Below are 144,179 nucleotides of genomic sequence, written 5' to 3' on the forward strand. Positions count from 1 at the left end.
CACGCTCTCACTGGGAGGAAGGATGATGGGGTTCTTTTTTCCCTATTGCTATAACTGAAATGTTTCCCTATAACTGAAATGATAGTTAATCTTGGCAACTGATAGTTGCTACTCAAGCCATATTGATCTACTCAGTCCTACAGGAGGGCTGGTAGTTAGGAAGGATTTGTTGTCTGGATGGATAAACAAGGAACAATTTAATTGATGATATTTTGCATTGTGCAAAAGGTTACCTCTTTTCCAGTTTCTGTTAATATTTATTGCTTTTGGTCAAACCATTAACTAAACCATTTAAGGTGTACAATTGAAATCCTAACGCTTTCTGCTTTAGATGTAATAAAAATCCCATTTCTTTCCATGAAGTGACAATTAATCCATGCTTATGGGAAAAGATACATTTCCACTTTTTCACTGCTCAGTCCTTGACTTCCCCACTTTTCGCAGACTGAATCATATAAATTATTTACCTTTGCTATTAGGTTCTGGCTTTCTCGCTTGACTGATGAATCTTCTGTCCATTTTTAAATTGTCTACATTTCTGTTCTTTTTACTCCTCCCTTCTCTGCATAGTGTTAAACTGAACTGTCAAATGTATTGCACATTCAACAGTTATAAAATATGCAATTAAAGCAGTGGATTTTGAAATTCCATCTAAAACATTTATAATGTTCCTTTGGTGCCACTTCTGTGTGAGATTAAAGGTGATAAGATATGGCAGAATTTTAGACAAGAGTCAAGAGAAGCTGAAAGTGAAAGGTTTTTAGGAATCACATCTGAAACAGTTGTGGAGCCTTTGTGAATTTCTTAAAGTAGCTTATGAGCACAGCACAGTGGAACTTGTTGTTTTATGATGTACATGTTTGAACCTTAATTTTCTTTCATATTTCTGTCATTTTTAGCTTCTCATATGATATAAAATTGTGTCTCCAAGTTATACATAAAGACAGTACTACTACTGTGTCTAATGCCAGTTATTGTACTGTTTATTATATGCATGTTTTTTTTTCTGTGTTTAAATATAAACTGTACTATGAAGATATTTGTCCTAAGTGCATCGTACCTATTTTATTAATTAGAATGACAGATCACCTGAATACTAAGAACAAAATAGAAAACTCGAAGTGTTATGTAACAAGGGCATTAATAGAGCATATGGCTTCCATAGAGTATATGGGAACAGGGGCAGTAGTAGCTCAAGGGTTAATTTACTTGACTTGTAATCAGAAGGGTGCTGGTTCAAGTTGCCCTTGTTTGCCCCTGAGCAAGGCCCTTAACCCTCAATTGCTGAAGCTGTACTCAGTCATAATTGTAAGTCACTTTGGATAAAAGTGCTAGCTAAATGCCATAAATGTAAATTGCCATTCAAGAGGTTAGGTTGAGGAGAAGCATAAGTTGAGGGCAAGTTACTTTTGAGTGTGTCATTTTAAGTTCAAGGACCCTCGATGTCCAGTGTACATAACATTGGTGTCTGAGCACAATATATTGATGAGTTATCAAAATAAATAGGTCACTTTCTATCCATTTTAAGCAATTATTTTATGTCTGTATTCTACTGTGTGAGCAAGTTGTTTAACCATGATGTTAAATCCCTGCTCACCTGGGAATGGGAATGATAAATGCCATTGCTCTGATAACAGCTCAGTGTGAAATGAGACACACTGCTCAGGTTGGAATGTCCAGTAAAGGATTCCATGATAAACAATATTACTGAAAAGGCAATTGAAATAAAACAGTGCCTTTAAATCATTCACTCTTATAACACTAAACACTAAGGTTGAAGGAAATAGTACAATGCAGAGTAAAATCAGTGTAAGCTGCCCATTTTCAGCATATTACCTAATGACAGACCAGATATGATGGTATTATGATATTATAATCTGCTGAGAAGGTAATGGGAATACCTTCACTATCTAATAAAGCTTTGTTGTATGCCCAAGATCAAGCAAAAATTGTTTAAATCATGTGTATGATGAAAAAAGTAACTGGGTAATTATAAATATCCAATTACTGTTAATTTCATATTTAACCTTTAATAGCTTTTCTATCATTTTCATTGAGGTGTGAAATAGTTCTTTTCACTGTTGGCTACCAATTTCTATGTAATTGAGCTCCACGGAGAATTCATTATGTAATATTTGGCACAAAAAGTTAAACAAGGACTTGACTAACACAGAACATTAAACAATCCCCAATATGTTTAAACAATATTTCCAAAATTAGGATCCAGTGTTTTCATCACATCTGCATGAACTAACCAAATCTTGATTCTTGAACATGTAAGGAACTTAGTTTAAATCCACAATTAACAAAGACTATGCATAAGTTTTATAGTCGGTCAAATATTTCATTTATACTTATATTTATAAATATTTGTTAATTTTTCATGTTACATCCAAGCCAGAACATTACAGTTCTTAGGAAAGCCTATTTTTCTCTTTCTTGCTACAAAGTTGATTTTATTAATATATTAAATTCATTCAAATGTGTTAGGTGTTAATTTACCACTGATGTATTTACACTTGTAAGGTCTGTGGATCCTTTTGAATCACTTAGACCCCACACATTTCTCCTAAAAGGTGATATAAAGTTATACGGATAAATAAATACAATCTTTTTCAACAAACAGCATATATAACATTATACATTGCTATGTCTTTATTGAAGAGATGTATGTATGCAATATGGCACAATATAGCCTTGTCAAATTATGTTTTATAGGGCAGAAAACTTAATTTCTAAAGCTACCCTGACAAGGACTGGGAATCTTATGAATATCAGCACAACATAACCGTGCTCAGTTGTACTTCCATAAGAAAATCACTGAGCAAGAGTGGTATTAAGTAGGGGGTAACTCCCACTCCTGTAGCTCACATAGTAGAGCATAGTACTATGAAAAACACCACAAAATATTAGCCCTATATAAACTGTATGGAGCAATATATACCTTACAAAGTGCAGCACAGAATTCATTAGCAGCTCTAGCAGGCATTTCGTTAAAGTAATGCCATTAATGCAGATTGCTAAATATGAGTGCTGACATTTTTGTTCATTAGTGACATTGATTATTTAGATCATTTATCACTTCAGATATGGCACGGTATCCTGTGTTTTTTAAAGTTATACATGACTAAAATAATTTAAAAATCGAAAGAGTTTACAAACCTTGCCTGGCAACTCTTTCCTCACTATGTCATTTAAGTTCATACCTTTTGATCCAATAAAACTTCCAAGTTATTCTGCTCAGGGAAAATCCCCTACCTGTTATACAATATTTTTTTTTTTTGTAAATCTCTTTGTACAGTTTGTAAAGTTAATCTGAATGATATAAGTGTCACAACACCTAGTTCTTTGCTTAAAAACCTGACACCCTCAGTATGCTTTTCTGTAACTAAACCTTTGGTGATCAGAATCCAATTTTAATTCTCACAGCTTGAGAAGCTAAAAAGAATAAATGGCTAGGCATTTTTCTGTAAGAGACAGGTTTATTATGTTATATAAAATTGAAATGAGGGGACAGAAGGAAAGGCTGTACATGCAATTAATGGCCACTGAGTTCAAGGTCACCTCTATAGGCTTCATGTATAGAGTTACCACAGCCTGTGTTCTCAAGCCAGTACTTTTTGCATTATGCCTGATTCTGGGGTCATTTACAGCCATTAAAACCAAAAGAAAAGTATGTGGACATGACCAGAAAGAAAACTGCTGTGTGAATGCCTCTAGAAGATTTATGGTTTCTTTGACCACTTAAGTACTCTTACAACTTAGTAGCACTTAAATAAGATTCAAGTCTTGTGTTTTTCAGGAATCGTTTTTGTTGTCTTTTTGTTGTCTTTCTCTCAAAAGACTCAAAGTACCTTCATATTTTTAATTAGTAATTATATAAAATGCTGTAGTCATTTGAACAATTATTTAAATATTAGTAAACATTTGTTCTCTCAGTGTTGTTTTTTTTCCTTTAGATCTTGTGGTATGTAATTGATTACACTCGAATCCCAAAGTAGGTGCAGGTAGCCTGGAATCGATGTGGTACTCTGTACTTCAGGCTTACATCTGACAAAGGAGTGCATTAAAGAATACAAGCCAAAGCTTTTTCAGATATAAACAAAACATCCATTTATTAAATTTTACAACAAACCATTTTATTTTGTGTAAATGTATGGTAACCTAAACTGGTGCTGAATATGTGACGAAAGCTTGCAGTGTTTGTGGTGCCCATCTGTCATCATATTTTGCACTACAGCCTGACAGGTGACCAGAGCATAGTCTGGTTACAGATCTAGACCCCTCCTCCCCTGTCTGGGCAACATCAGAGGGGAGAGCTATCATTAATTCAGGTGGGAAGCCAGAACTTAGGTTTCGCCATGGGACGCGGAGGCTGGTAATTAAACCAGTGAAGATGTTTTCCATCTGTGCACCACGATCAGCAAAGGGCAGAGACGTGTGTCCACTGCTGCTCTGAGAGGTTGAAGGCCTGCAGCTGTGCTGATGCTGCAGGCAAAACAATCATCGGCCAGACTTGGAGGAGAACATGCGCACCCGCCTCCAGGCACGGGTCACTCCAAACTTAATCTCAAGCACAGCTGAAGGGGAGGATCACCGCATGTAGCTGTCATCAGCTTGCATTTTTATGAGACATTGCAGGAAACATGCTGTTCTTTATCACTCCAAGCTAATAACCGATAAGGCTGTTTAATGTTTGAATTAGTTAATCAAAGTATAATATATTAACATAAAAATTGTTGCTTAAAGGCAAAATATTTTACTTTTAAATCTGCAGTGCTGGCAGAACTACAATGATGGTAAGATTCATGCTAAAACATGAAGGGTAATTTAAAGCAGCTCATACCGTTCAAGCCATTTTTGTATCCCATTTTTCTCCCAATTTAGGCATTATGCCAATTCCCACCCATGAACTAGCAAGCCTCCCCTGTCCTACAACAGCTACCAACCATAGAGGGTGTGGCAAGCACATGCTTCCTCCTGGACGCATTACACCAAGCCCCAAATATTTTCAAACTGCTGGCTGTGCTGCAACAGAGGACCGCTCAACAGGGGGATGGTGCTAACTGGCACAGTGAATGACAGAGGACAGAGTAATGCCATCCCTCCCACCCAGTGAACAGTGCCAGTTTGCTCCCTTGGACACTTGGCCACAGATGGCTTTGGCATAATAATGGCTCAATCCAGTGAGCTCACAGTGATAGGACAAACCTTTAAAAATAACATCCATTTCTTGTCTTATCTTATATAAAGAACAGCACTTATTTCTTATGTATTAAACACAACACAATCATCAAAATTATAAATATGTCTGGGTCTCACTTTGAAGGATTCCTTCATTAGAATTCAAGAACATATTAGTTAAAGAAATGTTAAAAATAAAAGCAAATGAGAAATGTGATTCACTACAAGACATGCTAGGCTTCAATGAACATTAAATCCCTTTAGAAAAAGGGTAATAGATAAAAAAAAGTCAATGACAGTTGATGCTCAGTGATGCTCACAGTTGATGCTCAGTGTATTGCCTAATTATTTAATGATTTCAGATGCTTACTTTGTAGACTATACTTTCTAAAACAGGACACCAAGATCAGTAGGATTATGTGAGAGAGCAACTACTATGACGTAAGTCAGAAAACCATTAGTCTTCTAAGACAGTGGTTACCATAGCAACCAATGATGAATTTTGAGAGGGGTGATGATGAAGTCACTATTCTTAACAACACAATAACATGAAAGAACAATATGGGGGAGAAATAATATGGTTTGAATTAACTACTTCATAGTATTTCATTTTTCTTTTCTACACACACACACACTCATGAGTGTGTTTATTTTTTATAGTTTAGCTTTTTTGATTGACTGTGGACATTTATTTAGCTGATACATATTTGCATTTAATATATAGCTCTACTGCAGATCTACTTAAGCAAACATAAACAATGGAGATAATAAAAGTGTTAAATTAATGTTCATTTAAGTTCAGCATTTTTTGTGTCTCATTTGTTATTATTATGACATTGTATTTTATGATACAAGATGCAGAAAAAACTACAAGAACATTTTCATCATTATTGGCCTGCTTGCTCTCTAAATATGGCTATATATACAGAGATAAAGAAAAAATTCAGTGATGTACACAAGGTTTTCAGAGAAACAATGTTTCTGACAGAGGTCCTTCATCAAGCAATGCTTCGCTTTCACAGCTGATGAAGCACCTCTGCCTGAAATATTCTGTTTCTGTGCAAACCCTGTGTATATTACTGAAATTTTGACTCCTTTACATCTTTTACTGCAGTACACTGCGCACACACACACACACACACACACACACACACACACACACACACACACACACACACACACATTTTTCCCCTTTAGATCATGTGGTATGTGATTGATTGCACTCTATAACTAATCTAAAAGTAGGAGCAAGTAGCCTGGAATCAGAGCAGTAGTCTGTGCTTCGAGCTGCAAACTGACAAAGCGGTGTATTAGTGAAAACATGGCAATGCTTTCTTGAACTGCAAAGACAATAGAGGTGTTGCAATACTTTTCAGTGCTGTGTATTCCAGGCAGAGAATTAAACTATCTGTCACCACATCGCCTTTTAAGAGTATTTCCTCTGTCGATATGTAGCATGAGCTGGGTTCGCTTTACTATTCTCTGGTACATTGTGGACTGCTTCAGGCTTTGACAAAGGGATTACAGGAGACATGAAGGTGTCCGTTTCTCTTTGAAGTCACTGCAGGGTTCCATTAAGGATTTTCGCTGCAAGACAATGACAGGCTTTCAAAACCATGCTTTAGAGGGAAAGAGAGATAGAGAGAGAAAAAGAGAGAAGGAAAGAAGGAAAGAGCAAGAGAGGAAGAAAGAGAGGACAAGAAAGGGCATGTTTAATGACTACTGAGACAAGGACATATGCACGTTCACTCTGAAAGAGCAAAGGAGACATGAGCAGTTCGTGGGTGTCTGTCCTGTACTCTGTAGGGACATCACGGGTTTCAGAGATTCTGTATGCACTAAGACAGGCATGCAGGATTCTTCCTGCAGTTTAACCTCAAAATGAAAGTCAAACACAAGCTATTGGTGTATTAGTGGACATGAATTTTAATTGCTACTTTAATGACAAAAATCACATTTTGTTAATGGTATTGGCATTATTTGTAGACTACTTTGTAAACTGTAAACAACTTTTTTCTTTTGCTTGTTTTCAAATAATAGAAAAGATTAATTTAGTCCTATACATCTACTAGTATATATTAAGTCTAAACTAATGATGGGACACTTTGCACAGTTTATTATGATGCTGCATGACTGCATTACAGTGGATCTGCCCGCATCTGCATTCCACATCTTAAGCACCTGATAGACTGGCATATGTTACATGTAAACTATAGCTACATAACATGAATTACATTACATGTTTCCAATTTTAAAAAGTCAAAATTTATTTTCGGTTTCAAGTTTCCTTCATGATTTTAACCTGCTTAAACCTACAACTTATGGGCTAATTTATGCAATATAGATTTAATTATGGTTTATTGCAATGTCAAGGCACATCATACATATTTACTTTCATCAGTGATAATTAAGAATACATTTCAGTTCCACATCGTTCAATTAAGGGCACTCTATAAAGGCAAATATTTTAGTTAACTATTAGACTCTTGTAGAAGTCAAATTCTTAATGACTAGTAATGATATTTCATATAGGATGGAGCATGACAGATAAATATAACAATGATGCAGCTTTGTATTAATGCAAATTGCATTTTATCTTGACCTGTAGTTGTAGCTAAATATAGAGGTCAAGTGAGGGTAGTGAAAGCATATATTTTACTGGCTTTATTTGGAAATCTCTTTATAAATTGCTTTTTATGTTTGCCGCTTTCATCACTTAATATGAACTGATTACTAAATTAAAGCACGAGTTTACCTTCTCCTGCAAGTGAAAATCTTGAGGTTTAAGACTATTGCCTGGCATGTAATGGTTTATTCAGATATTTGAGGTTTGATGTTGAATGCAAGGACCAAATAATGCATTCAGTGACTGGTATTGCCTCTAGAGAGTGGGGAGAGAGGGTGGTAGGGATTATATGAAAAACCACCAGTCTCTTATGACTAGAAGAGCCAGTGCAAGGTAATAAACAATAATCCCTTCTGTCCACTTCCCCTCTGTCATGTGAAGCATACTTCTTACAACTGCTTGACTTATTTCAACTTGATTGGCATGGGCCTAATCCAGAAGGTGTAGTAATTAATGCAAAAAATATTATTTAAAATGTATACAAAAAAATATACAAATACATACAAAAAATTTCATACTCTAAAAATTGGGTGAGTACCTTAACCACTGATCTACACTGCCCCATGACTAAATACAAATAGTTCAACCTGACATGACCTGCATTGTTCATAGCTTTATTGATGAAGCTCAGGAGGACAGAGTCATCTGATTATGCAGATTATCTGAGTCATCTGATTATACAGCCACTCCCTCTGACCAGCCCCTCCTACTTCCAACCCACATTTGATCAATTCCCTGCCTCTAAAAAAAGTTAATTTCCTATGTCCCTTCAATGTGTCTGTTAAATTTTGGAGGTGAATCAAAATGCACCTTAGTACACCACATATGGACAGGGAATACACTGAAAGTAGTCTGAGACATATTGTATTCTAGATATGCAATTTCAAATTCACCCTCCTTTTCCCCAAGATTTACAGGAAGTGCAAGAGATCTGCGACCTTCATTCGCAGCATGATGGATGATGATACATGCTTTGAAAAATGAAGCTGAAAAGGAATGTGAGATGAGCAGTGAGGGAGGTTCTCGCAGACGTCCAGTGATGAGACCGAAATGGATGACTTTTCAGAACCCCACATAGCTGCTCCTTTGGTGGGCTAGTGAGGACAATAGGGTGTGCAGGTCATTGTTTCATGCTTGTGTGGTAGATCAGTTTTTATTAAAATGAGGGAATTCCAATAATCAAAATGCCTACTCGTGTTCAGGATCTAGTTTTGCACAATGGTCATCCTTCATGCACAGCTGCTGCAGTTTTCAACACTGTTTCTTTGTGTGCTGCAAGGAGGACTGTCTCACTGTTCTGTTTCTAATCTGTTTTTAATCAGCACATGCTTGCTTTGTCACACAACAACTTTAAAATTCCTTGAAGGAAGGACATGGAAATAGTGTAATAACTGAAGTTGCATACCTACCATTCTAAAGTATACAGCAAGCTCTTCCATCATTGTAATGGCTTGTTGCACAGAGGTTGAGAACATTGTGTACCCACGGGCTTTTGTTGTCATGGAAACAAAAATGAGTGTGACATTATGTTAGTTCAGGATGGCAAACTTTTCAGTTCAAATCTTAGGAAATATGCAGATCAGTACTAAGAGGTAAATATTGTCTGTGTGGGTGTGGGGGTGTGTGTGTGTACACATATAGACTCAAAGATATTCTCCTGCTTTTGGAGACCCTTTTTTCATTTAACAAATAAAAAATGTATTAAATCAATTTCTAAATAACAGAATATTGTTAATAAAATGGTTTCCTATGCTAGGCTCTCTCTCTCTCACTCTCTCTCTCTCTCGCTTGCTCTCGTTCTGTCTTATCAGTATGGTATGACGGACTGCAGGGACCATCAAAACAATAAAGCCAACTGGGAAACCTAAATGATCAATATACTCATACTCACACCAGAATGCCTACCATAGACCTCAAAAATCTCTCAAAGACAACCGATGATTACAGACTGTTAATGATATGCTGCTTACACCAATGCTTTGGCTCCTCAAAGAGCCACTAGGGACAGCTAGGAAACAGGGCTATCTTTGAGCATTGGTATTGTAAGACTGATGTAAGCAATTACAGAGGAATTGTTTGTGTTGATTCACTTATGTGCAAATAATCTAATCATAGCACAGCAATGCATTATTTGCTGCATTGCCTACAGCACAGCAGTGAGCCAGTAATGTTTCCAATAAAAAGAGTGTGACAATAATTTATGTATAGTATGTTTAGAAATGGGAAATCTTTTGTTTTGTTTTGTTTTTATTGTCATCATTGTAAATAGTGACCCAGTTCAATACTTTTTTTGTGTTGTCAAAACTTTTCATCTGTTTCATCTCTCTCTCTCTCTCTCTCTCTCTCTCTCTCTCTCTCTCTCTCTCTCTCTCTCTCTCTCTCTCACTCTCAGTCTTTCTCTCTCTCTCACCCTATCTATATATTTTGTTTTTGTGTGTGGAGAGGGATCTTTTTGCAAAGTGACCTCAATGCTCACACCCTACAAATGACTCTACTGAATAAATAAAGTGTAGGGTTCAGGAAATGATCCACTGCAAGCACATCAATTTCCAGCAAAAAAGTTTGAAGCCTACACTAGTGAGAATGTTTTAAGACAAGCTGTCAGTGTCACTACACTCACTTGAAGTGATGGTTCTACTACCATGAACACCTATAATCATGTTAAACCTTAGACTATAAACTTTGCTCTCACCCCTACTTCCAATAAATGAGAAATGCAATACCCATATTAACTCTCTTTGGACTCATTAAAATGACATGTCAGTTTCTAATCCAGTAAAAGGGAGCGCTCTAACTGGGTAAAGAAAAGGGAGTCTTAAAGAGTATGGGATAAGATTTTAGGGTTGTGGATGTAACCATTTAAACATAAACCCTATCTGGTCTATTTGGTCTAAATTACTACTCCTTAAGTGCTGTGCACAGAGCGATAGTAATAAATGCATATTCCCTGAAACACTTACAAAGCATGATATTGCATGATATTCGTCTTTTAGTCTTCTGTTCCATTTTCCTCCTGAATCCTAACTGGGTATATATTAAACATAAGAAAGACCACTTGTGATCTATATATACACACTCATGGGCCACTTTATTTGGCCTGATCAAATGTCTGTTCAACCAGTCACTTGGCAGCACCTCAATGCATTTAGGCATGTAGACATGGTCAAGACAACCTGTTGAAGTTCAAACTGAGCATCAGAATGGGGACGAAAGGTGATTTAAGTGACTTTGCACATGGCATGGTTGTTGGTGCTAGATAGGCTGGTCTGAGTATTTCAGAATCTGCTGATATACTGGGATTTTCAATGACAACCATATCTGGGGATTATAGAGAATGGTCAGAAAAAGAGAAAATATCCAGTGAGCAGCAGTTCTCAGGTGAAATTGTGTTGTTGATACCAGAGCTCAGAGGAGAATGGCCAGACTTGTTTGAGCTGAAAGGCAACTCAGAGTAACTCAGAAATGCAAGAGTAACTCAAATAACCATTTACAACCAAGATATGCAGAAGTGCATCTCTGAATGCAGAATACATTGAACATTGAAGCAGATGGTCTACAGCAGCAGAAGACTACATTGGGTGCCATTCATGTCAGCTAAGAATAGGCAACTGAGGCTATAATTCACAAAGGCTCATCAAAATTATACAATAGAAGATTGAAAAAATGTTGTCTAGTCTGATGAGTTGATTTCTGCTCCATCAATAAAGCTACGAACAATGCAGGTCAGGTCAGCTTGAATTACTTGTGTTTAGTCATGGGGCAGTGTAGATCAGTGGTTAAGGTACTCACCTAGTAGTAAGAAGGTTGCCAGTTCAAGCCACACCACTACCAAGTTGCCACTGCTGAGCCCCTGAGAATGGCCTTTAACCATCAATTGCACAAGTTGCATTAATCATAATTGTAAGCTACTTTGGCTAAAAGTATCATGTAAATATAGTCATTTAACTCTTCTCAGTCATTTTGACTTTGCTGCCCTGTCTGAACTGAGACATTCAGTGCATTCATGAGTGCCCCATCAGAACTTACTGCCCTATAGAATTATCTTAAATAGTAAAGTCAGAATTTAAATTTTGAATATAACTGCAGTCTTACATTTAACAGACATCTAATGGCAGACTAACATCTTAGCACACCTCCATGAAGACATCCTTTTAAAATCAGTGTTTTTTATAAAATCGATTATTTAATTTATGACCCAAAAATTATTATTAAATTAGCGTTATTGGATTTATCACTGTAATTTCATATATCTTTGGATGCCTGATAGTTAATTTGATGTTTGTTCAGTGTATGAAGTACTAAATTACCAGAATTTGTACTAGGGAAAGTTAAAGCACATTTGTCATTTACATAATTTGGCACTGAAATTGAAAGCAGGAGAACTTGTTTGGCCATTGTAGGGAATGACTTAAATTTACAACATACAGAAATAAGGCCCTATGTCATTCATGGAGTTTTCTTTTAATTACTTAAATTACAAATTTTAGTCATAGTCATAGAGAAATTAGGCATAAGTGTCAATTATTAACCCATGCAACAAAAGTTTTTTATTTCCCACAGATATTTCTGGGACTGGTGTGGTGGTAAAGGGGAAATAGAAAAACAGGGGGGAAAAATGAAAAGTTTACTTGTGTAGACTAGAACATGAGTTGTGGCTATGCATACTTTTGCTTGATTATTCAACCTCAAAATGTGATCCATCATGTCTCAGAATGCAGAGTAGTATAGGTGTGACATTTTACTATTTAAACTATTTCGATTGAAGTTATGGGTCTTCTGGACATCATTAAAAATACCACAGGGATTGCATTTTGTATAACAGTTTTGTGACATGTAAGTTGTCATGCACAGGAAATTGCTCATTTTACCCCTGAGAGTCATAATTCATGGGTGAGCTGCTTTCTTCAGCAATCTATGTGTTCCACTGAAGTACTCTCTCTCCCTCTCTCTCTCTCTCTCTCTCTCTCTCTCTCTCTCTCTCTTTCCCCCTCTCTTTTTTTCCCATGAGTGTGCTCATGAGTGTGTTCATGTGTGTTTTACAAGGCAGACACTTATTAATAGAAATGTATCTGACCCCCATCTTTACATGCACACACACTCATACATACAGAGAAAGTGAGTGTGTGTGTGTGTGTGTGTGTGTGTGTGTGTGTGTGTGAGAGAGAGAGAGAGAGAGAGAGAGAGAGAGAGAGAGAGAGAGAGATAGAGATGTGCATGTAGTTCCTGCCAAAAAAAGTATCAATAGCGACTCCTACAGCACTTATTAAAATACGAATAAGATAATTACTTATGTAGTGCTTTGACGCCCTCTGCTGAAAGAAATCTGGGTTATTGCTGTTATTTCTGTTATTTCTCAGGTTTTCACTTCACCAACGACAAGGCTTAATTATTCTAACGTTAAAAGTCCATAACCCATTTATACTATGTAAATAGCAAAACGTTTGTCCACTTGCTTAAAGTCCCTTAATTAGAACCATGATTAATTTCCATTTTAGCAAAATTTATTTTATAAAATAAACAGCACAGTTTGTAATTATCTGAGTAAAATTGAGGAAAAACTAAGAAAGTGTTTGCAGATATACTGCACTGTTAAAATACATGAACAAAGCCTTGAAATCAAGTATCAATAATAAATGTCAAGATGGACAGGCAATGTAAATAGTTAACATTATTTGTAACGTTATTTTATAATATTAACAAATAATGTTAACATTATTTGTAAAATCTGAAGTAAAAACCTACTTTGACTAAGAAGGAAATTGTATGGCCTGTTGTAGAGAAATCAAACAGTCAAAACAAACCAATGTAAAATAAATACATTTATTATTATTATTATTATTATTATTATTATTATTATTATTATTAATAATAATAATAATAATAATAATAATAATAATAATAAAAAGAAGAAGAAGAAGAAGAAGAAGAAGAAGAAGAAGAAGAAGAAGAAGAAGAAGAAGAAAGCATGTGATTTAAATCAAAATATACCTTTAGTAGTTTGTTTGTGGCTTTTTCTTCTAAAAACTGTCATTAAATTCCATAAGAACATGAAAAATCACACAAAGATACACTGCAGCTGCAGAATACTTCACCCCTTTGAGTTTTACTCACAGTGTAAATCCAGATTAGCAAGGACGGCAGTAACAGGATCATAAAAATCTTGATTACTTTTGTCCTTTGCATATTTAGTCTTGCTGCATTATTTATTAACCATAAACATTGTAGGTGAAAGCAGAAAAGATGAACTTGGAGTGTCAGTCAGCATACCTCATGTAATCTACCCAATAGCCAAATCTTCAAATGACCTACTGGGATTAGCCTACATTGTTCCTTTTATGGGTAAATACGTATGAGAAATTTGTTTATCTGCATTATAAGAAACATCTTCCATATTATTAACCCATCAAGGTAAATTCACAATGTTTAAGGGTGTGGAAATGCTCTGACATACACCTGTTTAATACCTTGTGGATACAGCCAATTAAATCAAGACCAGCATCTTGGCCTATATAGCAGAAGATCTCAGTGGACTGTACATAAGGGCCAGTAGTAGGGCTTTAAAATGAAGCAGGGCCAATAGGAACGCTTGACCTTTGATGGCCAAATCAATAGAGTCACAAAGTAAACAAAAGGTGGAGAGTGACAGATAGATATATGGTGGTCTAGTTGGGGAAATTATTATCAGAATTAAACTGTATTACCCTGGGCTAAGGTACTTATATATGTACCTATATATTTGTGTCTATATGATAACTGTTACCATATAGACACATATCTAGGCAAAAATGCAATAATCTCTTACAGGTACAGTGAAAGAGTGACTGCATATAAGTGACCATCATTAACAGTATGAATTTGCTGCTATTCGCCAAGATTCGTTATTTGATTTTAATAATAGTATGATTTATAGTATTATTATTTATTTTAAAATAAATATACTTCAAATGCATGCGTAGATCATGATGATAACAGCGTCTCTAACGTCGAAATGTTATGGAATTCCATATGGAGTAAAATGAATCGGATCCTTATACTCAAATCTCTTTCACGTCACTCTATGCTTGCGCATGCGTATTAGCACTTTAGTGCCCGAGGGACAGGGAGAATTAGTGGGAGTTTGGTGTGTAATGGCGGCCTCGGTATTGCTCTCTGTGGAAAGCACCGTGTCCAGTTTTACTGTCGGCAATCCCGGAGCGGCAGGGGCTACTGGTAATGTCTTATCGGCACCAGGTCCTGCATCTTGGAATCGATCACTCGACCGAGCTCTTGATGAAGCTACGACCACCGGTTGCCTGAATCTCAGCGGCAGGAAACTGAAGGAGTTCCCGAGGAGCGCCGCCATCCACGACCTCACGGACACAACCCGGGCCGGTATGTAGTTAGCTGGAGAGCTGGGCCGGAAGAGTGGCGTGATTAAACAAAGTAGAACTTACGCGAAATTGGTCACTGTTTTATTTAGGCCTCTTTTCATTTGAATATGTGATTAGATAATTAGGTCGCAGATAGCTATTTTTACAGGAGTCTGGAAAATGCATGGACAGCAGGCTAGCTGGCTGGCTAGTTACGTTACTTTCAACTGGTAAACACGGGTGTGTGCGCTTAGGTTGGTTAGCTAGCTAGAGTTACACTTTATGGTAGGTGGAACAGTGACATTGTACGCTTCGGCTAAGTGAATGGATTACTGTGTTCACTTCTAGACTCAGTACCTGTCTCAAGACTTAAGTAAAGTTTTGCCAATGAGTTCATATTTGAGTTTTGCAGCTAATGCTGGTACACAAATACAAACGGCTACCTAACTAGCTGTTGGCTAACAAACAATATAGCAACTGGTATACAACTAGTTACCTAACCTAGCTAGTTATAGCTTTACTTTAACCTAAACATTGAGCGATTTAGCAGTGATAAGATACATGTTATCTAACCTAGGCTAATCACAGCGTTTAGCTGACTGGTCTTATGGCTGGAGTGACATATTTGGGCCCTGTTTGACGGCTCTCGAGAGACCAGTCTGGATTTGGCCGTGAAATTAGGTTTCTGCTAATGGGATGTGTTTAGACAACCTTTAGCTACCTAAAGCCGTCAATACATAACTGGTTAAACCGAGTGAAGTTAAACTTTTGTTTCCTTTTGCAATGCATAAACAGTAAGCTATAGAAAACAGACTGTTGGTTATCAGCTGCAAATGGACATTACTAAATACTTTAACCCATTTATTTATACGTAGATGTATTCTAAATATTCAGAGGTACAATGTGACGTTTGCCCCTAATAGGGTATCATCTGATATCACTGAGCGGTTTACACAGAAGTAGGACACAATCGTTGAATATATTGATGCGGTAAGGCAAAACATAAGTTGAAAATTTTATGCTATAGAAAGCCACGAGGAGATCCAAAATGTGTATGGGCTTGTTTTTTCATTATCATTCAGTCGCCAGAGGCACAGTTCCTTATGAGTCACGTTACTACTCACTGAGTCGCTTCGCTGCAAGCTCTATTGGAGTTTAAAAAGTTGCTGATTGCTACTGTATCGTACATTAAAGAGTGCCTGACCGAAATGCTCTCATGGAATTATTGTCTGGGCATGCTACGTGTGGCCCAATTTGTTACTTAAGTTTAATAAACACCTATCTGAAAGAACATACATGTTTCTTTAAACATTCCTGCATGAAATAAAATCAAGATGAACGATGGCATGAACGTTTTATTCAGACACAGGGAGAAAACTAAGCTGTTGGCAGTCGTTTTGATAGGCTGATTGTCTAATGAGTTGCACCTCTATCCATTTTAGCTACCTGTGGTCATATAATGTGCTCAAGTCATGCTTGGTACATGTGTTAATTTGTGTTTGGTGGAGTGTGAAGTATTTTTATATCCAAACAGAAACTGATTTATTTAAAAAATGCATGGGCTAAAATAGTATTGTCCTCACTGTTATTCATGACACATTCATGGGGGCAAACTAGAATTACATTTATGTACATTTATATATTACTGTATTAATGTATCCATGTGTCCATATTGCTTTGCCTCATGGTCATAAATAAATCCATACAACTAATTATAATAGTTAATAGAAAAATTGTAAAAAATTAATACATTTGACTGTATGCATCCATGTGACAAAGTACCATAATCCATAACAATATGACATGCACTTTCAGGTTCTGTAGGGCTGCTGCTGTTTTCTATTTTCTGTGCATAAGTTTAGATGTTAACTCTTAATAGTTCAGGCAGTCTCACTCAACTAGCCTGCTTATCATGCAGGAACATCACAGTATGTTGATAGCAGTGCTATGATCTGTTTGCCTTTCTGCCCCTCCTTTTACACTTTTGCACATCTCAAGCCATGTTTACTGGGGTTGCTTTAACCTATACATCAGGCATGTCAGTAACAGAAGGCCTTAATGACATCAAAACCTGAATTGCAGAAGTTACAAATGTTGTACTGTTCCCAGACCAGTCCACAGCTAATGTACATATGGTATCCTGGTGTGAGGCCAATCTTGGTCAATATTGATAGTCTGAACTGTATAGGCTGGGTGTTAATAGTCAGTTAGACATGGAAGGAAACTTTTTAGCAGAGAATGACATTCAGAGGAATGTGTAGCTTAAAAGAATTTTAATGGTATCCAGTGCCTTAAAATAATTTGAATTCTTGGTCTAGTGCATTTGTTATGGTTTGCAAATTATATCTTAAATTGTTCTTGGCTACATTTGGTCCAGACAGCCTTGTTTGCACTAGGCTCTTTGTAAGCAGTAGCTGACAATCTGACATTTGCACAGCAAAAAAGAGGGGAGATGGACCAAGATTTTTTTGCCATGTGATAGAAGAGTTAAATATTGAAATGAAATCATAATGAATTTGGCAGTCAAGTTAGGTCATTGTACTCTGTGTTCATCAAGCCTGCCGTACAGAGCATGACATGATTGAAGATGATGCAGAAAGAAAAAGATGAAGAGCGAAACAACTGGGGGGTTCTTCCTACACACAGGGACTGCCTTTTGTTTTGATGCCTGCTGTTCATCACATGAAGGGAATTATTAATGCTGCATCGTGACAAACCACAGAGCCAGCCAAAGTTGGCAAAAGTTGACTACCACTATAGAAGGGGGAAGCTGGTGATTCTGAGGCTATGTTAACAGTACTTGTGAACAGTGAGTATCTGAATTGTCTGAAAAATGACATGCCTTTGACTGTTTAGTGGATGTGAATAGGAAGCTGTTCTTCTCAGTCTCTCTCACTTGTTTGACCCTTGTGAATGTTAACATTGTAATAGTCCTAAAGCCAGGCCAGAAGAAGGTCAAGCTGTTATGTCTTAAGGCTCTGAATTCTTGATTATTAGCCTGCTAAGCACAATCATTCTTCTTTTATACATTTTGGTCCTTTTTTGAAACATCAAAGTTTGTGATGCTTGTGAAAATGGGAGCAAATGATGTAAATAAAAAGCAAAAATCATATATTATTTTCAAAGTGCTTGCTAGCTTGCTTGCTTTCTAGTTGGAGTTGGTGTATTAAATTAAGAAAGTTGCATTGCCAGGGTCCTTTTGTCTAACTGTTTGTCAGTAAACTACTTGATGCAGATATGGAAATTGCTCTGTTTTTATTAATACTTGTGATAGATTACCATTTCGTAGATGGTAATCTATCATATACAATGTCTTTTAAAAATCATATCCAGCTCTATATCTTTAATGCGTGTCTGTTTGGCAGAGGTTTATTTCACAGAGAGGGAATGCTGTTAATTTAACCCAGGTTAGACTGCCTGTTGATAGTTTGTCCAGGGACTCAAACTGATCACTGTTATGTGTTGCATTGATGAACTGGAGCGCGTGATCAACTGCCCAAAGCCAGCCGCTCGCATCACAGTAGAGGAAGAGGAAGAGAGGCACTGTGCGGACGTGGAGAGCCACAGGCCTGTGCTGCCTGGGAGATGTCTCCTCTGAGCTCCTCTCCAGCTTCTCAGCAGTGGAGTGTTACATCACTTGAAGTCCGTTCAGAATTTGAGGGTAAGCTGTGGCTAGGACCTTGGCTTAACAGTGCCTGTCACAGCTGCCATCTTTCAGCAGCAAAATGAAGCCCAAGTGCAGTGTAGTTACTGAGTTTAGAATGGAGATGTGGGAATCTGCCTGTTTATTTGATGATGCTATCTGCCACATAAGGGCCACTAAAGACTTTTGAGCTCTGTCAGCATGTGCCTGCAGCAGGGTTGATTTCGACTGGCCTAGCTGAGGTGCAGCATAGAGCAGACTCTGCAGTTAGCAGTGCTTCCTGTCCTCCCGGATCTCCACACAGCTGCACAGCTATAAATAAAGCATCATGGGCTGGAAAAGGCGTCATGGTGTGCATACATCAGCCTGTGCCACCACAACATCACACGGAAACTAAGCAAATATTTTGCATCTTAAAGACTGTTCAAGCAAGTACTTACAACAGCCACATGCCAAGCACTGCACTGTACAATGTTCATTAAACAAAACCACAAATATAGTGGAGCTGTTCTATTTTAGAAAGTATAGGATACATTTATATGATCTATAGTTTCATGTTTGTAAACAAGTAGTTTAATCATATCACATAAATATAACATGGTGGTTCAATGGGAATTTTATGGAATCTGTTATATGGCTGGAGTTTTTATTGTTGGCTATAGTACACAGATTACCAGTTGAAACCAGACAGAGCTCAGGGTTACCCCTGCTTAGTCTCCAGCATTTTGTATGCTTGACCTATTAACCAAAGGCCTATTCCTTAGATGTTCTAGACCTATTCTAGGCATGGCATTTTGTTGAAATGCAGCACATTCAAAAACTGGGTACAATGTGGAGGCATGTCTTCCTCCTCTAGTAAGGTGTAGCGCTCGTAGACAAGCCCTTTAACAAGTGCGCCGATGGAGTGGAAGTAGCTGCTGCCTGTAGGCCTGCTGTTTCTAGAGGCTGTTTTCTTCTTGCATCCACTATTCTGAGTAGAGACCTGATTATGGAGCTATGTAGCATAGTGCTATTATTAGGCCTAGGCTAAATGTGTTTTTCAGAAAGGCACTCCAAGTGCCACTGCACAGGCTGAACTCTCATATAAGGAAAGACAAATCTGTTTTTATCTCTCCGTGAGCATGGATGCTAATTAAGGCCATTGGCGGAAGCAGGCCATTGTGTGGTGGCGTACATGCGTTAGTTTTTTGCTTGTGGCTGGGATGCATGGTGTAATTATGTAACTACCATCTACATGTCACTAAAGATGTGATCACCCTGTTTATCCTGACAGCACATGCATTTGAGCTGAGTGGTGGAAAATTTGTCATGTTTATGATGTGTGAATTAGGCTAATCCCTACGCTGAGGCCCCTAGGTGTGTGCTCGCTGTGAGAGACATTGTGGGATTCTCTGATTGCTGTGAGAGATGCTGTGGGATTCTCTGACTCCAGTCATTTGTTATTCTGAAAAATCTCAACTATATGATAACAAACTGCAATACTTTCTTCTTTTCTTGAATTGTAACTCTGTCAGGCTGTGTTTGGTTTACCATGCATTTCAGGTAGCTTTCTGGTGATCTCTGCATCTTGATCAAAATTACTTTATTGTAAGACTACAATAAGAACAAGGTTCATTCATAAGACAATACTTGAATTATAAGCAATTAAATTTTCAAATTGTCACCTTTTAATTACACATTATTTACAATGCTGTTTAAATGCATGGTTTTTATACTTCTAGAACATCTAAAATAGTGTTCTTTACAATGTTGAGTAAATAAACAGTATAGACCAACTGTAAATGATTACTTTTTATGTATGACAGATTAATATGTCATGCTTTGTAAATGTTTGATACTATGTGGATCATGTATACACACCTAAAATCTAATTTATATCTACATTTACAATATTGGCCAGAAAAAAAATACTCTTGGTTAATCTTTCCCTAGTGCTTCAGCCCTGTCCATATTTAATATGCATGTGTCTCACTTATTATTTTCAGTAATTTGTATATGCATACAGCTATTGTCAATTTTCATGTCTTAAGGTGTGCTGCCATTTGCAATGTGATGGTTTATCATTGATTCTGTGGTTATGATGGTGTGATCTTAATATACTCAGGCTTCTGGATGTGGCTTTTAAAAGAAAACAATTTCGTTGTGTCTGATATTATGAAATTATATTGTTAAATGGACTAGTGATTAATTTATTAATTTTGTTGAACTTTATTTTTTTGAAAAAAATTTTAGAAAAACAAAAATTATTTATTTTTTCTCTCCCTCTCTCCCCCTCTCTCCTTGAATCTTTTGAGTTTGTATTTGTGACCCTGAAGTCCCACTGAAGACCTGTTCTGGAGTGCAGACAGTGTGCATGTTGGCCTGGGGGGGGGGGGGGGATGTTCATAATAATAAATGGACCAGGTGTGTTCTCAGGCTCCCCAGTGTGTATGTCTGTGCAGGCTTCGTGAGAAGAACTGTCTAATTAGTCCCATAGCCTGACTTCTCGCTGCTCTCTGTTTCTGGCTACGGGGTTGTTCTGCCACTGCTTGACAGGGACAGAGAGTGCGCATCTGCAAGGCATGTGTAGTGTCAGCCCCATTGGCAGAGTGTTCACAGATGAGGCCAGAGGTCTATTAAAAAGATAATGAACTCCATGCCGTTCTCTATCGGAACAAAGCAAAAGGGCAGAGAACACATTTCAGACATGTTATATGCGCTTTCACATGCAGGATAAAGACAGGTGGGCGATCATATGTTGTTCCAGACTCTTTCCCTGATTTAAACTGATCCCTCATTCTTTCTTTTCTTCTTTTTGTCTGTGCTTTTTCTGCCACTCACACTATCTTTCTATAGACCTGTCACGCAATAGGTTGTCCGAGTTGCCAGTGGAGGTGTGTATGTATGTGTCATTGGAGAACTTGAATTTGTACCAGAACTGCCTTCGCTCACTGCCAGAAAGTCTCATCAATCTACAGGCCCTCACATATCTGAACATCAGGTAAAACACACATACGTGAAATAACCATGTATTAGAATACACACACGGCGTATAATTGAGCAAAATAACACTGAACACGTCGCATATAGGTTTTCTTTTTAATATATCTTTCTTGTTACCTGTCATAACTTTTTTTATATATGCTGCTAAATCCAGGAATTTGGGGTTATTGTCAGCTTGAGTACCAGAGATGATGACCTGTATTCTGTAATTGTTGCAGGTCAGCTAAATTTGGTGTTATTTGTGTATCTGTGTAGGCCTATATATGTGTGTAAATAAATCCACAGGGATACCTGGTTTAGTATCTTGGTGACAAACAGAAGAATAAACTAGGCCAAAGTGCTGAAAATTGATATAGTTTGTCATTTCAGAGCTGTAGCATACGATATAGGAAGTTACTTAGCTAGCTTGCAAGCAAGCCTCAAAGCAAAACTAGTGACATATAACATTATGAATAAGAGAAGCCAGTGAAGTTAACACTGCAGTGCTGTGTGTTCATGTGAAAGGAACTATAGGTCAACGTTGTGCTAAAGCTTGTTACTCCCACCCCACCTTTCCATCTTTCTCTCTGCAGTCGCAATCAGCTGTGCACTCTGCCCGCTCATGTGTGCAGCCTGCCTCTGAAAGTGCTGATCGCCTGCAACAACAAATTAGTGTCCCTGCCCGAAGAGCTTGGCCATCTCCGGCAGCTCACAGAACTGGTGAGTATTAGTGTGAGACAAAATGGAACCTTGGTGTCTCATTTTTAATGTCTTAAGTGTTCTTTTCTCTCAGGCTCTGAATGCTCTGGGTCCTCAGAAGGAGACTTTCCAACACATTTCAAAATGTTCCTGCACACGTTGAGGGCATGGCAGCCCAGAGTCAGAGGATGATAAAGCCCACTTCCTTAGCAGTTCACTAAAAATATGAAAGGAACTTTCATGGTTGAATACATTTATTCCACAGTCTATAACTTTATTTATTTATTTATTTATTTTTTTAAATGTTATAATCTGCATGACTGAGCTAAACCGGAAGTTGGATTTTTAAACTATTTACATGTAAAGGCTAAAGGTGTTTGAATATATTCAATAGAAAAGAAGTGAACAGTGCTAAGCATAGCCCAATACCCTAATTAAGCCAATTTTGTGGTATTTCGAACCCCGAAACAAAATGGCTGATTTACCATCAGCAGTGCAGTCTACCTGCAGCATTCAATCTGACAAGTGTTGAGGGATAATGCATGCCTAAAGATGGTCTTTTTATTTCATTATGCTATTCACTGAAAGTACATTAACAGTTTTACAAGAGTTTTACTAGCAGGTTGTGTCTAGCCTATTTTCCTGTGAAGGTGCAAACAGTTACTAAGGCAATGTCAGGCATTTCTGTGCCATTCTGGACTCCTGAGACTAGTTCCGATTTCTTTTTCCAAATATTATGCTGGAAATCAGGTCCAAGAAGTATTTTTGTATTGGTGACAGATTCTCGTCATAATTATGTGGGAGTTGTCGTTGATCAACTCTGTTTGCTGCATTTGTCTGAAGAAATGGACTGTTTTTTGGTTTTTGTAAAACATCAGACAATGTTCAAATGCTGAACATTTATGACATGAGAGAAAGCAATAAGAAATGGTTTACCTCCATTTGTGGAGAGCCATTCAGTGAATCTATATGTCATTAGGCCAGTCCACCCAAATGGTTCTGCAGGTCTGAGTTGGTAAAGGTTCCATGCCATACAATGCTCATGTGGAAAAGTGACTGGAGTGGTTACTGTTCCTACGCTTTTCTGAAATGAAATGGGCTTTTCTGAAATGATGGGGAGTTTTGTTTAGAATTCTGACACAGTTCTGAGAGAATATACTAGACAATACTCCTTAGAATGTGATGTTTTTTTTGGCTTTGGTTGTAAATCTGTTTTTCTTTGTTCTACTCGTTCATTGTTTCTCCATTATTTTCTTCCCTCCTCCGTCCATGCTCACCTTGTGCATCTTCCTCTCTAGGATGTGAGCTGTAATGAGATCCAGACCCTGCCTTCCCAGGTGGGCCAGCTCGAAGCTCTGCGGGACCTGAACATTCGCAGAAACCACCTCGTTCGCCTGCCTCCTGGTCAGAGCCCACTTAGAACATGCTGGCGAGCGGGCGTTCAGAACATGCTAAGAGCCTGAAGCTGTCTCCCACAACAAGCCTGTACATGCTCATTGTAACGTTTGCCCAACCTGTACTCCTCCTATTTGAAACACGGGCTGACAGAGTCCCAGGCCCACTCATGCACATGATCCACCCCACACAGCTTCCTTCACCTGACCATTTATTTTACTAGTGTTGTCTACCTGACATTTATGTCATGTTCTGAAATGTTCCCACACACACGTCCCTGACTGAGCATGCACATAGCAGCAGTGATCCCTTCTGAGCAGCTCATATTAGACTTGATATAGGGTATATTTTCTTATTTGCGTGTATCTTTTGTTGTTGATGTTGTAGAACTGGCTGAACTGCCTCTAGTGCGTTTGGATTTCTCCTGTAACAAGGTGACCGTCATCCCAGTATGTTACCGCAACCTCCGTCACCTCCAAAGCATGGTGCTGGACAACAATCCTCTTCAAAGCCCACCTGCACAGGTCTCTCACACACACACACAGTTCATTAGCAGCGTCCCTGCAAAGCCAATTTATATAGTATACTCTCATCATTAGCAACACGCTATATACAGGTTTTTAAAATTGTTGTAATTTGCTTTCATTTCATTTGAAAATGTTTAGCCTTGAAAAGAGTTGTGTAACAAACCTCAATGAGGTTCCCTGGAAACAATGCTAAGGAAAGTCATGCTGTTGCATGCTGTAACTGCTTGTAGATCTGTATCAAGGGGAAGATCCACATATTTAAGTATCTGAACATGGAGGCATGTAAAATAACTCCAGACCTCCCTGACTATGATAGGAGACCTCTTGGCTTCGGTTCTTGGTAAGTCCCGCATACTTATAACATGCATTATCATGCACAATCAAGCTCATCACAGACTGCATTTTCAAACAGTCCAGACTTCTTATATTGTTTTCTGATATGGTGGAAGGCTGTGTGCGACACTGTTATTTCAGTGTTTATCAGTCTGTTTCTGGTTGCTGACTATGACGCATTAAGTCATGTCCTGGCATGCATATGTTCGATTCAAGCAGATAAGTGTGATTTGGGTATAGATATGTTCCAGGGCACCTACAATAAAGCAAGGTGCACTAAAATAAACAACATATATTGGTGTAATTATGCTAAATGTGGTTGGGAGTTTGTTCACATTAAAGCATGGACTCGTAGGCGATGCATGTGAATGGGTGTATGTTAGTCAGAACTGTTCACATCTGTTGGATGCAGTTTCCTATAAATAATAATATAAATATATATTGTTTGTTTTGTTTGGTTCTCTTTTTTTTGGGGGGGGGCGTTGCCCTGAACATGTTCTTGTCAGTGTGGAGGAGTTGTATGCAGGTCGGCCATATGGCGCTCTGGACTCTGGGTTCAACAGTGTGGACAGCGGAGACAAGAGATGGTCAGGCAATGAAGTGAGTTCCTTTTTCTGTCAAGCTTCAGTAATCAGCCAGATCTCACCATTGCTCAACTGACTGAAGGTATGCTCCCATTATAACTGAGGCATGAGGAATCTCACCTGCTGGCTACAAACGTAAGATAGGAATGTTCGACTGACATATTTCTTTCATCATGCCCAACTTGACAAATCAAGCTGCTTTTCTTCGTAACTGTACTTTTGTAACATTTATTTATACCAAATGGGTATTGAAACTGCCACAACAATAGGTTTCCTTAAGGTAAGGGGTCAAGCAGTGTTTGTGAAAGGAATTTGAGTTGGACAAAGGTCCAGATTCACTGAGTTTGAGTTCTGCTAGAAGGAAAAACAAAAGCGCATGGATTCGAAGTCATTCATGCGACCGATGCAGGTGTTTGAATGGAAGTGAATGTAACCTGGCAGCCAAGCATGACTCTTCTTCTGCGCAAATGTAGCATTACTGGAACGGTTAGGCTCACCATGTGAACGCGGAAATAATCTGCCCATAGATCATGCAGCTACATCTACCCAATGACTTAGTAATTAGTTTCCTTCATCCTCTTCTCTTTTTCCGCAGCCCTCTGATGAGCTGTCAGACCTCCCGTTGAGAGTGGCAGAAATAACTAAAGAGCAAAGGCGGGAAAGGGACAGGAAGCGGGACGAGCACAGGACAGGCTCGCTGCAGGCCAATGGGACATGTGAGCAGTCAGAGAGCGGGGGGTGTCTTTTTTTTTTTTTTTTTTTTTTTTTTTTTTTTTTGTGTGTGTGTGTGTCTCTTCGTTATCCTTCTTTAATGATATTTGGTTAACTTTTTCCCCCCTTTTTTTAGTGGAGACAGAGCTTGAGCAGATAGATTTTATTGACAGCTGTACATGGGAGGAAGAGGAGGAGGATATACGTCCCCGAACAGGGGATTCGGTCAGCCTTAGCTCCCAGTTTATGGCCTACATCGAAAGACGAATCACCCGAGAGGTGCGCTGTTTCATATGGCAGTCACCATTGGAATTGTCCATTTGCCAGAGTTCATTTAATTCCGATTTAATTCAACTATATTATACGTGTACAACATAATGACGTGCAAAACAGACATTGTAGACTAAATTTTAAGGTACAGAAAACTTTTCAAATCAGTGTAAGACTGGACAGTTGAAAACAACAGTATGTTCAAGGGTTGTTTCAAAACTATATTAATGTTGAGTGTACATAGTGAGATTGTGAAGTTATCTTATTCAGTTGGATATTTTGTATTAAATTGTCGACTCTCCTCATTACTGTGTTGCTAGGGTTCACCAGCTAAGCCATGTCCCTCCAGAGACACGAGAGCTGATGATTCAAGACGCCATGCCTCATCATACAGTCGGTATGCCTGTACACACAGAGTGCAGACTGCAAAGCATGGCGTGCATGCGCGCGCACACACACACACACACACACACACACACATTTTAAATGTACATTGGAAAAGCATTAAAGGTTTGTATAGTATCTTAAACAATAAATAAGGTATGCACATTTGGCAAGTGCAGTATTGTGATCACTCTCAAAACAGATAAAGAAGTAATTAATTACAGCTTAAGTGTCTAATGAACCCCCTCAGATAAAATAGAGTGCAAGACTATGTACGTTTCTTAATAAAGATTCTGTTCTTTACAGAAATACGTTACCAGATCCAGTCAGCACTTTGTCACCTGCTCATCTCCAGGTAATCATCCTGTTTCTCTCCTTTTTTTTTTTTTTCCTCTCCACCCAGTCTACAGTAGGTGAACATGAAACATGCCTAACTCTGACTGTGTGTGTGTGTGTGTGTGTGTGTGTGTGTGTTAGCGAGCATTGCCAGGTTCTGCTGTGGGGGTGGAGCGTGCACGGAGGGAGGCCCAGCTTGCAGCCCAGCGGTACGAGGAGGAGCGGCAGAAAGCGAGGAGCATGCAGAAAGACACTGTCAGGAGTTACGCCAAGGTACGCACTCTCGCCCACTCACTTATATATCCAGGCAAATAATAGTGTGAAATAATTGTGTTTATTTTGTGTAACTACACAGTTGTGCAATAGCCCACACAGTTAGATGCCAAGGCGATATGTGAGTTTATCACAGTCATGCCTGATCTGTTTTCTTTTTGATTTTCAGTCCAAGTCAGCTCACAGTCCCACTAAGCTCAGTCCTCCAGACAACGAGGTAAATATATTTTTCAAGCGTGCATGTTCCCACGCCCTCCCTCACTTCCCATACATTTCTCCACACCTTCCTTGTGTCTGTGTGTTTGGCCATATCTATCCATGGGCTTACCCTGTCTTCCCTACTCCATCAGACCCTATACCCCTCCAGACGCTCCACTCATACAGATGACTCGGCCCTCTTCATGGTAAGAGCCTATCAGCATGAAGAGAACACTGGCATTCCTTGTCAAACTGCCCTAATCAACCAATCATATTTACCATTCTTATTTTTGTGTTGCTTTTCCTCTCTGTTTGCCCAGTCTTAATGTATTTCCTTTGTTTCTTATCTTTAAAAAAGTGGTCATCTAAAGAAGAAATCCACTGAGCTTTCAAAATGACTAGAATGATTTTGCTTTGTGATGAGAACAAACAATATTATTGACACAAATGATGAAAACATTGTTATAGAAAATAATAATGATAGTACATGCATTTTTGTAGGTACATGCAGGAAAATTGTCCAATATGTTTGTAAGAAGAAATACCCCAGAAATATGACCCAAAGAAGAAATAAAAACCTTTTCCCACATGTCAAATTAAACATGTAACTTAGTTTTAATAACCCAAAACAGTTATTTTTGTGTTCGTCATAAGTTCTACCTATCACCCTCTTTGTACAAATATATTATTTTGTCAATTTTGCTAGAATGTTTCATACAATTGTTTACATTTCATTGACCAAATTTAGAGAAAACTTCCACTTTAATTATAGATGGGTATTGAGGAAACGAGTGAGGTAACAAGTGAGTGCCATGTACCCAGGTTTTCAGGCATCAGGTATATAATTTATACTGCCAGTGCTTTTCACTTAAATGTGTACGAGTGTGCATGCACACACCCACACCCTCCCAGAGTGACACAGGCCTAACACGTAGGTCTTATTCACATATCTGAGGACAGTCAGGGGCAGGCAGCAATATGCTTTGAATCATAAATGTCTTGGAAGTTCAGTATTTGAAGGCTCTACCAGTATGACTGTATTTCACAATACAGCGAGAAGGCTTCACCACCAGGCCGTTTGCCTGCAGAAAGATATAGAAATGGCAGCTTTTAACCTTATTCTGAATCCAAGTATGTGTTTATGTAATGCCTTTAAGTTATAAAATAAGCTGCATTTTGACAGAGTAGCATCTTTTTTGCAATCTCAGACATTTGTTTTCAGGTGATTCTCATATTTCCATTTCAGACTTGTAGTAATAGCTTATCACAACTTGCAATCAGTACTGGGTAACTGTTTTATTAATCCATATCCATTCCTAGTCTTATAAAATGCTTAGTCAACCAGTGAAGAGCTGGTGATTGGGTGCAAACAGTGATAGTATTGACAGTATTTTGTTCTGTTTCGTTTTGCTAGAGCCTCATGAAGTATTATGCAGCCAATGCTTTCTGTCTCACCTGCTGATCTCTTCTGTGCTAATATGCTAACCTCCTTCTAGACTAGGTCTGCTTTTGCCTGTAAACGCTTCAGCATGTGTTCCACACCTCAGAGCTTTACTTCTGCTGTGCTTCTCTCTCTCTCTCTCTCTCTCTCTCTCTCTCTCTCTCTCTCTCTCTCTCTGTCTGTCTGTCTGTCTCTCCCACTGATGTTTCTCTTACTCGTCCTGGCCCTGCTGATCTGTCAGGGTGAGCTCGAGCCATTAATGGTGTTTGAAATAGACATAGACACCAACACTATAAAGAAGAGGCCTGACCCTCATAAGCAGGTGAAAGATCTAACGGACTTCACAGACACACATGCATGCACGCACGAGATATATATAAATATATATATATATATATATATATATATATATATATATATATATATATATATATATATATATATATATATATATATATATTACACACACACATATATTACACATATATACACGCACACACTAAATGTGTCTGGGTTTATAATTGCTAGACATCACGCACAACACATGCCACTAGACTGCAGTCCGAACCTCACAACACTAGCCGTGCACGTGTGTGCGAAATTCTTTGTTGCATACTTATTATCTGTACTAGATTTGGGACAGACAGTAGGACATTTTCTCAAAGCTATCTCATGCAACACTGCAGTGAGAGAGAATCTCCCCATACAATCTCTCCAGATGTATGCAGCACTGCTGTCTCTTGTTTGTTCACATTTCCTCTGCCTCTCCCATCTTTCCTCTGGAGCTCTTGGCAGTGTGGCCAGCACTCCCAGTGGCCTGCCCTGCTCTTCTAAACTGGGTTCTGGAGGACATAGTTCTAAAGGAGTATAAGGGGGAATCAGATCCCTCCTGCAGCACATGGCAATGCAGCATTAGAAATGATCTAGGGCAAAGCACAATTTTTAAAAGGCAGGTGTGAACTGTAAAACTGGGTTTAAAAAAAAAACACATTGTGGACAGTACAGTAAAAGCGTGAATTTGTTCTTACATTGCAAGCTCCAATTAGACAGTGAATTTATATATATATATATATATATATATATATATATATATATATATATATATATATATATATATATATATATATATATATATATATATATATATATAATTTTTTTATTTATTTAATTTTTTTTGCTAATTGGTTGCACTAGCTGTGTGTTTATATAGTAAAGCTGACTACTCTATAGTCATTGCCACATTGCAGATTTGTAGACATCAAGAAAGCAAAGTTGCATGTAAAAGGGTTGCTCCATTTCTTTTTGTCCCCCAAGTTTGCTTTAGCAGCACAGTAGTGTTAATGGCTTAGCAAGTATCACACAAGCATGAAATTTGTGGTACGCATCAGTAGATGGCAAAGGCTCTCTTGCTGGTATGAAATGTGGAGATGATAAAAGTGGATAGGTTTGTATTGGTTTGTCTTACTGCAAATACCAATTACTACTACTGTCCCAAGACTAGTTCTTGATTGTTTGCTTGCTTGCTTGCCTATACAAAGGTAGCAGATTTTCTAGACATAACAAAAAATTAACCTCACATTCTTTCTTTTCTTTCATTACTGTTTAATGCCTGACGCATACCTCCGTTTCTTTTTTTCTGATCTGTCTTTCTCTTGCTCTTTCTTCTCTCCTGTCTCTCATTACCACTTGCTGCACTCTGGCAGTCTCTCTCTGGTAAAGCGGTGGATGGGGGTGTGTCTCCCTCCACAGCCCCTGCTCCCTCCTGTTTATTTCAGGTATACCAACCTGTGTATCACTCGTTTTTATTAATTCCCCTCTGAACTGTTGTATGAAAGGGCGTCCTCTTTTAGTGCTTTCTTCTGCACTACAACTCAGTCTGATTGATCATCCTACTTGAAAGTTGTGAGCATCTCCTCCTGTTGTTGGCTGGTGCTGATGGAATTCATTCAGCATAGCACAGCATTTGATAGTCGCTCACATAGCACTAAACAGACATATGTAATGTTGAATACATTTTATTGAGTAATAAAATCTTAACTTCTTTTCTCTCTCCATTTTCCCCCATTCCTCTAAAACTGCAGCAAGGGGAAGATCGTACCTCACTTTCCCCAGCAGGTATATGTTTTTCTTTTGTTACAGGCATGCAAACACACAGATACACAACATACCCCCTGCACCCTATACATTTACAGCATTTAGCTGATGCTTTTCTCCAAAGCGACTTACAATTTTGACTGAGTACAACTTGAGGGTTAAGGGCCTTGCTTAGGGGCCCAACAGTGTCAATTTGGCAGTGGTGGGGCTTGAAGCAGCAACCTTCTGATTACAAATCAAGGACCTTAACCACTGTGCTACCACTGCCCTATACACATTTTGAGAAGCCATTAGAGTTCTCCAAACTGCTCCTTGACTCAATACAACTGTCTCGTTCCTCATTCTCCATCACGTCACATGCAGCCTTGCAGACACCTACATACCCTGGACCTGCTGCTCCGCCCTCCTCCCGCGGCCCGGCCCAGCGTCCCGAGAGCTTTCTTTTCCGCCTCAGCCAAAGGGAGGAGAAAAAAAGGGGTACTCATTATGTTCATGTGTCAGAACACATAGTTTAGACAAGGAAATGTGCTTGCCTCACGCAGTAATAAACACAGCACTGTTTGGCATTTCAAACACTTTGCTTTTTGTATGGCATGTGCTTCCTGTTTATGTGTATAGGAGAATCTAGGAGTGGGAGGCTGGAACCTGAAGAGGCTGTTCCCAGCCCCTTGGTGGCATCTGGTCCCATAGGAGAGGAAGCTGAACTGGTGGAGCAGCTGAGGAAGGTCCTTCATCCATGCACTTCCTGATCCTCCTTACTTAGTCGTTCCTCCTTACTACTAAGATCTACTGGAAATAATATCACTCTATACCAACATGTTCACCCAGTAACATCTGTTTGGTTTCTGTTTCTTATGGTTGTTCTGTAGAACATTGAATCCCGGCTGAAAGTGTCTTTGCCCAGTGACCTGGGGGCGGCACTGACGGATGGGGTTGTGCTGTGTCATCTGGCCAATCACGTCCGACCTCGATCAGTACCCAGCATCCACGTGCCCTCACCTGCAGTGGTCAGTTTGTGTGTATGTGCATGTGAATGTGTGCTTCTATGTTTAAGCTGTTTTTTTTTCCCTTGTGACTGGGAATTGTATTTTTTTCCCACCTTCTAGCCCAAACTGACAATGGCAAAATGTCGACGGAATGTGGAGAACTTCTTAGAAGCTTGTCGGAGAATCGGTGTCCCTCAGGTAAGCCAAAATCTGCTCCAGATAAAATAAAATAAACTTTACATTGACAACTGAACTTATTATGTAGATCCACATAATATTGGTTTTCAATATTTGTCAGACTTAAGAACTTATCTTCTCTTATGTTCCTTCTTGTTGCTTCTCTTCTAACAGACCTTATTAACCTCTCATGCTTAAATGCTTCTCATCTGACCACTTCAGTCCTTATGCAACTAAAAACTAATATTTTCTCTCTCTCTCTCTCTCTCCTCTCCTCTCACACCATGGTGCCTTTCTGACTCCTGACTCATCCTTTATTTGTGCTTATTTGTTATTGTCCCCAAACTTGCCTTTCCACCAACCACTCCCGTGTGTGTACATGTGCACACACGCATCTTGTACTATGCTGCTTGTCCCATCTGCGGGAAGGGAAGTCTGTGTTCGGTGGCTGAGGTGCTGGAGGGTGAGGCGCTCTGCTTGCATAGGATGGTGGAAGCCTTGCTCACCCTGGCGCCCCCTCAGAGGCCCTCTCCTCCCTCCCAGATTGCCGGCTTTGCCCTCTTCTACCTGTCAGTTATGTCCCTTCTCTGCGCTCTCTACTGCCATCTGGTGCCCCGCATTTAAACCGCACTTGAGCTCGACGATAGTGTACAAGCAGTTATTTTCACAGCCACTTTGTAAAGCACACCCCACGCAGCCCGTCCATGTGTATGAACACCTGACTAGACTTATGAAGTTGCACAAAACTGAAGATGTCTGGGCTAATAGCGTAAAGCATTCTGATGGCAGCTGGCAGAACTGAATGAGAAAATGCAACAGGAAGAGGAACCCACCTGTGTCCACTCTTTTTTTTTTTTTTTTTTTTTTTTTTTTTTTTTTTACTGCATTGTTTGAGTGATTTGGATTTTTTATTATTATTATTATTATTATTATTATAATTATAAAAGAATGTGCCACAGTCAAGGCAAGTTAAACCTTTTGAGAAAAGGTCAAAGGTTCTCTTTTAGTACTGTTATTTGTTTTAAATACCAGCTTGGCACTGACACTTTCCCTGTCTGTCCTTTGGTGCCTTATGGGATCTGCATATGTCCTTGTGCATATGTCTGGGGTTTTGTAATTAGAAACAATTTGGCCATGTAAAGAACAGAGCCATATGCATAATAACCAGGAAAGGCAGACTTTTCCAGAGTCATTCCTGCCATATCTCAGTATGTGTTTTGTGGTGGTGTGTAATCTCTGAGTAGACCATATCATGGTCCACAGCTTGACATCTCAAACAGGGTTTCCTTATCTGCACTTCATATGCAGGTTTGTAGGGCACACAAGCTGTGGCCTTTGTATTCTCTTCCCTGGGAGAATGGTATTTCCTATGTAGAATATCAGCGCTGCCAAGTTGAGGAGCTAGTTAGGAGATGGCATTAGGAATTAGATCTTTGTGTGAGAGATTTGCGCATGAGATACTGAATGGCTTTCAGTGTGATTGTACTAATGATCAGAGGAAAGATGTTTGGAGGGGGATATTTTATTTAAATGTGGGGGGGGGGGTTGTTTTTGTATGGTCACCGTTCTGGTGGAACCTCAGTATTTGAGTTTACACATGTAAAAGCTTAACTTTCTAACTTTCCTGTAATCTGTTTACTTTGGCACTTTCTCATGACTTTTCTAATAATAAATTTATGAGGCAATCTGATCTCATCTGCCTGCTGTCCTTCTTCCCCTATACTGTACTTCTCCTCCAGTGCACTTTTTTTTCTTTCTGGTTTACTCTCCAAAGCACAGTGCTCTCAAACAAAGCTATGCAGTAGTATCTCTTGGTTGCTTCTTCTCTCCATTCTTTCAGTGTGTGGGTGTGTTCTGACGTGATTTGATATATTCTTCACCATGTCCCTCATTCCCAGCTCTTCATTCTCCTCAGTTCCCCTTCAAAGTCATGGCTATGGTTTTACATCTAATCTTTTTGTGTCTTAAGTTGAACCCTTAATTTTGACATGTAATTTTTTTCTTTTCATTTTACCATTTTGATAATGCCATTGATTTTTAAGTGCCCTTTTTTCTCAATTTACTTCTCCATTGACATTACCTTTCTTCTCTCTCCAATTTTGTTTGCACCCGTACCCATCCCTCTCTGTGTGTGTCCTTCTGTCTGTCTGGCTGGCTGTGCGTGGGGCGTGTGTGCGCATGTGCGTGTCTGTGCATGCACGTATGCACGCATGGCCCCAGAGCCAGCTATGCCTCCCACTCCACATCCTGGAGGAGAGAGGCCTACCACAGGTGGCCGGGACGGTGCGCGCCCTGCTGGACCTGGCCCCGCCGAAGCACTCTCCTTCACCGAGCACAGCCCCCACCAACCCCTGTGCTGCCTCCGCTTTCGCCATGTAGGGCTGAACCCACGTGCACCATTCCCAGAAAATGGCCCTGAGACAAGGGCTCTCTTCCTCCCATGCTCCCACAGACTCCACTTACTCCCATCCCCTTCCCACCAATGCGCTTCATGGGCGGTAGAAAGACTCGGACCTAATGGAAAACCCGCTACTCACCACCCACCCACCATCTTGCTCGCCGCTAAAGAGAGCCTATTCCCCCCCCCCCCCCCCGAGGAGCAAGGAGGGAGAGGGCCACAGCCAGGAAAGATGGAGGCACTGCTGCATTCTGCTCACTACATGCACACGCACGCACGGAACCAGCAAACCCTGCAGTTCACCTAATGCACATTTATCTTCTTTTGTTTAAAAGCAAGTTGTCTCTTTACCACATCATTATTGCTCCTCATTTGTGATTATTTTTGCACCATATTATTATTATTATTATTATTATTGATCATGACTAGCATGTCACATATTAATCAGCGTGAGTTAATATAGTTGTAATGATGATGCAGATTGGTACTATCTCAGCTTGCACGATAGTACAGCATTGGATGAAAAGACGGTTTTAAATCAATACACTAATTGGTTTTAGACCTTTTATGACTGAGCTGAAAGCTAACCCTTAATATGGGCCAGTGCTCTTCAGTTTAAGACCAGCATCTTGCACAAGACTTTAAGAGAAATGTATGTGTGAGTATGCAGCCACAGGGTAATGCTGTTTCCCAAAGCTGTATGGACATTTAATGAAGAGGCCTCGCTGTCTGTGAAGAATTTGGTCTCCAAGCTGAAATGCAGACTTTATAAAACTTTATTATAGTATGTTGAAATGATGTGGCAAGACACTTGTGTTGTGGACTTAGGAGGCTTGAGACAAACACTGTTAAAGACACTTATTTACAGCCCTGTTTTGCAATCATTCAGTGCTGCCAGGTGCTGATTCACTACAAATTGTTCTTCAAAGGGCTTGCAGGAGAGGTGCATGTTACTTTATTGCTGTTTATTGTTCTTCATGTAACAGGTCATGCATGTGTGAGCTGCCAGGTGAATGGGGGAGGGTGTGTAGAGTAGCTGTTCACACAGTGCAAAGGCTCTACTGTTGCCTGTCAGCAGGACTGCAGTGGCTACAGGCACCTTTGTATGGCTTGCTCCTTGGTGTACGTTATTAGCACACCCTCGTACTTCCTCCCCCGTTGGAAGGCGTATGTGTGTGCCAGGCAAGCTTGCGCTCAGACTCAGTGCCGCAGTTGGCGGTCCTGTTTGCGGCTGGGTGGAGGGCTGACTTCCCAGCACCTGCGTAGATGCGGACTTGTGGATTACTGGGATGTTTGGTGCTTTGATACACACAGCATGAAAAAAATGTACTTGGTGGTGGTTATTTTGGCTGTTAAATCTTCTTCTGGCTGGCAGAGCAGGCACTGTAGTTTTTACTTCCCACTGAGTAACATAGTGCTTAGATCAGGGCACCAATGGTTGCCCAGCATTCTTCATAAAGAAAGAAAAAAAAAGTTTTAAAGAAAATGTACCTACAAAATCTTTTTTTTTTTTTTTTTTTTTTAACGTTTTCTATTTTAACTTGCTTTTTAGAGACTTGTGTTTTAAAAAGGGAAGTTAAAAGTGATTTTAAAATATAAATGTGTTTTTTTGTTTGTTTGTTTTTGGGGGGTTTTTTGTGTTTTTTTTTTTTTTTTTAATTTTCATTTAAATAATTAAAATTATGACTAGGGTAATCCCCAGCAGAAATGATGTTGACCCTTCTGCAGGGTTTTCCCCTGCGTGTCTGTACAGTAAATTAATACATTCCATACGTTGACAAGTATGTACCGCTGTCCACATAGCTTGCATAACAGGAACCACTGCATTTCATATATAGACAGCATGAACTTCTTAAAGCCCCCTTTTTCTTTTTTATTTAAATGGCATTTGTTAACTATTTCAAGCAAAACATTTAATGTTATAAAATTAGTAAAATATTAAAGTATTTTCTGGTATGAGAATTTGGAGTCATTATAAACTGATTAATAAAGTTCCCCTCTCTGACATGTTTTATTTTATGTGGTCCACCATTGTCATTTTTTTTTCCCTTTTTTCCTTTCTTTACTCTTGGGTTTCTTGGCCTTTTTGTAAGGGCCCAGGCATTTCCTAACCACAGTTCCCCTCCACCATGATTGAATCTGCAATGGGAGACAAAGAATGATGTTAATACACCCCAGCAAAATACTTGAAGATTCTCTTGAGCAAGACCAGAGCATGCAAGACAAGACTTTTCATCTTGCTTGTCCTGTAGCAGTCACAAGCCCTCCTATTACACAAGGCTCAGAATTGAGTCGTCCATCTAATGTCACCTTAATTGCTGCGTTCCTCTCCAGTTGCGCTCTCTCCAGCTGTCTGCGCAAGTTATCCTTCACCAGTCTGTCCTCGATAATAACCTGCTTGCTTTCTCTATACTGAAATCCATAAATTAATGATTATATTTAGAGTGATATGGACACCTGTGGTGGAAGTTAAAAGGGGCAACTGGGTGGCAGAACCTACCTTTTTAGCTAGATCTTGTAACTGTGCCAGGTTATTGTTTTTGTTGGTTCTTAAAGCATTAAGTTCTTGTTGCTTGTCCTCCATGTCTTTCTCATAGCGCTCTACCCAATACTCCAGCTTTACCTCTAAATTCTGGGGTACAAACGATGACACGAATTCTCTATACCACAAAGGCTATATTTCAGACATAATTGCAGGCAGACCAGCAAAATAAATAAATAAATAACCTGACTTGACATTAACTTTTAAGTTGTACTACTAATCCAATGTCTCTATAGGTTCTAAAATTAGGTGTGGTTTTTTTTGTTTGTTTTTTTTTTGGGTGGGGGGGGGGGTTTAATTGCTATATATAGATAATGATGTTTCCATGTTCCTGCATAGTCATTCAGCACTGTCCTCAGGATAAGTCTAGACCTCAGCAGAAGGGCAGCCATGCACACCAGTCATTTAGCCTATGCAACATTATTTTGCTGAATGAGCCATATTTTGCTCTTTTCGGTTTGTTAATGTTTTTCACCCAGAACCTTTTGACAGACTGTCTAAGTAGATATCCAACCCAAAATGTCCATTAAAAAAAAAAAAGTCAGGTTGATACTGGTATTTGTCCAGTGTAAAGTCCACTATGTGAATTAAGTGTTTTGATTTTTATGTTACAGAGATGGGTAGAGTCTGTCCCGTTCTGTCCCTGAAGAGCAAATTCATTTGCAGACAGCAGTCAACAACAACAAAAAAAAACAAAACAAAGGGGCATATAACCTATACAGTAGATGTCATCATATTAGCATTACAAGGGGATGTAAAAGAGTCTTTAAATCCTTAGCCAGTAGACCTACAGCTTGTTTTAATGCTCAATGGCTGATGTAATAAATGACCTCAAATATCTGTTTGATTTGGCCCTCCTAGAAAAAGTGTACCTCTGTCCTGATGGTACAAGGCAAAACTCTGCATGAAGTGGGTGATGAGCATCTGCCAGAATGGCCTTTGTCCTCTTTATGGCTATAACTTAATATAAAGATGACTAAGATCATTCAAGCTAATGCCAATGATATTCTTGCTAAGTTCAACAATACTCCTTAGCCTATTTATATTCAGTATACTGAGGTTGTCAAACCAGCAGATCATTACAGAAGTTAAAACTAACTCAATAATAGATAGACAGTTTTTAGAATGTTTTATTTATCAATGTTAAAAACCCTCAACTTTCTCAGTTATTGGCCTTTCTCATATTATTGGCCTTTTTTGCAATTATAGAGTCAGTCTTGGCATTTTATCATGCAAGATGGTGACCATGCACTTATATTGACCTACTTTCTCCACATCTATGCCATTTATAAAAGGATTATAACAGGAGGGTTTCAGCAGAAATCTCAACCTCATGGTCATGGAAAAAACTGACAATCACCAAATCATCAGCAAACTTGATTATAAACCATGACTCAAACATACTCTGACTGACAGAGGTATAGAGCACAAATAATGGGCAAGAAGATGCACCCTTGAAGTGATCCTGTAGGAAACATTAGGGTCTCAAAAAGGTGTCATTAACATGAGTTCCCTGTGGCCTCCTTATCAAAAAATCAACCAGCCAACTAATAGTACTGAAGTCAATATCTGGTATAGGAAGCCTACAAGCTAAAATAAAAATCAACAAAACATAAGCATGCATGCATCTTCTTGCCTTCCAAGTGTGCAACAACAAAATTCAATTGTTGCTGCGGAATCCTCTACCTCTTTCCTTGCTTGATATGTGAAATGGAATGAATCAATTATACTTTGTGTCAGACAGTAAACTAAATAAATAAATAAAAATAACACAAAAAGTCACAATTTTTAAGCAGTTGGCTACTAATGCAATCAGGCCCTTGATTCTTCCTCACATTTGTCTGTCAAAGAGTTCTCTAGACTTCCATTTCATCAATCTAAATCTGACTGACTGCCCTCCACCTCCTCTTGACACGTGTTAAGTATCTGTCCCTGGTAGACCAGCAGGAAGCTCAGCACCACTCTTCACATACAGTTATTTGCAAAATAATAGCAGTGTGTTTAAAACAACTGCTCAATCCTCATAATAGCATTTATTTCCATATACACAAAGGCACTGGGAGCATTTCACATTCAATTCCAAAAGAAAACATGAACTAAAAATCAAATTTTAAACTGAAAATTAAGAAAAAAGAATAATGGGCTGTAAAAAAAATAGTAGTGTCTTCATTTTCATTTACAAACTCGAATATTTACAGTATAAACTGAAAGTTGTTTACAGATTTAGCTTTTCTGTTGATCACTGAACTAATATTTAGTTGTATAACCTTTACATCTGTGTGGCATGGAGCTAACTAACATCTTACACCTGCAAACAGATATTCCAGCCCAAGCTGACTGGACTACATTCCACAGTTCTTCTGTATTCTTGGGTTTTGCATCAAAAACAGCATTTTTGATGTCACTCCACAAATTCTCAATCGGATTTAGGTCTGGGGATTGGGCTGGCCACTTCATCAATCTTGTTGGTCTGGAACCAGGATGCTGCCTGCTTTCTGGTGTGTTTGGGGTCATTGTCCTGCTGAAACACCCATTTCAAGGGCATTTCTTCTTCAGCATAAAGCAACATGACCTCTTCCAGTATTTTTATATATTCAAACTGATCCATGGTGCCTGGTATGCAATAAATGGGTCTGACTCCAAAGTAAAAGAAACATCCCCAAACCATTATGCTTGTACCTCCATGTTTTACAGTCTTCACAGTGTACTGTGGCTTAAATTCAGTGTTTATGGGTCGTCTCACAAACTGTCTGTGGCCTTTAGACCCAATAAGAACAATCTTGCTCTCATCTGTCCATAGAATGTTGCCCCACTTCCCTTTAGGCCAGTCAGTGTGTTCTTTGGCAAACTGTAACCTTTTCAGCACGTCCTTTTTTCAGCAATGGTACTTTACAAGGGTTTCGTGCAAATAGTTTGGCTTCACGTAGGAGTCTTCTGATTGTTACAGTACTCACAAGTAACTGAAGATGATCTTTCGATGCTTCTATGCCATTCTTGTTATTCTGATCTACACAAATGGTAGTATCTTTTCCTACTACGTGTTTCAGGTTTTGTTTGCCATTTTAAAGCATTTGAGATCATTTTAACTGAGCAGCCAATTATTTTCTGCACTTCTTTATATGTATTCCCCTCTCCAATCAACTTCTTGATCAAAGTTCTTTCTCCTTCAGTACAATGTCTGGAATGACCCATTTTACTCACTTTGCAAGGGCTAAAACCAGCAGGTACAACATATGCTGCCCTCCTTCTTTAAATAAGGGCCATAATTGACACCTGTTTCTTCATAGAATGAATATCCTCACTAAATGAACTCCATACTGCTATTAATTTGAATAGGCCTCTTTCATTAAATAAGTCAATTACAACCAATTAGCAGCATGCATGTCATGCCATGTTGTATCTTTTCTGCCAAAATCAGTAATTAAATACATTAGTGATGTTAGACTGCTATTATTTTGCACATAACTGTACTTCCACTCCAGACTCGTCTAAACTTTCATCTCCTGCAGCTCAAAATTTGGCCAATTCCTTGCTAAAGTCAAGGAAACTGAATCTCAAGTGAAACTGATTTAACATTTCTGCCAGGAAGTGGTCAGACCTAGCACTTAAGACTTGTTTCTTGTCCCGATTTCCCACTATAGCTATAATTCCCCTCCAGGTGCAGCGAGAATTACTATTAAGTTCATCTTCAACCTTGTCGTTGAACCTCATTTTAGCCAGATTGTTTGTTTGTTTACATCCAAGTAAAAGTATTGATTGTGTTTATACCAAATGAGCCATAGCAGTTGTCCCACTTACTGTTTGATGCTCTTTAAGGAACGATTCCATCTCCTTGTGAACCCTCCTCTCCTCCTCCAACTTTCCCTCTAGCATCTAATGGGGCATGTACAATCTTAAATCGGATGCTCAGCTCCATTGAAAGGTCATGGCCAGTGTTCTACAGAGATCATAAACTGTTCTATAGAATGATATACAATTGGAAAAGCACTCCATACACACCCACCTTTATCTCATCCTCCAGCTGTTTCTCCTGACGTGTGTTAAGTTTCTGTCCCTGGTAGACCAGCAGCTCAGCACAGCTCTTCACGTACTTTCTCTCCAGACTTGTCTTAACTTTCATCTCCTGCAGCTGATCCTTCAAGTGTGCTGTCATTTCCTCTCGCCACTGAGGGGACATGGGCAGGTAACATTTCTGGCCTCACACTGACTGAACAGTAACAGCATCTGGGTTTTGGGAAATTTGACAATACAGTAAAAATAAAAGGCCACATGAAGCAGTTCTTCCTTTTATCAATCACTGACCATAATCCATTACTTCCATCATGGCAATTCTCATAAGAAAGATGAATATTTTAAGCCTTCTCAAGCATAACAGTCATGTGGTCAGCAATACTGATCAAATAAAATTTTGTTGAGAATTTATTGTGAAGACTATTGCTCTCCATTTGCTATTACTGTATTATGTAATTTGCAAAAACAAAACAAACAAAAAAAAATCCAATTACCTGAAGCGCCACTGTTTTTTCCTTTCGAATGTCAAGTAACTGTCTTTGTAAGGCCTTAGCCCTGAGACAACCCTCCTCCTCCCTGTAGTGCACAATTTCCGTCTTTATAGGTATATACTCTTTACAGCATAGTTTATTATTTAGTTAAGTAATGATTCATGTATATTGTCATTTGTGTCCAGACCTGATGATTATGTCCTGCAGGTTAGCCTTCCTCTTCTTCTCCTCCTCCAGTGCCTGCCACAAACTTTGAAAGGTACCTTTCTCCTGTAGCTCTGCCAGCGTATCACTTTTTACCTGGGCCAAGAACTGCCTGCAGCAAGATACGTATTTCATCTTATTGGGCTAAACATTTGCTGCCTGTTCAAGATATTTAGCTGAGCAATCCATTTACAAGATATTTAGCTGAGTAACCCAACCACCCACCCCCCAATCTGTTAAGGGAAGACAGAAAGTGACCATCCGCACCTGTCTCTCTGCACCTTGGCTAGGTTGTCAGAAGAGAATCTGCTTTCTGCCAGGATACGGTTTAGTTCCTTTTGTGACCTGTGCAGCTGGTGTGTGGCTTCAGACACAGCATCCCCGTCTACCCGAGCTTCACGAGCAACCTTCAGACAAACCTCAGCAGCTCTGTGTTGTTCCATGACCGCACTAATGTCCGCTGACAGCACCTACTCACACCACATGTAAGGGACAGCGAAAGGTAGTGTAATTTGGAGACAAGGAAATTAATTTTAACAAAACTTTTTAACAAAACAAAAATATTATAGACCCCTTACTTCCCTAGCAATTTCCCCTTACTATTCCCTTGCAATTAGCTACATACGAACCATGTCAGCCTCAGCACGTCGTTTGTCAGTATCTGGCATGATGTGGCCTAACACTGCCAGCTGATCACAGCAGTCTTGCAAAATTGAGGAAACTCGTAGTAACTCAATCCCTGATATATGAGCTGCCATCTTACAATTTTAGGATACACTTAACAGTAAATGATTCAAAATGACCAATGAAACACAAATACAGATTCTGTAGTCAAGTCAGCAAGCACACGATAGCATTGTCCGTTTCAGTTAATAAAGGCGCAAACTACAGTTTATATCCGTAGTCATGGTAGCACGTTTTACAATTTTAGGATACACTTAACAGTAAATACACTTAACAATTTTAGGATACACTTAACAGTAAATGATTCAAAATGACCAATGAAACACAAATACAGATTCTGTAGTCGAGTCAGCAAGCGCACGATAGCATTGTCCGTTTCAGTTAATAAAGGCGCAAACTACAAACTTAAATCCGTAGTCATGGTAGCACGTTTTACGTAGGCTGGTCACGCCACAGAGCGAGACTACGGTGTTTGTAGCACGTTTTACGTACGTTGAGACGAAACACTCAAAGTATAATTTACCTTAGACCGCTGAACGCCTCCACATTTACTAATTAAATGTAATGCGTATTTGAATATTTTTGCTATTATTAAGATATATTTAGCGGCATTATACAACTGATTTTAAAAAAATAAGTTTCTTTCTCTGTGCAATGTATTATCAAAATTGTATATTAAAACTAAAAACATGCCAACATTCAAGAACACGTTCAGTCAAACATATTAATTCATTCTTTAAACAAGATGTGGTGCTGGCCACATTATTTCCAGATTTGGATACAGATAAATTCCGCCTATATAAATAGACATAAATAGCAGTGACTGAAAATAACTACAATTCTAAGTACTATGGGTCATTGTTACTGTTGTGCAATAGTCTTTAAGATTGAACAAAAGCAGCACCATAAACAGTTTAATTTAGCAGACTACTGTGTATCGTGAAAGGTGCACAGCTGAGTACGAGGGAAAGGCTGAGTGGGACATTGTTTCATGGAAGAAACCTGTGTTGACTTGTAGAGGATGATGGCCTTGAACTGTCTCTGTGATGGTGGTTTAGTTCAGAGATGCTTGCTGTGAGGATCTTCCAAACTTTATTCTTTATTCCAGAATTGTACAAGGCTCCAGAAGGGTATTAAGGGGAGCTGGCAGCCTATGACCCTCTCAGCAGAATGAACAATACAATTCACCTGGGCCTTGGAGAGGGTGGAGGTGGAGATGGCGAGAACTCTCAGTAATAACAGAGTGGAAGTGGGTTAGGACAGACTTGGAGATATTGACCTTCCTAGACTGGGACAGGAAGAATAGTGCTGTGCTTTCCTGACTTGGTAGGAACAGTACTATCCTGCTTCAGCAGAATCCAGATGGTGGCCCACAGGAATCTGATTCAACCACATTCATAGCTGTGCCATTTATTTCCATGGAAGTTCAGGTGTCTGGCTCTTTACAGAAGTTCACCTTCATTTCTGCTGTCCTGAACATATTAAAGCTGCAAGTGGTGGTGTGCACACCATACCATCAAAAGCATTGCCTCTTGTAGTATGGTCTAGTCATAAAGCACTAGATTTTTCAGTTCTCAAAACAGTGTATGTTCCCTGGAATGTGACCTAATTATGCAGGTGAAAACCCTTGATAGTATCTGTCAAGATGTTTGTGGGCATGCAACATTGCAATTTCATTAGAATAGGAAGGAAACAATGGGACTAGGTTTGCATCAGTGTCTTCAGACCTACACTGACAGGTGGACTTATTTGCAGAAACAATTATTTTAGCCTGTTTTATGAATGTAAGGATTTTACATAATCTAATTTGGATATATTTCAGAGATTTGGCAAGGTTTGCCAACAAAAAAGATTTTGTGCATCATATTGCAGGATCGAGCACAATGGCAACAAAATATTGCCACTTCTGGAATTCACTGATTATTTGCAAAAATTAGAGGGCTTAGTGATAGAGTATGATAAAAGTCTAAATTTTGAATCTGAGAGACATCTGAAGCTTTACAAAGATTTACAAATTCAACTTTATTTTAGTCAATTTGCAAAGCTCAGAAAGTGATATTTATATGATATAAGGTATTATTACTTAAGTTATTACTTAAGATACCATTAACCAAAGGACTGCGCCTGTGGAAAAAGATTTTTGGGATCACAGTAGTTCTCTAAATTAACAGCAGAGGGAACTAGATTGTGGCTCAGGGGTTGGAGGGCGAGAAGAAAAAGACCATATTAAAAGATCATAGAGCTTATCGTTAGGTGAAATGAAACTCAACTTGCTTGCAGACCCAGCAGAACATCACTAATGATTAATGATAACAGGTGTACTAGGTATAGTGTGCAAGCGGACCCACTCCTACTAGACATATGAGCCATTACATAATGTGTGATGCATCTGTTCTTTTTTTCCTAGTTTTCTCAAATTTCTCAGTTCTCATGCTGACAGGTAGAAAGAAATTTACAGAAAGTAATTTTTCTATGTATACAGAACTAATATTGATTCGTTGATATTAGCTGGTAGTTGGTAAGAATTTGGATTACCTTATGTTTCCTTTATTCTATCTATAGAAATATCACTGCTATTAAGGGCATGCAGGAACATATTTAAATTCCTTGATGAGTTTTAGTACACTACATCTTAGCAACTGATGCTCCGGTCTTTACTCACAAAAAGGTTTTTCTGAACTTAGTTATCAGTGTGATTTTTTTTTTCTTTGTCAGATGTTGATTGGCAGACCTTCCTGGTAGATGGAAGGGGTACTTATGCTGTGGAGACCTTTGCTCAACCTTTTTATCAGCTTTGGTTACAGATCACGTTCACTTGGCTGCACTAAACATATCTTCAAAATGGTTTACATATATAATGTCAGCTTTAATATACACTACTTAGGGAATATCTAGAATGTTCTTTTAAAGTACATAGTAAATTCTTCAAAGAATTAAATAGTATGCAATATATTATTTAGAGTATTCCTTTATTTAGCCGCAGTGGGTATAGTCGGAGTGCTTTTGTTTATACATGTATTTTATACCAGATGTTTCCAGCCATGTTTGACCAACTGGTTGTTTGTTTATTGCCAGAATAGGGAGATGTAGGCTATTCGTATTGCTTTTAACTATGAATACAGGAAAAGGTTGGTGGCAGGGCATTTAATATCATAGTTTCTAAGCTATAGCACTGACTCCTATAAACCTCCTCACTTTTGTCTCATTTTGCTATCCCTGATTAAGATGTATGATTATGATTTTTTTGTTTGTTTGTTTACAAGTTGTAATGTTTAATTGTCTGGTGTTCCTCATTTGTCTTAAAGCCTACATAATGTCGCATAAGGTGATGGCTAGTATACCTTTATAAACAGACCTTCTCCTAGAGAAAAACGCCATATAAAAATATCATTATTGTTGTTTGTGTTAAAATAACCAGCATGAACACGTTTTCATAGGGTTCACCCGTGTTTCTTTCTTTGCTTCTGTCTCTATCTGTTTAATACAAGTGTATCTGTCTAAATTTAAGTAACCACTTTTCTAGCGTTCTTATTGCATGTTTCTTTGGTCTCCGCGTTGCAATCGAGTTTTTTTTAATTCAATGTTTGATTGCTCATGTCTAGCTCTATGTCATAAGCTCAAAACAGTTCTCACGCAGATGAGAGTCTGGAGGGACGTGGTAGCGAGTGACAGCACAGAGGGAACGGAGGGATGAAAGGAAGGTTGTTTCTCGTTTAGATATGGGCTACATCGCCCTGTCAACCTAACGAGTTAGTGTAACGGTACAACAATGCCTTGGACAAAGTTTGGTTTCTCTAACTGTGTATATGTCTGAGTTATTTCAAGTTTAAAATGTGGGAGATGGTGGTGTTGTCGAGAGCGAGGTCTCCTCCAGTTGTCCAGGACAAGATGGCAGCAGTGCAGACAGATGTACATGTTATGAGTACATTATAAGTATATAAAATGTTAGGAGAAGCATTGGATCCCACCAACTGTTACTCTACGTGAAGGTGAGAGTTTTAGCTTTCGATTTCGTCCAAGCAAACTTCTTTTTAGGCAATTAGCTAGCTAACGCTAGATAGCTGGCTAACTGGCTGGTGAATAGTCGACATCAGATCAGCTGTGAGATCTTGCTTAGCTACCTTCCGGTTTTCCTGAGTTTCAACTAGCTAGCTAGATATGTTATGTAATTTTCTTGTCCTTTTCGCTGAACGTCGAACACAACACACAACAGTATGTGTATTGTTCACTGTTGCCAAATTTGTAATTGTTTTGACTGTGATAAATTACTTTTAGATCGATAGCTAGGTTAGCTAGCTACGAATAGCTAGCTAGCTAGCTTCTAAAGCGCAAGAACTTCGTATGTCGCTGCCATTGCGATTTACTGGAAACGCTTGAATCAAAGATGAAACGCATGTTATTTAACTGACTAATCCTCTTGACATTCTAGTAAAGATAAATCGTATTTTACAGATGTCTAAAATATAAGGGAAATGGCTAATCATAGCTACTGGTGCAGGATATGTTTAGGAAATTCTCGAACGTCTTTAGACCTACTGTTATTTACCATCGTAGTTAGCTACCTAGCTGCGCTAACCAAAAGTTGGCACATGTTCTGAATTTAGTAAAAAGCCAACTGCTTATTATAAAATACTCGTCAACTAATCGTTAGTTTCTGCTAAGGGTCCATATAATGTCTTGAAATCGCCCACTTCAAGTGACGACTCTGGCAGGCATTTACTTATTCCTCTCGTGTCCTTTCAAAAGTGATGGCAACCTGACTAACTGTAAGCTCACTGAGTGGACAAGGGGAAAATGTATCAGATAATTAAAAAGGAAGTAAGCATTAACTTTTAACTTCCTGCTGACTTTATGCTTTTACAAATTGGTGTTTACATTTTTTGAACAGATTTAAAGTACAGATACCACCAACCAACTAAGCAAGCATGCATGCATGCATGTGTACACGCACACACACCCCATTGCACAGCTCGGTTTGTTCTGAAGAAAAGGCTCATTCACTGGCAGGGGAAGCTCAGCAGGAGTCACCCGATAGCATATCTGCTAAAATAGCAGATCTAAGTGCGAGGGCATGTGGATCAAAATAGATGCGATTGTGACTTACAGCATCTGTTTTAGCTCATGTTCCAAGCCATATCAACAGCAATATTAACACTCTTTTCTTAATGTTCTCTCACAGCTCTGTACTCCTATATTTACATGCATATTAAAACTGGATGGTTTCAAGACTTGCTTGTTCGTGCTTTTTGGACATGTATTCTTTTACTTACTTTCTATTCAGTTTAATGGTTGTGGTGGTTTATAGCAGTTTATATTGCCTCAGTCTGATGTTCAGTCCCTCCCCTATAAAAGAAACAGATTTTTGTTGAAACCAATTGTGCTTTTTTTTGCAGTTGGTTTTTATTTAGGATTAGATTTTGGCACTGGGGATTCTGAAATGCTTGCATTTGTCAATTTTTCTGTAATTGCAGTAACATCAAGTGTCTCTTTTGAGCTAACTGTTAGTGTTCTATGCAAGAAGGGAATGTTTTATCTTGATGGCATGTCTATGGTAGCTTTATACTAAGACTTGAAAGGCTTCAAAGTTCTTGTAGTGGATTATGCTTAGACCAGTAGAGTAGATTTGCTTTTCTCTTTCAAATGCTTAAATTAGTGGGTTTACATGTGGTGATTTGAGCATTTGTGGAAATTACTTCTTTGGTATGAATGTACTGTATGTAAGAACACCATGAGCAACCAGCTTTGCTCTCTGTAGCCTTTTGATTGCCATGGCTGCAATGTTGTAACCATTTAGCCTAGTTTATTCGTCAGACATGAAGGGAAGTCCGGTGTGCTGTGCTGTTTCAGATTGTATCAAGCATTTGTCGACATACGGTTTTGTAACATTGCTTCTTTAGAGCCTAGTGAACATGCTTAAATTCTATCTTACTGGTGTCTCGTGAACACAGTGACCCAGAACAGCTTTATTGTTATGATTTAAGGCTGACTCACTTAAGATCTGCTCACTAGTGCTCAGAACTCATAAGGCAAACTGAACAAACTTATGGTGTTCGTTCCTGCCTTGCCATTCTATGAAATAATAGGACTGTTCCCTCATACTTCGTTGAGCACTAGCTAGATGAAGGATCATGTGTGTGTGCCATGATTGGCTCAGAGTATATTAAAAAATGGTAGCCTAAAGCTTTGTTATAATGACCATTGTATTGAAGTCTAGGTATTTTTAGAATAACAAAATGGCACCTCAGGCAGTGTTTTATTTATTTATATATATATATATATATAAAATTACATTGATCATAAACCCCTATTAACCAAAACAAAAAATGAAAGTCAAAGTTTAAAATTAATTCTATATTTTATATAAACAAAAAAAACCCCTCAAAAACCTGTCAGATTTTGCCATTTATTAAATGTGGAAAATAATTTAAACAAAAGCTTTGTCCTTCATGACCAGCATCATGTAAGTTTCCATAAACTGCTAATGTTGTTGTGTCGACATAGAGTACATTTAAGCAAGTAATTATTTATTTTTAAGAAAATTGTATAAAAGTTTTGGGAAGTGGGGTGAAAAATCCACAGAAAGGTTTGGGTTCAGACACATAAATCTTCTCTTTGCAAGAAATTACTTTTTAAATTGCTCCTTGAACCTATGTAAACATTTTCCTGAACTACAGAACCATTTGTAATGTGAGGAGGACCTACATTTTTGGTTCATGAACCAGATATATTTTTCAGATAGGTTTTCTCATCATTGTTCCAGTTCCAATTCACAGTTTTGACATTAGTACCCGGGCTGTGGAAATAAGTCCCACACAAACCCTGAAAGTAATTAATAGCATCATTGTGAGAGTAACAGAGTGCTTGATGATGGTTAGAAAAACAGCCTGATTTGTCATAGAAAAAGAGAATTATTCATATCACCTTAGAGTCATATAGGGAACTTTACACTGACAATGCTTTAAACATGGATGCCTGCAGGTGTGTTACTAATTCCTACAATAAAGGATTTGTTCATGCATGGGTTGAGCCTCAACATTAGTTGTATGATTTCGTGGTAAGTGTATATTGGCCTAGGTCCCTTTGCAGTGTTCTGTTTATTAATGCAACAACAAAGCTAAGATATCTGTTCGTTTATTGGAAACTGACAGGAATCAGTTGGAACAGTTTTAAACTGTCTTGTCAAGCTTTAGCTCTGCTTCTGTGAATTTTATCATTTTTTATATTTATTTTGCCTCTGACATTTTGTCCTGCTGAACTGTAGCTTATACTTATTGGCCTTCTCTCTCTGTTGACAAGCCTCTGATTCTTCATGGAAACTTTAAATAGGTGTTGGGTTCCTTGTTTTTTCATGGTTACATTGAACATTAGGCCAGATGAAAGGTCAATTATAAGGAAAACATTGAATAGTGGTAAGTTAAAGAATGTAAAGCTTAGTATAGTTATTTTGACCTCATTGACAAGTAGTCTACTTGGATGGGGAGTATCAAATTGCATGCCACGCAGTAATAATAGCACCTGAGCAGCTGCCCTGTGGTAAGCTTGGCTAAATTAAATGGCTAAAACTTATGAAGCTTTATCTCTTGGCATTCTTGTTTCACTTCTGGAGTATGTGGCTATTTTAGGAGTACTGACAGTAGTACGACACTTCATGTTGAATCTGTTGGTTATATGGTGACTATCCTAAAGGCTAGAATAATGTAGACAAACAATTCATTGTAACTTCATTTTTTTTTAAATTCTATATTGACAGTAAATGCACCAATATGACTGTTTTCAGTGGCCTCTGAACTTAGCTTCTAAATACAGCTGTAGATTTACATAATTTATAGAATGTGTTTTTAAATTATTATTCAGAATAACTATTGTAAGTATCTTATGAGTAACAATGCACTCACAGACAAATTTTGAATAGAATAATTGAAAATCTGATCTTTGATAGAGTATTTGGATAGAGAAATCTGTGATGGAGTATTTTCTGTCCTTGTAGTGCTTTTTAGGTTTCTTTTTTCTTATTTTTAATAGGTAAGATGTTGAGGTTCAGAAGTCACTTTTGTAGGCAGCATCTCTAATGGTCAAAACATTTAATCATTTGATAGTGCTCTTTTTACATCAAAACTTAAATGCGTTGCGTTAGGTGGATTTATATGCAGTTTTAACTAACATTACCTTCTCTTTCCATGTTCATTGATGAACAGAGTTACCAGACAACAAATTAATAAAAAGCCTGAGCCTGTGCTGGATATCTGGGCAATCACCTTTTTAAAATTGAGATATTGTGATAACAATCCTATATTACTGCATCACTTTTACCCATTGCCGAATATTAGAGTATAGCTCTTCAAAATATGTTGTCAGGATGTATTCTGTTCTCCTTCTGACCATGCAGTGGTGGGAACACTGACCAGTATGTGTTGGTAAATTTGTATGAATATATCATTGTCATTGTGATAATCAAGGGCAAATTATTTTACTCATGACTGTCAATGACTTAATTTGCTGGATAAAGTGATAAAGTGGTAAACTGTTCATGTTGGCCTTACTTTCATGTAATTTGTTCATCAAGTCTAAGGTTAATACAGTTTTGTGAACCTAATTTTTATTTTATAGTTTAGTGTTTTATACTTATTTTACAATTGGTTTGTTTAGTTCACAATAATTTGGAGTTTCTTGATAATTCTTAACCTAAGTAAGCAACCTAAGTAAATTTCATTCTCACTGTTGCGTTTCATTAAAATTGCAAATGCAGAAGAGCTGTGGTACTTTGTTTCTGGATGTTCTCCAGAAGAAAGGAACTAGGTCATCTACTTTATCAACATATACAGACCATCACTTAAAATGTCAGTGTACCGGGGCTTTGAGGTCTGGCAAGGACAAAATATTTCCCACCCTCAAATTTAAAATGTTTTGGTTGTAGAGAAGTCAAATTTTCCCCATTTTTCTTCAGGCATACAGTTTGAGAAGTTGTGGCTTGTGTAGATGACACACTTTTCTCTTTGCCCAGAAATACATAAACATTGTTTGTTACCAGGAAAAGGGTAGTTGAACTTGTATGTCTTTCAGGGCTATTTGATGTGATGGTAGAATGATGAGAGGAGTTTTGGAGCCTTTACTAAAGCACCTCAATCTATTTAATTTGATTTCAAAGCTAAGACAACTGTTGTGTTTGCAATGTATGGTAGGGGACAAAGGCCAAAATTGCAATCTGCATAATAAGGCATATTTCACTTTGCTGCTTTCTGATGCCATTGTGTATGATCTATGTAGTTTGGGTGTATATATATTTTCAACTTAATGTGTCATGTTCCTTTTAATTTTTACAAATCACTGATATTCTCTTTTTTTTTTTTCTTTTTTTTTCTTTTTTACAGGTATGGCCTCACAAGTCTTGGTCTACCCACCACACGTTTATCAAACTCAGACAAGTGCCTTTTGCAGTGTGAAGAAACTCAAAGTTGAACCCAGCAACTGTGTTTACCATGAGAGGGCCTTCTCACTGACATTTTTGAATGGTAGAACCCTTGGCGTTGCACAACCAACGAAACTTGTGCCGACTTACAAGACACGAGATTTTTCAGGTGGTAGACACCGCCGGCAGGACTTTCCAGTGCAGACCGCTGCAGTACGAGGTGTGCAACGGCAGACGCCCAGCGCAGCAGCGCCTCGAGAAAAAGGTGTCCCGTCACAGGGCAAAGATCCAGAGCACACAGCCCAAGGCAGGAGGAGCAGCGGTGGAGCAACCAGGGCAACCGGAGGGGTCCGCGGCGAGGACAGCGGAAGCAGAGGGGGAGGGGCCAGAAGACCGGGTGACGGACGGGCTGACGGGGGATTTGGAGAACACGCCTGTGGTTTCAACTTAGTCGACAGCTCCCAGAGATGCGGGCTGAAACGTAAGAGCGAGGAGCTTGAGACCTTGAGCAGCGCCATGCAGATAGTGGATGACCTGTCAATGCTACCTGCAATGTTGCAAACAAATGTGGGAAATGCGCCAGTTGCTGTCCCAGCAGCAGTGGGTGGAGGTCCCATAAAGCAAGGGGCTGGTACTGGCAGCGGAGATGGGGACTACCAGCTGGTGCAGCACGAGATGCTTTGTTCAATGAAGAACACCTACGAGGTGCTGGACTTCCTCGGCCGTGGTACCTTTGGACAAGTGGTCAAATGCTGGAAACGAGGCACCAGTGAGGTGGTGGCTATAAAGATCCTAAAAAATCACCCCTCGTATGCGCGGCAGGGCCAGATCGAGGTGGGCATCCTGGCCCGTCTCAGTGGGGAGAATGCGGATGAGCATAACCTGGTGCGGGCTTTCGAGTGCTTCCAGCACCGGAACCATACCTGCCTCGTGTTTGAGATGCTTGAACAGAACCTTTATGATTTCCTCAAGCAGAACAAGTTCAGCCCGCTGCCTCTAAAGGTGATACGGCCTATTCTTCAGCAGGTGGCTACAGCACTGAGGAAGCTGAAGGCTATGGGTCTGATTCATGCTGATCTGAAGCCTGAAAACATCATGCTTGTGGACCCTGTGCGACAGCCATACCGTGTGAAAGTCATAGACTTTGGCTCAGCCAGCCATGTCTCCAAAGCAGTTTGCTCCACATATCTCCAGTCACGGTACTACAGGTATGTGTGTAGGATTATTGCAAAGAAAACAAAATGAGGGTTTTTTTGTTTTTGTTATTGTTTTGTTTTTTGAGTAAACTTGATACACTGGTGATGAATGAGTTCAGTGTACAGATATACTTGTCTGGAATGATTTAATTTTTGGCTTTAAAGCAGTTATGTCGCTTAATTCCCCATTCCATATCATTGTAGAATATAAAGATTGATACACTGAAATAGTTTGGGTGTGTGGGGTTTAAATAAATAAATAAATAAATAAATAGTAGCTAAACACACACATTATTTTTATTATATATATATATATATATATATATATATATATATATATATATATATATATATATATATATATATATATTAGTATATAGTAGCTAAACCTATTTTATATTCATTTGTTGTAATTATTAACATGTGGATACTTGAGTAAAATTTTGTTGGAGAATGTGTTGAAGCATATGATTCGAATTCAGTTTCCTACGGATGCTCCTTCTCATACTTGAAGATGAGGTCACATGGCTCACATCTACTTTTGATTTGTTTAAATTACTTGCTCAACAGCAAACTGTCATCATGCTTTTTTAAAATGTTGGTTAAAAAAACATTTAGTTTGATGCTAAAACAAACTTTGTGCAGATGCTGTCATGCACAGATTGTATGCAAAAAGTACTTTTGGGAGTAATAACATAGATGAGTGAATTTGCACAGATGTGTCTAAAACCTGCATTAATACAATATACCCACATTTTCAGGTAGAAAATCTTCCTCAAACGGTGTTTGCGTTTCCCTGCATGTTCTGAGCACTTGCATAGCAACAACAGTCCTCACTGTGGCACAGAGGTCTTTGCTTGATTGGGCTGCAGAGCAAACTTGCATGCAATTCGTCATTCTGCCTAATAGTTATACAAACAGCTAAGTCATCAGTATTTACATTTGTGGGGAAGACTCTTATTTTTGTGGAAAGAGTACATAGAAATAGCTGCAGTACAACCAGTTACATTTAATAAAATCATATGATCTGATTTAGTGTTACACTCTAAATATTACCATATGCTGATTCTTTTTGAGCTGAAATATCCAGCTGAATGCCTCAATGAATATTTTGTTTCAGACCATACATGCCCCTTTTTTAATCAGGTCAAATAGCATTTGAATATTTGTGGAATTGCTGGCAAGGAAATGTTACCTATGACAAACATCCCGTCTATTCAGGAGCTACATACCAAGTCAGTAAAGTGATGTTACTGGCAGGCAATGAGCCATTCATGGTCCTTTAGCATGAGAGAGGAAGAAGTGTTCTGAAAACAGATTCAGCATAATGGGATTTGGAGAAAACAAACCAATAACTGTTGAAACCAGATAGAACTTTACTCAGCTGGCAAGATTTTGTTATATTGGATGTGAGATGTTTCCAGGAGTTTGTTTGTAAATATGCTTGTTTATTCTGTACTTTTATGCTTGTTTTTTCCTGTGTGAATATATGCTAATGTTTTTTCTGATGTTAACTTTTAAGTGTTAAATGTTATTGGCATTTGGCATGTTCCTGTTTTGACTGCAGAAATCACTAATTTTTGTTGTTGTTGTTGTTGTTGTACTGACAAATGGAAAAGCTTGCAAAAAGAATCTTGTCCACCAACCCTTACCTAGCTGACAGTGTTTTAGTTGAGAAAAATGGACCTGAAATATGGCTGTTACATAATCAACAAGCATGACTGTCTTGAATGTTTATTGTTCCATGTCAATGTGAGTCTCTGTTCTGTGAGAATGTTTGCCAGGTCCCCAAGCTCTAGAACACACATCCTTACTGGGTACTGTCCTTACTGGTTCCTCTTTTAGGGATACACTGAGCTTCTCTAGCTCTCCCTCTCCCCCATAGTTTGTTTTCAGATTTTATTCAGTACAGCCATAATGCTCACTGAAGTTTTTAGGATTTATTAAATTGTGTTAATTAAATAAGTGTACTTTTTAAATTTAATTTCATTTTACTCCAGATTTTATTCTTGTCCAAAAACAATTTAAATAAACCTCAGAAATATTCATCCATTATTCTTTCTCCCTTGATTAAAAAAAAAAAAAAATACACTGATCATATAACAGGGAAACATTGCAGTGTGAATTTATCGATGCAGTGACAAATGCTGAGCATGCTTTGTATTAGATGGGTCAAAAGGGCTAAAGTAATATATATATATCTTGAGAAATTCACAGACAATCCTCTTTTGGTTATAAAAATCCCTGTAGGCAAGGCAAGGCAATTTTATTTATATAGCACCATTCATATACAACAGCAATTCAAAGTGCTTCATATAAGAAAAGCTAAAGCTTGTTACAGCTCAAGATCCATAACTTTGGGAAGGTCTGGTATAGTACACATGTTTCTGAAGTATTCATGCATAGTCTTTCAGATTTGACTTTTCATAGCAGATGACCAGTCAAGGTAAAAAGATAAGAATTACAAATGTTTGCTTAATGTGTACACTTGCTTGTCATATAGTTTGATGTAGTCTAGTTCTGTTACAAAATTATTGTGCTGTTTCAGGTATTTAAGTATTTTTGCCATTTATGCTACAATGCAGTCCTAATATTATGACTCTCCATTCATAGGGCTGGAGCCATGGCTGGCTTCAACTCGTTTAGTAAATCCTGGCATAGGCTGGACAGTTTTAGTCCATTTCCAAATAGCAGTACACTACAACAGTGTGTTTCCTTTGTTCTGCTTACATTTGTGATTTTGTATATGGATTGATCTTATTCATCCAGGCTTGTTTGAAAATATTAGTACCCATGCTCTTTTACATTGTTGAATAATGCTAATTCTTGATGGTTACAGAATTTATATGCAAACACTGCAACACTGATTGTAAGCACAAAAAGTAGCGTGTTAGGAAAGTCATGCAAGAGGAAACTGGGCAGGGAAATGCTGATCAGTGCTGATTTTAGTTTTCCCTGCCGTGAGGTGTGTTGCAACCTTGTGTATATATAGGCTTGCTAATACATACAACCTTATCGCTGCCTGGAGATTCAATACAAGCCCAAGCCATTGCCTGTCAGGGCTAGTTCCCAACGTATAGTTTACTGTCTGTAATTGCATGAAGCCATAGTTTTCAAGAGGATTTTTGATGAGGAACAGGGACCAAGCTATAAAACATGTTGTTCATATTTTTTGCATAGTGCCAGTGTCTCAGATTGAATCAACTCCAGGTCCACATCTGAGTGAGGACTGGAGGCTGTTATAAAGCTCAATTAAAATGCTGTGTAAGGATATTGATGGTTTTACTTTTAGAGCACTCCAGACCACAATCAGAAATGGCGGGAAAAAAAAACATTTGCATTTTTGCCCACATATGTTCCTAGTAAATGTTGCTCCCATAGGCATGGTTTATTGCAGGCTATACATTTTTTGTAACAGTGGGACTGGAATTATTGGCTAATTGTTGTTGGTTATATTTTTTTCTTGTTCTGGTAATATTCTGACACTTTGACATCTGAATGCATTAAAAACAATTTAAAAATGTGGAGCACTTTATTATACCATAAAAAGTAGGTTCCTGACGTTCTTGTTACTGTGCTCTTGTTGGAAGATACACTGAACCTGAGCAAAATCCCTCCAAATGTCATTGGTCCTTCGCACCTCCTCCTCAACCCTGTTATGTGACATGGTGACCTGCGAAAGCTGCTTTTGATGTTTCTCTGGCGAGGGTGCATCCCAGACACAGTAGAGGGGTGGGGCATCAGGAGATGGTCAGGGGGCAAGAGCTGGAGGAGGCTGCCTAAAATTAGCTTATGGGAGTATAGCCAGCACAGTTTGACTTCTATAGATGGTGAAGTGCGCTTGCAGTTGGAGTGAAATAAGGCAGGATGAAATGCTAGAGAGATCACTCCAGCACTTGGTCAAGGTCACTGTCTTGCATAGTCAGCTGTTTTGTTGCTTTTAGAAGATAAGAGTATAGATAGCCAGCAGCAAAGGGAGAGGGGGCTGGGCTGGCGACCCCTTGGATTTCGTCATGGGGCGGCAAGCCATGTTCTAATTTAGGACTGATTTTGATTGAATCCAATTTGAACTTTAGCCTCTTCAGTGAAAACCAGTTGTGAACTTGTCTATTACAAAAAAAAAAAAAAGGTGTAAACTTTCTTTAATATGACAGTGGTAGACTTTCTGAATTTGTGTTATTTGTGCTTTTATGTTTTTACTTGCCCCATCTGCTATTTTTTCAGGTTGCTAGTGTCAGGTGTCCAATGTGTTCTTATTCTTATGCACTTTTAAGCACGGACCATGACAGCTTAAAGCAGACCTATGTAGGTGATGCTGACAAGTAAATTGCTTGTGCTTTTAGGTAGCAAACTATTGTAGTGTGTGAGCAAGTGAGAAACTAATTTTGTGAAACCACAGAGCTATTTTGTGGATTTCCTTTTTATCATTTACCAGTGTTAAGGGCAAATGATTCCTTAACCTTTTTGTGGATTTCCTTTTTATCATTTACCAGTGTTAAGGGCAAATGATTCCTGTACCTTTTTGCTTATGTACTGTGATGCAGGCTGAAATTGAGCCTTATGTATAATTTATCACAGCCTGTGTTTGCTTGTGTTGGAAACAGAGTAAACAGAACTAATCCTAGAAGGAAAAAAAGGCAAATTCATGTTGCAGTCTATAATACTTTTATCATTTTATATGTGATCATTGCTTAACTGCTTATCTTGTATCCTGTTGTTCTCTTCTTGATATGTGTAAATGCAGTATTTTTGTGGTGTTTTTTATTGTTATTTTGTAAGTTCTAATTATGGGATGCTTGTTTTTTTATAATGAATGTTGTCTTTTGTAAGTACGGGGAATCGAGTGCTAAGGCATGTCGGTGCAACCATGTCACTATATTTTTCAGCACTAATGCGCAGGTTCAAGTGCAGTCAAAATCTCATAGCCAGGTAATTTTATCTTAAATTCTTTTGGCCCGAAGAGATTTTCTTTGTGGCACAAACTCAGAGTTTTTGTTATCTGTGTTCAAAGCTGTGGCAATTGGCAGATTAAACATATCCAGGTTGGTTGCAAGATGCGGTAAAAGTAGAACAGTCGATGTGGATGTCCTAGTAAGGCTTGGACACTAACCAAGGCTGGGCCATAAATTGGTGGTGGTGTTTTTTTTTTTGTTTTTTTTTGTGGTGGTGGTGTTGCCATGTAAAACCTACCATATTGGCAACATTACTGATTCTAAACTCTATGAAGATGGAATTTGTGATTTTCTAAAAAGAGACTTTTTGAGGATAGCCTGTTGGACGAGGATAGCAAGGACATGACTCATTTGATGTGTTGCACTACCCAGTAGGTCAGAAACTACTGCCTAGCTTTTGCTGGCAGCACTGGAACTAGCCAGTAAGTGCCCTAGGTCGAAATTCTGAGGGATAGCCTACTTGCTGCCAGGGATGATATGCATTTTAGAATTTGCATTGCTAAAACTTAAACAGACCAAATCTAAAGCTGCTTTACTTTTGAGGTATACAGTATTCCAGTCATGCAAATGTCTGACCTCGCCCTCTGCTTCTTTTAACATTTAGCTTGATGTCAGTAACGTGGTGTAATTCACTAGCTTTGTGCATGAAGACTTGCCACAAAAGTGAATTAATAAATACGAACAACAATGGATGCTGAGTTGGATGCTTTTGCATTGCTTGTGAAAATGGGTCTCAAAGGACAGTCTTTCAACTGCTGCATTGAAGAGTGCCACCCTGATTCACTTGTAGGCTCTGACTTAAGAGAAGAATAGGAAGGTGAGAATATGATGTGGAAATGGTAAAGGAAGAAGAAAAGGACGAAACATGGAGTCTGGTCACCATTGGAAACTGGCTCACGCAAATGAGCTAGGGCTGCTCGGGAACTGAAACAGAATGATGTGGGCATGTGGTGGGGTCTTTATAACTCAGCTTGTGCAGAAGGTCAATATGAGGCACTAGTGAAGAGAGGAAGGCTTGGCCCCATTTCACCCTCTTGGCTTACCCAAGGAAAACGGAAGTGGTAGTTCCTCTCTTGGGGTTTCAACATCCTTAGCATCTTTTGGTCTTGCTTGTTTTTGCTTTTATTTAGAAATCATATTGGTCCATCAGGACTCAGAACTTAAAGAATCAAAATACTTAAAATGATACAATTTACAAAATTTTAGTCTAGTGAAAAAATGTTTTTAGTGATTTGCTGGTCTGACCTATTGTTCATTTAAGACATGTTTCTTTGTTTGTTAGTGTGATCTTTTCTGTTGTATTTCCATTGTATTGCATTTTTCCTTTTTCTTTAAACCACAACAATTTAACAGGGATGTGGCTATTTATGGCCAATAATTCAAAGCCTGGGTTAAAGGAAACATCCTTTAAAACGAAACTCATTTCCACATACAAATAATTAGTTGGGTGACTGTGATTCTAAGCTCAAAATGTAGTACATAATTTGCTTTGGTCAGCTGGGGATGGGAGGTGGCACATAGTTACTCTGATTCACAGCTTTGAACTTGTTTCCTTCTCTGTTGGATATAAGCAGGAAAGATGTGAGCTGTGGCTAGAGAACCCCTTCCTTACCTTGTGGTGTGTGATTCCTTCCAAGAAATCATTGCTGTAAACCCCCATTTCCTTAGTCTGTGAATCTATTCTTCATTGCCTTTTGTCTCATTATACTTCCTGCAATGTTCTCTCATACATTTTCTCTGTAATGTGTAAGACAGTAAGGGGTGTAGGTATTAAATAACCTACATACAAGTGAACCATGAGCAAGCAGTAGCTTACTAATGCATTGTAAACAGTGAACATTTTTGTTTGTTTTATAGTAAGCAATGTTTCCACAAATCAGGTAACTACAGTTTGTGTTATACTTACACTGTTCCTCATTTTAAGAAACAGTACCATTTTAAGATGCTTTCCACATAGCTATCTTGAAGTCAGATGCATTTAAAATAAATTAATTACTTATGTTATTTACAGTGCAGTCTATATAGGTCTTTTTTATGTGCTCACAAAAAGCTTTATCCTTAAGTAACTTCTCAAATTGTAACTATACGGAGACACTGAAATTAACAAAACCCTAGATGTTTTTTTTTTTTTTTCTTTTTTTTTCTTCTTTCTTTCTTCTTCAGTATTCAGTGACATTTCATATGAAATTCTTCATTTTCAGGTCTTAAAACCTGTTCTGGTGCTGTAATTAAATCACCTGGTCATGACGACTAGTTTGTAAGAAATCTATTAACATTTACTTGTAAGTTTGACATTGTTTGTTTATTTTTTTACAAAGCCACTATTTTCGCAAAAAACCCACCTTGCTGTTAACAGAAAGCAGTTTATGATCATAGATTGCTGCCTGACCATTTTCTAAGTTTGTTTTAAGTTTCCATACAATACATTCTTCATGCGTAGTACAGAATGAGAGTCCAGCATCCGGTTACTGCTGTGATAGAGGGCATGTCCAGCCTGGGCAGATTGCCTGAGAGCTCATTTTGGACACTATAGTCTTCTGTATGCTGGCGTAAGCCCATGATGGAGACAAGAAGGGTGTATTTTGTGCTGTGCATTTGCATGCATGAGCTTCATGTCGGTTCCAGATCCAGTGCCAGTTTTCTCCTCCACCTGTAGGATTCCACTCCAGTCTTTAATCTCTGCCATCCAGGCTTTAAAATGAATAAAGCAACCTGCCTTGTGGACTTGCTGTGCTCACTTTTCCTTCTTGTTACCTTTTGTGCATTGAGGAAATCTAGATGGTTGCATTGATTTGAGTGAATTGTTTCTGAATCCCACTTTGAGCTTACCTTTCATCGTCTTGTTTGATTGTACAGTTGTACTGTATGTTGTGAAAATATTGAGCAAGTTCACTCGTGGTAGGGAATGATTTGCAATTCTTTGTTGAATTGGGTTTGTTTGTATGAATGTAAGGGAGTTGGTGTGGTTTTGTGTTGAATGTTCGCATGAATTTTGTTTTTATTCAACTTTCTTGAAGTTGGATTCTTGAAGTTAGGCGAGCACCAGTTTGAATATAATGTATGTATTTAATACACTAGCATTATCAAACTTCAGATGTTTCCGCTGCTTCCTTCTCTCTTTTTTATACATACCTTATTGCTCCTGGAGCCACACACCATTTTCAGCTTTTTCCCCTAGACAAGGTCATAACATCTGTCATACTTTGGCACCAACATGCCAGAGGTTTTCTTGCCTTTTTTTCCTATTCAATAAAATAATAATAATGTTAATATTTTATAATTTCGTTTTTAAATATTTCAGCTGGATAATTTTGTTTCAAATATAGTAGTAGTAGTAGTAGTAATAGTTGTTGTAACACTAGTAGTGTGATCTGATGTCAGAGCTTGTCTATACTCTAACCAATATTGGTTTATTCAACAGCATCCCTTTGTCTCTAGAATTTATCATGGTTTCATATAACTTGACAAAGATGAGACACAGGAAATTCCCATTTGAGAGGAGTGTCCCTCAAGCACCTCTGGCTGACCCTCTACCAACCTGTCTGTAACAACACTCTTGGACCCTAGGTGTCACCCTGCATAGGCTGCACTACTGTGTAAACACACCCTTGCCTCAAATCTCTACACGTCTTGATTTTTTTTTTTAAATAATGGTTTGGGAGAATGCTTGGGTTGTAAATCTCAGATCCAAGAATTTCATAAGTGCTTAGTTATGCGTTTTGAAATCTGAACTTGTTTGGATCCACAGTAGTCTCCTCTTCACAATGCCCAGAATTATGTTATATAAAAGTAACACAAAAGGATTTGAATTGCAGTATTATATTGGCTCTAAAGTGTATTGGTAGAGTGGTGCGGGGTTAGCCCAGGGTTCTGTTTTTTGGATACATCCCTATCAAAACTCACTTAAGTTCAGGTGAATCTTTTTTGTCCACTGGCAATTAATTAAAATGGATCATGAAGACAGACTGTGGTAGTGTTCTGTCTTGATACAAGCGCACTGAAAACTAGTCTGCTCCGTTGAAGTTTTTGCAACATTCTCTGTAGAAATAACCTTTGACTTGCATTAGCGATCAATGAACAACCCTTAAGTGATGATAAACCCATAGTCTGCGGATTCCAAAGGGGAATTCAGAAAGGTTTCATAGTATCCTTGGATGAGCTCTAACAGAGAAGCAGAAAAAAATAACCTGGTTTGCAAGCAGGCCTACTCTATTGTTGATTCATCAAATGCTTCATACAATCAGGAAACTAGTTGTATTGGCCATTTTATCTCAGGATAAGGAAACAGTAGTTGTCCTACTATCCCTGTAGCATTTCATTTTTAGACAGGCTATACTTATACTAAGAAATGATGGCTGTGTTACATGCAGTACTTGTAAAAAGCAAATGTCTTTTGGTATTTTGACTTGAATTATGTTGAAAGTATGTTGTGTTGATCAGGAAAATGTGATCTAATGTCCTTTTCCCAAAGATAAGTGTGCTATGTACCTTTTGAGACAAGGAAACACAATGCAGAGTACAACAGATTTGATCACTTTTGCATGTCAGATTCAATAGATTTCACACTATATCACTGCATCCTGATGGCATTAAATGAGCTGGTTCAGCGCACAAATATGAGCAGTGTCCATGGACCTCTCTGAGAAACAGAACAGGCTTTTTCTTTTGCTATTCTCTCAATTTCATTCAGACTGTTCTCTGTATAGTATCTTTCTTTCCTATGACAGTGCTTGAGAAGTAGATACACACCCCCACTGTATCTTTCTGCTGCATGCATATTTCCAAACAGCACACACTAGTTAGTCCTTGAGACAAAAATGATAACTCGCGCTGAAGGACTGAGGGAAGGTCTGCAATGTAGTTCTGTCCCTTGTATTCAAGGTCTCTGCCATATCTGTGTGTCTGTCTGAGAAATGGCCACCATGTTTGGAATGAGAGTTGTAGTGCAGTATGTACAAGCATGTAGGAATGTGATGTCCCCCTTGGCCTATTCTCTCCTCTCTTTCCCTCCCCCTCTCTGTCGTGTGGGCATGGACCAATGTGTCTTTACCATGTGGTCACCATGGAAATCTTTGGTTCAGCTCTGCTCACATGAAAATACAGGGAATTCTTTCAGCATGAAATATTTGTCTAATATTTTAGGTAGCACTTGTCTACTTCAATATTGTGTTTGACCTGTGTGTTTTTTGTTTACGTTTTGATATCACTTTAATTAAAATCACAAATATTTTGAAGACACTCTACCTCATATAACAACTTCTGGTCACATTCTGTGTTTTGTATAAAGCCTGTGGAGAATTCAGAAGCTCATCTCATCATTACCACGTGTAGTTCCTTCTGGCTGCTGACTATTTCACTGCTATGCAGTTGTTGCAGCTGCGCTCCAGAGACACCTTTTTTTCTAGTATATAGAGAAACAAGAAATCCCTCATTCTGGTGCAAGTGGTGCAGGACAAAGTGTTTGTGCTGAGTATAGCTGGAGCTGTGGGAGGATGTATAGGGCAGAGTGGGGCAGTGGGGCCAGTCCGGGCCATGCGTGTCTTCATCTTTTGTGTGTCAGGCGCGCACGTTTTCGGGTCAGCTGTGCTTCAGTAATAGAGCCCTGTCAGAGATCCGTTTTCAGCCCACGGTTACAGCAGTAATGTGACACCTGTGTAACCTGAGATACGCAGAGCAGTCTGGCCAGCGTACCGACTGGAGCAGCATCACCCTTGAGATCACGTGGTACCCGCAAGCTGTTGCTTAACAGGATCGCCACCCTGTGTCTGGTGCAAAGCGACCCCCACGGTTTCTTGCCTGACCGTGACCACAGTGACGCAAAATGATAGACTTAACTATGCATGGTAATCCTTGTTTATCCTTGACACACGTCCTAATGTTACCTGAACAAACCGACCTTAAGCCTGCATAAAAAGATCTAACTTATCCAACCAACAGCTAGCTTCACTTTGACCCGGTGAGCCATCTGTAGACTTGCTTCACTCAGGCATAAATCAGACACCATTGTGAATGCAACAGTGCAGTTGTACTGGGTTGTGCTACATAGCCCTGTTGTGTCGTGCCACCCTGTGGAAACTACATAAAAATCCTTGAACACTCCTATAATACCATGTCCTGTCTTGTTGCCATACCTTCTTCAGAGTTTTTTTTGTTTTTTTGTTTTGTTTTTTTTTTCTCCACCTCCCTAAAGAGAATCAATATGGGGTGTTCAGCTAACTATGTACTTCTTGTTTGTGTTTCTCTCCCACAGGGCACCAGAGATCATTTTGGGTCTGCCATTTTGTGAAGCCATAGACATGTGGTCGCTGGGTTGTGTGATAGCTGAGCTTTTCCTGGGCTGGCCCCTCTACCCTGGGGCTCTGGAGTACGACCAGGTAATTATCCTGACCACAGCTGGTGAGACCCTTCAGTCGTCCCCACTGCCCTGTGCGAACAGCAATGTGTAAAGGAAACTTTGGATGTAGGGCTCAAACCACTCCTCGACATTTTGCAGAATGTCAGAGTCCGTGCATATGTGCAAACACAAACTGATGGCCTCACCTTCCTTAGAAAGTCAGCTCTCAGATGTGAGTTCTCACACATTCCCGCGTTCTCTGTCCTACGTCATCTGTTATTCACTGAGCTGTGGTATGTTGTCTAGAGTCCACAGAAGAGTTTGCACTGCTGTCTCTGTATGTGTGTGTGCGCCGCAGGAGCACAGACGCGCATGCAATGTGTCAGGCTGTGCCTGTTTGTATTCAGAGCATACATTGACTGCTTTTGGTGCAACGTCTTTTCTTTTTGGAGACTTCTGGGGCTCCTCCCCTCCTGCTGGGGGGCCGGGCCCCTGGAGGCACCATGGGGACTCTTTTAGAGCCGTTGTGTATGTCGGAGTGTGTCCTCACTAGGTACGTGTGCTTATGAGACTGAGGCAGAGGGATGTGCAGTAACGGGCCCAGATTAGAACACTGTTTCCAGGGAAGGTTTGGGAAGAGTAGCTCCAGCAACCCAGAGAGGGAGAACGAGGTGAAGGATCTCTGCCAGACCTACTGGGATGCCAGCATGCCATGGGGAGCTGTCAGCTCTTAGTGCTGCCACTCTAGCTCAGCACCCAGTCCGTCTTATACCATCCTGAGTTCTGCTATAAAATGCATCTTAGGCCCACTCCTCAGCGATCAAAATATTTTTACTGCCAGACAAGATATTTGTTTCATATTCTTCATACCAGGTTGATACTTGGGAAAACTCAACATTTCTAGGGGAAAATAATTTACAATGCTTTGAAAATCCTAAAAGAAGGATATAAAAATGAATGGTGAAAGAGTGAGATGGTGGAGAAAAAGGAGTTCAGATTTATTTAGTTTTGATTTGTAGTGTAGCATGGTGAACTGTCATGATGTGCATTTCTTGAAATGTGTGCAATGATTGCTTCTGAAGATAAGGTATCGCACACACTAGTTCATTTTTGGAACGATTTCCAGAGCACTACATAGGCTTTTGTATTTGAATTTAAATCGACTCAGACATTCAGATTCTAACCTAGGCTGTTCCAAGCGTATGGTATTTCTCATTATCCTTGTTTTAGATGTGTGACGCATTAATCAAGTATTTTTGTAGCCTGCTGTTAAAATTAAAATCCAACCTCCCTTGTTGTGTTGCTCATATTAGTAAACACATGTTGATTTAATGTGTGAAGTCTGATCTTCCTAGCAAGGCTCCTGACCTACAGAGGTGTGAAGTGTCAGGCCAGGGCGCAGGGTGTACATGGTAGGATTTTGACCTACGGCATTACTGATAACCCCCACCACTACCCATGCTCCTCCTTCATGGGGGTGGGTGTGGGGGTTCTAGTTCCACCCCAGGCAGCAGAATGTATTTATAGCAGAGCCGAACACCTTCTAATAGGACTAGCAGCATAACCTCTCATCTTGCAGGCATGCATAACTTGGTTTTACAGCAATGTTTTAGCAGTGCAGTAAGCAGCTAATTGGACCCAGGAATGTGCCATCATCTACATGTTTCTGTGCACAGAACTTTCTTCTGTGTTTGTATGTGGTGGGTGTGTGTTCGTGTGTGGGAGATTTTGGGGACGTTTGTCGCATCGCGTTGCGGTCTGATGGCTACTTCTCCCTCCCTCTACAGGTTCAGGCCTGCAGGCAGATTTTGAGTTGCTGTTAAACCAGAGTATCTACGCAAACACACCTTTCTATGCAAACAGACCCATGGCCTGTTGAACATTGAACATGAAAAGCACTCATCCATACAGTTTCACAAACATACTACTCTTTTCCTCTATGCATACACTGATGACTAGTCAGACAACAAATAGTGCTAAAGATTCGGTGCAGGGGGAAAGTGCTTTTGAACATGCCTTTTAGTTGTTTATGAGAGTGACTCTTATGGGTAGGAGGCTGGAGACTGGTGATGTAAGAGATCGGAATGTTGATGAATCCACTCCCTTGTTTGGCCTTGCTCCTTGTTGTTGAACATGTACACATTGCGCCAATCAAAACATTCGTCTCGGGAATGCTCACGCCCATTTCTTTCCCTGCTCAGCATCCTGGCCTGACTATTTTCATGGAAGGATAGTTGTGATTTATATTTGAGTTGATTGTCAGAAGAAATGGCTTAAATTATCTATCTGAAAAGTCAAAAATGTAGACATCCACTGGCCTGCAGTTTGTGTGCATACACAAGTTGTACCCTGGTCAGACCAGTCGGGCTATTAACAATGGTTTATTTTTTGCCTATAAAATGCTGTGGATGCTTCTCTGAACTCGGCACATTAAACTGTTCAGTTGCCTCAAGAGACCCAAACATTTTAATGGAAAATTTAATTGTGAATTCCTGTGCTTCTGGAGAGCACTAGGCCCTCAAGCACAGTCCTCTCAGAATAACGAGGCCATTTTGCTTTACCATGTCACTGTATGGCATCTGTTTTTGGAGATCTGATTTTGAGTATTTAGCCTGCTTTATTCTCAACTGTTTCTCCATGGGTTCGTGGTCTGCAGCCCTGTTCAGGAAACAGCATTTCACCCAGCCGCCGTCCTTTTGTTTTTATTGGCATGAGTCATAACAATGTAGAACTCAGAGGTCAAAGGTCATCTGAACAAAGCCCTGAAATGCCAGTGTGAATATTGCCTCTGGAGCTCTTTGATCACACTGTGTGTCTAATAGATGCGTCTCTCTACACCAAGGCTTTGCATACATCGATCACTCTCATGCTCGCGCTCTCTCTCTCTATCTTTCTCGCTTGATAGTTTCCTCAACATGGACACAGACACATTGTTACATATATGTGCACATGTCACACACAGAACATCAGCATACAATAATTGTGCACATTTACTGGTTTCTGTGATGATTCTGCCTGATTATATTTACATTAGAAAATGTATGACATAGTGGTTTCAGACAAACCACACTTTTTATGGAGTGTTTAAAAGAAGAGTTACTCACCATCTTTTTTTTTTCTGAATTCACTATGTTTGATATATTTGCATTGAAAAATGTCTAAAAAGCTAGGAAGGAAAAAAAAAATTATATGTATATTTTGCAATGCATCAGTAAAACCACCTATCCACCTTTCAGGACCAAGTGTATTTTCCCTCTGTTATAGGAAGGTCCATCCTGTGACTTAAGTGTGGTTAAGAATTAAATTCTCCTCCCCCTCTGCTGTTTTTCATGTGTCCCTCTTCAGATTCGCTACATTTCCCAGACACAGGGCTTGCCAGGAGAGCACTTGTTAAATGTGGGCACTAAGACGTCACGCTTCTTCTGCAGAGAGTCAGATTCCCCTTATGCAGCATGGAGACTGAAAGTGAGCTGAAGACTTCATGGTCACCCTCTGAACACACGCCACCCTACCAAAATACACATTTGGAGTGGCTTAGCTCCTGAATAACAATCTGTGTATACAATGGCTGTTTTATTCTATTTTTTAGTCAACAGAGGAGCATGAAGCAGAAACAGGAATGAAATCAAAAGAAGCCAGAAAGTATATTTTCAGCAGTTTGGATGATATTGCGCATGTACGTATGGCTGGCTTCTGAAGCCCTGCTTAAACCACATATACAAAAATTGAAATAAATAAATAAATATATATATATATATATATATATATATATATATATATATATATATATATATATATATAAAAACCATCATCTTCATCTAGTCATCTTGAAGTAGAAAAGTAAACTTGCTAATTTTGCAAACTAGTTAGGAAGTTACTTAATATGGATTAAAAATGTCACACAGGCTTACCTTACCAAAGGTTTGTACTGTAATTGTAGTGGTGTTCTTTCTTACACATTTCAAGCTATCCCAGTCTTGCTTTTTTAGTAATTTTGTTTGGAAGTCAGTTACTTATGAAATCTTTAAAAATGTGACCAACTAATTTCCCTGCCATTTCCCTCCCAGGTAAATTTAGTGATGAATCTGGAAGGCAGTGATCTGTTGGCGGAAAAGGTGGACCGTGGAGAATTTGTGGTCTTGCTGAAGAAGATGTTGTTAATAGATGCAGAAAAGAGAATAGTGCCTAGTGATGCCCTCGACCATCCCTTTGTCACCATGCAGCATCTGTTGGACTTTCCTCATAGTAACCAGTGAGCACTTTTTCGGAATTGGTACAAGTGCTATCAAAAATGTGTCTGTCGAGCACAAGTTGTTTTTAACTTTTAAAACATCAGAGGATCCAGCTGATGAATTGTGTTCTAGTAATGATAAAAGCAATACTTCAGTTTTAAAATAATAATGGAAAGAAAAATGATTGCTCTGTTTCTTTTGCTTCTCACAGTGTCAAATCCTGTTTCCACATCATGGACACCTGTCGGTCACGTCCTGGCACATACGAGGCCATCAACCGCAACAAGGCTCCATTCGCAAGGCCCATCACCACATCAGCACCCAACCTCACAGTGCCCTTCAGCAAGATGGCTGGCGTGCATACTCAGGTATGAAGGCTGCCTGCTCTCATACATTTTAGTGCTGCTAATTCAGTAGAGGCTCTCATGAAATGTAATCACCCACAGTTGTTTGATCTTCGACTCTTAATGCTTTCCATTTGCCGTCGCTCTTTCCTGTAGTCCAGACTGCTTCATGATGCAGTGCATGGTGGCTGCTTCTTTGCTTAACCAAACACATGGGCCATAAACAACAGCTTACCCTGAAACATGATGAGGGCGACGTGAGTTTCACTTAACGCAAGCAGTGACTCGCTTTCAAAACAAGGCTGGCTCCGTTTAAATGGCTAAATTAGAAGCATCATGACATGCTGTGCCTTAGGTTGAGCCTCTGCATAGCATATGGCTCGATAAAAGTGGCGGCCAGTCTTGGGGCATTAGAGCAAACTTGCTCATTGTGTTTACTCTGAGTCTCTGTATGGCTGCTGGGCCTGAGGTGGTGGGGGGCCTCAGCAATAGGCTTGGACTGGGCAGATGTCATTCTGTGCCTTCTCATCACATCCTCTGATGTAAATCGCCCTGTTTGCTTCCACACTGTTGTTCCTTCCCCAGACCTACCTAATGTCACCTTATTCCGTGGCAGCGTCATTGTCATGGCAATGCTGCCTGACGTCAGTGAAGCATAGGGAGAGTCTTCGGTTGCCAAGGAGAAGGGGGGGGGGGCCTCTTCAGTGAGCTGACCTCCCACAGATACAGAGCTTTGCTTTTATGCCGTCTTCGTTACATTCTTAATATTTCATGAGAGCCTGAGTAATTTTGATTGCATCAGCTTCATCTTGCTTTTTTAAAAGCTTGATTGCATCAACTTCATCTTGCTTTTTTAAAGCTTTGACAGTTCAACACGATTGTTTTGTTTATTGGGTTAAGAGTGAAAGGTTTTTGATCCCATGTGCTCTCTCATGCGTCAGAATGACCCACATAAATTGCCTTTGCCTGTACAGATTGTAAAGTGTAATTGGTTCCATTTAGGATTTAAATGGAAAAAGGCAGGCCAGTGGTTCAGGCAGGTGAAAGAGCTTTGTTCTTATATGACTGAGAGCGGCCACAGTCTGCACATGTCCTTTTTGATCACAGCTCGAGCTGCCAAAGCTTAATGGTCCTAATTCAATAACCCAGATTATTCTGGTGTTGCTCTGATGTAAGTGAACTTTGAGCTGAAGGTCTGTGGTTTCTGTGTCTTTCTGTCTGTTTGGTTTTGCTCCTCATGTAAAAGCATTGTCTATAATTGCAATGTTGCCCTCTGTGGGTCATTTGATTACAGTGCACTGCAGAGAAAATGTTTAAATATTTGATTATATTTTAACACAACGAACAACAGAAAAATATAATGAACTGTTAGTAATATTGTGTTCTTCAAATACTCTACACTAAAAGATGGTTATGTGGCTCTGTGTGCACTGTGCAGCCTTTAGCTCCATCTGCTCCCTCTGTCATGCACCCTGGTATCCCACTACAAACAGGAAGTGGTCAGTTTGGGGACTCTTTTCAACAAACCCTGATCCTCTGTCCCCCAACCATACAAGGTACACACACTACATGACAGGGTGTGTGTGCTAAGAATGCTTACTCAAAATACATTCATCACCACTATTCCCAGTAATGGTATCTATACAGTATCTTATATCGGTACCTTCATTTGACAGGCCTCCCCCCAAACCCAAGTAAGCCAGTGGGATTCTCTGTACGAATGGAGAGCACAGTGCCCCTGGTGACCCAGGCTCCTGCCATCCAGCCTCTACAGATTAGACCAGGGGTCATAACTCAGGTATACACACTCCTGTGCATGCATTTCAGAGTCCCCTCTTTTGTTTTTGTTTTAATTATGGCATATTGTCACATTCTCTCCTTTGCAGCAGACGTGGTCTAATCGAGCCCAGCAGATTCTGGTACCTGCCTGGCAGCAGGTGACCCCTGTGGCCCCTCCACCAACCACATTGGCCTCTGACACTGTGGCAGGCCCACAGAGACTAGCAGACTGGGGGTGAGTGCAGACCACTCAATGTTCACATTCTGACCATCCTGTCTCTCATTCTTCAGCCCGTTTGGAGTTTTGACTTTGTTTGGTAACTTGGTGTTTTTTCAGTTTTATAATTGCTTTCCTTTTGTTCTCTCTCCTCACTCATGCGCTGCAGGAAAGTTCGTCCTCATGGTAACCATTACAACACCATAATGCCCCACCCCCAGCCACTCCTAACCAGCCAAATGGCCATGTCCGCACACCAGCCAATTAGCATAGGTATTGCTCATGTGGTGTGGCCACAGCCAGCTGCTAACAAGAGAAATAAACTCTGTGGAAACAGGTTAGTCTTCGCATTATGGCTAGCCTAGGTTATGCATTAAGGACTCAACCTGTCCACCACTGTTATATTTATATATGTATCCTTATGTGTGTTTTTTTTCTTCCATGACTGTAGTATTTACATGTACATCTTAAAAAAGCAAGCCATTAGTGTCATTTTAAATTGTCCAAACTGACTTGAACGGCTGACTTTTTAAAAATTTTAAGTTTGCAAGCGTGTGCTGTCATGAACACACGAGTGCTGTCCTCTCCTTTTAGGAATAATTTCTTACACAACAGCAACACCCAGAACTCCACCTGCCAGTCCCCAAAGACAACTGAGAATGGAAAAAACCCAGAGGAACAGGGGGAAGTGAAAGATCATTGCCCGCCACCAGAGTGCACGGTGGAGGCGGAGTTACAGTCGGTGCAGGAGGAAGAGGAGTCTGTGTGCTGTAAGGTGGAGCCAGAGCCGAATGAACTGGACATGTCTCAGAAGCAGAGGCAAGCTATTACAATAGCGGACACACCGAGCCCAACCAGTAGTGTGATCAGCATCAGCAGTGACACAGATGATGAAGATGTGCATGGAGCACAGAGGCATTCACTAGAGTAAGTCCTCAAGATGCATCTATTTCACACAGCACCAACCATAGTTTACATGGTGCCATATAATCAGTTTAATACCGCAGTGACTACATTAACCTGTGCCCTAACGACTTTGATCAAGGGACATTTACAGAGGTCACTTATACTGTGCTTTTCCTACCACAGTAGGAACTGGTTTGTGATCTGTAGTGAGTTGAAAAAAGTGAGAGTCAGTGTTTTAGAAGATATGACTTGGCTCTGTTTGTTGGTGTGTGGTAGGTGCAAAGGCAGTCCAGAGTGTGAAGCATGTCAGAACACTCTGAACATGGAGCGTGTGTGCTCTCTCAGCAGCCCGGACTCCAGCCTCAGTACAAGCTCTTCAGCCTCGGTGCAGTCCAGCACCTCACCCTGCAAGAGGCCCAACAGGTTCTCTCACACACACACACACGGTCATCTTACGGCATTTTTATACACGTCATTCATGTGTCACTTACTTATAATGCTACAAAAGTAGATTCCTTTTGAGTTTTGTGGTGTTCTGCCATCACACTCAGCAGGGTTTTATGGACTTTACTGGTCTCTGTATGTTGGAGAGTTATGTTTTAGTTGTGTGTGTGTGAGGCATTTGTGCTGTTCTCTGTGCAGCATGTCTGATGACGAGCGAGAGAGTGGCTGTGACACGGTGGATGGCTCACCTGCCTCCGATTGCTCCGGTCAAGTAGACAGCCCTTTCCTGGACAGCCGCTATGTAACGGATGGAAATCAGAACTGCAAGGCTTCCACGGAGGTGGAATCAGGCAAACCACCCGTACGGACTATGGTGGTCCCACCCATGAGAGTGCACAACAACAACGAACCCGTAGCCAGAACAGGTAAACCCAGAAAAGAGTGGGGTGTGGTTTTGTTGTGTGTGTTTGTTTTTTGTTTGTTTGTATTGGTCTAAGAAGAAAATATGTTCTGGAGTGTTTGTCTTGTAATATGGTCTTTAAATAGCTTAAAGAAGATTAAAATCACATTAACCTCAAAACAGTTTCTGTGAAATTGTATAACAGATTTATTTATTCATTTAATTTAGTTATTTTATAAATGTTGACAGTGCAGGAGGACTCACTGTAAAATTTGTACTTTAAAAAAAAACAAACATTCGATTTCAGTAGCACTACTAGTCACTGATGGACACTAGCCAGTGAAACTTGTGTATATATTACTGTGCAGTGAAAAAAGAGGTAACAAATAAATCACAAGGCTTGTAGGTTTGCTGAACGAGGAAGATGTAAAAGAGATGACACTCACCTTTCATACCAAGTTTAGTTCCACTAATAATTTGCCTTAGTCCAGCACAACAGTATCTTGAGAAGAACGTAGCTGGTTGTATTAAGTGTGTTAATTCTAGCATTCTTGCAAAATAATTGCACAGAAAGCTAGATAAGGAAGTAGCTCTCTTAGTGTTGTTTTACATTAAGTAATGTTGAAATAAATAACCTTTTTTTTTTTTTAACGCAGTAGATAAAAATGGAATATGCACAAGTTTATATATAACTTGAGGTGCTTTGATTTATGATTTATAATACTGGACTTTTAAACCGATGAGTCCAGTTCTTCCGTCACAGCTCTGACCCCAAGTGTTGAACTCAGACAGGAAGTGGGTCAGCTTTGCAGTCACTGCTCATGTCTGTTTTCAGGTCGCATACCTCTGGATTATGCAGCTATAGTAGGTCAAAGAAGCTCGTACAGGTGATTGTGGGTGCTGCTCCGATCAGTCACTCTACTTGACATGAAATTCTGAGTGCAGTGTTTTCCTTTCTGTACACACTCCTACTAGTTCCTTTTTCTGTACCATCTTGGTTACATATACTGTATATCCTGCATTAACACCTGTTTATGTATATTTATGTATGAGTCTGGGAAGTTGTTTTCAGGTTATAACAGATTAATCCCATGACCAGTGATTAATCAGGTAATGCATTACACACCAATTATATTTAGCTATTTATACCCTGAACAGCTGCAATCTGTGTTTGAATTGCAGCTGTACCATGTGCTGTCCTTCACCCTCCCAGATTGGTTATTTAACAGAGTGGAGATTATTCACAGTGCTGAATTGACTTGGAGGAATGGTTCCAAGAAAATTAAAATGTGATTTCCAACTTATCCCAACTGTAATGAATCAGCCAAGATGTGTTGCATTTATATGTTAAAGTAGCTAACTAGTAATGGAAGTCTATTGCCCAATATCATTACTGTAAATGTGTTTTTACACACAGATACACAAATATGTTTGCCTCAAACAGCATCTAGTGAGCCTCATAGACTTGAGGGTATGGTTTAGGACACAGAATAGCTTGGTTACCTGTAAAAATGAATGAAACCTCACTGCATAGTTATGTTGTAAGGACAGCCACCTGGTTAACTGGATTCACTTCTTTTCCTTAGCACATAGTGTCATTTCTTACCTCGACTTTCTAAAGATTAATGACAAATATATTATCTGAAGTTATGCAGATGATAATCAAAAATCTATGCTAAAAATTAGACTAAGGACTATCCATCCTATTCTATAAAATAATTTCCTTTATAATGATGTTATGTATCTTAACACTGTTGTTTGAAGTATTTGAAGGTTTGGGCATGTATTTATGGAAAAGATTTGCTAAGATTTTATTGCATTTTAGCTACAATAGACCACAAACATGTATTAGGTAATTGACTATATATTTAGGCTAAGTGGAAAATTGTGTAAATTTTATCTTTCCCTTCTGTTCATTTGTGATTTTTGTTTACTGACAATCTTACTGACACAGAGCCAGCCTTTTTTTGTTGCTTTTGTGGATACTCTTTTCCTTATTATTCAAGTTCAAAGCTGGCTTTAGCATGCAGAACACAGGTTCAACCTTTTGCTTTTTAAGAAACACCCTTCAACTTTAACACATGTAAGCATCTAATTCAGACTTGAAAGCTTAGTTGTGCACTATTCTGCTTTGAATTGTATATTTTTAGATATTGCCACCTGCAGCTTTATATAAAAATGATCTTGGCTAGTTGATTCCTTTCAGATCCTGATTAGCATCTCTTTTAAAAAAAAGCTAATTTGTCAAGCAGTTCTTTATGTACATATCCTAGATTAATTTTATACAAATCTTTTTGTATAAAAAGGTCCTCAAAGTCCATGTTTAGTTATTAGTGCATTAGGGCATATTATTCAGTAACTACATTTGAAACTAGTATGAAAGGAATGCAGTTACAAGTTAGGAGGAATGCAATAAAGCACAGACTTGCACAAAAACACAAGTGTGTTGGCATGTAACTCTTCCTTCTTCGCTGTGCTAGAGTCGTCATTCCTGTCCAAAGGGCGCACAGGTACAGGCAGACAGACCCAGCACGCCCCCACAGCACTCCTAAACCGGCAGCAGAAGGTCACCTCCGGACCACAGCCCCAGCTGCCTCCACCTGCTTTTGGACAGGTCAGTTTTGAACTAATAAGTTATTTTAAGATTTCCTGTTTTAAGGCTGCTGCATCTCATTTAGCTAATATCATGAGTTCAGCACTTCAGTGTTGAAGTGAACTGCTACTGGTTTAATTCACCCCATTTCTCTGACTTAAGGTCCAACATTACAGCTCCTCCCACCAGGAGTGGAATGGCAACTACAGCCACCGTCGACCTCAGGCCTTCATCCCACCTACAGTACATGGCCACACCTTCACATTACAACATGGAAGCCCCACCCACACTACGGCCCACCCTGCTCCTCCACACCTGGGTGTCCACCCCCACCCCCATGCCCAGCACACCCTGCTCTCTTACCCCCCTTCAGGTCCTTTGGTGACAGCTGCCCCTATGGCACACCTTCTGGCCTCCCCTGGAGCCACACGGAGTCATGTTCTTCAGCCAGCCTACAGCCTGTCCCATCCAGCCGGACATTTGGTGCACCAGGTCACTGTGGGTCTCAACCCCCGCCTGCTACCATCACCAACCCTCCACCCCCAGGGCCAGTTCAAGCCCCTCTTCCCCCCACACTCCTACATTGCCTCACCCGCATACACAGGCTTCCCCCTCAGTCCCACCAAACTCAGTCAGTACCCATACATCTGAGGCATGCTTCTTGGCTCACTTGAAGGGGGCAGCCTGCCTGCACAGTTCCCTAGTTTTGGACCTTGGACCTATAGCTGGACCCCTTATAGGAACCACAAAACATCTGGTTTTCATCCCCAAAGCCATGGCACAAGAGAGAAAGCAAACTATTTTTCTGGGTCATGTAAACTCGAGTGCAATTGAACTTTGAGCTTTAACAAAAACAAACAAACAAAACAAAAAAAAAAAAGAATTTTTGAAGGCATTTGGCAAGTTGGTAAAAAAAAAGCATAGAAAAAGCAAGTGTGGGAAATATATAAGTGGATGGTTAATGGAAAACGTAGTGTGTTTTGCACATTTTGTATACCTTCACACCAGATTTTCAAATGAGTGCTCCTAAAAACAGGTTAATAATAACAGAAGGTGCCGAAAAGACAAAAAAAAATATCACATGATGAACCTTGGGCCCTAATCTATTTTTCTATAATGCCTTGTAACTTGTGCAAGACACATCTTCGTTTGTAAAGCCACCCCAGTATCCTGGCCATGGCCAACATACACATGTGTCCACGTTGTGATGTTCTGTGCGTTTCAAGTATTTGTACTTTTCCTGGTGTCATTGATGTTTTCAGTGTTGAGTCATGGATTAGAGAAGTGGGTGTTACTCACGGTGCATGTGTTCTTGCATGAGCTGCAAATGTTGATCGAAGAGATGCCTAGATGTTGCTGTTAATGTTACTGTCATGACACGCTGCATTGTTTAAATTTGTCCCCAGCCAGAGTGCCTTAAATATTTGAAGTTGTTTGTTACTACTTACATTAATTCATCTTATTCATATTTTCTCGCTCGCTCGCTCTCTCACTCTCTCTCATTCATATATATATATATATATATAAAAAATGAATGAGAGAGAAAGTGTGTGTGTGTGTGTGTGTGTGTGTGTGTGTGTGTGTGTGTAAAAATGTAGTGGACTGCAGCACTTGAAATTCGTATCAGTCCATGCATTCTTTGTATGTATTATGTATACGCACAGGTGTATTCTTTCATGCATAAATTGGCATGGATATAATGCCCTGCAATAGGCAGTGCTTTATTTTTTAATGCAGTGTATATTTGAGAAGTAGACAGTTACTTTTGTTCCATAAGCAGAGGATGGCATGCTTTTGCTGTAGCGAATGCTTGCTGTTCAGTTTCAATATTCGTTTTTGTTACCTTCCCCAAATGAACTAGTGTACAATGAGTAAGCATTGAATTCTGCGTAATGTTTGATAATCAATTTCTATTTAGTAAAACCTCTTACTACTAACAGTATTTGTACTGTTTAATGAAACTGCAATACAATCTAAATAGTTGTTGATTTTTCTGATGTCTGTTTTTATTTTTATTTTCTTGTTTGACTGGGTTGTTTTTTATTCTTTCTAGATGTGTAGAAATGTAGTGGGCATGGCTTTGACTAGGTGAAGACAAAAATGCAAATAAGCCTTTGATTCTTGTATGGATTCATCTTAGCCTGAAGAGACCGTGCAGTATAGTGTGTGTGTGTGTGTGTGTGTGTGTGTGTGTGTGTGTGTGTGTGTGTGTGTGTGTGTGTGTGTGTGTGTGTGTGTGTGTGTGTGTGTGTGTGTGTGTAAAAAAAAAAGGATATAGACTATTTAGTGCAGAAGCTTGATGAGGTGTGAGGTTATCGTGTGCAATCCTCTCATTTATGCATGTGTGGAAGAGTTCTGTGTGGCTTTTTCTTTTCTATTTCATTTTCTGTATTATGTAATTTGTTCAATGCCTATTGATGTCGACTGCTTATTTTATACATTCCGTCAGGGAGATATTATGTATGCTTTGTGCTTTTTACTCCTCAGTTAATTTTGCTAGTCGTGTATATCTTTGTCTTTACTTTCAAAATGAAGTTGCTTGTGCAGCACCAAAGACTGTAATTCATTTTCTGAGCAAGGTAGCTACTCTCCCTGCATAGACCTCACATATACTGTAGTAATTATAGTCATGGGGTAAATTTCAAAATTGTATTTGAAATATGGCTTAGGTTATGTTTAGCTTTTTGAGCAAGTAATAAGACGTATCATCTATCTTGAATGTATCATAGATAAGCTGCTATATAATGATTGCCACTTCAAATAGCTGTGAAATTAGGTGATTTTTCTTAGTTTATATCTGCGTTCGTATATTTGTATAGTTCTATATTACCTGAAATAGAAGTGGGTTTTGTTTTAATAGTTTTGCTTACATGTTTGGAGTGTCAGTGTAACTACTGTATTGCTGATAATGAGTTGCATTTGTTCCTGTTTTGTGGGTTGGTGTTTTACATCAGTATTTTACTTCATTAACCGTTCCGGATCATCACTGCATTATAACGGATGTATCAGTGTAACTTAATTTTCCTGTTTACTTTTCGATATCATGTTGACTAGTAAGGTAATAGCTTGCAGAATTGATTTAACTTTTTCAATTATGACACGAATTAATATCTGATTTGGATTTTTTTTTTTTTCTGCCTGAATGCTTTTAAACACCAATGTCAAAGGAAATAGGTTCTCCCTTTCACCTCATAATATTAAGCACTTGACTAATATGCGGGATAGTCCTGGTTATGGTTCACCATGAATTAATGAAAATCCAGTGTTTTAATTAAGTAATTAATTAATTTGTGTGTAATTAATTTATACGTGTGTGTGTGTGTGTGTGTGTGTAATTTTATATATATTATACATATACACACACACACGCACACGTGTGTGTGTGTGTGTGTGTGTGTGTGTGTGTGTGTGTATATATATGTATATATATATATATATATATATATATATATATATGTATATATATATATGTGTGTGTGTAGATAGATAGAGGTGTGTGTGTGTGTGTATTATGAGATCACTTTTGCTTGAAGTCATTGAAACATTAAAATGTGTCTTATCACAATCAACAACTGTAATGAAATTACAGTACAGGGAGCCAATAAATAACTTAAGGAAGAAGAGAGAAGACCCTATTTACAAGAATCAATGACTCTTATTAACCTTCCCTCCCATGGTCATGTACCGTTTTATGTTGCCTAGTGTTTTTGAAAACAGTGTGCCCAACACTGTATGTGTGCCTTGACTGAGGAGATTACATGAGCCACATTGCAAAAATAACTTGTGTACCCACTACACCAATCGACCAGGCCGCATGAGTAAAATGGCAGTTTAACCTTCCATTCCAGGGATCAAAATACTGCTTAAAGTCAGAGTTTATCTGATGAAAGTCAAGGTGTTATTTTCCCATGGTGCACGCTACAACACACGTACCACATCTTTTGCAAGCCAGTGCTGTATCGCTAATAAAAGTGCTACGGCTCTTTGAGAGAGTGGATTTGTCTGTCCATTCATCAGTGAATGTGCAGTCAAAGTACATGTATAATTTACACAGTTCTCAAAAGGAAACAAAGTTGATTCATCCACAGTCTATTCTACACTATTCTTCCACATAGCTGTTGCTAGGAGAAATGGAGCTAAAGTATTGAGTACATGTGTGAGATAAAATTGTTGCATTTCGATCCCTGTGAAATGGCATTCACCAGCAAATATGCCTACATATAATCTCCAGTGTTCATGCAGAATTGACTGTACTCATTCTTCTAATTCACTTACTATAACATTTTTCCCTTTTCCCCTTCTGCACTCTTTTATAAAAGCATACAATAAACATGAACACTGCTGTTTTTAATCGCTATGTATACGTTGCTGTCATTGTTTTATATGGGTTGTTGGAAATATACTCTCAGTAAGTTAATTCAGGGTCTTTCTACTAATCTTACACTACTACTGTTCAAGCCTGAAATCAACTCTCAGTATGCATATTATAATGTGTTTTTTTCTTTCAGTTTCACAATCTCTTTCACAAGTTAATTCATACTGCAAGTTATAGTCTTGTTTTAAATTCTATTCAATAACAATTCAACCTGTTACTGTTGAAATACTTGTAGATTTTGTGGCTTTTATTTCCTTTTAATTTCATTTGCTTGTTTGATTTGATGCTACGCTAATTTGCCATGTAGCAATTGCACTGTGCAATATTTGACAGTATGAGGACTGGGAAAATGTAACCCTCTGATGTAATGTCTTTACAGTTTGCGATAGTGTATCCTCTCTAGTTCTCAGTGATTTAGATGTGACCAAGCTTTCTCAACTTTGTCACATAAAGCGGGTTTTCCAGGTGACTATTTTGGTGAGTGTCAAAATAAGAATTTATGGTGTATTGTCAAGATTCACTTTGAATTAAAAAATAATAATAATAAATCTCTGTACTTGTGTTTTACTCATCTGTCATTAGCCAGAGAGAAAACTGACAAACTATTTTCTTTTGTCAGGTCCCTCATCCGTTTTTAGGAATGAGTAGTTTTTAAATATATGGAGATCAGTTCCTAAACTCATGCTAGATTCAGTGAAAAGTTGCAGTAATAGGTTCCTTATTGTTTGGTGTTTTGCGACTTATTTCAAATAGACTCAGAAGAGTGCTCTTCAATTATTGACAATCGGTATGGGAGCATGCACGGATTTAGAGACTCTTGATTCACAATTATTCCTGCATGTACACAGAAAAAAAAAAAATTCAATCAGGCATGACTGTCACGTCTGCGACATAGATGTAGTTTGTTATGTTTTCCACAAGAGATCGCAAATTCCCCGATAAAGTACTAGAAAACTAGTATTTTCTTCAGAATTTTTGCATTGCATTAGGCAAGCTAGGATAAGTGATTTATTTTATAAAAATCTACGCTGTCAGTTTTTGAACAGGAGTCGAACAATTGTCACAGCAGACGTGTTAAAGACAATGAGCTGATTAAAACTGCAAAATCCCGGCCGTGTGGACAATCACTGCAGTGGTGCTTGTACAGTGCGGACTGAGCATTCAGCGAAGACAGCTCCCAAATGTTCACTGTCTATGCTGCCACTGAGGCACGGGCATCACAGATAGGACCGTGGAAGGTTTGGTTGACTCCCGTATCGGACAGATGTCTTATTCACGACTGAAAAAGGAACCCAATCTCTGGAAACCCAAATGGCTTCCTGTATGAGCAGTGCACGAGAAGATTTTTACAGATTTCGTAATTGCAGACGGAACCTCCGCACCTGGCGCTCCAGGGAGCGTATAGGTACGAGAACGGGTGGATGCCTATGGAAAACCAAGATAGAAACGGGTGTGGGAGGGATGGTTTGTAAAAGACTGTTATTCGTTGGAATAGTGCTACTTCTACTGCAGAACACGCTTGCTTTCAATGGTAAGGTCAATTCTGGTTTTTCATGATACTGTTGGACAGACATAATACATTTTTGTGGGTTTTTTAATTTATTTTTTATTATAATCACCCATTATCTAAAGTCTGCCAAATGGTCATCTTCGCTTTGTGAATAGGTTATTAAATACCTAGACCCGATTGATTTACAAAATGTTCAAGGATAGTTGATATAAGAACACCTAATCGTTATTTGCTGGGGAAAAAAATACAGTAGGCCTCAGGACACTTTGCTCTTGCAAGTTCTTTTGAGTTCTCCGTATCCCGCACGCTCTTGTACGTATAACACGTTCATATCATGCGCTGTCAAGATAAGTCTCAGTTGTTTTTTCTTCTGTATATGCTTCATGTTCATGCCTAAAGCGTTTATCCCAAATCTATACACGCAGCGCTTATCATTTCCTAGCCTAGTTATTGACACGGCACGGCGTGGGAGTGCGCAAAGCGAGAGGAAAGGGTACAAGCTTCACTACTGCGCGTAGGCGCGTGGACAGGGTCTGCAATCCTGCGCGAGGTTGCACCACTCCTTTGTTCTTTCAAGTTAGCCTACCGAACGCGGTTGACTTTTCGAGTAGGACGACTGATCGGTAACGTTTTCATGCATGCATCCACACAGTTATATATGTGGATATAAATTTAGGAACCATTGGTTTTCTGTCTGAGTTCGGGGGGAGCTCTAACACGCCTAATTCAGCCTAAGAGGATTTTAATCATTTCGGTTCAGTCTTCTGCTCTTGAGCGAGGAAATAGTAGAGGTAGAGCCAGGTACTTGGTAGAGCCACTACTTGGTAGCGCTATTAACTAGTTTGGAGGGGGATGGGGGTATTGACGTTCATTCATATTAAAATTAAAAGTATATGTGCGCATATTAATGTAGAACTTAATGGGGGTAGTGCTGGTATGTTTCCAGAACAGTAGAGCTGTATGCAGGGCACAGCAAAACTGGGTCATGGTGCTGAGAAGGTGTTAGAGACATGCCAGAAATGGGCTGATTATAGAGAAAATCTGATGGATAACTATTCATTTTATGTCCCTTTGTATTTTACAGGTGCTTTAATAACTCATTTGATCAATTTGCTGAAAGTTTGCATTGTGATGTAAGTTATATTAGATCCAGTTATATTAATTACTATAACATACTTGATTTGGTATTGACAGAGCACTAACGCTAAATCTTTCCTTGTGGTCTGTGGTTTATAGTTTTACTCACAAAGACTTGGAGAGTATGGAATAGGTATTAAGTGATACTCTAGTCACGGAAATGATACATGCTACTCAAGGGATACACTAACAAAAGTACCAGCCTTTGAACTATAATTTGAATTTGAATTGTTATATTCAAGACAAAATTCCACTTGTACCAGGGATGCTTGAGAGCTTGTCTGACTGCATTCTTTCCAGGAAGTGAGTTGGCAGGGTAACAGTAAGACACACACCACACAGGGACCCTGATCAGCTGCACACATTCAGGTTCTTAGCATTCCTCCCTAAGTGGGATGGTATGGTCCACTGTACAGCATTGCCAGTATATGATGCATAATTAAGGAGGTTTAGTGTGCAGCTTTTACCCTTAAAGAGTTACTGCACTAAAATGAAAATACAAAATAATTTTTAAAAAGTTTAAAATGGAAAATGTAATGTTAAAAGGAAAAATGTTAAAGGGGTAATGCCACTTTTCTTTGGCATGGTCATGTCAGGGATTTATGTTTGTCTGCACTTAACTCCACCCCTTTTTTCTCAACTACAACCTCCAATTAGATTATCGCTTGGGTGAACAGTGAAAAAGATTTTGTCCAAAATAAACTTCGCTCACTTAAGTGGCAGTCTGTTTACATATAAACATGATCGTCTCATCTTTTGTAATAATCTCAACTTTACTCTATATAATCAATATATTTTTGTTCACAAGTCTAAATGTCAGCTCGGTATAATCCTTGCCAGGTATTTGCATGGATAGCTAAAGAGTTGGTCAGGCACACTGCATGCATGCATAATAATAACAATAGCTGAGAAAATGCTAGTGGTAGCATGATTAGCATGACCTTTTAATTAGCATACATCCATCTGCCCTGGATGACCCTCCCACTGCTTTACACAACATCTGCAGAAAAGTAGTAGCATAAGTAGAGTGTGGGTGGTACAGGAGAGTGCTGACCTAATGCAGAACAGTATGGCAGCTTGGTTATAGAGCATTTGGCAAACTAAATTCCCCTAAACAGCCTTTGTGCCATCATTTAACATCCATCAGTCACATTATCAATTTAACTGGCATTTAGTCAATTCCAGACTGGCTGGTCCCCCACTGGATACTGGTCACAGGACTACAGCACAAAGACCTTGTGCATGACTCTCCAGCATGCCTTTGCTCTAGCCCATGGTGCTGTTAAAGTGGTTTTGCTCACGAGTTGCTGCAGTCAGTAAGATATGATGTTAACGTTGAAGCAGGGAGCTGTAAAAAGTTCACAGCATTGGGAGCGTGTATATCTCTGTATTGCACTGCAGGTCTTGTAAATGGTGGGACCAACCAGCAGCAGATTGATGTCTGACACAAATCCCTGGCTGCACATTTCTGCAGCATGCTCTGCCTCCTTCTGCCACCATCAACTCTCCACAGACCGTTAACAAACAGCACACAGCTTTTAGCTCAACCTCTGCTGCCATGGTAAATTAGATGGTATTGGCCTGCCAGCACTTTAGCTGAATGACACTTTTCATTCCAGGTAGTTAGGCACGAGGTGTAGCCCTTGCTCAGGGCTAGATACTGCTTCTGTTCTTAACCTTAACTTCAGACTTATGCATAATTTGACTAACAGCTGCCTTCTGATTAGCTGCAGAGAACTAACATATAATACACAGCAGAGGAGTGATGCCTTAGAGGTTGTGTGGTTGCCAATGAACGATGCTTGTAGTGAAAGCAGAGCAATTGCTAACGTGCAGTCACTGATGAAGTTCATGGGCTGTTCTGTCACCTGAAGTGAAGGGGAGGGAGAATCAGCCAAAGTGCAAGGCTTCACCAGCTAGTACAGAGCACTGTATTGAATTGGAGAGTTGGAGAGTTGACTCTGAGAATAGAGGGAGGAGATCTGAAAGTGTAAATTGGAGGGATCTTCAAAGACTTAAAATGCCTATAAATTAGCTCTGATAAAAGCATGGCTGACCTCTCAATATTGGCTGAATCTAATAGAAACCACAACATTAGATATACAATAACAAAGAAAGAAAAATGCTTGTTGAAGTCAGCATTAGCATATATGAAATGTCTTGAGATTTTATGGTGTTTGAATGGCAAAAGCTCATGAGCTAAGAGGAGGACAGGATTCCTATTGCTATGTCCAAATATGGTAATTTGTCACTTGCAGTGTTATGTATGTTTAAAATGTAATGCTTTTTAATTAGAAAGTTATTAAAGTTATTAAAAGCAGGATGACCCCTCCACCCATCTCAGCTGCAGCCTGTCTCTATGAACATTTCTCATGTTTTTCTCTCTGACAGAGCCAAATTGTCATACTTTAACATAGCCCATTATTTTAATAAATGGGATTGGCCACTGAAGCTGCACTGCCTTTCTCTCTGTTGTTTATGACAGGACTTTTGTAGCCCACAGCAGAGCCTCTGTCTTCATTCAAAACTAAAGTGATTTTAAGGGGAAGATAAAGACCTGAAGTCTTTTTTTCTTATCCATAACTGCAGAACAGTTAACATAATGTCTGTACCTGTAATTATTTTCAAAGTGCAATATTGAAGGGCTCAAAGGTCCATATTACTTCTTCAGCAGTATGTGATCTACTATAGGTAGGGGTGGGTGGGTGGGTGGCTGGGGTGGAACTAAACACGCACTTACAAACTTGCCTGTCAAATCTTGCTTTAATGATTCTCCAAGGAGAGATTCGTGCTGCACAACATTTTATTCAAGAAAGTCAAAATTTAGGAAAATACAGTAAGACCTTTATAAAATAGAACTAAGTAACTGGTATTTTTTGGTCTTTGTAAGATTCTAAGTAAGAAGACCAAATAATGGATTGCATCATGTAAATACACCTAATAAAAAAACAGGTTAATCTGATAAAAAATAGCTGTATATAGTGACACTTTCTGCATCTTATTTTAGGAAATATGTATCTTTTTTCTTATTTTAAGATTTTTATTTTGAGTAATTTGTGTCTTAATAGCATATATATCTGAGATTTTGCCTTGTGATTGAGAAATTGCTGGTTTGAATCTCAACAATACTGCAGCCAGGACAAAACATACTCTCAGATGAAATAGGATAAATGTGTTAAGTAGCTACTAAGCTAGTCTATCTGTTTATCTGTAGACAAACACCTCATACCAAATGAGATGCATGGTGGTGGAAGGGTGACGATTTGGGCTTATTTTTTAAAGCTTGCAATCGTTGAATTCACTGTGAATTCCTGTGTATAGCAAAGTATTCTAGGCTCAAATGTACGACCAAAATAGGGTTATGCAACAGGATGATGATCCCAAGCACAACAGCAAATCTACAGCAGAATGGCTGAAAAAGAAAAGAATGAAGGTGTTGCAATCGGCCAGTCAAAGTCCAGACCTCAGCCCAGTGCTGTGGTAGGACCTTAAGAGACCTGTGCATAAAAGAATGCCTACAAACCACATTGAACAGAAGCAACATCATAAAGAACAATGGACCAAAATTCCTCCGGAATGATATGAGACAATAATTATTACAAGCTATTAATTCATGGGGTGTTTTTCACACATGGCTTCTTCATTTTGGCTTTTATATGAACAGAAGTAATGTTGTAAAGAAGAGTGTTACTTCTGTCTGACAGTGACAAAAATGTACTTACTGTTTATTCTGTGTATGTTTATACATTCTTGCAGTGGGCATAATACAGAAAGTCGAGAAAGATTGTCTACATTTATAGCACATTTATTGCAGTACTCCCTGGGAATCAAGCCCATGAAATAGGTATATAGGCTAGCACTTTGTTCTACCAGCCCTACATATAACTAGACCCTTTAAACTGATGGGATTAAGCACAAATTTGGACCATGTTAGATGCAGTAAGTATGATTAGAGCTCGTATATCCATCTACTGTGCAGACAGGTTTTTGATGTGCGTACTGATTTTAAGTGAACCATTTCAGTCTCATATCCACACTGATGCCAGAAGGCATAGTGATGCCTACAGTAATAATGCCCACTCCAACCAATTCGTTTGCAAATGCTATTTTCTCAGAACTTAAAATGATCGATATACTCCAAAGATGCAGAAGAAATCCCAGGGAAGGAGTGCTGTTCAGCACTATCTAACTTTAGGAGGAAAGATAGGGAAATAAAATAAATAGCATTGTTTAAAACAGCAATATTAGTACAATAGGGGAAGAATCAATGACAGTGAGTGATGATTCAGTATGATGCATAATATGCCTATAATCATTAAGAATGCAGATATGGTGCCAGTTCTATAAGCTGTAGCATGACTTTATAAGATTTGTTGCAATTACTTGGTGAAAAGTAGTACTAGTGCAGGTGAGATTTCTTCTTTTCATTGTGCAATCTTAGTGATGTATAGTACAGTACAGTAGGTTAGAGTCTATCATACCAATGAACTAGAATAGTGTAGAAATACAGGGATCAATGCTGATACATAGAAGCACAAAATACATAAGGTCTATCTTAAACAATGAAAAATGCAATAAACAATAAGTGCTAGAGTTTGTTAAACAACATTAGTGTAATAAACAATACCCTACAATAAGTACTAATTTAGTCAGTCACTACGGGAGCAGGGTCAGTTGTCCTTTAAATATTCCGCAAATAGATGGGTCTTCAGTCTGCATTTGAAGACTGCAAGGTACCCTGCTGTCCGAAGAGCAAGTGGGAGTTCATTCCACCATCTTGTAGCCAGGACAGAAAATAGTCTCGATGCTTGTCTTCTATGAGACCTGAAGCAAGGTATTTCAAGCTGAGCCATACTTGAGGTTCGAAGTACTCGAGGCACGGATTGGACTTTGACCATTGACCTCATGTATGAAAAGGCTGGTCCATTTTTGGCTTTGTAGGCAAGCATCAAGGTTTTAAATCTGATGTGTGCAGCTACTGGAAGCCAATGAAGGGAGCGCAGATGTGTAGTAACGTGTGAACTTCGGTAGATTGAAGACCAGTCATGCTGCTGCATTCTGGACAAGTTGTAGAGGTTCGATGGCTCTTGGAGGAAGACCAGCAAGTAGCGAGTTGCAGTAGTCTATCTTTGAGTCTAGCACCTGGGTAGCTTCCTGCGAGAGAAAGGGCCGAATCCTTTGAATGTTACAAAGGAGAAATCTGCAAGACCAGGTTAGATTTGACCAGGTTGAGATTTGAGTTGAGAACAACAACTGGTTGTCCAAAGTTATGCCCAGGCTATGGTCAGCTTGGGATGGTGATACCAGGGAGTTCTCGAAGGAAGACAAGATGTTAGTATATCCAAGTTAATATTTACTAAGTCAAGTATTGCTCATATAATTTTAGACATTTTCAGTTGTTTGCCATATGGCAATTTTTTATCAACCAGAAAGATATGAAAATAAACAACAACAACAACAACAATAATATTAATAATAATAAACATTACCATTACAAAACATGAAACTCTGGAGGTGTGTGCGCCATTCTTCACTGATAGGCTGTTCAGATTTGTAGCAGGTGATGGAGACGAGGAGACAGACTTCCCTCCCTAAACTGCTGCATATGGCTGTCAAGATCTCCTAAGCATCCCCCTTTTGACCGCTGTAAAACTCTACGTCACTCACAGTTACATGCATCAAAATCAATTGGTTGGCTTTTTTCCTTAGGCAAAGTGACTTTGTGATCATGGCCAGTTTCATTCATTAGCATGGAAGCTGATGTTAGATCTTGACTTGCTTGTGCATTGATGATTCACTTTGGTGGTAGTCAACAAACATGTCCTTTCAAGAACAGAAGGGCAACACTGTTCCAATTTTGTTTAACTAGTTTGGGCTAAATGAGACTAAAATTAGCCTGCTAGTAGCTGACAGCTGGATATTGATCTGTACATCTCTCAACAGCAATATACAATGATTAGATGTAAAATCACTATGATGTAAATAGATGGAATCATAAAGCTCTTAGCTCTTTAGACTGCAAAAATCAGTCATTTAAGGCCGTTATATAATTGTTAGGTCAGACTGTATTTTCATAATATGAGTTAAAGAGTTGAGTACTGTAATATCATTAAACTGTTGAGCCAAAATGTTCCATGTTCTTGGCCCTCCATTGCATCATTCAGATCTGCAGTCCATGACTGTACTAGCTTTTTAGGTCAAAAGGTGGGAAGCTCAAAAAACCTGCAGTATCGCATCATATTGTGGTAACTCAGCCAAAAACATGTCACACTCAGTGGGTCCTCTGGATGCTCAGACTGACGAGCTAGGTCTTAATAAAGTGATATATCAGGGGGTATTTGGAAGGCCATGGTCAGCTAGGCTGCCCAATTCCTATGGACCAGGGCTTCTTTCAGAGGGCTCAGTCCTTCGGTCAAAGTACAGCAACACTTCCACAGGTCTGTGTTTACATCATGGTATAGTGACAGGGGGCCCATGGGGGAAAGCAGGCAGAGACTGTTGAGCCATGAAGGCTCAATTTTAAATAAACAGCCAAGCAAGTATGTTATTTCAGCTCTTCGACATTAAGTGTGAGCCATTGATCAACTGCAGGCCGGTTGTCCAGACACATGTCCCAGAACCTGGGCAGAGGGGCAAGGAGATGCACAGTGGGCGAGACCATGTACTCAAGTGTACTGCTACACTCCAGTGTTTCGCAGTCAGTGCCGCTGTCTCTGTCTATCACTATATTTTTAAGCCAGTTGGTTTTTGCCCTGCTCAGTTGAATTTATTAGTTAATTAAAATATACAAATTAAAAATACAATGGTCATTTTTATAGAAGAAACTTAAAAAGTAGTTTGTAATGCACATAAGATGCTGCAGAATGCGAGATCACACACACACATGTGCAGACACACACACACACACACACACGCACACACACACATACACTTCATCTCTCTCGAGAAATGCAAAAGTGTGTCAGTCCCCATTATGCGAAGAATGGGACATAGGGACACACTGACCTTCCCTTTTTTATGGGAGTCTGTTATAAACCCCTAGCCTGTACTGAGTGTGCCTTGTGACATGCCACACTCACTCATTTTATCTCATCACAACACCCTGCCCAGTGTACTTTGTGCCTTGCATTCCAGAAAATCCTATTGCGCACTCTCAGTAGAGTATGCATTTATATAACCTCCCATGGCTTCTATTTAAGGAAAACTCTACTGTGTCTGCCACAGCAGGGCTGATTTATACTGGATTCATTCTCAGGTCTGCTGCACTCTTTGTCAATACTTATGTTTCTTCTTTCTTTGTTTACTCACTTATCCTGTCTCTGGCACTTCAGTATATGAGGAAAAAACAAGCTGCACCCAGAAAAATGAATGAATGTATGTTCTTTTTTGTTAAGCCAGTTAGTGCAAACTCTTAGTCTCAACAAAATCTAACTGCCATGAGGAACTGAGTAGCAGCACGACTATGACACAGTTATGAGCTTTCACTCCATGGCCCACTGTAGTGACTTCTAAAGGATACTGTTTAATTAGACGATTTCCTAATATCAAGGGTGAGTTTCTCCAAGAGGGCTTTTGTACTCACATAAAGAATTTTTCTTTCTGTGTCAAGCTCTTCATAAGAAAGATTTGTTAAAGATCAGCCAGCTTAAGCGGTCTCCATAAGATGAAAAATACTGTCCGCCTACATGCTATACTGTAAATAGAGACTTTATTGAATGGCCATTGAGTGGGGAAACATTATTTAGTTTATGCTTTAATTTCTACAGGATGAGTCACACTCATGGAGCCAAGAATGGAACTAAGATGCAATTCACTCTAAATTAAATGGAACTTTGAGATTGAATTGAGGCTAATTAAGAGACAGGTCAAGAAGGGTTTCATGATTTCATCTTCACTGAAACAAGATGTGGTTTTAGTCAGTGATGATAAACTGTGACAATATTTAACTTATTGATTTATCTGAATTAATATTTCTGAACTCACCCTCACCTAACTTATCCTGAGGTCTGGCCATAGAGGAGCAATTTTAATACCTCAATATTATAGTTTTTTATTTTATTTTATTTTTTTTATTTTTTTTATCATTTTCCAGTATGTGGTGATCTCTAAAGTCGACAGACTCTTGCACTCTCTAAATCACACTCCAAATGGATGCTATCTGAGATTTTGGACAAAGCATAATTAAGCAAACTTAGTCTCAATACTGGATTTGGGGATTAGGTTTTCAGTGCCTTGTTTGGAGCAGGCAGGGAAAGCAGACCATTCAGCCCCAATGCACGCTGTGCAGTGGTCCAAAGAAGATAGACTCTGCCAAGTTCAGGGGATTGTGTTGTTCAGGTGTAAAAACTAAGTACAGGTTTGATATGTTTCTTTGTATAGTTATGGGGGTATTATTTAATGTATAACACTTTACCCTTGCTGCACCTTAATTGTTCTTCAGAGTGCAGAGCATGCTATAGTTGGATGGATGTGGTTACATATCAGCAGCTCTATTACATTTTCCTTCCTCTATGATTGTCTTTATGTAGTAAATACTACACTCAAAATGATTTTGAAATTCATGTCAGTGCTGAATAAAGAGAAAGAGAGAAAAGAGAGCGTATTGAACTAAATACTCATCACATATCCACCCCCTAGGATGTAGGAATGTCCACAGATAATAAAAAAAAAAAATGCGGGGTGTATTATCATAAGGCCTGGAGAAAAATTTAGGGTTAATTTAGGGTTGTGTTCTTAATCTTTATAAAGCAATGGCAGAGATTTTTGCAGTACTTTGCCACATTGTTGAATGTGAATTAGCTTGGCTGAATTCAGAATTTACTGTGTATATATACTACATTATATCATTCCATTTTTAAAGCATACAGTTACATACACTATATGTCATCACTGCATCCTTTGTTGAACTATATGCAGATTTGATTGCATTGTTATTTGATCTTAATTATTTGAAGACTTGTACCTCTGTTTTGCTGAGCTTTGCCTAGCCCAATGTGCCTTGGCATCAACATCTTGTGTATTAAAGGACAGGCTTGCAAATCCTTATAAATGAATCATAGTGGCTCCAAGATACTGTTGAGGATGTCAAAGAGATGCATGCAGGCTGGCAAGAGAAGAGGCTGTATGGAAGCATGCCAACCCCTTCCCAGACCTCCTGCATAGAACCTTCTCACTGATCCAGGAGCGTTGCACAGAGCATTCCTTTCTCTGGCTCTTACTGAAGGTGACACTGGTGTAATTCTCTCATTCTCTGTTAAAGGTGTTTGGAGTTTATTTGTTGTTAATTACAGATGAGATACATGAGGTGTTTGATAGCTTGTGGTATCCTTCAGCTTATATAAGGCTATAATGTGTTTCACAAGTTCTCAGGTCCTTAAAAACCATTAGTCCTAGATCTGCAAAGAACAAAAATGTCTTGTGTATTGTTCATTAAATGTTCTGTGTATTATTCATTAGGAGAGCTATAATTCTGCCAGCCTTCTCTTTAAAGAAGTTATTTAATGTTCCTGCATATGCGTGATGGGAAAATTATAGCTTCTTCTGAATGTGTATGAACTGAAATATTGAATTGAGAAGATTAAACATGCCCAGAATAGCCACCAGAATCTTTCTTCTTCCGTAGATGACTCATCAAACTATGAGGCGTCAGGCTCAACAGCATTATCTGTGGATCAAGCGACCCTGGCCACCTCTCCTTATCAGCTGGCTGGTTTGCTAATGACCAATGAAGATTCTGTCTCAGTCATCCAGTCAGACCCCACCAGTCTGTCAAAGGGCAACAAAGAGGAGCCAGCATTCACCTCCATTCTGAGTGCACTGGCCAGCACAGCTGCAAAACCACAGAGTTCCGCTCTGGAGAGTGCAGGAAGGATCAAGAGTGAAACAAACCAGTCACATTCAGATGGTCCCATTCACAGAGCAGAGCCGTACATTATGTATCCCTCCTCCGCTACTGCCGAGCACATTAGCAACCAGTCCTCTGCCTCAGGTTTGATATCCAACATGCATGTGTCCTGCAGCTTTGTTTGGTGCAAACTTCAGTTCCATCCTGCACTATCAGTTACAGTTGACAGTCTCATCAGCTGTAGTGAGCACACATTAGGGCTGCCCTTATTCCCATCATCATCATCATCATCATCATCATCATCATCATCATCATCATCATCATCATAATCTGCAAACTCCACTGTGCAAGACTGAATTTCTGTAAATGAGTGAAATCTATAAGACATTATGACTTTAGGAAAACAATCAATGCAGTGAATCTCAATCCAACTATCACTAATGGTTTTGAGGAGATACAAAAGCAACTGCTACAAGAACAACTTTTTACCAAAGACTCTTTTCCACTTTGGGGCCAAACAGTTACTAAGGCTGTGTCAGGCCAGTTCTGTACCATTCTATACTAGTGAGACTGGTTACAGTGTCTTTTTCCACAAGTGTTGTACTGGAAATCAGGGCCAGGAAGTATTGTGGTGGTGACGGGTTCTCGTCACAATTATGTGACAATTGTTGTCACTGAACAACTCTGTTTGCTGCATGTGTCTGATGAGATGGATAATTTGGAGTTGTTTGGATTTTTAAGTGTGCAAAACAGCACAAGATATTATGCAAATGGAAATGTCACTGATGAGATAAAAGACAAGAAGAATAAGAAGTTTACTTCTGTTTGTGTAGAACTAGCAAATCTCAATGTAATCAAACCTGAACAATTCTGTGGCTCTTAGCTAACTATACTGTGCTGAGCAGTTTATTTAAGCATTCTGTGCTGAACCATATTTTTGTAGAAATGCGACTGGCATGGTTACTAGCCATACTCAAAACTGTTCAGCCCCACAGTGGAAAAAAGACAATACATAGACATCATTGTCCTATAACCCAAGTGGGTCATTTGAGAGTAGAACCACTAGAGGAGTGGTTTGTCATGGGAAACTGGTTAGCATATTTCCATCAGCCTATGTCCCACAGCATATATCAAGTCAGCGCCAAATGTGAGTGTACGATGGTAGCATATTTCCCCAGGCCTTGACAAGGAGGGCCACAAAACAGCGAGTCAGCAGCTATGTCCACTGCAGCACTGCCTCACTTGCCCCGCAGTACATCTGCTTCAATTTATTCACTATCCATCCATGAAAATCAGGTAGTGCCTACCCAGTATATACATGTACTTCAAAAGCATCATCAGCTGCTATAATCATGGCAAGTCGTGTCATCATTAAGTTTGACTTCTTAAGAACCCTGCCTCTCCAGGTGGATGCCTGAGCCCAAGTGAATCATACTCCACTAGCAATAGTAACTTTTTGGTGTCATACAGAGCATATCTTGACATACATTTGCAATAGGAAGAGGGCAATAAACTACCTAGAACTTCAGTTGTTAGCTGATTTTTTGAATCTGAGTTTATCAATCCAGTCTCCCTTCTTGCAGCCTAATTATTTACTCCAGCTGAAGAACCTGAACTTGTGAGTTCTTATATGCAAAAAGTTGTCAGCTCAGTATTTACAAAGCCTGAATTGGCTTTGTCACATTTAAAAGCTTTAATGTTACTTGAGCATAGTCCCTCAACTCTTCATGTAGCTAGCACTATCTGACCCAGCCCCTGGAATCAGCACACTTGGAATCACTGGCACTGTGAACCTGGCAAAGGCAAATGTCACCAACTCACATCCCCAAAAACCACTTGTGATTGATAGAACTGGCACTGTCTGTCCTGTGATGATAGAAAGAGTAGTAATGCAGTCACACCATTTAATATCTGCTACCTCAAACACCGCCACAGTAAAACAGACGGCAGTGAACTTGTTGGATACTAAGCATTCAACTGCTCAAATTCATATAATTTCCAAATTGTCAATTAAGTTGACCCATGAAATACACATCAGAGAGGTATATGCTCCAATTCAGATAATGAGATTTAATAATTCTCCAGACAGACATGTCTTCACCCATCAAGAAAAATAGCCTCCAGACATAACTTCAGCTCAAATGCAATCATCCCTTTAGAAAGGGCCTTCCTTCATTTTTGAATGCCTTGGGTTCTACAGTGATCAGTTGGGAGGTATTCTTACGTTCATCGCCAGATGCTACTCTGTTTGCAGACAGTTATATAGTGGGGTCAAAAAATGAAATTCATACTCCAAACTTTTCTGAGAAAAACAAGCATTCAGAGATACATATATGAGATACAATCTCATAAAGATAATATCCGATCTTCAGGTGGAGATGGGTGAAGTGTGGCAAAGCACTGCTGTACTAATGTAGAGATATCACAGCTCCACCAACACTATTCACCAGAGGCTCAACCAAAACAAGGGTAGCAAAAGAGGCTGCTGATCAGTTAATCACTGAAATCTCTTACATTCCCAAAATAAAAAAAAAGAAGTTTCTGGCACTAGAATGCAAGTTTTGAATCTAACACCATTAAATCCAAGGGCCAGCTCCAAGGTGAGAGAGAGATTACTGGAAATGAATTAAATATGACATATGACATCACAGAAGACAATCAAATCCCAATTCAACAATCTCTGGTGGTTTTGACCAGACACCACAGCCACTGCTAGCCCTCATGAGAGTGGGAGGTAAAAAATTTTTAAAGGGGATTGGTGGCAAAAACAATCATGATCTTCCTATACATCCATTTAACAGTTCGTCAGTGGAGAGCAATGATGCTACAAGTGTTTCTAAACCTTTGGCAATATCTGATGCGATGGTTTTCTTAAGGATTAAGAAATCAGCATTACGAAATGTCAGATACAACATTAACAACCTGAAGTTTGAAGGTAAAAGGAGCCCAAGCCTTATTTACTTTTAAGACTGTATCTTCATGACCCACCCTGAATACAATAGAATTCTCAAGTTAAGAATATCATTGACTTATCCTCCCTAACTTTTTTTATCATCATCATCATCATCATCATCATCATCATCATTATCATCATCATCATCATCATCATCATCATATTATTATTATTATTATTATTAAAGTTATTTTTAATTAACTACACAATGAATTGTTTATTGAAATGAATTAACAATTATCCAATCAATATTGTCAGGATCAAATCAGGATTGTTATCATCACCTTTGCCATTGTCAGCATTTTTGTTATAGTTCTCTGTTGTATTCCCCTGACACCCCCATAAGAAGTGAGTAAACCTTGTATTGTTTTTACAGTGGAGTCTGCACTGGATGACTGGGTTTCTGAGCTGGTGTCCTCTGTGGTTACAGCTAGGGAGACCGGGCTACATTCAAAAGGGAGTGGCTCTCATGTATCTCCCTCCAAAATGAGAATTACTACATTACCCTACAAAAACTTGAATGTATCTACTCAAATAGAACCCGCTAGCCAGGATCTAGTAGCTAGCAGTGTCCCTCAGCTCACCACTGTCACCACTACAACTGTTGCAACAGCAACTATTACAACCACTACTCACTCTCCAGTGACCACAACCTCCCAGCTGACTAGCTCAACTCAAATAAACAGCCCTAGACTTATTACCACTACCATTACAACAACCGCAGCAAAACTTAAGGTTGTGAAGACGAAGCCACCTGGCCTGTCCCCTGCATGGGCTGCTGCCACCCAGCCTGCAAGGGCCACTCCAGCCCGAGGCTTTGCAGGTGCCCATCCCACAACGACCACCACTACCACCACTCGATCCCTACTCGTCTGCAACATCACTGACAGAATGTGGGTTAAGATAGGTGAGACAGCTGTGAACTCCAATTCCACTCTCATGTAAAAGTCTCATGTGAAATCCACTCATGTAAATTGTATAACTAATTTATTATAAAGAATTTGTGTCTGGTAATATTTTTGCTCCTGGAATTTGATGGTGTAATATTTTTGCCTTTTGAAGGTGAAAATCTCTCTCAATGTTTTTTTAACTCCCCACCTCAGTTTTGTCCATTCACTCACGGAGGTACCGACTGGACAGCATTCTGAAACAGAACCTTCTGAGGGCCCTCACACTAGCGACGGGGAAGGCTCTGAACAGCCGTGACGTCCATGTACAGGTCGGCTTATGCACAACCTCATAATGATATACATGTTTCTAAGCCTTTGTGCTCAGATACCGTGGCTTCCAGAGAATAAGGCTTGGATGGTAACCTTATATTTGAGAGAACCTGCCTGAAATACTGAAAGGGACTGAGAGCAATCAGAGAATGTTCTAAGAGGCTAAGAGTGTGGCTGCTGAGCAGAGACAGAGGATGAGAGGAGGGAGTGGTTTTTAGTGTCCCAGCACTCACTTCAGGAATCGAGTTTGGATTTGAAGATCTTTGATTTTTATATTGATACCAAAGGGAATTGTAGAAATCATTGTTAACTGACAGATACCTCAAAACATTGGAATGTGAGGAAATGGTAAGAACTATTTGATTCCAATCAAGTGAATGTCTTTCTGTCAATAGTGATGTCACATGGCTTACTTCACTGGAACATCTTAGAGCTAAGGAGGTGAATAGCTTCCGAAGTGAATAGAAATGTTTAGAGCAAGTGCAAAGGCCAGACTAAGAGCAAAGACTGACAAGAACAAATGTAATAATGAAAGCAGACAAAAGAGCTCAATGATCAAAATGAGCTTTGTGGTGTTGCTAGAGGAGCAAGAATAAAATGCTGAAGCTTAATTCTCTAGTGATCCTCTAAACTGAAAGAAATAAGGGCAAATTCCAAAGCTGAATGAAACATAATCCCTCAATGACACCTTCATATGGCGGGAGCATCGAGTTCATTGGCTGACACAGCAGACACGGGCAGAACACCAGTTCACATCTCATACACGATATCGCAATTGTAAAGGAAATCTGCATCATCCCACACTATACCGCACACCTACCCTCCCTTGCTTTCTTTTCTCTCTGTCTCTCTGTCTCTCTCTCTCTCTCTCTCTCTCTCTCACACACACACACACACACACACACAAACACACACACACACACACACACACACATTCAACTGTAATGTATCCTTAGCCATAAGGCCATCTGTCATTTTGTTATTTCCCTTGAATGATGAAGCAGAGCTGTTCCAGCTGAATGAGTGATGTAGTGATGGAGCTGGACTTTCATGTACACACAGGGACTTGGGCAAAGATATCTACATTTATGAGAATATTGTCAAGTCTCATTTCTCTTTCAACAGTTCACATGTCCCCCTTCTTCCTTCCAGTTACACAGGTATTCTTATTCCCCTTTATCTCAGTGGTACCTGAAAGAACTCCATACACAGGGTCTCTGGTTGTCTTGTATTTGAACAATGTCTCTGTTCAAGAAGGGATAGCTCTTCTCACTCAAAATATGGCCAGTTTTCTCCAAAAGATCAGTTTCACACCACATTTCCACTGCACAAAACTATTGATTGTACACAACCTGTGTAAAAGTTCCATTGTTCTCTTGTCTCAGGTAGACTTCCCTGTCTTCTAAAGCTTTTTATTGACTGATTAATGCTCTTTACTCCCACAGATCGAACGTCTGTCTATGGCAGCCAACATGACTGTGGGTTACTATGTGACTCATGGGGATAAAGTTTATACTCCCTCAGTGGTAGTGGAGGCTCTGAATGCCTATGGCCTCGAGAGACTGATAGCAGATATCCGGCAGTTTGTGCCCCAGGTACAGGCAGTGCCCATCCCAGCAGACCACTGGAGACCCAGACCTGCCATTTCACAGATGCTGAAGACAGGTCAGAGACACAGAATGGCTTAGAGTGTTTGTATGTGCTAACAGATTGGTTTACTCCCACTAACTGAGCTAGCAAACAAAGGACAAGCCCACTGCTCATTTTATGTACAGACTAGAAGGAAGTTCATACTCCCTTCTGTGTATGCCTGTAAGCCTGTGCCTCTGTATTGAACAGCTATATACTTTCTTATGCATGTGTGTATATGTGTGTTTGCGTGTGTTGTGGATGTGCATGTTCGCATATAGTCCTGAGGTTTGTAGGGACAGGAGATGACGTGCGTTCCTGCAGCTTTGCTCAGATGATGGAGCAGAGGCTGCAGAACGCTTTCACTGAGGCTGAGGTCAAAGTGCTGAGTTCTCACAGCAAGCTAACTGTACAGGTATGATGCTTTTCTACATGTGCTTACTGCAACTGGCCTGGAGATTGCATTACTTTTCATGCCCAACTGTATTTTTAATGTTCTGATTATTCTGTGTACACTAAGGCATGAATTATAATGATGGTCAATTTATTCTAAGATGTGGGTGGCAACTCATGCATATCTATCTATCTATCTATCTATCTATCTATCTATCTATCTATCTATCTATCTATCTATCTATCTATCTATCTATCTATCTATCTATCTATCTATCTATCTATCTATCTATCTATCTATCTATCTATCTATTTATATCTTTTACGTTGGTATGCTTTTTCATTCTAAATAAAATCTGCTTTCATAGAGATTTTCTTTTTGCATTCATATTAAGGTTTAATAAAAAATGTAGCCTTAGCATGTATGATGTCAAATCATTTTTGTTTTGATACTTATCCCAACTTCTCTGAGCATCGCAGCAATGGATTGCATGTTTGGTCTATTTGTGGGTTTTTTTGTATCTTTCTTTTCTAATTTCAAAACCAAATTATTGAATTTATTGAATCACAACCTTATCTTTCTCTTTACCACTTCTTTCCTTTTGTCTTGTGCACACCCCTTTCACCGTGCCTGTCTGTCTGACTTGTGGTTTCCCTTTTCTCAGATCCTGACTGTGACACAGTCAGCTGGCTCTCCTGATGTCTCCCTGATATATGTTGTGCATAATGGATCTGTGGCACTCAATGGCACAGAGGCCAGTATCCTCCTGAGCCATCTGACTGCTGAACTTGTGGGCTACTTTCTTTTTTACCCACCTCTTATCACTGCCGAGCGTAAGTGTCCCCTTCTCAGCATCCTGATCTGTGTGTTACATTGCTTATGCAACATCCAGTATTCATCTTCACACTGTACCATATAAGACAACCTTGGTAAAGACTTGAGGTATCACCCAGGGCGATGTACGGTGCTACACAGGCCCCCTTGGCAGTGTTTTATTTGGGTTATTTTTAGAAGGGTTAGCATGGCTCACATTTCAGCACAGGGTGAAGGGGAAGTCATCTCACTTCTCATTTGAAGCACGCAGAATAAGTGTTGTGTGGATGGGGCAGGTTTTTTGACTACTCAAATCTCCAGATTGCACTTAATCAGTTCACTGTAATACCTGTTTGTGGACAGTCAAAACAGCAAATGACATTTGAGGTGGAAAGGTTGCATGGTTATGTGAACGGAGCTGGGCAGGTCTGGCTGGGATGCGTCATTCCTCAGCCTGTACCAGCAGAGCGGCTGAGTGAGCTGAACAAAGCCAGGCCATGACTTCCTTTCATGCAGAATTACTTAACAAGGCTTCCAGGGAGACAGTATGCCCCCACCCTGGGGGACATGGGGTTGCTTGCACTCTCTTATCTTTAAAGAATTTGGGGATCCCTGTACTTCAGTAAAGTCTATTAGAATAAGCCTGTGGCAACATTTAATGCAGAATAGGAAACTATAATGTAATGCGCTCATTCAGATATGTACACATATGTGTGTTCTGAGCTGTAATCTGCAACAAAGTAACAGTGGACTGGAATTTTGTGGTCAATCATTTCATATTTTACAAAATCTAACAGTTCTATGATTACTGTGGACTTTTATTAAGCTGCAATCAGAATTTTAAACCATACTGAACTGTAATATTCTGATACGTAATGCACAGACCGCCCTAGTACTAATAAAAGTGTATGCATACCTTTGTAACAGTCTTAGGCACATATGCTGCAGAAGTCAGCATGGGCTAGGCTGGGATGGGCAGCTAAACATATTTGCTGCTGGTTTTCATGCCATTGCCATTTGTAATATCATGAATGGTGTTCACAAGAAGCAAAGGTGATTGCCTGCTTTCCCTGGCAATGGCCAATTATGAGAGTAAATAATGAACTGTGGGGAACTGATTTTACAGGTGTGTGTGTGTGTGTGTGTGTGTGTGTGTGTGTGTGTGTGTGTGTGTGTGTGTCTGTGTGTGCGCCCATGTGCACATATTAAGCTCTGTGTGGAGTCCAGATATGCCAAAGATGTTAGTAAAACATGACTTTTTGCTGTTGTGGAGATATTTGACTGCTCCCCATGATGGGAGAGAATGTAAGAATGGACCACTGTCAGTCTCCTCATGCATCTTGGATGCAATGGAACTACACACTTGCTGCCTTCTTGATATGAGCACGTGCTAGCAGCCAGAGAGGACACATTGCCTGAAGTAGTTAGCTTTGTTTTCCCAATGTTAGATCTTTCCAGAAAGTATGAAACAATTATTATCATTAAAATGCCTTATAATGTTAGCACCAGTTTATTGCAGTTTATCAGTTGTATTTAATATGCATGAAATGCTGCAAGGTCTTACATTCTCTTTCACATGAGAAATTGACCAAAGTACAGCTTTGATTTCCCAGTCCCTGCTGCAGTATGCCCGGAGAGCATGTGGCCCACCAGAGCTGTTAATCAGACTGGCAATATGTAACTAAGCTAGAGTTTCATTAGGAAAATTCTGCGAGACTTGACTTCACAAGTATGAATTGTCTGCCTGGTATACATTGGACTAAGATATTATAAAAAGCCCCTGGACTCAGAATCAAAGGAGCTTTTTTGGAAGGAGTCCCTTTTATCTCCTCTCACTCTTGTTCATTCTTTTTTCCCTTCTCTATCCTCTTCTAGCTTTGGAGTACCATAACCTCAACACCTCCACTGCAACCAAGACTTTCTGGGTGATCACAGGTAATCACCATATTAATCAGGGAACACCAATTCCATTTTTTTCCTCTTCTTTCTTTATGTTTCTCTACAAATAACATTTTCTACATAATAGGGCAAATAAATGTTACATTCATATTGACCTTGACTCGTAATATCAGTGTTTGCAGTGTCTGTCCTACATATGACTTTGCCCTAGACATGGAGCATCCCATTAAATTTGAATTCTTCTTGTAAGAGTTCTTATAACTTTTTCTTACAGCAATGTCTGAATACATTTTTAGCACCATATACCAAAAAGTGATGGTCATAGGGTGGAGTAATCAAAACAAACTCAAAAATACTAGCAGGTTATTAGTGATATTAACTTTTCTTGGGGATGATGAATTGTGTGTGAATGTTTTATGCAGTTTTGTTTTTATACGAATTAGTGTGTGTGCTTGTGTGTGTATGTGTGTGTGTGTGTGTGTGTGTGTGTGTGTGTGTGTGTGTGTGTGTGTGTGTGTGCGCGCACGTGCATGGGCCCTGCCGGGGAGGGTGAGCATCTTATCTGAGAGATTGTATTTCTTCAGCTTCCATCGCTGTCAGGATGGTCAATATTTCTTGACCAAGGTCAGTCGCAGTGCGATCGGATTAATTACAGTGCGAGTGATGAATTATCAGAGAGTTCCCTTCCCTGCTTCCCTTGCTTGCTGTGTGCAGTGATACAGGATGTGGAGGATGCCTCCCTGGAGAGTCAGTATCAGAGCTTTGCCAGTATGATGGAGCAGCGTCTGGCTGAGCTTTTTGTGGTGGCCCATCAGCAGGGTGCCCGCTTCAGACGTGCCACCACCGTGGGCAGCTATACTGTCCAGGTGACTCCCTGAAGAGCTCACCAGGAATGACCACTTATGACTGCCTATGAGGCTTGTGTCAACTTATGAGTGTTATGTCACCTTTATGAGATGAGTTCATTGCAGTGCAGTATTATCGTCATGTTATTATTCTTATTGCAGTGCCATCTCTTTGTTGCTGAAGCACTGAACTCTGCTTTTTATCTGTCTTGTTGAGCTCAGATGGTGGGTATGAGGCGAGTGGCAGGGCCAAAGAACCCCATCGAGCTGACCTACTATGCTCAGCACGATGGCGCACCTCTCCCTGGCACATCTGCAGCCAAAATCCTGAACACAGTGGACTCCCAAACCATGGCGCTCACACTGGGTTACTTTGTCCAACTACAAGCTGAACGTATGTTAACAAATCTCATGTTCTGCACCTTAAGTGGCATCATCTTATCTGCAGGCCTAAAAGTGTAACTTCATCACTTTACATCAAACTACATACTTTACTGACAAGATGACTGCTCAACTCTGCTAAACAAGTAATCTAGTTGAACATTGTGGGGTGCAGGGGCTGAAGTGTTTCTACACTAGCCCTTCATCATTTATGTAACTAAAAATCACTGGTTCGACTGAGCTCTCCACACATATGCTTATGTTTTAGAAGTGTAAGAGATATAGACTCCATTTCAGCTCTCCACAGGACACCGTGCTGAGCCTCAGTGAGAGACATCAGAAGAAATACGTTTCTTATGAACAGAGAGGAATGCTTCCTACAGAGAAAACTAAAACACTCAGACATAATCATAACACAATCTGATATCTAAAGCTCCAGGCAAAACTGGGTGCATACAAACACATGCAAGCACCTACGCAGACATAATTGCTCAAATGCGGACATGCTGGAAAGTAGTTTATACTCAATATCAGTACACATGAAAACAAACGTACTGCCAGTCAAGCACGTCTCTTGTAAGTGCTCTTAGGTGTGTCCCCTTCCTTGCTTCCCTAATACAGAACACATCTTTTTTCATCATGCAGCTGTGGTGAAAAACCCTTCCAACAACCTCTGGATCATCGCTGCTGTTTTGGCTCCTATTGGTGTCGTGACTATCATCATCATCATCATCACTGCTGTTCTGTGTCGCAAAAATAAGAGTGATTTCAAGACTGATGCCATTGGCAACCTGAATCCCCGGGTCAAGGTAAACTTTGCCATAGGAAACCTGATTTAGCCATGCTCCATAAGTCATTCACCAAGAGCTCTTTTGCAGATAAACAATGTTTCTAATGCAAGTGTATAAGACTCATTTTATTATGTGATTTTTTACGTATAATAAGTGTCTGTTGGCAGTTTATCAACATTATACTAAAAATCTTGCTTTGCCTCCATCAACCTGAGAGAGAGAAAGAGAGAGTATGTGTGAATGAGTATGTGTATTGACTCTTCATGCTGTTTTCTTTCATGTAGACTGCTTACCGGAGAGACGTTGGTTATTATCATCAGGTAGTTATGCAGCTCTTTATTAATTTCTAGAATTCTGGGGTTTTAAACACTTTGAATGTAGACCTCTGTTCAAGATGCCATATTATAGGATGGTTAATGAAGGGGATGGCGCCTTATGCTCCTTTAAATGGCACAACCGTAAATATTGTAAATTCTTTATTCTACGGGTGTGTGCATGTGTGCGTGTGTGCACATGTGTGTGTTTGTATGTTCAAATAAGTGCATGTATGCATTGGGAACAAGGTCAGATATTCTCTGTAGAGTTCCGCAAAAGTAGGCTAGCAGTGCTACAGAGGTTGCACAGTTCTGTGGGGTGTAACCAGTGAAAGTGAAGTGCAGCTAAACAAAGGAGATAGATTCCTCTTGGTAAGGTCAAATTCAAACACACTGTCTAATATAAGAAAAAAATTACACATCTAATATAAAACACTATCTTCTTTGATGTAATCTGATGTAATGGCACATTTGATTTTTCTCTCTCCACTGTTCACTACTCTGGACTGTTTTATCTCACTCACAGGCCACATTTCCCTGTTTGAACTTCAGAATCTTGCTTTGCTATTACAAAATTAGACATTCCAAAAGCAACTAGTGCGTAATTATTTTCTACACCACTGATGATCGAACAGCGTATTGTGTAATAGTGTCAGTGTAAGATCTGGTGTGAAAGTTGGTGGTAAATGATCTTTGGTGTATTTTAATTGGTGGACATTCTCATTGAGTCCTGCCCTGTGTAGAGGACAAATGTACCCATGATGATGATAGGAATTTTAATTTGAACTGTTGGGAAATGCAGAAAGCTTCATATGGTACCACCGCACATGGAATATTCAAATCTTTAAAGAGCTAGACAATGATATCACATCTGGTTGTTGTGGCCCTCTGATACTATTTGTGGATGTGGAACCAGTATAACATCTTGTCCTTAAACTACCATCAACTGTAGGCAGACGGCCATGTGCCGCAGGTCCCACCTTATTGCTCCAGACTCAGCTCCTTGACATTGCTCTGAATAGAAACAGAAACAGGAAACATGATCAGAATACCTGCGTTTAGAGGGCAAACCCAATGAACAGCATGCATTACTATTTTCTTGTTTTAATTTCTTGTTGTTTATATACAATAATTTGTATGGTATGGAGATTTGGAAAAATATATGATGAGCGCATTGAGATGAATCAGTGCTCTGTCATGTATTGTTTGTTTATGTATTTTAAAAATGCTGGAGTGTTGAATGCCATGTTTGTAGGTGGGTTTCACAAGGTTTTAGATTATGCAAGCTTACATGTGGACATCGTTTTGTCCATGTGGTTGATTAGCTTAGACAGATTTTATATGTGTGTGTGAGAATGTGTGTGTGCAAAAGCACATTTGTTGATTTAAGGAATATTAGTGTCCATGGGTATTAAATTTGACTTCATAAATTGTTAATACAACACTTCCAGGCATCCTAAGATGGGTGGTGCTGTCAGACACATGCACCCTACTGTGAGCACTGGGAAATTTAACCACCTGTGTGTGTGGAATATTAGCCAATTAAGTCAATGAGGGGAATTTTTAATGAGGAAGTGAAACATATGTAAAATATTTAATTGATTACAGGAAGTCATCACATCAATTGTATTGTCTCTAACAGAAAACATTTTCAGTGTTATTAACTGATTAGTCTTTGGTACAGACATGAATGGAAAAAAAGCAGTCCTAAAGAACAGGCCTATTTTTCTTTCAAGTGTTCATTTATTTTATTTTATTTTATTTTATTGGTGCAGCCTGTTCAGGGGTTTGACTATGCCAAGCAGCACTTGGGCCAGCAGGGCGGCGATGAGGAGACCCTGCCTGTTAAACAGGAGACCATGGTGCTGCCGCTCCCCATCCGGGATGCCTCCCTCTCCCTGGACAAGGTCATCCACCCAGATGGCTCAAACTCCAAAAAGACCCTGACCAGTGAAATCAGGAAAAGGTTAAATCCTTATTGCTTTGTATGTATGCTGGCATCATCTTATCAACAAAGACTAATGCTATTAGTTCATTTATTTAGTATGTGTTGTAGTGTGGTCTGAAAGCCAATGACTATAGTGCTGGCAGTTATTTAATGCTTTGTTTCTTTTTCTGTGATTCTTCCAAGCTTTCCAAATCCCTTTCTAAGCTTATGTTCTTAGTGCACAAGCATAGCATCTGCAGTGACATGTTTTTTTCTGCAGCAATTCTTAAGCTTACTGCTGTATGTTCATGAACCATTAGCTTGCTGGATAAGACTAAACACTAAACAGTCAAGCCCTACTGCACTGCCCTTAAGCTGTTTATGAAGAAGGTTTTTGAAGAGCTGTTGTCTGTGGGGTATATTTAAGCCTTACAAGAAAAAGTGAATACATTTGCCTTATCATTTCTTTCATCTGCTCACTCCTTATTTTCCCATTTTCTTTGGCCTTTCTTATCCCCACATCAATCACTTTTCGAGGGTAAGCCAATTATATATACACCTATGTGGTACTTAAATCAAGATATGCCATCAAAATCTGGGGCACACAAATGTTTGGGTCATAGCACAGTATACAGCTATAGTTGGGCAAATGGGGAAAGTCAGTTATGGAACTTAGATGCCTATACACTGTGCACAATTATTAGGCAAGTTTTATTTTTGAGGATTCATTTTATTATTTAACCACTACAATGCACTCGGTCAATCCAAAATGTTAATAAACCTCAAACCTGAATAATTAAGAAATAAAAAATGAGCTTTTGGCTTTTTTGTGTGTGCATAATTATTGGGCAAGTATTAGTGTACAGAATTAAACTAAATTAAAAACTTACATTTTCCAATCTCACATGTTTATTTTCAACTGTTAAAGTGAGAATAATAAACAAACTCAATTTACAAATAAACATTTCTGACATAAAATTTTTATTTATATATATATATATATATATATATATATATATATATATATATATATATATATATATATATTCATAGTCATAAGCCTTCCATTCATGGAGTCTGTCAGTTTCTTAATATGTTGATCAACGTTTTCGTGCAGCAGCAACAATTGCCTTCCAGACACTGTTCAGGGAGTTTTCCTTCACTGTAAATCTCTTGGCCCACAAGTTCTCAATAAGGTTTAGGTCAGGTGAGGAAGTGGGCTAGCTATGCACTGGAGCATTTCAGTGCATGCGATGGAGCCATAAAAATCATGGTCTTCTTGAAAGATGCAGACTTTTTCCTCTACCACTTCTTGAAGAAAGTGTCTTCTAAAAACTGGCAGTAGGTTTGGGAGTTGATTTTGAATCCTCAACCCGAAAAGGTCCAACTAGCTCATCTTTAATAACACCAGCCCATAACAGTACCCCATGTTTACCCAAGTACTCCACCTTGCTGGCATCTAAATCGAAGTGGAGCTCTGTAACCATTACTGATCTAGCCATGGGCCCATCCATCTGGTCCACCAAGAGTCACTCACACCTCATCAGTCCATAAAACCTTTAAAATGTTGTCTTCAGATATTTATTCGGCCCAGTTTTGACGTTTCACCTTACGTATCTTGTTCAGTGGGGGGTCGGGTTTCAGCCTTCAGCAGGTTTTCTGACTTTTCAGAGTCAGTTAAATCTCTTTTTTGGCCAATTTTGCCTGAGGAAAAGAAGATGCCTAATAATTATGCATGCTTTGATATAGGGTGTTGATCTCCTTAGGCCACATGCTCCCTCATTCACCTGATATGTTTAAAGCTTGGAGTTGGAAAATATGCAAAAATAAAAAATAAATGATATGGTCAAAATACTCTCTTGCAAAATAATTGTGCACACAGTGTATGCATTGCACATAACCAAGGAGACACATTAAGACACTAAAAAGGAATTTCTGAAATGAAAGCCATGTCCTTCACTTGTAAAGTGCAGTTTTCTGAAGCCTCATCTGAGTAATTGGAAAATCATTGGCTGTAATTGTCTCAGTAAACTATGGTGTAACAACCTATCCACCTTCTCCAACAAGAGAGGGTGAAAGAGAGGGATAGAGATATAGAGATAGAGAAAAAAACAGATAGAATGGGGTGAGGGAGAGAGAGTGAGAGGGAGTGAGAGTGGAAAGAGAGGCAGGGTGAGTGGGGTAGAGAACAAACGACAGGAGTTGGGTTTTTTTTGGTGGTTAACGTTGATTTTATGGTATTGTAATAAATTTTCCATAAACCTAAAATGATGTAAACTTGCAAACCACATACTTTTCAAGTTTTCAAGCAAATGGAAAGGAACCACATGATATTGTTCATATGCTCTTCATTCATTCATTCATTCATTCATTCATTCATTCATTCATTCATCTTCTAAACCACTTAATCCAATTTAGGGTCATGTGGGGCTGGAGCCTATCCTGGCAGCATAGAGTGCATGGGAACTCTGGACAGTCCATCACAGGGCACATATGCTCTTTATTGTTTCCATTTTTTTTAAATAAAAAAAAGGACAAGGCCCAGTGATTACATTTCTGAATGGTACAAATGTAGTCCTACTTTTAGGCATAAGAGTCAAAGCAAATGTTTTACATTTTAAACTTTAAAGAAATCACTCATCTTGAAGTCTAGTCCCCCAACCATACCAATATTTTGCCATATTTTTTTTTTACAGTGCCTCTAAAACATATCCATATTATGACTGATCCCAAATCAGTACTTTTGTACTAATGTAGCCACATTTAAATCAATCAATGGTTATGATTGACCCAAGGTCATAATATTTTGCCATTCTAAAATTTTGAAATTGGTTAGGACCAGATCTTTAATCTTTGATAGGACCCACCTCCTGCAACAAAACTCATCTCCAAGCATAGAAGCAATGACATCATAGCAGATTTCCTAGAATGTTATAGACCCCCCCCCCCCCCTCCCCGACACACACACATTTATACTGTCCAGAGAAAAAAAGCTTTATGTATCTTTATTCAGGAGGATGACTCCTCCAAAGGAAAAAAAAAACAACAACAACATATGAAGACAGTGCACTAAAAACAAGCAGACCTTTCCTTCATGTTTTTTTTCCATGAAGTCAAGTTGAACTTTCTAAGGTTACACTAATTTTCTCTATTTCTAAAGGCACACAAGTTTCCATTATATAGCAGGATAAATCTGGAGGGAAAACCTTTTTTGATGTTTATTCTACAGGCAGTAAGTAGCACATCTCTCTAATGCTTGTCTAGTTGGAAGCCTGTTCAGTGCAGGAGAGGCTGCACAGTGGCCAAGCACTGCAGCAGGGCTTGGCAGAACAGGTGCAACCAGAAGACAGAGAGAGAGAGAGAGAGAGAGAGAGAGAGAGAGTAGACAAAGAGCGAGTGTATGACATAACCAGCCATGCCGACTCGCACACGCGCCCAGGCTCACCGCTCCCCCTTGTTGCTATGGTTACCCGCAGCAGGTTGCCGAGCGAGGAAGGTTCCGTCATCAGCAGCGAATCGGTGAAGGGCATCTCAGGCCGAGGCTCGGTGGCACAGAAAGTGACAGCGCAGCAGAAACTCGCAAAGGAGGAGAGTGGCAAACGCAGCGGTGAGAGACGACCCGCCACCTTTAGCCCCACCCCCATGCATGCTGCTCCCATAGCTTGCCTCCCTCTGGGCCTGAGCTTTCTGGGAGATTTTTTTCTTTCCATATTTCCACTGTTTCAATAGATGCTAGCCTTATTTTAGTGCCCTATTCATCCTGTCCTGTTCATCGGGTTTAGCTAGTGAGGGCCATGTGTATGGAAGAGCTAGCAGCCCACTGTATCATGTATGTATGTGTATGTGCTTCTCTCAGGGGCAAGAGTTTCCCAGCTGCTCTTCATATGTTCAGAATAAGAGCTGGCTAAAGCAGTGTTCAGGTGTGGGGTGGGGCAGCGTCTGAGTGCACGCCTCTTCACACCTGCATCGCGCAGGGCTGGGTACTTTTCTGGCTGTGAAGGGCCACTCTTAGCAGGAGCAGTGGGACAAATCTGCATCAATATGCATGAGACATATCCTCTTCACTGACATGATTTAGTCTGTCACTAGCCCTGCATTGTCGACAGCCATACGTACACACACAGAAAGTGACAAAGTGAATACATGACATGTAACACATCTCTAATGCTTAGCAACCTGTGTAAACTTATGTGTATGTGTATACTGTATGTGTGATTATGTCTGCATGCATAAGCAAACATGTACCAGCACATGTGCAGACAATCATGCATGCTCAAACAAACACAGATGCTTCCCTCACACATAATTATCTCTCTTGCAGAGTTCTCACTCATGCTGGTTTAGTATTGCAGGGAGCTTGAACAACATATCATCACAGCCATATGCTGCCATATGTCCCTGTCCTGTGAAGCATGTTGCATTTGACCTTAGAGATGCAAAAGTAGTTTAACAATGGAAAACAGACAAAAAAAGAGAAACAGAGTGCACACGTGTCACTTCACCTTAGAGTTGATTTACTCAGCATTCCCAAATCGAAAAACATTTATTCCTTTTTTATAATGATCATTAAATAAGTGACCTAATGTTATTAAATTAAGATTCCAGGCTAAAAGAGTCCTGAGCAAGGGTTTTAGTAGCCTTCATCCATACTGTCTCTGCTAAGAGAACAGGGGACAGCTAAATCACATTTGACGCCTAAGTTAATGGTGAATGTGTGTGCGTGTGTGCATGTGTGTGTGCGTGTGTGTGTGTGTGTGTGTGTGTGTGTGTGTGTTGGGGGGGGGGGGGGTGGCAGATCCTTATGACACTTCTTCAGGATCACTCCAGCTCATCTCCATAAAAACGATGGCAGCACCACCTACATATATCCACCAAGCGTCTTCTGACCAGAGCCAGGACTCCGCTAACCTCAGTGGAGAGGTACCTAATACCACACACACAGACACACAGACACACCTCATCCATTCTCATGAAATCTTATTAGAATAGATACCTATTCTGGCCTCATTCAGTTAAATGAGGCCTTTAAGAGTGGCATGGCACATTTTCCCTGTGTATATAATTAGTTGACCAATGGGAAATCAACAGCATACTTTTTTTCATTTTTATGTGCTTTCAGTCAAACCACCAGCTCCTTTCCTACTATTTTTCCCTCTTTCTCTCTCTCTCTCTCTCTCTCTCTCTCTCTCTCTCTCTCTCTCTCGTCAGGTGAGCTTGGCTCTGAAGCAGAAGTCGGACATCGAGCACTATAGGAACAAGCTGAGGCTGAAGGCAAAGAGGAAAGGTTACTATGACTTCCCATCAGCTGAGGGGGGTGGAAGCTCCAAGGCACTGAGTGAGAGAGCCAGACACGGGCCAGACAGGGCCGGCCGGCCCCCTGGCCCCACTGCACACACGCCTGGCCGAGCTCCGGATGACTATGACGACAGGAGCTCCACGTACGTCAAGTCTCACAGGAGGTCAGTGGGTGTGTGCATTTTCATGTGCATCTGCATGTGCATGGGTTGTGGATTGTATTTGTGTGTGGGGGTGGGGGGTGGGGGGGTATACCAGTATTGCACTAACTGCGGTTAATACAAGTCCATGTAAGTGGTTTTTAGCTAACGCCCAGAAAAAGACATTCAGAAAACAGAATGCATTATAAATTTAAAAATCTGTCACTATAAAATATTGTAATTAACTGCTAGACCTCCCTATTATTTCACTTTATGGTTATCATCAAAACCAAATTCATCTAGGCAGAAGGCTATAGAACCTGAGATTTTGCTCTCTTCAGTGAAGGCTGTCAGCAGTCTCTGCCTTCAGAATACAACTGACTGGATCGTCCATATTATTAAGCATTAAGATTAGAGTTGCCCAATACTTTTCCCACAGAAGCCTGGAATGAAGCAAAACAAGCTAAAAAGCTAGAGGATGGGGAAAAGAGAGGTGGAGAGAGAAGGAGAGAGAGGGAGAGAGAGTGCTGCCACTGGATCACATCGCCACTGCTGTCTGTGCCAGGCGTTGCTAACTGACCCAGATGGCATTGCTTTGGTGACAGAAAAGCAGCACTCTGGCATTTAGTGTCAGTTTAATTGCTTGACTTTATTTTTGGTATGAGGAATAAACCGATCAGCTTCATCTGTAATTGTCAGTAATTCGCTCCTCACACTGGGCTGACCCACAGCGGCTCTGTAAGGGAGCTCGTGGTCGACTCTAGTACTGCTGCCTGATTTGTCTAATTTGATGGACTCCCCATCAAACTGCATGTGCATGTGCATTCGACATGCCTCAGTATGATCCAGCTTAAGATGACCATTTCCTTTGGATGTGGTTATCTGGGCTCTGGTTTCCAAGTTTTTTTCTTGTTGTCCAGGCAGGAACATGGAGGGAAGGACTTATCTGTATTGTTGCTAGATGTCATATCTGCAGCTCCAGATTTTTTCTTTCTTTCTCTCTCTCTCTCTCTCTCTCTCTCTCTCTCTCTCTCTCTCTCTCTCTCTCTCTCATCCTCTCTCTCTCCTCCCACAAAGTGAATGAAGCATGTCTGTACAGACCGTATACTGTGCTACATGCTAGCGCTGATGCTTTCTTAAGCTCACAGGAGCTCTGCTCTTTTGCACAGGCCTCCTCCTGAAGTCTGAAGTGTGGCTGCACAGCACACTCCTCATTTTGTACTTAATAAAGGGTTTCTTATCGGCTCAGCCTGCTGCACTGGCTCAGTAAATCTGCCAGTGGTATTCTCCTCCCGCCCTGTGAATTGGCCATGGTTTGTGGTTCAGAACAAATCCATATTATGGTTCCTTAACAAGCCACTCAAGATTACAGCACATGCACACACTATCAACACTGTGGTTTCGTGTGCATGTGCGTGTGTGTGTGTGTGTGTGTGTGTGTGTGTGTGTGTGTGTGTGTGTGTGTGTGCGTGCATGCACGCATGTGTCCACTGACATGGTGGAATGGCAGGCACTCTCAGGCGACATCCCCTGCATATCGCAGTAGACAGTCCCTGAACAGCCCCAGCCCAGGTGGAACTGAGATGGACCTGCTGGTCATGAGAGAGAGACCCAGGAAGGGCATCCGCAACAGCGGTTATGATGTGCGTATCATTCTTTGCGCACCATACCACCATACACAGCAGTAATCCACTTTCTTTTGCATAATGAGCACTTTTTTTCAATAATTCTGACAAAATCTGAGTACAAATGCACTGGCTTTCACAATGACAAATACATTTAAAAGAAGTACGAATGACCTGAAGCTCATCCTTCCGTAATTGTGACTGTAGACAGTGTCTCTGACACACCAAAAGACATCACAAGAGCAAGATATAAAAGAAAACGAATGAATGCTTTGTGAAACTTTCATTTTTTCCCCTCTATGAGTGTTTGAATCTCACTGTCGCTATGGAAACAGCAGCACACTCTTGTGGGTGCTTTTGGATTACAGATGTATGAGGGAAGAGTTCAAAGCAATTGGTTACTTCACTAAAAACTACTATGCACATGATAAATTATTTGTTCACTAACAATATCTACACAAATTACTTCAATTTTATTCTATTTTACAACACAGTCACAGTAGTTACTGTAAGTCAAATCAACCGGTGTGCTATTTTGTAGTAATTTTTAATGTTCTTAAATGCCAGTCTTCCTGACCTATGAGATGAATAGCCCGCCGTGTTGCAGTTATGAGGATGGACCTAAGTTCTGTTGGTCAGAATGAAAATTCATTACCTCTGGCAAGAGTATTGCAGACCATTTGACCTAGCCCACTGCAGACCATTGGGCCTAACCATCTGCTTGATTAGATGAGGGCAGTTGGAGGTGGGGTGTGGGATGATTTATTATGAGGGCTAATTCACAATGCCTATAATCTGCCTGCTGTGCTCACACAGGAAGTAGGGCATGAGACAGAGAGAGAGAGAGAGAGAGAGAGAGAGAGAGAGAGAGAGAGAGAGCTAGAGAGAGAGAAAGAGCACAAGATAGAAAGAGACAGAGCACAAGAAAGAGTGAGCATGAGTGTGCAAGAGAGACAGGGACAGCAAAAGGTGGACGGAAGTGTGTTATCGAGGTATGGAACAATAGCCAATGCTAAAGACCAGTCATTCAGGCACGTACCTGCAGTGGTGGGCTATGGGGCTTTACTGCTGCACTGACTCAGAGCAGCTGTTTGCCACCAGATGAAGCAGCGCACAGGGAAGTGATGAATAAACACAACTCTCCTCATGCTGTTTAAGCAAGAGGGTGGAGCACCAGCAAATGGCAAATGTCATTAACTAGATTTTTCTGTGCACGTGTCTATCTGAGCTGTACTGTACCATTTTTTTTTTTATTTCTACCATTTTTTTTATTTCTGGTATAGCTGTACTGTACTACTTTTTCACTTCATCTTAAGCACTCCAAAATTAAATAATAAAGTAAAAACAGTAACAACTCTTTGATAATGGTTACAAGTGGATTCAGGTCTTTGATTATTGGCTGCTAGATATGCCCCGACCCGACGCTGTTATATCGTCCTAGAGTCTGCCAAGCTTTGCTCATCTCTCTGATCCTCCTCCATGCAGGGTTAGGGTTATGCAGGTTAGGGTTAGAGTTATCACACATTTCCATTTGCAGAATTGATTTTCAGTTCATAAAATAGTGCGGGATTGTCCCGTAACCTTTTAGCACAGGTATGATTTTGACCAATATGGAGGTTTCTCAATATGGTTTATAGATCATAAGTAAGCCTACTTCTCATCTTGTCTATACAGCATATTTAATCAGATCATGTTCTAGCTGAGGTTTGTCCTTGAACCTCTGAATCATGAAGGACCATACTGATAATGCAATTCTAAAGTAACTTTATTTTTGATGCTATGGTGATGTTCCCAGACGGAGCCGGAGCTCATCGAAGAGACAGACGTGGACCGACTGGCAGCTCGCCGCCACTATGGCTACGGGCGTCAGGTCAAAGGTCACTCTGAGACATCCACACTGAGCTCACAACCCTCCATCGATGAAGTCCGTCAGCAGATGCACCTGCTTTTGGAAGAGGCCTTCAGCCTTGCGTCAGCAGGCCGCTCCACGGTGGGCAGGCGACGCCAGTACCACCCTCACCACCACCCCTACCATCACCACCAGCAGCTGGGCCCATACAGCCCTGGACCCCCAATTCCCTACTCTGAGGTTGTGACCAGTGCCCCTGGGACCATGAGTCGAGGCCGAGGAGGCCTGCAGTGGGTACCTGCATACGGGCAGGACCTCTATCAGTGCAGCCTCACTAAACCAGTAAGCTCACATCTCTTATTATGACCTACAGACTAATAAGTTGGAATAGACAAACTACCTAGAAGGACCTCAGCCGATGGAGACTACTGAATCACTTTTTTATTTTCAGTCAGACATAATTTCGAGGCCATTATATTGGTCTCTAGAGCTAATGGTGCTTCTGTTTTTTCAGCAATGTGTGTATGTGTGGCTTCTAAAGCTTGTCATGCACATTTCACTTTGTAGACTTTCAGATTCACCCAACTGCCTGAGATGGCCTTGGGCTCTCCTCCACCCATACCCCCCAGGACAGGCCCCCCTCCTGGGAGCTCCCTGCGAAGGTAACATCAGCACAGACTAAGACACTCATTGACAGGTATGAACAGAGAAACACACAAAACACACAAAACTCAAAAACTTCATGTACATACTTTTTTCTTAGAAGAGATGGGCACTTGCCTCACTTTTATCACCCAATTTCCATGCTTTCACAAACTGATGTATGACATATTCTCAGTGTAAGTCTGACATATGGTATGATTTCACTGCTACAACTACACAGGCTATCATGAGTATTGGCAATGTTGAGGCATACTGGCCGCCACAAAAGATTTATGTTGCCAGTTAGTCTGCCATCTAGTGGTAAAGATCAGTAGGTGTGTTTCTGATTATTTGATTTTGCCCAGGTCCTCATCTGATCTGGGTGCAAAGGTTCGCAGTTCTGAATCATCAGTTCAAGACGTACAGAGTCAGCATGAGAGCAACCCCTATGTACCAGTCAGCAGACCACCGCTCCCACCTGTCACCTCAGAGTCTGCACCCAATCACTCAGGTTTGTGTGTGCGTGCTGTATAGCACTTGAGGTTGCTGGCAAGACTTTGTAAAAATGTCTTTGTGTGCATGAAATTAATTGCTCATTTACATGATTATTCAAACACAAATATAAAAATGCCATTTGAGACTTTTAAAGGTATCTATGTTATTATTGTTGGTTTAGAGCTCTGTTGATTTAAAGAAACTAACATGCTTATAACCCCACCAGGGGCTTTCACTTATTATACCCTCAACTCTCTTTAACTACTACTTTGGCTGGTGTAACTGAAATTGCATCAGTAATCTTAAGTTGCTTTATATAATGGTAATGCACACATGGCTGAATTACTAATATTCTATATATTTATCCAAGCGATTTGAAAGGTGAGATCTTTATTTCCTATGTGGACAGCTGAAAGCAGTAAATGAAAACATTCTTCTAATTTGTTTCATAGGAAACCCCATGACGGCTGTGTATGCCATCCCAGCCAGCAGGCCAGGATACACGGGCTATTTCATTTCAACACCCCCTTCATCCTACCACAGCCCGTCCTGGATGTCTTACCCCCCTGAGCCAGAGGATGTGCCGTCCCAGTGGGCTGACTCTGTGAGTAACCCTGCTTCCCACTGTACGCCAGAGCCTAACATCACAGACCCCAATCCTGCTTCACAACCTGGCTTAAGTGCGAAGAGCTCGCCTAGTGCTGCTGTAGAGCAATGCAGAAAGATGCATGAGGTGAGGTATGCTATAACTTTCCTCACTTTAGATATGTCTGTTTTTAAAGCCTGATTCTCCTGGTGCTTCCTTAGAATAAAGCTCATTTGGTAAGATCATGTTGTACATGAGAGGGATAGTGAGTTAAAGGAAACTTGGACCCAGCCCAGTGGGTCAGGATTGGTTGGTCAGCCATGTCTCTACATCTTTCCACATCGTCCTCTTAAGGCGGGGGGCATTTTGTTGGGTCTGTTACTACCCATGTGACCTCCAGCTCTTTTGCACAAGGCTCCTTGTCAGTTTGGAATGTTCTTCTTATCCCTGTTTTGTGTCTGCCTGTTTCAACCAAAATGCCTTCACGCAGTGTCTTTTTGCAGAACCAGTGTCATTTAGAAACCATTTGCTGAACTGAATTTATCGCTGCCGTTGAGTGGATACAACAAAACACCGGGGTAGTCACATTTCTTCAAATGAACACATTTTACTTCTTTTCTCAATCACAGTTTTTCAGTGTTTTGTGATTTCATGGTCTTATCAAACCCAATCCACTGTGGAATTCAAACAAGTCTGTTTGAATAAGATGTCAAATGTTCATTTTTGTACTGATCCCACACAGATCATTTCATTTATTTTTGTTGTTATGAGTGTTGTGCCTTTGTGTGCTTGCATTTTCTTTACTTTTTTGACTAACTAAATTAATTGGGCTTACAATTACAACCACTTAGATTCTAGACATTTACACTCTTAGAACATCCCTTCATCTAAGAACATAGATAGGTATCTCTTCCATAACATTACAAAATAGTGTTATAGCAGCTCTTCCTCTTCCAGGTGCCCTTGCCAGGCTATGCAGAAGCTTTCCCACACCCGCATTATCCTCAAGGAAGCCCACTCCTCTGGAAGCACAGCCAGGCCATATCTCCTCAGGGGCGACTAGAGCAGCCGCCCTCTGCCGCCACCTCCCAGCAGAGCCTGGCTGAACCTAGAGACCTGATCAGCCCTGACACCCCCCTCAGCAGCCTCTCCACCTCTGCTCTGGTAAAGGCCATCCGGGACGAGGTGGCCAAGCTCGCGAAGAAGCAAGCTGACATGTTTGAGTTCCAGGTCTAGAGCTCCCTCTGGTGATTTGATGGGCAAACTGCACACTTATGTGTTATTAGGAATCCAGGACTTTGGTTCTGCCTTGAAATGTCAGCATTTATGACTTTTGTACAGACAAGATCTCCTGTGCTCTTGCATTCTACTGGACATTTTTATTCCTGCAACTGAAAGATTTATGTGTTTTATGAAAAGCCTGCCTGTTGTTTATAAAGCTGTGTTTCCCTCTTTTTTCACTGTCATTCTAGTTTAACATCAAAATAAACTGCTGAAGAAAATTTGGTCACAACATCCACATCAACAGCGATATCGTGATCAGTTATAAAAATCCCAAACTAATGAGAATGATGGATTATAACTAACAGTACAATAAGAATAATAAAAAAACATAATTTCCTCTAAACATTCAAGTTTCCATGCTTCCAGTATTAATGACTCCATAACACAGTCATTCCATCACTGCAGATTTGTTGAGTGATGCCATTAATATTGTAAAAGCAGGACATCTTTTCTCTTTAGATATATTACTTTTCAAACCTTACTTTCTAGTTGGGGGGCATGATTTGTGCAAAATAAAATGTTTTTATGATAAGGTTCAACCAGTGCAATACTCAGTGGATATCTAGAATAAAATGAACAAGCAAATAAATAATTAAAAAACAACAACAAATCAATGAACAATTTCCTATGTCATTTATGGGAAATGTTTTTAAACCCTGATGGAACACAGTTAAACCAGTTAAAATCATTTACAAATGTCAGTAGACTTTTTCAAAACACATATTTTGTGCTCATTACCTAGTGAATGAGTTGTTAGTTAGGCATAAGGGCTTTCTTTTAATATTCTATACTGTATGTACAATAAAGTAGGCTTTTATGTTTGGTCTACATATTACAATTTTGTTGAAAAATTCTTATCATTAGTATTCCTTCAGCAGTTTTCAATGTGTTCTAGAACTCCACAGAAATGTACTCTAACTTTTGGTAGTACTGTAAAAAAGCACTTTATTTCCAGTCAAAGTCAGAAAGATATCAATCTAACGCAAGACTAATGATGAACATTGCTATTATTACCGGCCAATGAAAATTCAAAGTTTTGTTGGCAAAAGTTTATGACAGTGTCTATGTGCAACAATCTGCGTATATCATGAAATGGTAAACTTAAGTATGCTATCTATTTTAGATGTTTTTTTATGTGTATGCTGACTGAAGTGGACTCACTAATGGGCACCTTTAACAATGTAACATTAGTGTTAAATTTAGTATTTAGTTGTTGCAAGTCATTGATCTTCCATATTTGCTTTGAACATTTGTTATTATTTGCTTCATCACGTTTTACATTATTCCACATAAGAACCGAAGCTGAACAGAGCTGTACCGAAGGCATGATTGATAGTCCTCACAGTGGAGCTAGACAGACGGTGTGATTGCCCTCACAGTGGATCTGGACAGAAGTCATGATTGTCCTCACAGTGAAGCTGGACAGAAGGCATGATTGTATGTACTCACAGTGGAGCTGGACAGAAGGCATGATTGTCCTCACAGTTGACCTGGACAGAAGGTGTGATTGATAGGCCTCACCTTGGAGCTGGACAGAAGGCGTGATTTATAGTCTTTACAGTGGAGCTAGACAGAAGGCGTCCTCAGAGTGGGCCTGCCTTTCTTTTCTGTCACCCCTCTCTTACACCACCTGTCTTTTTTTGTTTGTTTTTACATGTTTCCTTATCAACAACACATCTTGAAATTAATGTGGAAACCATAAAGGTCTTTTTAATATAAACATTGGTGTTAACCCCCCAGAAAAAAAATAAATAAAAAAAATTACTTAATGCATTAATCCTTACACTGGCAGTTCATATATAAATACTACATCGTTTCCAACTTTTAAGAGTTTCAGGGCCAGACTATTAGCTACAGGCAATTTGACTACCCAACCAAGTTAGTGGGAGCACTTGTAACGTAAATGTCTGGTACCCAGCCTGCATTTAAATGCTTCAGTTTTGCATATGCAACTGATAATTTGCAAATAGATGTCCTCATTATTACTGATGGAAATGGATTTTTTTTTTTTTGCAGGTAAGAATCTGTGTGTAATGAACCTATCACACCACTGACTGACAACCTAAATAAAAATCTAATAAAATCACTGACAAAGATACCCATTGTGCCATTTGTGAGGGAACAATAATAAAATTGCATTAATAAAATTAGGTATATGTGTGTGTGTGTGTCCATCCATAAGTTCAATAACTTGATAGTGAATACAAGCAGGAAGCTAGACATTATTTATTCGGATTTATTATCAAGGGCTTCCTCTTCTGCAACGGCATACCCCTTTTACTTCTCGTGTATTTCCGTTTCATGCTGCAGTGCTCAAAAAAATAATCTGAGAAACAGAAAACGTAAAGTCATCTCACGTGGTAATTTTTAAAATTCACATTTAGCTAGGTTATAGCCTTTACCAAAAATGTAAACGAAGATAGCTAGGTTAGCTAAGATAGCGTACCTAGGTACTATCCTGTATTAATACAGCTAACTAGCAAGCTCACAAACCAATTAGCTAGCTAAGCAACCAGAAACGGTCTACTGATCTGATAACACAGTTAGAAAATGCCAAAATTGCCTACATCTCTTGTCGTCAAAATCCTCCACTAGCTGGTAAAATAGTTCTATCTCCTTGAATCTGACAGACAGCTCACAAATGCAATCAGCCTCACTCCACGGCAATGACGGTCCCTCCGCCGGGGGAGAAAACACATCAAACGGTCGATATTCCGCAGTCACTAGGCTTTTCGTGACAGGCCATGGCTGCGGCTCAAAAATACTTTCGCCTTTGTTGAGGCTCCAAAACAGTGACCCCCAAATATCTCCTGTGACATTTCGGGGGTCATAAAGCGATGGGAAGAAATCCACATCATTAGTATCCATTGACCTGCGACGTTGCTGTGGCCAAGATTCAGGTGTAGCAGAATAGTTTTATTTCAAACACGAATCTGCGTTATTAGGGCAATCATATCAACGGACTGAATTCCAAATTTAGGTCGAAAGGACAATCATTTAATGCTACCAAATGTTTTGGTACACCCAGCAAAACATGCTGACTTACCAGTTTATGGTGGATAATTTATTTAAACTGTAAATATTCAGATATGTGATAAATGACTATTTTGTGATTTATGACTATTTTGAGCACATTAACAAAATATCGCTGTTCGGTTATATAGTTAGCCTACATGCTGAAATTGCGGTATGAATGACTATGTGTGAATGCATAATTGATTATTTATATATGTATTTAGAGGCGCTCATTGGCCCTGAAGTGGGGTGATCACCTGCATATGATGCTTTTGTGTTTGGAACATTCTGTATTATTAGTCTTTATATAATTCTGACACTATTAAATATGCCTAATTCATATACTCTTCACTCTGCAATAACACACACAAAGATGCATACATTTTATTTTCTAAACCATTACTCTGTTTTAGATAAATATATTTCCTGTTGAAATACACTACTGGATCAAATATACTGTGGCTTGTAAATATAAGTTCATGTAGTTTTATTAAAGTTTCACATATTTAAGGGTAAATGCACTTGAAATACTCTCCCTCGTTTCTTTCAGGAGGCTTTAGCTCGATAGTTTCAAAAGAAAGAGGACATTTCAGACAGCTTTGCAATATATTATGGTAGCTATAATATGTTGTTAATCATGTTGTTACTCATGTAGTTGTTGCTGTATTTGAACTAAAACCCTTGAATTATACTTCTTGATACTAACCATCCCTTCAACATCCTTTATGATCCACACTTCTGCTAAAGCCTTCCAATGATATGAGTAAATGCATGCCCCTTTTAAGGTTGAGGGCATAGACATGTGCGTTAAAGATAAGGTAAATTAATATTGACAGATGGTGATGGAGGCCATTACTCCTTCATCCTGTGGTTCATTTGGCTGCTTTAGCGATATCGATTCCCTGTTATCCTGGTAATGGAGTCTGCCTTATATGATGGTGAATACACTTGCTTTATCTGTTACGTGCTAGTGTAGGTGTACTGCTGTCATAAGTATTTTCTGCTGTTTTTAATTGTGATAAATATGAGTGAGAATTTGGTATTGCAAATATTTATTTAATATCAATAAATTTTCTCCACTTCTATGTTGATAAATCTGATTGAGAGTCCCGCAAACCTAAAGAACCATACAAAACAATACAGAACTCATCTGCAAGACATGCCCAGCATAAGACACACCTGCTCAAGGAACCATAACACCAACCTGACCAACCCCAAGTTGTGAATTCTCAAATAGTGATGCTCGGTATAGTAAGTGTCTCCTGTATCAGGTGTGTCTTGTAGTAGATGTGTCTTGTCATTTACACTGGAAACTGGACAGGACAGTCAAACTTGTTGCTCTCTCAGATTTTGTCACATGATGCACAAGCACTGGGTGCCAATGACCCAATCGGTATCACCTTCCAGCCTGACTTTATGTGGTCCTCTAAGCACATTACATGCAATAGGAAGTGGCAGTTGACAGAACCTTTTCTAAATTGCTTGTACTCAGAAAATTGCATTTCAGACATAACCAATGAGTAGACAGAGGAGAAATTGTGGAAAAGGGATAATTATCTCTATTAGACCATGAGATACTAGTGGTTGAAATATTTTAGAAATTGTCACTCCAATTTGGATGTGAGGATAAAAATAAGATGTAAAATATCCAGTAAGCTTTCAGACTGCAGAAAAGTCTCTTGTCTAACAAAAGCCCACGTCTCATTAAAACAGGTGAGCAGACTAGTGTAGCCTAGTGTTATTGTCTAATATAATTATGTCTTATTCTGTGGCATTTTGAATGAAGGCCTGCATATGTGTACATATACATGTACACATTATTCACATATCTTTTTAGGAAAAAACAAAGATTCAGGGTCCTTAATTTAATAAAGACAGGTTACAAACTGTAATGTTTTTGAAACATTGTTGTAGTGCATCATACATCATATTCTCATCATATTCATTATTATAACCTTGTTGGTCCAAAGCACATTCATGTGTTTCAACATTTGTGATTGTAATATTCTCATGAACAAAAGTAACTCTATTATACATGTATGCACTTTTAATGTCTTGATATTCATTATAAGGCATTTCATGCAACATTATAATACAGGACTCAAATGATGTATCACCTAATAAGTCAAAATCTTAATGTTAAGCTGTATCACATTTATAATGTATTATTAATGTATTTCTTAATCTCTCCAGTAGGGGTCATCTGTACTCTGTATCAGAAAACACATGCTCCATATGCTCCAGCTCCATGCTGCTCCATGTAGGAGTTATTTTATCAAGCTCTTCTCACCTTCTGCTATGATTTCTTAGTAAGGACCCTTTTGCAGTTACATCTTTTATGCTGCAGTATCTTTTAATGTCCCAGAACCTAGGATCCCATTCATATCCACTCTCTAACTTCCTGTAACTCTGCTGCAGTCTCCTGTGTTAAACCTTGGGGTCGTTGCGGCTTGTTACTTTTGAAACAGAGCCATACAGTTAACAAATAGCCAGCTGTGACAACCCATCCAGAACTGGCTTGTACTGTCTGTGGTTCTTCTTCATCAGCTATGAAATTGTTGTTGTATATTTTTCTCCTCATTCTATATTATTGCTCTTGAACATAATCATACTTTATTGTGGATTTATGTATATCACCAGTCTATTACATTTAGAGCATTTAGTAGGCACTCTTGTCCTAATTGACTTACAGTAGTGTTTTGTTGTCTCCTTCTTGTCTCCATGTCTTTCCTTGTAGCACACATTGTTAAGAAAGTACACTGTTAAATTCTACTGTGACTATCTATGTTTAATTTATTCACATGGAAGCCTCTGGGATCTTCATTCCTTAACCTGGTATGACATTCTTGATATTGCATTACATCTAGTTAATTTTTATTTGTTTGTTAATATGATTCAATGAACACCATACTGATTGCAGTGTGAAGACTTGTCCAGAGCATAGTGTGGTTTTCAGGCCCTCTGCAGCAAAACATGACCTATTAAGCTATGCTTTGGACTACATGGGCATTGATCCTAATGTTGTTTAGGAGTTTGGTCCATGCCTCTTATCAGCTTTTCAATTAGCTGAGCTCGGTGAACTCTCGGTTCTGGTCTGGAGTGTGGCCTCTTTGAACAGCGAATTGTTCGCTGTGTGTGTCTAAGTGCATGCTTGTGTGTTGCAGAGTATGTGGCACTTTCTGTATGTGACAATATTTTTATATATGCATTATGTAAGATAGACAAGTGTTTATTGGAGTATTGGGCTCATTATCGTAGACATGCAGCCTGAATACAGACCTCATAATAGCTGCTCAGCTTCCCTATACTTCTCCTGTGAGCTTCAATTAAGCACATTGATTTTTCCAAATTGAATAGGAATAGATGGCCTCTGGAAGTTTTGAGTGACCAGCAAATCACATCAACTTGTTGGGACTGGATAATAACTCCTCAGTTTTAAATGAAGGTGGAAGCAGGTGTGTGAGAGGTGGAAGGAAGGAGCAAATGGAAGATCCTGACATTATATAACACTCGAAGCTGTTGATGATATTAAATGTAATCATCAGCAACATCCACACCTCAACTCTGAATGTAACTAACAAATTCAATCAACTGCCATTTGTTATAATAAGGTTTGGAGATATTACCTATATAACTCCCTCCGAGGGGGCCTTCTCAAAAGCAACATCAACTTAAAGGCCAAAAACAAATTCCAGAGTGTTTCACTGGCATCCTTTCCACAGTCTGAGATAACCTTAGCACAGTGAGTCTTTTTGGAAACACAAGCCCAGGCCTTTTTGCTATGGAACAGTTCTTCACCATATATGTATGATGAATACCTTAAATGTCATGCCATATTTGTGCTTTCATTCTTTGTAAAGGTAATATGTGATATTACCTTTTAAATTCTCATTATTATTATTGGTTTTTATGATTCTCTTGATTTGGCAAGAAAGCCTTAAATTAGTATGTTAAAACCTGTCCTGAATATATTAAATTCTAATGTTAGATCCATTCATTCTGCAGTTCAACCAACAGGGAATATTTGTGCATGTGGGTGTCAGCAATGCCTGAAAAATCAATCTCAGCTGAAAAAAACAAAACAAAACAAACAAACAAACAAAAAAAGAAGAAGAAGAAAACACGTACTCCATTAGGAATATTTATACACTAATCCAAATTTAGTTATGTCTAGTACTCCTGCTATAATATCAGTAATATAGCAGCATCAGTACTGGCCCTTTGGTCATTTATAATTCAAAATATGTGCCTTCTTTTTCATATCTTGTCACCAACTGACCCATCTCTGTAACTCCTCAAAATATGCTGATTCGTTTATAGAATGTACCCTACATTAATAATTGGTCAGTTATTAATTTGTTCAGCATAATGGCTGTTATTTTTTCCTCTGACCAATTATAGAAGGTGTTTGCCTCAACTCTTAAGTTATATGGTCCCTCTCTGATGTGTGTATAGCTTTGTAGGGAATGGTGTTTGATGGATCACTGCTGTATTTCTCTCATCATGTGGGTGACACATGCATGAGGTGATAGGAGCAAAAGAGTTCAGTATGGGTGGGTATGTGGGCATGCTTACTGCAGAGCTAGGTTCGGACATGTAATGAGAGCTGTGTGATCACTTCCCCTCAGTAATTAATGTGTGATAGAGAAACAGTGGGAATAATGCAGTGAGGAAATACACATAGCCATCTTAATCTTCTAATCCTATTTCCTTTTTTTAATGAGGCATCATCTCTCTCACTCTCTTTCTGTTTTTCTCTCACACTCTCTCATCTCTCTCTCTTTCTCTGCCTCTCTATCCTTCTCTCTCACTCTCTCTCTTTCTCTTACTCCTTTACTCTGTCTTTCTTTCTGTCTGTATCTTTTGCGCCCCTTCTCTTTTGCTCTCTTGCACATGTGCTTTTATATGTGAAATGCTTTTATGTGACATCCCTGCAACATGTTTTCCCATGTCCACCACCTTCTTGCAATATACCCTCACTGTGATGTGCACTGTTCTACAACATAATTCATCAACTAATTAACTGTGTATGGTAAAATGATGGCAGGTTTCAAAAGAAATGTTTCTGCATATCCATGATTCAGCTTTTTGAAGTACATCTTTCTCATATAGACGGTATGTACCTGACATCACAGTCGGTGGGCGTCAATGCGGCATAAGAACTGAGTGGCAGAGTAGCTTGACGCTTGGCAGCACTACAAGGCAGGATTTGTTGGTGAAATTAAAGTGACGAAGACACTAATGGATATTCTTGCATTTTACTGCAACTTTTATTTGCAAAACTTTATGCTACCTAGGCCTAACACTAACACTTCCACTCAGTTACATTATATGATGTCATCCAATGTTAGCATAATATTTGACACATACATTTCTGTGGTTGCTATGATCTTTAATGTTTCTCTGTTACAAGCGTAACTTCCAAATTTACAAAGTAAATGTCTAAACTGCCTGAGTCTTGACTAGCCAACACTGTCTTCTCTGTTCTTTAGCTTTTGAAAGTTTGTACAAAGATAGCTCTGAATGTTACCTGAATCTGTGCAGTCAAACAGCAGCTCTTTCATATTTTAGATGTTTTTGTGTTTCTGCAGCTGTCACTAAATGCTAATGCTGTCACTCAGTGGGCATATCCCCAGTGACTCCCATCAACTGTGACATCACGTGCATACCCTCTATATGAAGACTGTGTCCTTCATTGGGGTTTAATGTACAAATTATAAGCTTCTTTGATACAGTGAATGCCCATTAAACACTACTACTAACATTCTGTTTGGAGTTTGTGGGGGTTATGGTTTCCTTCTGACTTTTTCAGAGGTCAGTGCTTACTCCACTATCTTTCAAGCTTTTCAGATGTTCATGAAAATAGTAATGCAGATAATTCAAAAGCTACAACACTTGAGCGCACAAATTCACCTATATAATGATTTTTTAAAGACAGTGACACTCAAATACAGTGTTGCTTTGTCAGGTCATAAATAAATCCATCTGTGAATAAGTAAAAATATTGCCACACAGCAGTATAAACCACACAGTGCAGCTTGTCTTGGTGCTTTGCAGATCTAGCTAATTTTGTCTGTGTCCTCTACTGAATTGTTCTACCCTGTCCCCATTTTCATCATATTGTACGTGAAAGCAAAAAATCTCATTATTTTTTACAAACAGTAAACTGTTATTTATTGTTATATGTATTCAAAGTCACTTGTGTCAAATGAACAGCTCCACACTGAAACAACTTTTGTCTAAATCCTTCTAACTTTTATCTCTCCAACACACGTATTTGCAGTTCCAATAATTCTGCATTCTAGTGATGCCTTTCTTCTTCCTCTTTTCATTTATACGCTAATTGAAAGACCTGCTAGGGAATATGTGGCATAGAAAAGGGCAGACAATGTCGGGATTTTTTTTGCCTAGCTGTCAAAATAGATCAGTCACAACCTTCTGTAAATTTCAGCTCATTGCCCCTTGGTGATCTTCATTACCTCTAAACTAGTTTATGTATTCTGTGATATTTGGAGGTAGTCAATTAACTGAGAAAAGCACTGGGAAAATATGGTGAAATATGGTGTTCTGTCCCAGAAGTGGTCTCCTTTTCATTCACCCCCTGTGCTTAAGCAAATGCCAGTGCAAGTGGTAAAGTAAATGATAAAAGTACTTATTCATTTCACAATGTGTTGGAAGACAATGACATCGGGTTTCATCCTATTAAAACAGTGCACTGAGTGCCAAGTAATACAGATGGATGAGGGAAGAGAGGAGGCAGGCAGACACACACACACACACACACACACACACACACACACACACACACACACACACACACACACACACACAGAGAATGGGCCTGGATGTCAGCCCATGGCATCACACAGACTCATTATTTGATTTTAAAAAAATTTTTTAAAGGTCCACAGGCTTAGTTTCTTCTAATGTCGCATTGGCGCAGGATTGTGATTCTGGCAATTACCACCAAGTACAGCACCACCTATCTCCCTGAAGCAGTCCCCATATCACCCCTCCACAGCGGCCCACGCTGATTGCCGGTATAAATCTCACCTCTCCCACTCCTCCAAATTAATGAAGGCAGCAGCTGGGTCAGCTCTCCTCTTGCAGCACAGCAAGGGTTATGTTCCATCACCCCAAACCTGCGCAAACGATCCTCCTTTGTCTTCCTTGCACTTTAGACTGCGTTGTTTATTACCCCTGTCCTTTGTCAAGCTATTGTACCTGCAATAATGAAAAGGACAGTGGAGGCTTGAAACACAAGCATTTTAGAGGGCTTTCATAGCATATAATCCAACTTCTCACTGAACAAGCTGACTTGGGCTCAGGAAGACATGGCTTTTGTCCAACTTCAAAAATGTATTTGCTAATGAGCATTAGAAAAAGACCTTACAGTTTATTGCCAGTAAAAAGGGAAAAACGGAATGTTGTTCACAGTGCATGATATAATGCTATATTTGTCCTGATATAATGCTATATTTGTCCAAACTGTTGGAGCTATTTTGTTATTGTCACGATACGGCAACTCCCTCCTCCTCAAACGTCTACGTGTGTGTGTGTGTGTTCATTCGTCTGTAATGCCACGTCCTCTCGTGTCGTCCACCTGTTCCTTGTTGTGTGTAATCGTCTTGAGTGTATATATATATATATATGTGTGTGTGTGTGTGTGTGTGTGTGTGTGTGTGTGTGTGTGTGTGTGTGTGTGTGTGTGTGTGTGTGTGTGTGTCGTGTTGTTGTATGTTTGTCGGTGTTTGATGAGAATATAGCCTACATGCTATGTCATGTGTGTTAAGTGTTACATGTTAAACATGTTTCATCGTGCCTCGTCCCCGCATCCTGCTAAAACCTCCTACCGTTACAGAAACACCGACCGACCAAGGATGCCTAGGAAAGGTATTAAGAGGAAGGGAAAGAAGGGAGGTAAACGCCCTCCTACAGCCCTTGTAAGGACACCCCCCGTGTTCCTGGGCACCATACTGACTCCCACAATAGGGGAGAGAGGTCCAGGTGTGTGCGATCCAAGTGCGGAAGCGGGGGAGTCGTGCGGAACCATGTCTGGCTACCAGAATTGGTATAACGATTTCCAGTCCTCGGAATCGGACTCCGTGGGCTCCCTCTGTACCATGGTGAGACCTTTGCTAATCCTGGCCTTGCTCCAGGGATCCACAAAGGGGGAGGAATCCACTGGAGGATTTTTTTTTTTTTTTGGGGGGGTGGGGGACTGTATATGGTCCGGGGTCGGATGCAGCTGAGTCCTACGCAGACTAACCGGACTACGATAACCAGCAATCGGAGATGGACTGATAAGTGGATAAGTGCTGATAAGTGGTGGAAGTGTAGCCAAACCTGCAGAGCATGTGTAGCATCTGCAGGGGGTGCTGTAATTCACTATAAAGGCCGACTTCAAATCTATGCGCTAAAGGTGAAATTCTCACAGGAGAACTCAAATATTTTCCTTATTTTTCAACATTTTATAGGTGATTAGCTTCCAAGGAATCTTAAATTTACATTAATTAGAATTTAAAAATACTGATTGGATTGCTAATCATTTTTAAATATCTGAATATTGACCTGATCCTGTGAATGTCAAGGAGATGGATGTGACCAGTAATGAATCTGCAATGCAATAACAAAACAAACTGAGGGTTTTTTTTTGGTTTCATTTGAGCAAAGGCAATGTATTTCAAGAGCGTGACCATGCATGCATTTCCCCTCTCTTACCTCTGAAGGCTGGGTGCCTTTCTCCTTTAACCCTGGAGGTATTTGCTTATCTCTCAAGCAACTCAGAGGGCTGGCACACTCACAGATGCAGTTCTCATCAGGCTGGGTAAATACAGGCTGTGGGATGGGGTGAAGAGGAAAAGTACAGATAAAGGTTAGAGAGAGGGTAATCAAAATACCATGAAAGGAGTCAACTTGGAGTAAAGAACCTCATCGTATTTTTTCTTCTACTACTATTAGTACCACTACTCTGTCTTTTTTGCTCTCTTACAAAAATAAAAAAATGCAATTATCACAAATTCTATTCTTGGCCGCAATTTACACGACTTACTTTTATGTGTCATGGTAGACATCTTGACTGGAGGTATGCCTTGTCCATGCTGAGTGTACTGACAGGACATTCATTCAGAAAATAGTATGTCAGAGATTACAACTGAAGTCATTAAAGACATTTTGATGAAGTGTTTTGTGGGATTTTTTTTCTCTGCCTCGACAGGTGCCATGTGGTGTGGTGCTCTGGCATCTGTGCTCTGTATGAGGACTGCAGTCCCCCGGGGCAGCTGTGAAGGGATTAGACTCCATCCAGGCCAGTTATTGCTGGCCAAGTAAACACATAAGTAGGCTGAAGGAGAATAACTATCCCCTGCTGAAACACAACTCCATAAGTCTGCAGTCTGCCTAAGTTTATAGCAGGCTTCCACTGAAATATTACCAGTGAAAAGTCTTCGTTTTTCACTCTTTTTCTGCCACTCTGTCTCCATTCTGTTATTCCCTCTCTATCCCCTAAAGTCAGACATGCTTTTACTAACCAGTAAAAAACGGGAAACATTTCATATTGTCTCAAAAACCCTGTGCATCAACTTATATTGCAGAGTGGATACATTTTTCATTGTGTAAATATTCTCAGCACTGCTTTCCTACATTACTCTGACGTTATGGAAATTCATTTTCCTTTGGAGAAATCCCCACTGCCACAAAAGGAATATTGCATTGTAAAATGCTGTTAGACCACAGTGACTTTCAGTCTCTAATGCACGGTTTACCTTGCTTACCTATAAACCTGGGGCAGTCAAGACGATGTTTGACTATTCCTGAATTTGGCAACCAATTTAGGTAGCTTGAACTACATCAGTTATCATGACTGAGTGTGATTTCCAATGACGAGAGCAATCTGCAGGTGTAGTGCAGAGTCTCCTGTCATGATTTTCCTCTAGACCATTGAAGTATTTGCAATTCTTACATGATGACTTACTTGCACAGTAGGTCATTATTGTAAACACAAATCAATTAACGGCACCCCTTAGTATAACAAACGATGTGCCAATGTTAATGTGCAGCCTACGACATCTGAAGCAGATGCTGTATCAGTGGTTTGAGCCATGTGGCAGGGATGATGTGGGGAGCGTCTGCATCTGCCCATCTGAATGGCAAGCACAAGCAGCTTGTAAAAGCAGTCCGTGATTTATGCCCAATGCTAATGATGCAGTTAACTCTACCTCTGGAGCTTGGTATTCCTCCCTTGCCTCTCTCTTTCCTTACACTCTTTTCTTCTCTTTGTGCCCCTCACCCATCCCACACCTGCACACCACGTGTCACGCCACTGCCAGTATTTCTGGACGCACACCTGCTCACAGTGTCATGCCCAATTTTGATCAAAGTCTTACAAAATGCAATAACAGCTCTATAGCAACAGATTTCTTTTTGGGGAATAATGAAGAATAATTAGTTCAAAAGCCTTGAAAATGTTTTGTAATGGAGGATATGAAGGCTGAAGTTTAAATGTATGATTATCTAATTGGTTTGTTTGTTCAAATTTAATTGCAACTGAATTCATTCAAACTCATTAACTCTAATGCATTAATTAAAATTGAATCATGTCACCATATTTAACCTTCTTCACAAAGAATACTGAAAAATTATGCCAGAATGTTTTAAGGCTCTGTAAGTTCTGCCTTAAAACTGCAAGTTCTGGCTAACAGCTAAAATCATCTGTGCATTCCGTAGTCAACTAAATAATCATTTGGCAGGACAAACTGTCCAGGATGTTTTACCTGCTGCCATCAGAGAAGCCATCAGAGGCATAGCTTCTCCTTGTCCATCCTCAGCATGTTGGAGATCTGGCACTTACCAGCAGAAAGTATAAGGGTGGGTGGGGTGAATGAGTCTTAAGCTGGTGCACACTCTGCTGCATAGACAGAAGAATGGTTAGAGCCACAAATCCATCCCATGACTCAGAGGAGAGCATGTGCTGGGAGACAGTGGTAAATGCCTTGTGGAAGACCTGTGGTGGAAAGAGAAGCGTGGAAGAGAAGCCTGGGGCTTGGAGCCCACTGGAATCCTGCTTTGGAGGAACTGGACTGTCAAGGCACAGAGGAGAGGAAACAGTCTGCATTTGTTTTATTTTAAAGGACAGAGAATCATTTATTGAGATAGAGCATGTTAAAAATATGTTTAACATACATTTACCTTAATGCTAAGTTTTAAACGAGTAATGTTCAAGCTCCCACCTGCAGATCAGAAACTGTACATTGTAAGCATTTTAAAATATAATTACTTGCATAATAACTTGTATTTATCTTTGTAATCCACTTCTGTGTGTGTACACATCTGTGCATATGTCACAAGACATTTTATCTCTCCATACAGCAGCAGAAGCAGCTGTATTGCACAGATACAGATCCTGGCAACAGCCACATGGTGCTGCATGAGAAATGTGTGTAGAGACAGAGAGAGTGAGAAAAAGAATGAGAATGAGTAACGAAAAAAAAGTGTGTCTGCATTTTTTCTGTTTCTGTTCATTGTTGTTATGGAGGAACATGAGGAGAAGCAGCAAGAGGCAGCAGATCACAGTGAAAGACTGATGGGGAAAGACAATTATATATGGATGTGTTCAAAATAGATGGAACTGGCAAATATGAGATGCTACAGTTCTTTCTTCATGTAGTGATCTCATTCTGTGATGTGAATGATTGACAACCTTAATAAATATGTACTAAATATGCTGTATAAAATCATTTAATTGTTCATCAGGTTTTTTCAATTCTTATCAACATGAGAAAACAATATAACTGCTGTGATGCCAGTGTTTGAAAAAAATACATACATTTTATTCTGAAAATAATGTGTCACATTTATTTGCACCCATGCCTTGTGCGCCCTCCCTTTGCCAATATAACAGCATTGTCTTCTTTTATAATGCTAGGTGAGGGAGCATATATGAAGACATCTGAAAGAATTCCTCAATGTCTCTAGATCCTGCAGAGTTCAAGGTTCCTGCTTGTGAACCATCCTTTCAGCTTATCCCAGTTGTTCAAGGCTTGATTCTATCATAATAGAGCAACCTTTGTGTGTATTTGGAGATACACTTTGGATTTTTTTTTTCTGCTGGAAGATCTAAACCATGACCCAGTTTATCTTTCTGGCAGAGGCAGCCAGACTTCAATTTAAAATCCCCTACTACTTGAAGGACTTCATGATGCCATGTATCCTAGAAAGGTTGCCAGGGCCTTTGGAGGAATAAAAGTCAAAATATCAGTAGTGATAGAGCTTAACGTTGTTCTTTTTTACATCAGTGTTTTTTCAAATAGCTTGTTGTTGTGAGGCACCTCATTGTAGCTATGGAGGCTTGTCGACTCCAATGTACAACCACCCCTAAGTTCTCTAACCATGATCCTTGGAGAAAGATTTGTTTCTCAAACTATGTTTATCACCATGTGTGGGACCATCTACGGTAAGGGCTTTGTTTATAGCCATTGAAAATAACATTTCAAAAACGTTCTTCTATGATTTTCCACATTGACAGATGACTAAGGGAGTTTTTCTTGGGCATCACCTAATATTAATACCTCTGAAACCGGAGGTCATTAATAACCAAAGGACTGGATTTAAAAAGTAAAATCTAAATGGTATCACGATTAGTCCCTCCCAGCTTCCTTGTTCAGTGTTTTCCCTGTCTTGTGTATTTTAGTTCCATGCCGTAGTTTTGTTTTCTCCGCTCCTCGTTTGATTGCTTACACCTGTCCCTCGTTTCTAGCTTGTTAAGTTAATGTATTTAAACCATTTAAATGGGTGCGTTTATGTGGTTGTGTGGAATGTTTGAAAGCTCGTTTGTGTATCCTAGCCCCGAGTTTTCCATAGCCTGCATATCTTGTTTGCCTATCTCGTGTGCCTATTGGTTTGTGTATTCTAGCCCTTGTCTTGTGCTCATGTATCCACGTACCTTCCATGTTGGCTCTATCACCCTGCACTGTTACAACGACTCTGATTTTGTAATTTTTTTTTACAATTTTGAAATAATTAAATATCTTACAGACAGGAAAAAAATAATTATTAGAATAATGTTGCTTTAGAAAAAGGTTATATTCTGAGAAAAAAAGATAACGCTATTAAAAACAACAGTTTTGTTAACTTTTGCTAATCCTTTTATATTTATCTTGGGTCTCAGTAATTCTGGAGGCCTCTATAGCCACATAGATGCATAAACCTTTGATACCTTTGAGCTACCTTTGTAGATTGCATTTTGTTTTAATTTGTATTATTGTTTTATTTATATTATTTGTTTGATTAAATGCCATATTAGTGACTTCTATATCCAAATATGCCTGACTCACAATGTACCTGTATACGAGTGGTAAAATTTTAGTTCTGTCTTTCACTGTATTGTTCTGAGATTAGCTTCCATGTTCTGCTCTTTGGAGTTTTATTGAAGCTCAAATAATGAGAAGGAAGTAAATGTGTGGGCATAAATGCTGTTGCTCTGGTCCCAGATGTTGCAAGAGTCAGCACTGTTTTCATCAAAGATCTTTTGGATGCTCTCAGATTCCTTTTAAGTTTGATCTATGGCTTGAATAGTAATGCTTTCTCTTTATTTCAGCTACGCCCTGGCCAAAAGGACAGGCAGCAAGGGAGTAGCATTACTGCCTGAACTGGAATCCTCCAACTCCCACTGACTCTAATTGAAAGCTTGTGTTGTGTCCTTTTCTTAATGGATTTTTAGTTTACTCTTCTGTGGGAAGTAAAGGAGAGAGAGAGAGAGAGAGATATGACACTGCAAAGCTTCAGACCTATATAAGGATTCATTTATTGGAGGAGATATTAATGGTTGAGCTTAACTGTCAAGTTTTTCCTAGGGATTGGGGAGGGATGTGTGTGGAGAGGGGATGGTAGGGGATTTATGGTGGAATGTCTCTGAGCTGTTAAATGGCTGCTGTGAGTTTTGCCTGGGCCAGCTGTTTAGAAGTGAGGCAGTCAGCAGGATTCTCCGGTTCGGCTACCACCTGCTGCGGAGCTGCAGCTTGTTACGTCTGCTCGTTCTTTTGCTCTCTCCCTCTGCCAATTTCTCTTTAAATCTCTCCTTTCTTTCTCTCCCAGTGGATTGATTAAGCTGTTTGTCAGCCGTAATGTCTTTGCTCAAGCACTTTTCTTTCCTCTCAGTGGAGAACAGGGAACCTCTCAGTCATCTACATTCTCCCATTTATTCCATTTCACAAGGTACACGCAAAAACAGAACTGTTATTACATGTGTTTCCTCTTATGACATGTTTGTTGGGGCTTATCTCTGCCTACCTTCAATTCTGACTGAGTGCCGTACCTTTTGTAGGTCATTTCCAGGGAGAGAGATATTTATGTTCACAAAATACCACCCGATTAGTTTTGTTGGTTATTTTTGTGGTAATTATTTTTCAGTTGAATAATGCTGCAGTGTCTGTCTCATCAACTGCATGCTCCATGCTGAGATGATGTTTACTATAAATTAAACTTGCCCCCATATGATTCAGCCATCTTGATACATGTAATTATGCACCAATACTTCATCTTTATTTTATGACTAAGCTCACAAATCACCTTCTAGAACACAGATGAGGAAGAGATTCCAAAAGATACGCTTCAAATGCGGATTATGAAATTTGAAAAATTTGCTCAGCAACTGCATGTATACACTCACAGCCACTACAGGGCAGTAGTTTGGTACCTATATGGATATGCAAATACTCTAGCATCACTCATTAAAATTCTGCTTTGTGCTGATTTTGCTACTGTCTATTCTACAACTCTAGGACAGTATTATATCTTCAGGTCGAAAAGTAGATGTTAAGATTAGTGGGCCATCTCCTGTGGGCATTCATAAATCTAGTCATATTAGCATATTTAAATTTTGCTATTTACAGTGTTGAGACGGAGGTGGAATGTGTGACCTTCACTGCTTTGGATCGTCTGATGAGCATCTAATGTCAACAGACGTTACTGCAAAAAAGAGCATGTTTTAAAACACAAATTTATTTCTTACTTTCACCTCCATCAAGCTGATTCAAGCAGAACCAAAACTCTGAAATTTAAGCATCTTCCTTTTGTGAAGGATGATGGTATATGATGATTAACCTCTACATCTGATCCATTATGGACAAGAGAATTTGACACTCTCTGCCATCACTGCAGCTAGGTACAGCAGGTCAAGGTACACCTGTTTGCTAGGCAGATTCAAGAACAAGTTGACCTGTGCCTTTACTTATTTGAATAGCAGTGTCACAACTACCTTTCAAATAATCTACCACAAAAGGACAGCTTGCTGGCTTGCCTACACTATCTGAAATAGTAAGCTGAAAAAGAGAACAACAGCTCAGTCAAGACTAGGCAATCTTCAGGAGATGGCATGAATGCTGGAAATGCAAGTGAAGCTTTTTTTTATACCAAGAGGTCATAGAGACATGTTTCAAGTCACAGTTACTGTTTTATAGCAAGATACGGCAGTCTGACTGTAAAGAGTATAGTTCCTGAGGTGAGCATCTTTATGCATTGGCCAAAATGGCTTTTGAATCTTTTTCTTCAAACGTTATTTATAGTAAATCATACTGTTGAAATTAATTTAAAAGGACCCACTGAAAAAATAATCTAGAAATACTGTCAAATTACAACATACTGTTTTTTGTAATTCTGTTAATAACAATGCTTAAAAGAAGGGCAACACAGAGAACCAGTAAATTATTTTACAGTAGGCTACAGATCAGTATTTTCAAGAAGGGTCTTGCTGTGGCCTGCAGACTTTACCATGGCACAACCCCATCATACACTGTCCATCACTCCCCCCTCACTGCTTGCCTATCTTCACTACACTTGGACTGGGCAAGCTTTTTGGTCAAGGCAATGCGCAATCTGAACAAAGATGATATTTCTTAAACAAAAACAACAGTCAGATATGGGGTGTTATAAAGCACAGCTGGAACAATATAAAAAAGACTCAATCAGTATTTTTATTGATTATTCAGTCCCTGTCATGCTTATTATGTTTATTAAAATATTTATAATCAAAATCAAAATTGTATATAATGCTTGATTATTGACAGCAGTTACATGTTTCATTAAGTAGTGAAATAACTTGAATATTCAACTTTCAGTTACTGTTTCAAGTTTCTCATGGGCCTTTGATTTTATTGAGAAATTTAACTGGACTTCATATTTTTACAGTAATGGGACTGACCATGATAAAATGTACTTTGATAACAGCCCGGCTCCATAGTTAAAATACTGTTGCATCTAATGTAATTATTTTACATAAGCAATATTTTTATAACTATTGTAGGGGTCTTCCTGCTAAATATCTCAAAACACTTCCATACATTCAAAACTCTGCTAGAGTTCGGACACACACAAAGTGATCTGCTCATATTACTCCTGTTGTTCATTAGCTACACTCATTACCTGTCTCTTTCTGTGTGAAATATAAAATCCCTTCTCACATCCAAAGCTCCGCATGGCCTTGCTCCTGCTGAACTCCATCTTTATAAGCCTTCTCGCACTCGTAGATCTTCTGGCAGTAACTTGCTCACTGTACCTCTTACTTGTCTTTCCTCTAAGGGTGCCAGGGCATTTAGTGCTGTTGCACTGAAACTGTGGAATGCCCTCCCTCATTCTCTCTAGGACTGTTTTTCTGTTACATCTTTCAAATCTCAATTAAAGACTTACCTTTTCATTCAACTCTTTTCTACGGTCATGGCCAAAGTTTTGTGATTAGCACAAATGTTGGTTTTCACAGTTTGCTGCTTCAGTTTTTTATGGTGGCAATTAGCATTAACTCCAGATTATGAAGAGTGATCATATAAATTGCAATTAATTGCAAAGAGTGATAACCAAGTGGCTTGGTGAACAAAACATTTAAATTTTGGTTCATGGCCAGGAAACCCCCCAGATCTCCATTCCATTGAGAACCTGTGGTCAAGCTTCAAAAAGAGGGTGGACAAACAAAAACACAGAAACTGATGAGGCAAGAATGGATTGCCATCAGTCAAGATTTTGCCCAGAAGCTGATATCCAGCATGCCAAGGCATATTGCAGAAGTCTTAAAAAAGAAGGGTCAACCCTGTAAATATTAGGTCTTTGCTTACACTGGATGTATTTGTTAATAAAAACTTATGAAATGCTTATAACTGTACTTCACTATGCCATATAAACATCTAACAAAAAGATCTAAAAAGAAACTGAGGCAGTAAACTTTGTGAAAACCAAAATTTGTGTCAGTCTCAAAACGTTTGGCCACTACTGTACTTTCTCTTGATTTCTCTACCCCCCTCCTTTGTCCTTGGATCCAGGGAAGCTGCTACATAAATGTAACTAATAAATAAGAAATAAAAAAATATTTTAAAAAAGCTGTAATAAGTTGGGTGTCATTTTGTCTTGTGTGGTAATCATTACTCATTGACAGATCATCAGTGCAACAAGCTAGGCTTTAGCAGCTAGCTGACTAAATAATTGATGTTATCACTTGCTATTGCTGAACCACAAAATTTTGCTGCTAATATTGTAAAATTATTCATAGGTTACATTTATAAAGAAGACATGTCTGGAGAAAAAGGAAATATGGATCACCCTACTTCTTGTTATGTATACAGTAATTTGTGCTTCAGAATATTCATTCATTTTCAACCATCATGTGCATATGTTCATATATAGTTTTTATTGTTTTTATATACTCTTTATTTTGACACAATTTATATTTCTATGTTCTGTATACCTGGAAATGTTACTCCCACACGATATGTCTCACTCTCTCTTTCTTCTGCTCAGATTAATTCACATTCACTCCATTTAGCAGGGTAAATCTAAAAGAGGTTTTTGTGTATTGCATTAATGATACATGTCCTTGTTAAAATGTTCAACTTGTCAAACTAGTGGGAGGCTACTAGCATTTTGGAGTTTATTCATAAGGATTCCCTAAATACAACTTTCTTTCTGTAATTATGGATGCCTCACAAGTCAAAAATTAACTATGAACCCATTTACATGTACTATGTGCCTAGAAATGTTTGTTCAACTACAAGTTCACTTTTGTCAGGTTGTTTACACAAATCAATTAGTGTTTTACTTTGACGTTGGGTTTGTGTTGTCATTTTATTTAATAATGTACTTACATAACATCTGAAAATTTAATCATTTTTAAGTTGATTTAATTTAGTCTATATATATATTCTTAAAGTTCTGTATCCACATTCTTAGATTTTATTGTTCCAGTGGGCAGCTCAAATGAAAAAAAGTATTTGTATTTTGAATAATATGAAACTGTAATTCTGAATACAGTACAGATATAGTAAAACTGAATTTCAATTCAGCTGTCAATTCAGGGGTCACTCACAAAATAGCTTGAGACCAAAGTCGAAGTTTGAGAAGACACTTGTTAATTATCAGAGGACATTGAGATGATTACAATATGCAGGACTTCAATCACCACTGAATTACAAGACAAATTTAATGCATCAAATTTCACCTAAAACCCAATAAAGATGCCAAAATTAAAATCAAACATTCATTATGATAAAATCTAAAATATTTTCAGGGTCAAAATGACAATAAGCGGTGCAAAGATGTCTTGTGTACAGCTATAACTTTTTCATGCTGCCCCTGTTCTTTCTCGGGGAATTTAAATGCAATATCTTTGAGCCATATTCCTGCTAGGAGTTCTAAATCTGATTACATTTGAATGAGGCTTAATCTATAATTACAACAATCACTTTTGATCCCTTCCCCAACAGAAATATCTCTTTTCAGAATACAGCATAATTTGAATGTGTGAAAGGTTAACATGCTTTTATGTTTGCACTATTAGGATGAAATAATAGATCTACACTTTTTTAAGAAGGGCTGAGTTTTTGGAGTTGCTAGGACGATTTTTTTTAAGAACATGTCATGCTGTCGTACATTTACCCCCAGCATTCCAATGAATTTTGTTCATTCTTCTTAAATGCCTTTAGATGGATCAGACTATACTTTGTGTCTGCCGTGTGCTACTTTAATGGAGACATTCTATGACAGTAAAGTCTCAGTGGATTCTGCTATTCACTGTTACTCACAGCAAGCTGAAACTTAAGCATGGGACACTTGGGCAAGATATTTTCTTGGTCAGAGTTGCTGATCTCACTTCCCTTAGCTTAAGGTATGTACCAAACACAGAGACATGGGCTGATGATACCTTTGTGGCAAGAGCTCTGTCTAGACTGGAGTCAAGAGATCCCCAGGAAGAGCCCAGAAAGGTCAAATAAGGCTAGTACATTTTCATGACAGGCAGGATGGGAGCTGGCAGACTGCCATAAACATGTAGTGGCAGCAGGGACCGTTGGCTTGTCAATGACACATAGTGCAGCTCCCCAACATGAATATGTTTTGAAAGGTATATTCTGAGAATTCAAAATAATATGTTAGTTGGATTGTGTGGACGCATTGTTTATTTATTTTATACCACCTTCTAAATCACCCAGAATAAAATATCCAATATCAGATGGGCCCTACACATGGAGCATTGGTAAATATTTCTAAAATCAGTGCCTATTGCTATTGTTACCTCATGGAAGTCTGTAAATGCTGTGACAATGAATAAACATTGAATAATCGTCAACTTCTATTAACCTCTAGAGAGCGAACACAAACATAGCTAATTTAAAAGAACATGAAGTGCTGTATGTCGTTGTTTAGGCTCTTCGGTCAGATGCTGAAAGGTTAAAATTTGTACTTACACTTACTTATTTAGCGGAATAATAAGGCCAAGTTACTAGGATTCTATTTAGAAAAATGTCTGCAAAGGGGGGGGAGAAAGTTTTTTTTTGTTTGTTTTGTTTCTGTTGTCTGACCCAGGAATTAAACACCATCCTACTACTCCCCAAAATGCAAAAAAAACACTACACCTAACAACAATAATAATCCTTGGGCAAGACTTCTATTCACTTAACTCTGAAACATAAGAGCAAGAACAATGTCATGCCAGCTCAGTATTTGTCTGGTTCCGTATTCATTGCCTACTGGAATAACCCATAGATGGATGATGTCGGATAATATAAACCCAAAGACATAAAGGGCATGAGAAAACTACTTATGACAGAACAGCTTCATCCACATTCAGACAAGCAACTAGTTACTTAATGCTCAAACATTAACAAATGATGCCTCCCAACACACCTGGAAATGGAAGAAATAAGGGGAAATGCTGTTGTCAAAATACAATAACATTTACTACTACACCTGAGAGAAACTCAAGAACACCAAAGGAATACATGAATACCACAGTGTACAGTGGACACATTGTGTGGCTGAGCTGCAGACATACACAAGATGGTCATGACTAAGATAACTACTGTCAGCCACTGGTGTAGATTCTCCTGACTCCCCATCAGACAGCATGGTATCAGATGAATGCAGCAATAGGCATAATTCCAATCACAAGGAAAACAAACCAACAAACCGGTAAACACAGGGTGGAAACCAAGATAAAGACAACTCACATGGAAGTCAGCAAACTGGCCATGCTCAAGAAGGATGCAAAGGTCAAAGGTGGCTAGAGAAGAAATAAAATTGGTGGCCTTGGAGCCTGTTAAATAGAGGTTTAATGCTCTCTTTGCCTCTCACACTGCAACAGAACACTGGCTGTGGATCCACTTAGAGCTGAAATAGAATATACTGGAAAAGCATATACAAGAATAAATAATCATATAACGCCAGTGGTCCATGTTGAAGAGATATCAAAGCAGAATGCAATCTTCCAGAGCAGGAACCAGTCAGCCTTACCAACAGCAGTTATTCAAGAACAAGTCACAACCATGAACAACTGGGCAGTATGTGGGACTGATATTATCCATGCTTACTGACTAAAGAAACTAACATCTCTGCATGGCTGCCTAGTAGAATAAATGAACCAGATGCTAGCATCCATCAGAGCTGTCTAATGCAAGACAAGAGAGTACTGGTCATGAAGGGTCCCAACAAGGGACAAACATAATTCGACTGCAGACTAATTACATACCTGTCCACAACATGGAATCTCTTGGCAGGAATACTAGTCACCCAGCTGAATGAACATATGTGCAAGTACACGAGAAGTGATAAGGAGGAGATTGGAAACAATGGCAAAGGCAACAGCTACTGACAAATAGCGCTGCCACCCTGTATTCCAAGACCAGACAGAGCAACTCAAGATTTGCCTGGATCAACTAAAGGTTCACAACTAGAACTTCAAACCCAGACCTAGCTATTCATGAAATATTTAAATGACCAGTGACCCTGCTCCTATATTGACTAACTGAAACTAGTACTTATTGGTATTCTATGAGTAAGTGACAAAGAACAATTGTAAGTCGCTGTGGATAAGAGCGTCTGCTAAATGCTGTAAATGTAAATGTAAAAGTAAGCATATTACTCAGTGCCACACACCTGGATACATGAATGCCTAGCCCTGTATAAAGTCAATTAAACCATAAAGCCTTCATCCAGAACTTACTGGAACACTGGAAGAGAACACTAGAAGCCAACTTGAAGATGGCAATATATTGTACAATATACAATAATCTATACAACTATTTAAACACAGGACAGTAGAACCTAGACTTTGAGCAAAAGTGGGGGAGGGGTGTACACCATCTGCTAATCCCCAACGTGATGGTATAATGTTAGTGGGCATGCATTATTATTAGTGCATGGATGACTTATTAATACACTGATGAACTGACAATAGTTGTAGTAGCATGATAAAGTGACTGTGCATATAAAGTGAGTAGAATATAGTGATTCACAGGTTAAATAAAGTGGCTGAATGCATTCAGCAACGGATTGCAAAAGTGAGGAGTAGAGCCATTGTAATGGTTCAGTCTGAATGTATAAAATTCCATCAGGCAGAGCCATTCAGCAGTCTTTAGAGAATAAACTATCTCGTAGATAGATCTATTTCTTTAGATAGATTGCACCAGAACTCTAGATGTCCCTTCATTATTGGAGATGAGCCTCACAACTGTAGTGTCATCAGAAAACTTGATTATGTGATTGCTGTAATGTTTGGAGATGCAGGGTGTTTGGGTGAGCAGGGTGTGTAATAGAGGTCTCAGTACGCAGCACTGGAAGACTATGGCATTTAGGGTGATGGGAGCAGAAAAGTGTATTCTTGACCCTGACCATCCGAGGCCTGTTGCTCAAGAAGGCTAGAACCCAGCTGCAAAGTGATGAGCTTAGTCCAAGTGAGTGTAAATTGTTGACTAGCTTCTGAGGTATGATGGTGTTGAATGCTGAGCTGGTCAATGAACAACACTGTGGCATAAGTGTCCTTGTTTCCCAAGTCTAAAATAGTTCCGTGGGTGACAGACATTATGGCATCCTCGGTAAAGTAGTTTTGCCTGTAGGCATACTGGTGAGGGTCTAATGAAGGTGTGATGGCATCTTTAATGTGAGTCATGATGAGCCATTTGAAGCACTTCATGAGAACTGGGGTGAGTGCAACAGGGCGACAGTCATTAAGGCATGTGACTAAGGATTAGTTTTGGCACTGCAATGATGGTGTTCTCTCAGTAAATAGTAGGGATGACATTATATTCCACCACTGCAGAGCAGTGGGTAGTAACAAAAGAAGTGTTCATGCAACTTTTGTTTATGTATACACATGGTCCACCACCTCTTGTCTTCTTGCACAATATGTTTCTGTCCACACAGAAGCAAGTTAGGCCATTTAGTTAAACTGCTGAGTCATGAATGTTGTCATGAAGCCACATTTCAGTTAGAATTAAAATGCAGCATTCCCTCATCTCTCACGGTGCCGGCATTCTGAGCCTGAGTAAGTCCATTTTGTTGCTGAGTGAGCAAACGCTAGTTAAAAATAGTGCTAACTTTTCAATAAATGCATTGAATATTTATGTGGTCTGCATTACTCATTGGGTGTTATTGGCCATTCAAAGCATTACACCGATTCATGGTATACTTCACTTGGTATCACACTCGACCAAGACAAGTTTCCAATCTAAAAACATAGGAAAGAGTCCTCAATCATAGTGCAAATTTTCTTTAAAAAATAATTTGTTGCTGTATTTTAACATCTGTGTCTTGTTGTTAACTATTATTGCTAATATGTACCTGTAATCACTAGCAATTAGGACATACTAGCGAATCCCAGAGACCCTCCCTTAAGAGGAGATGGCAATCCTCTGTCCAAAATGAAATGCAAACAGGGAAACCAGATGCTCAACTGACTGAACTGAAGTAAATTGAGGAAATGCCCAAGCCCCCTGAACAAACATCAATTTGTCAGAGTGGCTTTCTTGATGTTATTCTAGTTAGATACATAATTAGCTAGCTAGCTATAAGTTATTTGATTAGGTTCAGCTAGTTAGGGGAATAAGTCTATGAATGTTATCTCAAAGATTTTGTAATACAAGTCTATGGCTTCGTGATATTTTTTGCCTACACTGGGAAATAACTAGTAAAACTTTGGAACAGCATAAGTGATGTCCTGGTATGACTGATGTAAAATCTACATGATCTGATTTGTACAAGCTGGGCGTTAGGCTTTTCTCCAATATTAAAACATGGATGGTTGCGATCTCCACTCCATTAGAAAATCTCTGCAATTCCCTGTGCTACTCACTCATATGGATGCCAACCGATGTGCAATCGGTCTTTGTCAGCCACGTGTGTGTGACATCTGTGACGTCACTGATTCACCATTTTGAAGCTATACTTACAGTGAGCGGTACAGTACACAACACAAATATCAGACCAAAGTTGAACTGGAGTTTAAACATGTTTAAGTAAGTATCATATTAAATCAAAAAATCAGAAAACCAGAAGCAAACAGCGAGAATACCCTATAGAAACAAACTTTGTAAATTGTTGTCAACCCCCTCCTCCTACAAAACACAATACAAAACTACTATTAAACCATACCATGTATACATGAC

General features: G+C 39.5%; 4 protein-coding genes across 25 annotated transcripts; 3 read left to right on the top strand and 1 right to left on the bottom strand.

The window, feature by feature from the left end:
* The first annotated feature begins 14,909 nt into the window (after window positions 1–14,909).
* lrch3 (leucine-rich repeats and calponin homology (CH) domain containing 3) lies at window positions 14,910–36,588 on the top strand. Of its 8 annotated transcripts, none has more exons than XM_035525099.2 (22): window positions 14,910–15,181; window positions 21,638–21,782; window positions 22,357–22,483; window positions 23,761–23,866; window positions 24,245–24,381; window positions 24,615–24,724; window positions 25,224–25,317; window positions 25,897–26,017; window positions 26,149–26,291; window positions 26,603–26,679; window positions 26,973–27,021; window positions 27,144–27,275; window positions 27,445–27,492; window positions 27,626–27,679; window positions 29,156–29,236; window positions 30,618–30,689; window positions 30,996–31,029; window positions 31,372–31,485; window positions 31,627–31,733; window positions 31,878–32,015; window positions 32,115–32,192; window positions 34,392–36,588. In XM_035525099.2, the coding sequence occupies exons 1-22, from the start codon at window positions 14,938–14,940 to the stop codon at window positions 34,548–34,550; spliced, it is 2,370 nt and encodes a 789-aa protein (XP_035380992.1). In that variant the 5' UTR covers window positions 14,910–14,937; the 3' UTR covers window positions 34,551–36,588. The 8 variants fall into 8 exon arrangements, with proteins under 8 accessions (XP_035380992.1, XP_035380991.1, XP_035380997.1 ...); XM_035525098.2 differs by lacking the exon at window positions 34,392–36,588 and adding an exon at window positions 32,601–33,861; XM_035525104.2 differs by lacking the exon at window positions 34,392–36,588 and adding an exon at window positions 32,346–32,743.
* Window positions 36,570–42,909, bottom strand: drc9 (dynein regulatory complex subunit 9). 2 transcript variants are annotated; one of them, XM_026999497.3, is made up of 9 exons: window positions 42,447–42,909; window positions 42,085–42,287; window positions 41,801–41,929; window positions 41,617–41,698; window positions 41,115–41,276; window positions 40,910–40,984; window positions 37,070–37,201; window positions 36,880–36,981; window positions 36,570–36,708 (listed from the first exon to the last, which is right to left on the bottom strand). In XM_026999497.3, the coding sequence occupies exons 1-9, from the start codon at window positions 42,573–42,575 to the stop codon at window positions 36,604–36,606; spliced, it is 1,119 nt and encodes a 372-aa protein (XP_026855298.2). In that variant the 5' UTR covers window positions 42,576–42,909; the 3' UTR covers window positions 36,570–36,603. The 2 variants fall into 2 exon arrangements, with proteins under 2 accessions (XP_026855298.2, XP_026855297.2); XM_026999496.3 differs by lacking the exon at window positions 37,070–37,201.
* Window positions 42,910–46,117: 3,208 nt separating this feature from the next.
* hipk3b (homeodomain interacting protein kinase 3b) lies at window positions 46,118–76,128 on the top strand. Of its 4 annotated transcripts, none has more exons than XM_026999491.3 (17): window positions 46,118–46,490; window positions 51,870–53,115; window positions 64,306–64,429; window positions 67,735–67,854; window positions 67,979–68,065; window positions 68,457–68,641; window positions 68,833–68,989; window positions 70,404–70,521; window positions 70,642–70,763; window positions 70,852–70,979; window positions 71,131–71,298; window positions 71,556–71,888; window positions 72,144–72,290; window positions 72,510–72,736; window positions 73,547–73,598; window positions 75,192–75,325; window positions 75,467–76,128. In XM_026999491.3, the coding sequence occupies exons 2-17, from the start codon at window positions 51,872–51,874 to the stop codon at window positions 75,976–75,978; spliced, it is 3,858 nt and encodes a 1,285-aa protein (XP_026855292.2). In that variant the 5' UTR covers window positions 46,118–46,490; window positions 51,870–51,871; the 3' UTR covers window positions 75,979–76,128. The 4 variants fall into 4 exon arrangements, with proteins under 4 accessions (XP_026855292.2, XP_026855293.2, XP_026855294.2 ...); XM_026999492.3 differs by having other exon boundaries at window positions 70,855–70,979; XM_026999493.3 differs by lacking the exon at window positions 73,547–73,598 and having other exon boundaries at window positions 46,119–46,490; window positions 75,467–76,095.
* Window positions 76,129–80,729: 4,601 nt separating this feature from the next.
* kiaa1549lb (KIAA1549-like b) lies at window positions 80,730–119,402 on the top strand. 11 transcript variants are annotated; one of them, XM_026999487.3, is made up of 23 exons: window positions 80,731–81,210; window positions 91,949–92,314; window positions 95,500–96,030; window positions 96,227–96,342; window positions 97,789–98,008; window positions 98,254–98,387; window positions 99,031–99,199; window positions 101,055–101,114; window positions 101,793–101,944; window positions 102,146–102,317; window positions 102,926–103,113; window positions 103,380–103,415; window positions 105,185–105,375; window positions 108,813–108,943; window positions 110,132–110,256; window positions 110,545–110,795; window positions 112,282–112,414; window positions 114,192–114,587; window positions 114,813–114,907; window positions 115,253–115,398; window positions 115,835–115,986; window positions 116,472–116,546; window positions 116,926–117,065. In XM_026999487.3, exons 1-22 carry the CDS (start codon window positions 80,991–80,993, stop codon window positions 116,499–116,501), a joined length of 4,014 nt encoding a protein of 1,337 aa, XP_026855288.2. In that variant the 5' UTR covers window positions 80,731–80,990; the 3' UTR covers window positions 116,502–116,546; window positions 116,926–117,065. The 11 variants fall into 11 exon arrangements, 10 of the variants coding, with proteins under 10 accessions (XP_026855288.2, XP_026855285.2, XP_026855286.2 ...); XM_081715592.1 differs by lacking the exon at window positions 116,472–116,546 and adding an exon at window positions 91,386–91,549 and having other exon boundaries at window positions 81,071–81,210; window positions 116,926–119,402; XM_026999488.3 differs by lacking the exon at window positions 116,472–116,546 and adding an exon at window positions 91,352–91,549 and having other exon boundaries at window positions 81,094–81,210; window positions 116,926–119,402.
* Window positions 119,403–144,179: the final 24,777 nt, after the last annotated feature.

This window comes from Electrophorus electricus, chromosome 6 (genome assembly GCF_041902795.1).
Source record: "Electrophorus electricus isolate QZ-2024a chromosome 6, ASM4190279v1, whole genome shotgun sequence".
NCBI lineage: Eukaryota > Metazoa > Chordata > Actinopteri > Gymnotiformes > Gymnotidae > Electrophorus > Electrophorus electricus.

Bases quoted from the DNA above. Each gene is read 5' to 3' on its own strand.
- lrch3 (XM_035525098.2), top strand. From the start codon at position 14,938: ATGGCGGCCTCGGTATTGCTCTCTGTGGAAAGCACCGTGTCCAGTTTT. The intron at 22,484-23,760 runs GTGAGTATTAGT...CTTCCTCTCTAG, and splicing joins TCCGGCAGCTCACAGAACTG to GATGTGAGCTGTAATGAGAT. The intron at 31,030-31,371 runs GTATATGTTTTT...CGTCACATGCAG, and splicing joins TACCTCACTTTCCCCAGCAG to CCTTGCAGACACCTACATAC.
- drc9 (XM_026999497.3), bottom strand. From the start codon at position 42,575: ATGGCAGCTCATATATCAGGGATTGAGTTACTACGAGTTTCCTCAATT. The intron at 41,277-41,616 runs GTAATTGGATTT...ATGTCCCCTCAG, and splicing joins AAAAAACAGTGGCGCTTCAG to TGGCGAGAGGAAATGACAGC. The intron at 36,709-36,879 runs GTGACATTAGAT...CTCCCATTGCAG, and splicing joins AGAGGAACGCAGCAATTAAG to ATTCAATCATGGTGGAGGGG.
- hipk3b (XM_026999491.3), top strand. From the start codon at position 51,872: ATGGCCTCACAAGTCTTGGTCTACCCACCACACGTTTATCAAACTCAG. The intron at 72,737-73,546 runs GTAAACCCAGAA...GTCTGTTTTCAG, and splicing joins CGAACCCGTAGCCAGAACAG to GTCGCATACCTCTGGATTAT. The intron at 73,599-75,191 runs GTGATTGTGGGT...TCGCTGTGCTAG, and splicing joins GGTCAAAGAAGCTCGTACAG to AGTCGTCATTCCTGTCCAAA.
- kiaa1549lb (XM_026999484.3), top strand. From the start codon at position 80,991: ATGGCTTCCTGTATGAGCAGTGCACGAGAAGATTTTTACAGATTTCGT. The intron at 92,315-95,499 runs GTTTGATATCCA...TTGTTTTTACAG, and splicing joins CAACCAGTCCTCTGCCTCAG to TGGAGTCTGCACTGGATGAC. The intron at 96,343-97,788 runs GTCGGCTTATGC...TTACTCCCACAG, and splicing joins GCCGTGACGTCCATGTACAG to ATCGAACGTCTGTCTATGGC.